General features: G+C 41.3%; 5 protein-coding genes and 1 long non-coding RNA gene across 11 annotated transcripts; 2 read left to right on the top strand and 4 right to left on the bottom strand.

Moving 5' to 3' along the window:
* The first annotated feature begins 3,419 nt into the window (after window positions 1-3,419).
* LOC148349035 (uncharacterized) lies at window positions 3,420-23,185 on the top strand. Of its 3 annotated transcripts, none has more exons than XR_015847256.1 (3): window positions 3,420-3,529; window positions 3,692-3,953; window positions 22,860-23,185. It is a non-coding gene; the product is annotated as an uncharacterized LOC148349035 (long non-coding RNA). The 3 variants fall into 3 exon arrangements; XR_015847258.1 differs by lacking the exon at window positions 22,860-23,185 and adding an exon at window positions 20,225-20,676; XR_015847257.1 differs by lacking the exon at window positions 22,860-23,185 and adding an exon at window positions 6,560-6,845.
* On the bottom strand, window positions 11,985-52,030 carry LOC148349034 (transcription factor COE1-like). Of its 2 annotated transcripts, none has more exons than XM_088320926.1 (17): window positions 51,748-52,030; window positions 51,513-51,669; window positions 51,164-51,227; window positions 49,434-49,489; window positions 49,298-49,371; window positions 47,068-47,136; window positions 24,818-24,899; window positions 23,142-23,283; window positions 22,914-23,047; window positions 21,127-21,253; window positions 19,388-19,476; window positions 18,228-18,293; window positions 17,268-17,430; window positions 16,757-16,945; window positions 14,961-15,146; window positions 14,826-14,891; window positions 11,985-12,357 (listed from the first exon to the last, which is right to left on the bottom strand). In XM_088320926.1, exons 1-16 carry the CDS (start codon window positions 51,849-51,851, stop codon window positions 14,827-14,829), a joined length of 1,767 nt encoding a protein of 588 aa, XP_088177052.1. In that variant the 5' UTR covers window positions 51,852-52,030; the 3' UTR covers window positions 11,985-12,357; window position 14,826. The 2 variants fall into 2 exon arrangements, with proteins under 2 accessions (XP_088177052.1, XP_088177053.1); XM_088320927.1 differs by having other exon boundaries at window positions 14,979-15,146.
* Window positions 52,031-52,949: 919 nt separating this feature from the next.
* LOC148349033 (RING finger protein 145-like) lies at window positions 52,950-61,350 on the bottom strand. 2 transcript variants are annotated; one of them, XM_088321317.1, is made up of 12 exons: window positions 61,114-61,350; window positions 57,592-57,846; window positions 57,406-57,514; window positions 57,246-57,337; window positions 56,933-57,168; window positions 56,679-56,854; window positions 56,464-56,604; window positions 56,194-56,376; window positions 55,974-56,121; window positions 55,522-55,644; window positions 55,227-55,460; window positions 52,950-53,934 (listed from the first exon to the last, which is right to left on the bottom strand). In XM_088321317.1, the coding sequence occupies exons 2-12, from the start codon at window positions 57,773-57,775 to the stop codon at window positions 53,572-53,574; spliced, it is 1,989 nt and encodes a 662-aa protein (XP_088177443.1). In that variant the 5' UTR covers window positions 57,776-57,846; window positions 61,114-61,350; the 3' UTR covers window positions 52,950-53,571. The 2 variants fall into 2 exon arrangements, with proteins under 2 accessions (XP_088177443.1, XP_088177444.1); XM_088321318.1 differs by lacking the exon at window positions 61,114-61,350 and adding an exon at window positions 60,577-60,864.
* Window positions 61,351-64,657: 3,307 nt separating this feature from the next.
* Window positions 64,658-71,916, top strand: ublcp1 (ubiquitin-like domain containing CTD phosphatase 1). Its single transcript, XM_088321413.1, has 10 exons — window positions 64,658-65,181; window positions 65,251-65,342; window positions 65,427-65,512; window positions 66,727-66,842; window positions 66,909-67,007; window positions 67,085-67,122; window positions 67,208-67,306; window positions 68,037-68,153; window positions 70,355-70,482; window positions 71,601-71,916. Exons 1-10 carry the CDS (start codon window positions 65,028-65,030, stop codon window positions 71,626-71,628), a joined length of 957 nt encoding a protein of 318 aa, XP_088177539.1. The 5' UTR covers window positions 64,658-65,027; the 3' UTR covers window positions 71,629-71,916.
* An 8-nt stretch (window positions 71,917-71,924) lies between these two features.
* On the bottom strand, window positions 71,925-81,492 carry il12bb (interleukin 12B, b). The gene is made up of 8 exons (XM_088321412.1): window positions 80,019-81,492; window positions 79,856-79,948; window positions 78,723-78,905; window positions 78,445-78,550; window positions 75,204-75,373; window positions 74,915-75,075; window positions 74,714-74,832; window positions 71,925-72,046 (listed from the first exon to the last, which is right to left on the bottom strand). Exons 1-8 carry the CDS (start codon window positions 80,104-80,106, stop codon window positions 72,019-72,021), a joined length of 948 nt encoding a protein of 315 aa, XP_088177538.1. The 5' UTR covers window positions 80,107-81,492; the 3' UTR covers window positions 71,925-72,018.
* A 1,425-nt stretch (window positions 81,493-82,917) lies between these two features.
* On the bottom strand, window positions 82,918-93,651 carry ubtd2 (ubiquitin domain containing 2). Of its 2 annotated transcripts, XM_088321541.1 has the most exons (4): window positions 93,470-93,651; window positions 91,157-91,393; window positions 88,812-89,268; window positions 82,918-83,823 (listed from the first exon to the last, which is right to left on the bottom strand). In XM_088321541.1, exons 1-3 carry the CDS (start codon window positions 93,537-93,539, stop codon window positions 88,832-88,834), a joined length of 744 nt encoding a protein of 247 aa, XP_088177667.1. In that variant the 5' UTR covers window positions 93,540-93,651; the 3' UTR covers window positions 82,918-83,823; window positions 88,812-88,831. The 2 variants fall into 2 exon arrangements, with proteins under 2 accessions (XP_088177667.1, XP_088177666.1); XM_088321540.1 differs by lacking the exon at window positions 82,918-83,823 and having other exon boundaries at window positions 86,808-89,268.
* Window positions 93,652-121,896: the final 28,245 nt, after the last annotated feature.

The following is a 121,896-nucleotide window of genomic DNA, read 5'->3' as shown; positions in this document are numbered from 1 at the left end:
TAAACTTGTAAGAGGCACTCTTGAAGTTCTACTCTATTATGGCAAAATTTAGATACTATTTATTGGGTATAAATAAAAAAAAATACAAAAACATTTTTGATTTAGCTTTTAAAGTTTTGTTAATCTGTTCAACGTCAGCTCATGAGCTATTGCTAAATTAGCTAGATTAGCTAGAGAAGCTCCACTCTGTTCCGTCCTGTTAGGCCTATGAACATAAAATGTTGAAGTAGGGTCCTAACCGTGGAAATAAGCTCGGGGTGTGATAATAATAATAATACTAATTTACATTATTAATATCATAATAATAACGTCATATAGTACAGGTGCATGTGTTTATGAGACACTGTTTTAAAAACAAGCTATAATTGTTATTGTATCCATCCCCTGAGCACCACTATGTATTAGTGTTAAACATATTAGTGTTGTAATAAAATCCTTAAAACGGGAAACACAGGATGTTTTCTTTTCTTCCAAAAATCATTGTGACCAAATTGTTGCTGCAAACAATCATTAAAAAGAGAATTCTATTTCTAATTGGCAACCTGCGTGTTCTCCGCTAGGTGGTGCTATAAGTTAAAGGTTTTGGGGGCAAGAACACAAATGTTAATAAGACTGTCTGGGAATGATTCACATAAGTAAGAAAAACAATAAAACATTTAAATTATTTTTGTTAATAAAACATGTCTGGACAAAGTAGATGAAGGTGTGCTGCAGTGGATATAAAATGTTCGACCATTGATTGATATAAAGCCAAAACATAGATATAATAAAAAAAATAGAATGTATACATACATACATACATACATTATATATATATATATATTTGGCGGCAAGGCTGTTGAGTGGTTAGGACGTCCTCGGCACAGTTCTGAAGTCATGGGATCACATCCAGGTGCCAGCCTACTGATGATAAGCGGTGCATGGATGTATGGGTGTACAGTGGAACCTCGGTTTTCGAACACCTCTCAGTTTCTTACAAATCGGTTCTCGACCAAAAATTTCGAGAAATTCTTGCTTCGCTTTTCGTTCAAAAAATCGGAGTTCGAACGCCGGTACGCTAGGGTGCGATGCTGAGCGGCGCACGTGTGTAGATCGTGTAGATTGCCCCCACCCCTCGTGAAGAACTGTTATGACGTGCGCACGCACTTCTTTTCGTTTTCGCTTTTAATATCGGTGAACGGAGTGTTTAAGCCCCTAATTATGCCTCCGAAGAAGGTCGGTGCAAGCAGCAAAGTTGCTGCAGGTGAAAAAAGAAGAGTAGTGCGTACAACTATTGCATTTAAGAAAGAAATAATAGCAAAATGAAGAAGGTGTGCGAGTTTCCCTTCTTTCGAGGGAATAGAGCATGGCTTCTGCAGACCACCACAAAGGTAAGAAATCCTATTCATAATTCTTTTCTTTACCCTTTAACCGCTCACCACTTTTTGTGGAGACCCGGGTACTAAATGATTTTTTATTTTTACACGTTCATACGCGTACGTTCGCGTTAGCGTAATCTTCCGTACGAAAGATTACGCTAACGCGAACGTACGATTAGCCTGGGTTAGCTTCATGTTTACGTTCATGGTAAACATTCAGGGTGTTGGAACGGATTAAAACGATTTTACATTACTTTTAATGGGAAAAACGATTTTTCGGTGATCGAACAAATCGGTTTTCAAACAGGGTTCTGGAACGGATTATGTTTGAGAACCGAGGTTCCACTGTAATATATATATATATATATATATATATATATATATGTCCTATATTTATATCCTTTATTGATATTTTTGGTTTGCCTGCCAATTAAGACATGGTCATTCTATTATTTTAATAATAGATGCATTCTAATATGGAGGGACAAAACATGAAAAAGAAAATCCAGCAAATAGCTATAAATGATGTATTTTAATTAATGTAATCATTCAGAAAAAAAATGTATTTGTTCCTGCTAGCCAAAAGCACTTAATAGTTGATGACAACGCCTTTGATTGCAAGCACAGCAGTAAGACATTTGTGATAGTTAACCATAAGGTTAGCACACATGCCAGTGGGGTATTTTGGCCCACTCTTCTTTGCAGATCCTCTCTAAATCATTGAGGTTGGTGGGCTGTTGCATGCCAACTCAAACCTTCACCTCCCTCCATAGATTTTTAATTGGATTGGAGTCTGGTGAAGGCCTAGGCTGCTCCATGACCTTAATGTGCTTCTTCTTGAGACACTCCTTGGTTGCCTTTGCTGTATGCTTTGGGTCATTTGTAAGTTGGAAGATGCAGCCATTGTCCATTTTCAGCTTCCTGATAGAGGGGGAGGGCGTTGTCCCTCCGAATGGCACAACGGTACATGGCTCCATCCATCTTCCCACTGATAGGGTGAAATAGCCCTGTGCTATTGACAGAGAAACGCCGCCAAAAACATGAGGTTTCCACCTTCATCCTTGACGGGTGGCACAGTGTTCTTGGGGTCATAGTCATTATTTTTCTTTCTCCACACATGACTGGTTGAGTTTAGACCAAATAATTAATTTTGGTCTCATCTGACCACAGAACTTTCACTCAATCCCTTTGTGCATCTTGAGGCGGGCTGCCACATGTTCCCTCTTAAGCAGGGATACCTTCCGCACTGCACGATTGTAATCCATTGCGTCGCAAAGTGTAGCCTATAGTCTTCCTGGAGACTGTGCTTCCAGCTTCCTTGAAGTCATTCCCCAATTCTTGTTGAGTGGTTGCAGTACGATTTCCCTCACTTTCTCATGGTCATCGCGACCCTGCGTAGATGTTCTCCGCCAGGTGGGGCTACAAGTAAAAGGTTTTTGGGGCAACAACACAAACTGTAATTTAGACACTGTCCTCTTTGGAGCACCAGACCAAGGTCTTATGATGGTCATGTTATACTTCTTAAATTTTCTCACAATTGCACCACAATTGTCACAATTGTTACTTTGATTCCTAGTATCTTGCTAATATCTTTTTAGCACATTTCATATTTGTGCAGGTCAACAATCCTGTCTTTGAAGTCCTGAAGGAGCACTTTGGTCTGATGCATGTTGACGAGTTTGGAAACGGTCTGATTGTCCGATTCTGTGAAATGGTATCTTTCATACAGGGGATTTGTAAGGTGTCTTGAATTCAGTTGATTGGGAGTGTCTAACTGCTCTGTGGAAGCCAGAATACCTGATACACACTAGAGGTTCCAATACTTATTTCCCTCAATGAAATTAAAATGAATTAAAATATATTCTTTGAAGTTATTTATTTTTCTTTTTGATATTTAGTTTTTCCGTGTTAGAATACATCTATAAATAATCATGTAGTGTGAAATTTGTTTTTACAATGACCTTGTGTAGTCTTGGACAACGATGCGATCCTCGAGTCGAGTTCCATCTTGTGCCATATGCAGCATGTCAAATGTCACTTTCCGTGTACTGTATTTTTCGAGTGCCGTGCGAAAGAAACTTGAGCGTCCGAACCGGAAGCGCAGGAACAGATGGAGCGGCGAAGTACCAGGAAGTGAGTGACACGGCAGCTCTGTGTGACCACAAATTTTTGTAAGCGTTTAATAAAAATAATCCCACAAATTTACGGTTTTCTGGCTTTGACGATGAACTGAAATTCCTGTTTCAAGTCCTAGCCAATCAGATGAAAGTTAGTCTGTGATGTCATCGGTGTGCGACTACATTGTTGTGTGTGTCTCGTCTATTTTTGTCTAGTCCACAGGTTTTGTACACGTCTTTCATGGCCAACTTCAAGCACATTTTGAGGACTCTCGAAACCAATTTCCCAATTTTTCCGGTGTCATTAGAAGAAAAATTCCAGTGTGACTCAAAGACTTCAAGTCCGGAGGCCCAGGTCAGCCATTTTGGCAAGGGGCGTGTTCACGTGTGGAGAGCTACGGGTAAAGAGAAAGGGAAAGGAAGCTGTGCGCGCATCTGCTTTTAAAGTGTGATGAGATCACGGTAACCGGAGTGATTGGTGAGTTCCTGTTGAGGTTTTTTAATATAAGGTTCTCCAATCATAATAATTATAATTGTTGATAATGGGCTAAGTTTCAATTTAGACACGCAGCAAAAAAGTTCCTGGCATGAACATGACACACATGCAGGTCATTGATCTTTTGATTACAAATCATCAGTTGGGGATTTTCAGATTTTTATTACACTGCTGGAGAGTCCAGTTGCGTCCCGTAGGAGCAGTTCTGTGGCTGAAGTCATCTGGAGGCATCATCCCTACAGCTCTTAACCTAAATCCGGCCCTGGACCCTATCATGGGCAAACCCGTGTCTTTTACAAAAGTAATTCTAAAATAAAAATTCCACACCACAACACCTCGACAACTTCATGTGTGCTTGCACATGCAATTAGGGAAGTGGAAGCGTCCCAAACTGCTCCTAACAGTTATGTCTTTTTATAAAACGCAGCTGTTGTTTGTGCGTTGACACTTTTCTGACGCTAACAGCCAAATCAGTAGGGCAAAAAAAAAGAAAGAAAGAAAAACTCAAGGCATGTGTTGATTTAAAGGGTCGAAATATGTCAGCACTTTTGTGGATATTAATGGATTACAAGAAACCAAAGTACAATACAAAAACGAAAGCAATTATGAATTTGAATCGAGGACCTAGCAAAAAAACAAGAAAAGAATCCAAATTATTATGATTCCAATTGAATGTCTGATGATAAAAAAATAAATAATTATCATGATTGTGTTATGTCTGGCAACCAATTCAGGGTGTCCCCTACCTACTGCCCAAAGATGGCTAGGATGGGCTCCAGCACCCGGCAACCCTACTGAGGATAATCGGTGTAGATAACGGATGGATGGATGTTATAGATAAAATGAGCTTATCACACTATTGTAGGGTCATGCCCTGCGCAACGTTTTTTGTTTAAGTTTTTTCTCCGGATTAATAATTTTTTCAAAATTAATGCACTACAAAGTTGATAATACTCAAAAATAAAAAATAATAAATGTGATTTTCCCCTCAGAATGAATTGAGAATTTGAGACGGATAAAAGATTGACCTAACATACATTTTTACATTTGAAACCACCCTGAAAAACGAATTCTCGTGGTGTACCTCTGGCATCCTCTGTTGGTTATTTTAATGACCAACAAGCTCCGTTCCAACACCAAATATGCTACTTTTTAATCAAAACCTCTCACTTTATTCATTCTAATCTCCTTTTAGTATGTTAATTTGACCCTTTGTTGACGTTAGCATCAACACTGGGGATTGAGCTGCTAGCTTGCTTATTGTATTTACATTCTTGTAAGTCTTTTCGTCAGGTTTGCTTTTCTGTTTGGATTTTCAAAAGTTTTTTCACTTCATGGCCAAAGCTAATTTTTTTCCTCCTGAAAATCAATGCTATCCTGGCATGCTAGCATTAGCTATGATTTTATTATTCATTATTATTATTATTATTATAGGAACTTGACGCATAGATGGCAACCTTTTGACTTTAAAAAGCGGTAGATGTTGTCGCGTACTATATATTTACACGTGAAACACAATCCGTCTCCCGAATATGAAAAAAAACAAACTACATGTCTTGTATAGCGTGCGTTTCTTTTTTGCCGTTGCCTCCTCATAGGTATGATTGTTACTTTTCCTTCCTTGTTTTTTAACGCGTGTTTTTCAGTCAATTCAATATTTTCCAGATAGCTCCCTGTTAGCGTGTGGGTTCCCGGCGGCTCCCAGTTTTGTTTGGTTTAGGTTAGCCCTGCTAGCAGTCAGCTTACTGGCTTGCCTGTCGCGTTCATTGTTTTTTATCCCGGCTGGGTTCGTGTTTGTTGCTTCTGTGCATCGCGGTCGTCCTGGTTCATCGTGTTTACGTTCAGCCAGCCTCCCTTTTTTATGCCCATCGATCCCGGTTCGTCCTTTTATGGCACCCGGTCAGCCTTACATGTCCTACCAGCTTGGTAGCCTAGATGGTAGGGCGCCCGCTCCGAGCCTGGGAGGTCGCTGGTTCAAGCCTCGGGGGAGTCATACCTTAAGACTTACAACATTGGTACTCATTGCCTCCCTGCTTGGCGCTCGGCATTAAGGGTTTGAATTAAAGGGTTTGGTCACCTAATGACTCCCAACACAGCAGTTGGGTCTAAAATGGCGGCGCCCTGTTTGGCTGCGGCGGCATCGGCTAGCTACAGTTTAACTGTATGGGTCAGGTGTATCGACATTTCGTTCTGTGTGCATGGTTACAAAGAATGACAATAAAAATTTAATTCTAATTCTATTCTCGCTCGCCCCCTGTTAGCTCTGTGTGTGTTATTTTGGCCGCTCGCCATTCGTCGTACCATTGCTGCACCCATCTGCGACACAACGCTTGAACGTTCTGCACAAAAACTACCATAACTCGGCTCAAAACACTCAAAACCTATTCGACTAGTTAACATGTAAACCAATAGGGTGACTTGCGAGGGTTCCGGTGTTCTTCACATGACGTCACAACTCAGCAAGTCAAAAACGAGATAGACTGTCTTCAAAATGCATTACCTCGATAAATAATAGGGATATACCAATGACATATATATAGATATTATGCAAAAATACATATACTATTTTGTATTTTTGTATGTTTTAGAGTTTTGAAATGCACTGGTGCCAATTTCGCCCCGACCCAAGAACAAGCCAAGGGACCGTCCACACTGGAGAAGGCTGTCCAGAGTTGCGTCCAGGGATCCCGTGAAAATATAAATGGTTTAAAGCAAAATTTGTTTAAATAATGCATGCACACAAACACACTATTCAATTACCAGGCTACAAACATGTAAAGCCTCATTTTTTTTATCGGTTTGCACAGTCTGTTGTCGTGTCAGCAACACGCACGTACACTTTCACGCGTAAACTTTCACACTTGCACACAACATCTTCACCTGACGTTTGATTTGGCTCTCGTTAAATTTGATTCAAATAAATAACGACACTCAGGAAAAGAATCGCTTTTATGTTTTCCCTAGTTGTTATTCCCTCGCGTGCTTGTGCGCAACTCATTAGTCGTCAAAAATGAGAGTCTGCGCGTGCATGTGCACACTCGCGTGCACGCGCGCTCAATCCAAGTGTAAAGTGAGACGTGTACGGGGTTTGGAGGGTTACTTTAAAAATATAATCCGATACAGTTACTAATCACCTATTGAAAAATGTAATCGGTAACGTAAACTGAATTACTATATAATAGAAGTATTACTGGATTACTTTAGGATTACTCCCATCCGGAATATACTAATCAAAGACAAATCAATTAAAATAAAATTAATAAATTGTGTTTAACATGAATGAACAAAGTAGTGTTGAAAAAGAATTGGTGGAAACCAAGTTTAGGTAGTTGCTTTTGGTCCTAGAAAAAAATTACTCAAATTTTAACCACGTAGTAAAGATTATTAAGCAAAATGATAATATTTCTCTTTCACCTGGCAGACTAGTTATGGGCCGGATGTAAGATGTTACACATGATGTCATGTTTATTGTGCATTAAGTGCTATGCAAATATATTTTAGGGTCCTAATAGTTGTGCCCCCCCTGAGACTTATGTCTGGTGAGGCTATTGTGCCGGTCTGGATAATCTGCGCAGCAGATAGGCCCGCGTATGTTGCTACTGCGTGTGTGTGTGTAAACCTAATATATCCGTTTTACATGTCAGTAATTGAAATTATGGCACAAATAATCTATCAGCGCATTATACAATTCAGTTTTAAATAGAATTATGATCCTGTGCAGTAATCCTTGTATGAACTAAATGTTCCTGTAATTTGATTAGGTCTTATTTTCTGTAAATGTAACGGAATAGTTACATTTACATACACAATTTCATGTATTCCGTTACTCCCTGACCCTGGACATGTGTGATGTCATACAGATGATCTGATCCATCCTGGGAAGCGACCACGTGTACACACGGTGTGGTCTTGTATATGTCTATTAGTCGGTGATGTCATTTGGGAGGGGCTCACTTGGTAGAGGGAAGTGAGGAATTAGCGTAAATATTTTCCCTTTTCCCCCTTTTTTGGGGTGCGTTTGCTTAGAGAATTTTTTTTAAAAAGCTTGCTCAGTCATCATGAGTACAACCTAGGCCGCAGTTTAAAGATTGGCTTTGTAGTCCTCGACCCGGGACTTTGTGAAGCGGTGGGCAGAATACTTCCAAGGCCACCTCAATCCCACCAACTTTTCCTTTGAAGAAGCAGAGCCTGGGGACTCTGAGGTGGGCTCTCATATCTCTGAGGTTGAAGTCACTGCAGTGGTTAAAAAGCCCACCGGTGTCAAGGCCCCAGGGGTGGATGAGACAACATCCACCCCTGCAACATCGCGTAGACATTGGGGACAGTTTTTTATGGACTGGGACTGTTTCCATTTTCTAAAAGGGGACGAGAGAGTGTGTTCCAACTACAGAAGAATCACACTCCTCAGCCTCCCTGGTCCATTTGGTGGTACTGGGGAGGAGGGTCCGTCAGGAATTCAAATCTCAGATTTAGGAGGAGCAGTGGGCTCTACGTCCAGGCCGTGGAACAGTGGACCAGCTCTACACACTCTGCAGGGGCCTCAAAAGTGCATGGGAGTATGCCCATCTGGTCTACAAGTGTTTTGTGAACTTGGAGAAGGCATTCGACATGTTCTTAGGGGAGCCCTGCGAGGAGTGCTTCTGGAGTATGGGCTACCAGAGAGTATTATGCGGGCTGTGCAGTCCGTGTATGACTGATGCCAGAGTCTGGACCGCATTGCCGGCAGTAATTTAGATTCGTTTCCAGTGGGAGTTGGACTCCACCAAGGCTGCCCTTATAGACAGAATTTATAGGCCAAGCTGTGGCGTTGAAGGGGTCCGGTTGGGGCGCCTCAATATTGCATCCTTACTTTTTGCAGATTATGTGGTGCTGTTGGCTTCCACATGTGGTGAATGTACATATAGAAGGCAATCATGGGAAGTTATGTCGTCAGCTGACAGCTAAAACGACGACAACTCCTATTAGCGCTGAAGACGTTTTAAAAGCACTTTGCAGCACAGGTAAAAGGAAAAAGTGCTATTATATTTATAATCTTTGTCGTCATCTTAACTTTGAAGAAGGGGAGGAAACTGGAGGAAACTGAAGGAGTGAGGGATAATTGATGTGAAGCTTCTAGTTCCAGATTGACTTAAGTGACTTCGAGGGTGTGTTTGTGTGTCATTGAAAAGACTTTTGTATTAAAAAAAAGGTACTTGACCTGTAATTGATGAATACATTTGAAACCATTGTTATCACCCGTACAGATTTTCTCATGTTGCTCTGGTAAGTTTTTGATTCTCCCTTTTCTACCAATATAACTTCAAACTATTTAAAACAAAACAGACAAAATGCAAGATTGTTTTTTTCCTCAAAAACGGAAAACATTATAAGCAGAAATTCTTACAGTGTGGTGGATTCAACATCAATAAAAAATGCGATTGTTCCCATTTAATATAATTACAAATATCCAAACTTTTTAAATGAATTATGTTTAAGTGATAGTACCTGCATTTTTGTTTATTATTCAAACAATATTCCTTTGTTAAATGGAATTCATATTTTTACATAGTTGTTCTCATTTGGTCTGAGTTCAGGACCTTTGATGGAATGACACTTGTTTGCACATATCATTAACAATAAGATTCATCTGGTTTTATGTTGAAGACAATATTGTGTATTATTTACCTAGATTGGTAGTTGTATCCTATTTTATTGTATAAAACTTTTACTTTTTATTTGTTTCAAAAGGTAAATAGCACTTTTCAAGTCACTGTGTCTCACAGTAACTGATTCACACACACCCTCTCACCACAATATCAAGGGCATTAGAGGTTCAGTGTCGTGCCCAAGGAGACTTCAATATTTAACTCAGAGGCACAGAGAATCGAACCTGCGACCTCTTGGTACCAAGACGAGCGCTCTACTTAGTGAGCCCCATTCCATAGCAGTATGACAATTGAGGCAAGTAGTTTTTTTTTATTCATAGCTCCCACCAGAGTTTTTTTAGTGTGCTGAGTTGGTTCAGTGTGGTGAGTTGGTTCAGATTAGAGATCATGCCTAAAAAATTCAGCCCGACCTTACTTGTGTCTCCGGTATATTAACCTGAACCTGCCCAAACACAATGGATTAACTTTATTTGATAATCCAGCCCGAAATAAACCGGAAGCTTTAGTTCACGTCAAAGTAACTTCGGCCGTAGGTACTTAAGCGCCAAACTGTGCGTTTTGGCCGAATTGCGCAACTTGGGGTTCACAGACGCTCCCCTACTTACGACCATTCCACTTACAATAAACGGTAGATGCGATCATTTTTTTGGGGGATGTCGAAAAATATCCGGACATTGCTGTAAGTTAGATTTTGTATTGTGTGCACCTTTTTCCGAGTACAGGACATTACTGCAGTGCTTCTTTCCGCCGCTAGAGGTGTGTGGCGCTGTGAGAGGTCACCCAGCATCCACCTCGAAGAAGAAATCCGCTTCCTTTTACTAGTTCGTGTGTAAACATTCTATACCGTCTATGTCTTAACCATCTCCAGTGCGCTAAGAACTTTGACATTTTTATTGTTTAATATCTCGTGCATCCATTCAATGTGGTTGGTGTAAAGTCTAAAGAAGAGGTGAGCCGTTTCTTTTGGAATAGGAAAGCTTGATGCAGTTGAGAAGATGGTTGGATCGCTTTTTTTCACCCACTTTCTAACATGGAGGAGGAAGTCCCCTAACTCTTGAAGCCCATCTTCCACAGGTGATTTAACCTTTACTTTATTCATCTTTATAGAGCATATTATTTTATGAAATGTTTATTTTTTAATACAAAACAATAAATGTTACTTATACAAGCCTTACTCGTATAAACCTTAAACATGCAAAATATAACACTGAAGCAACATGCGATCAAACTAAACTTACGATCGTCCGGAAACTTTGTTCGTAACTAGGGCAGCGTCTGTACTCGAAGAGTTCGGCGCTGAAGTGCGCATTTCGGCGACGTGCAGCGAACCAAAGAGAAACTGAACAAAGTAGCACCGTAAACAAAATCTAATTCTGCAGATTACAAGCTACAAATAGTGAAATATTTGTCCGAAAAGCAGAAACAAAGTTTGTAAAGCTTGTGAGCTATTGGCGAGAAGCGGAAATGACATCTGATGTGAGCAAAGTGGAAGGAGGAAGCGGCGCATCTTTTTTCCCAACACCGAGGAAGAACATTTCTTTGGATTAAGTGATTTGGAGTTAAACTAATAGTTTAAGCACATTCTCTATATGAATAAATAAGTAAAAGTAAGTTCATGCTGTGCAGATCCTCCATAAAGGAAAAAAACAAATCGACTTAATAATTGACATTTTAAGCCTCTAGTTCAGATGTAAAGCTGCATTTATTCAACTGTTAAAATGAACAATTTGTCAACACATTCAATGCCAAACATCAAAATCATTATTTTCCATTGTTCGTGTATAAATGTGTTGCGCTTCGAAAGGATCCCTCGCTTTCTTTAATGAAAGTTGTAGGGTAGGCTACAAATGTACTGAAAGACAAAGCTCATTATTTGGGATTGGCGTTTTTTTAACTGATTTCACCCACTTGAGAACGTAAAGTCTGGATCTGGCCCCTGAGCCCAAACGGAGTTTGACATGGCCGCTTTAGATTGTCTATAGTTTTGGGGTTTTTAAAAAAAGTTACATTTAAAAATAATTCAAGTTACAATGTTATAAGTATGCTTTGTTTGACTTGCATGTGCATCCGAACTAGTGTGTGTTGGGGGAGGGGTTACGTGCGACGGAATAGGTGTAACAAAAAGTGAAAGTGAGCATGCATCCATTAGCTAATGTACGACTCGTACCTGCACCTACACACGCCGCTTACCGTGTCACTCAAAAGTCGACACCATCAGCATCCAAAAGGTGCCATTTTGGCACCTGAAGTCATTTGATGCTAATATCGTGCAAGTAGTGTGGAATTCGGAACATTTCTCCACATTAAAAGAAGGAAACTCATTAGTGCAAAAAGTAGACAGCAACAACTGCTGGTGACACACAAGCAAGGTTTAATCACACGTCTCAAAAGTTTTTGTTTACACATTAAAGTGAAAAAAGGATAGAAAAGCATTTGACGTTATTATGTTGGATCAGGGCACAAAATTCCAATAAATTAAGGCTGCTTTTGCTAACATGACAACAGCACCGAAAATGGAAAAGAAAACTAAAAAAACGACAAGACTAAAATGACAACGAATAACGAAAAACAGAACAGATATAACACAACAGGACCCAGCCAAAATAAAATAAAGCTCCTTTCTTGAGCTGAATAACTTCCTTTCGATCGGGAAAACCGGAGTGTGAGTCAGACTCAAAAACATCCACACGCAGGCAGACACGCCCAAATGCTTTCATTAAATTTGGCAGGATTTTCATTCCCTGTCAAGAAAAAAAGAAACAGGAAGAAAAATAAATCAAAATTGACACATTTTATAAGAAAAGCAAGGTACAGTGGCCCCTCTACATAGAGTAATTCCTACCTGGATTAAGTTCATCTTAAACGCATTTTTCCAATATCAAATAACTCAAAACCAATTAATCTGTTCCCAGCCTTCCCCCAAAACACAGTAAATAGCTATAAAACACTGTCCTGATCACTAAAATCACATTAAACAGTAATTGAACATGAAAATACAGTAGTACGATAAACAAGATGGTATAAAATAAATAAAATGTGAGTTTATTATCAGCACTTATCACGGAGGAAGTCGGCAGCTGCTGACAGAGGTGTATGAGTGGTGGTGAAAGGAGTGAATGAATATGAGAGATTTGTAAGCACTTACTCTACACCTCAAACTAAAGTTACTGTTAAAAAAACACAACACAAGATCGGGTCTTTTTGGTGGGACATGCACGTTCCAATTGACTTATGGCCAAGCCCCGCCCCCTTTACTCGGAGATATATTCAACATTCTGTGGAGAGTGCTATCGCAAGTGTCACAATCGGAGACATTTCATAGGAAGCAATTGATGCTTTTTGGGCCCAGAATGATCACTTACCATCTCAAAGTCATCAAAATAATAATAATAATAATTTCCTTGTATTGTCATTCTGTGTAACAATGTACACAGAACGAAATGTCGATTGCACCTGACCCGTTGTAGCGAGCCGATGCAGCCGCAGCCAACAGAGGGCGCCGCCGACCACTTTTTAAGTCTTAGGAACGACTCGGCCGGGGCGCGAACCACCGACCTCCCAGTCTCAAAGCGGGCGCCTTACCATCTAGGCTAAGGGTCTGAACAATGGATTGGAGGGTTATAAAAATCATTTTATGGTTAAGGAGGTCACTGAAAAGCTTCAGCTTCGGGTAAAAATGTACAGGTCACAATGTAAACACTATCTCTGTCATGGTAGAGGATCAGCATTGTTTACTTTTAACTAATTAATCTAACTTGACTTGACCTGTAAAACAGGCTTTGTTATTGCTACTATCCATCCATTATCTGCACCGCTTATCCTCAGTAGGGTCGCAGGGGCGCTGGAGCCCATCCCAGCTGTCTTCGGGCAGTGGGCAGGGGACACCCTGAACTGGTTGCCAGCACACAGAGACAGACAACTCACTCGCTCATTCACACCTAGGGACAATTTGGATCGGACAATTAACCTAACATGCATGTTTTTGGAATGTGGGAGGAAACCTGAGTACCCAGAAGAAACCCACCCAAGCACGGGGAGAACATACAAACTCCACACAGGGAGGTTCGATCTCATGACCTCAGAACTGTGCCGCAAACCACTAGGCTTCCGTGCTGCCCCTGTTATTGCTACTAGCTTTTATTAATCTAAACCTAGCTTAAAGCTCCATGTTAGCCTAGCTTCATTTTTCTTCTAAGGCAGAATTAAATAATATATTATTTATCTATAAAATTTCTCTTCATATACACTAACAAGTTCGATGTCATTGATCTGACACATCATTGGGGTTAAATGCATAGGGAACCAGGTTACTGCTCCATTCCATTATGTAGATCAGCTGCCGTGAAAGTGAATCCAAGCTCCAAGACGTAATGTTACTATGACTAAAGCCCTTTGGACAACAGCTAACAATCAGTAAAACGCATACCTTGGTTAGACATACAAAAACTAGCACATAACAGGCCACTGAACTTCTAGTAAACAACATGACGTGATGTACAACCTAGCCAAGAGCTACTGTTAGCCAATGTCTGTCTAACGCTAGAGATGTTAACGGTATAAAAAACTCTATATTTGTCTCCAGCAAAGTGATAATACATTATCTCAAATACTAAGTTGGCTTAGCTAAGAACATATGCAGTATAGACATCCTGATTAAAATTATCCACATTGAGTTGGTGCTGCGGTCGACTTGATTTAAATGTGGCTTGGGAAATGATAAAAAATACACTCCATAGCCCAGCCTCTCAGGATACCTCGTATCAGATTTGCATTTACCCCATGCACACTGTTCTACCATTTTAAAGTATGAAATGTAAGAAAAAAAACACACAAAAAAACCAACGAAACTGGACGGACTGCAATCTGTTTGAATGGACAAGCCAGCAGATTATGTCTGATTGGCTATGCGCACTGTGATTGGCTCATCGTGTTTGAGGGCGGTGCTTGGTTATAAGTCAATAGGGCAGTGCTGATGCTGGCAGTGAGTGGTCTTGAGGGGTAGCGTCTGGAAATTCTCGTAACTTAAATTCTCTTGTATCTCAGGCAAGATTTTTCCTCGCAAGACACGTCTCGAATTTCTCGCAAGTAGAGCAGCTCTTATGTAGAGTGGCCACTGTATGCAATTTTCTCCAGGAAGTGGAGAAGGGCGGGGTTGATAAGTGATTGACAAGCAGAATCAAGTAGAACAGGAAGTGAAGGCGGGGCTTACCTTAACTAAACGCCAAGCCTTGGAGGGCGCCAGAGGGGAACTTGACAGGCTCTGCAAAATTTCCCTCTACGCACACGACAAATACAAGTCAGAATGCAACACGGGGGGGCAAATGTTCCAAGGTCGTGGCATCACCTTGGAGCGCGGTCGTACCGGTACATGGCGGCGAGGACGAAGGCCTGACGACTGGCGCGAATGCCGATTTTTGCTTGACGGCGGCCGTTACCAAGGTGGCGGGCGAGAATGAGAAAACGCCGGTAGATGGGGTGCAGTTGGTGGGAAGGGAGGTTGGCGATGCCAACGTGGGACTGGCGGGGACCACTGCAGAAAAATAACATTAGCATGAAAGAGTTACTGTATTTTCCACACTATAAGGCACACCCCAAAGATAGTCTATTATTTCTCTCTAAGGCGAACGGAGTTAAAACTAAGGGTGAGCGAATCGATCCAAATATCGATATTATAAATACCAAGTACTTGGGTTGGATCGATACTATTGTCCTAGGATCAACACTAAAATATCTTTAAAAAATCCGTATTTGAGCATTGATCAGTCTGTCGTAATATATCACTTAAAACCAAATAGATTATCCCAGTTATGTAGGACCTATCTATGTAGGTAACAAGATTGGCAATGCCGAGGTCCGTCTCATTCCTGAAGAGCGGGGTGACGCTTTACACTGAAAAACAACAGAACTAGATGAGGAAGGTGCTGTATCTGAATCAGATCAGGTAACCATGGAAACCAGTACTGTTTCATGTGGGGGACAAACCCCTTCTGAAGAAAAACAGCCTGGACAGAGATGGGCACTGCCAGGCTGTACCCACCTAAGACACACAACAGAAGTGGTGCCCGGACAACACTGGCGGTTAAGGGGGCCCTAAAACAAACTCTGAACCAAACTGCCGATGTTATAAGTGGGCAGGGTTGGGTAGGGTTACTTTAACTGGATTACTTTCAATTACTTTTGGATTACTCCAATACCAAATATGCTAATAAAAGACAAAAACTAAATACGAATACAATTACTAAATGTTGTGCAGGCTTGGGGAGTAACGGAACACACGGAACGGCAAAAATGATGTTGGCAAGCTGTTTGGATTTATTTTCATTTTGTTTCTGTCGCATTTTATGTTAGTTTTGCCGGAGATCAAAGAGATCAAAGCCAAGAGAGAAAGCTTACCACGTGTTGTGAGTCATCATTTTATTCATATTTAGTTTCTTTTGTCTTTCATTAGCATATTTGGTATTGGAGTAATCCAAAAGTCATTGAAAGTAATCCAGTTTAAGTAACCCTACCCAACCCTGTAAGTGGGCCGGGCCAAGAGAATATTGTCAGACATTAAACAGGTGCGTGGTACCACTTAAATACAGTATTCTATCGCCAACTTGTGAGGCACACGAGATTCTGAACTCAATGAATAGAAATGCATTGTGGGAAGTAATTACGTCACCTTATAAGATATAAATAAAAATACCGATTTTGTACCCGTTTATTTTGTAATTCCTTTAACAGCTGGTACTGTGACAAAAAATAGTGTGATAATTACATAAGACCTAAAGCCTTTTCATGCATTGTTTTTATCCCATGTGGTCTAGTGAACAGGCACTCTTCCTGCAGTGATACGGGTTCAATTCCTGTTGCATACAATTTTGAGAAATTGTGAACAAACATCCATGTCCCTAGCGGCCTGGTGGTTAGGATTCTGGGCTCTTACCTCTACTATCCAGTTCGATTCTGGTTGCCACCATTGTTATGAAATTGTGGTCGGCGATAAATTGTATCGATTGATCAATAATTGCACAAGTATTTCCAATTTTGTCCACATATAAGGCGCACGTTCGGATTTATGGCCAATTTGAGTTTTTTAGGTGCACGTTATTGTCCGGAAAATACAGTAGACATATTTTTGCACCCATGCGTACTGACTGGCGTAAGGTGAACTGTCGGCGGATGCGTTGATGAAAGTGGGCGTGGCTCCAAAATCGCCAATGGCGGCATTGCCGGCGTATGCCAGTGGAGGCGGCGTGTGCGAGTATCCGCCGTGCTGCGGTGTTGAACCAGCGGAAGCGTAAATGTGAGGAGAGAGGCCGTTGGCACCGGCGCTCCGGAGGAAGCCTGCGAAAAAAAGGGGGCGTCGTCAAAACAGAATAATCGGGCGGGGTTTGGATTAGGGCTGCCACAATTAATCGATGTTGTCTAAAATCGCTAATAGAAATAGTTGACAATGAATTCCTTTATTAAGTATTATTCCCAGACACTTTTTTTCCGACTTACAAGTTTAGAATCTCTGCTGAGAGTCACTAATGCGCAATGTCTCTGTCTTGAGCAGTAACATGCAGAAATCATGACATCAACATTGAGTACGAAAAGTTGGTGATTTTTGTAGCATGGATATGTTGTTTGTTGCAGTCCTAGTTTGGATAGCTTCACCACGTACCTTGATTGGTCCGAGAGGGCTCGGACACATTGACGGACAGCTGCCCTGTTATGGAGGTGGGGCCCATGGTACCGGAGTGGGCGGGGACAGGCAATTGGGCGTGGCCTCGTGGCACGCCGTATAGGGTTTCGGCCAGGTTGGATGCTCGCTTTGCTGCCGCTTCCTGCGTCAAATTACACATGTGATCACGTAAAATGAACATGTCATGTAAACATGTCGTGTAATCACATCATCTGATCATGTCACATGAACAATTCATGTGATCATGTCATGTAATCAAGTCATGTGATCACGTCATACAAACAGATCATGTGTACATATCATGTTATCACATCACGTGATCACGTCATGTGATCATGGTGTGACCACATGATGTGATTACTTCATGTAAACAAGTAAACAAGCTCAGATGACAAGCCATCTGATCACTTCATGTAAACACCTTATTCAAACAGGTAGTGTGAACGTGTCATGTGATCACATGTGAACATGTCACATGATCTGGTCATGTGAACACATCATGTGATCACGTCATGTTAAGATGTCATGTGATCACATCCTGTGATCACGTCATGTTAAGACGTCATGGGATCACGTCATGTAAACAGGTAATTTTAACAAGTTGTGTGAATATGTCATGTGATCATATCATGTGAAAATTTCACGTGATCAGGTCATGTGAATAGCTCATGTGATCACATCCTGTGATCATGTCACGTAAAAACATCATGTGATCATATCATGTGATCACGTCATGTAAACAAGTAATTTAAACAAGTTGTGTGAACATGTCATGAGATCAGGTCGTGTGAACACGTTTTGTGAACATGTCATGTGATCAGGTCATGTAAACACGTTTTGTGAACATGTCATGTGATCAGGTTATATGAACACATTATGTGATCATGTCATGTGATCACGTCAGCCGCCATAATGGAATCCAAACGGTAGAGCACTGACCTGATTGCTGTGGGCTGGGGCGTATAGCGCCTCCACAAGGTCAGCAGCACGCTTGAGGATCAGCTCCTAGAGGTGGAAAAAATATATACATATTTTATTCTTTTCCATTTACCTTTTATTTTTACCTTGAAGAATATTTTACATTAAAAAAAATACTGAGTCTCTTGAGAAAATGTTGAATGGTTGAAAAAATGTAGATAAGTGCTTCTCACATAACGACAATATGTAGTAATTTCCCATCCAAAAGTGCTTAGATTTCTCATCCCCCAAAATTAAAGAAAAAGTATAATGTTGTTTTGACATTATCTATTTGAATAAAATACTTTTTAGAATATGTTTTAATATACAGCGCCATATCTTCCCCCCTTGATTAGTTTGTTTTGTTTTAATATTTGACAAATGTAAAGGAGATTTCTTAGGATGCTAGTTTGTTATTTTGTCTCATCGTTGTTTGTTGTTCGATTAAATCACTGTTGCTATCGGCCGATCATGTTGCGTTCTTTGATTCCACACCCCTAAGGGACTGTTTATTTGTAACCTTGAAGATTGAATGAAAAGAGGGGGCCCAGGGGAGGGCTTTAGCACGGGATGGAGTTTTCTTAACTGACAGCATCTCTCCCAGTCCTCTTTGCAAGTTCAAAATCCATTGACGTATTCTCTCCTTATTTTGAGTGTCTACTAAAGTTTAAACTTATCACCTCTGACAGTTGTTTTCCCACCGATTTCAAACGATTTTTTAAAAGACCCAAATGTTTTTTCCAATGCATTGTTTGAAAATTCTTTAAACAGTAAAAAGAATAAAATCCCGCCCCTTGTTTGAACTTTGATCGAAGGGTGTAGCCTTCTTTCTTTCTTTCTTTCTCTCTTTTTAAACATCTGTGTACTCTTGGGCGAGGCAATGTTTCTCCTTTTTTTTTAACAGCTTGTCATCATGATCTCACATGCGATGTATGCTTGTGATTTGATATATGTGCATGTAATGGCTGCACATTAGCGGCGCGGAGCCCCGCAAATGGGCTTATTTTACACGTGCAAACTTGACCCTGGCGGATGACTTTCTCCTCGGCCGTCGTTAAACAAAGCCGTGACCTCATCGGCTGCATGACATCATCACTTGGAGTTGGGGGAGGAACAATGTGTCTAAATGCGTGTGCTAGCACCTTGGGTAGCTTGTCGGGGTCTCCGGGGTGACGGGGGATGACTTTTTGCAGTCTCTGGAAGCCGTAATCGATGGTAGGCTCGTTGAGAGCTGTGCAGGACACGCACAATCACACACACGCAAAAGAAAAGACAATTAAAGCCATTCTTTTGTTTAACAGGGAAAAGTTCTGACACATATTCAACTATCATGAGCCTAACTCTAAAATAAAAACAGCAAAACATCAAAGACTATTATAAATAATGAGCTACAGAGCACACTTGATTAAAAGGCGTGCAAATTAAAGGAAGAAACAAGACTTTGTTTTTGTACTATCCATAGAAATGAACTAATTCACATCCATTTCTTACATTTTAAAACAATCAATAAGGTAATGTCCAGTACTGAAAAGTAACGCATTGTGCTGCGATTAAGACACTCGTTCACAGACTGCAATGTTAAGAACCAGATCAGGAGGAGGACCCAGACGCGTGACATTTCTCACACAAGCTTTATTTTACGGGAAATGGAGCAGTCATGCACGTTAACCCAAACGCCAGTTATTCGACGATCGTAGGGCGAAAGACGTAAGGCAGCAGTCTGGTGTGAAAAGACAGGAAGCCAGAGGCCGACGAGATCGATACCAATTGCACGAGCAGGTATCGGACAGACGGGTCGATACCGGACAGGACAGGACAGACAGGATTGATATTGGGCACTGGTATTTCTCGTCCTTACTCCTGTTGTCAAAACACTTGATTTGCATAGTCCATTCTCACATGGTAAACTGTCTCTCCACTTCGGTTTCATACGAATGCGTACATAAAAGTTTAAGTATTTTGCTGACTTTTTCTCCTAGGACAAACAAGATGGGAACGCTATATCAGGCACTGGAGACTGGAGTCCGATACGACGAGATAGACGGGAACGATACCAGACACTGGAGAATGACATCAAACAAAACAAAATAGCCGGGAACGATAGTGGAGATCGATTTTAAACAGGACACAGTAGACGGGATGTAAAAAAACATCGATTTAAAAGATGAAAAAATATACATGAACTGTTATATAAATTTATGTTTTTTTAAATACTTAAACTTAGGGATATTTTACCTCATTTTACATAGCATCTGCCTCAACATGAGTTAATATGATTGTCGGCCATCTTGCTGCTATGGTTACTCAAAAATCTTGTGAAAGGCCATGCAAAAAATAATGGGAAAATGCAAATTTATGGTCATTGAGTCTCTTGTAGGTATTCTTCCTTTGGATTTGTAGCACTCTTTTTTTCGATAGTACGACATAATACAGCGACATTAGCAGTCCAATAATACACATTGTCCCATTAATGACATCCACTGGTGCTCAGTGCTGCCAGGCGTGTTGTGGTGGAACATGGTATTGCACTCAAAATGTGTTACATGTATTACTTATTATATTGTTCGTGCTATGCACAGTCTTAAGTAAGTCAACGAAAATTTGCGATACGAGCATTCAATTCAGAGTGTCATGCTGAAACAATCAGCCAATCACAAGTCACGGTGGTCACCTTCAGCCAATAGGAGGCCTCAAATACCAGCTGGACCTCAAGACTAAATATTTCCCTTCAAACCAGCAAGAAAAACACTTGTCACAGAAATATGGACTAGAATTATAAACCCAAAAGAAAAATAAATAACAATGGAAGATCCCTGAAGGTCATTATTCTCATTCCAAAGAGCGCTACTCACTAAAGCCCGCCAATCTTGTGTGTCCGTACCCGTGTATATGAAACGTCCAGGCGCCCCCTTGCAGAATTGCTTGGACTTGTAGGACAAAGTGACTTCCACCACGCCAGGGATGTGTCGCGGTGGCGTTTGCACGCGGATGGCGTGCGGCGTGATAAGCTGCGATGCGAAAAACAGTGAATTGACGTTTAGTTCAGTGTTTCTCAACAGGCAGGCCCAAAAGAGGTTCGTGGACTTGTTTTCAGTGGGTCGTGGGCTTTTGCCTTGGTAAAATAAGGCTAAAAGGACACAAAAAAAACTGAGCGTCAATGACACTCCTTAACAGTAGATGACCTTCTACCTGCTCAGTTATATGTTGCCTCTTGATAGAGACCACGTCTCATTATATTGTGATTTTGTTGGTTTTATTTCCTTTTTCTACCCATAACAGGGAGTCCCAAGGAAGTTAGAGATAAGGGGAAGGAAAAGTGAAAAATGTGACAACCATTAAGTTGAAGAAATGGTGTACGAGTATTATTAGAGCGCTTCTACCTTCTCAGTTATATGTTGCTTCTTGATTGGGACCACGTCTCATTTTATTGGGATTTTGTTGGTTTTATTTCCTTTTTCTGCCCATAAAAGGGAGTCCCAAGGAAGTTAGAGATAAGGGGAAGGAAAAGTGAAAAATGTGACAACCATTAAGTTGAAGAAATGGTGTACGAGTATCATTAAAGCGCTACTGCAAGGTACTGTTAATGTAAAACCGTTACATTTTTAGTTATTACTAGTATATTAATCTTTACTATCTACATAATTTAATAATTTCTGCTGTTTACGTACGAGTTTAATTGATATATTTGAATTTCTTTGAGTATGTGGTTATCATGCAATTTAGCCTTATATGCCAGTGTACATACACACATGCCATCAAAATCAATTTTTGGGCCTTCATTTACTTGTATCCATGGTGTATTTACCAATATTTTCTTGCGTTTCATAGGTCTAGACTGTCAATGAGGTTTTGAGCACTCATGGGTAGAGTGAGTGAGGCCCCAACTGTGGCCACGGTGCCATTTGTGGCCCCTTTTTTGGTTTTGTCAATTATTTTGATCACAGTTTGCAGTATATCCTCGTTTTTTATGTGGGTTATGTTCCAAAAAGTTACTAGGATAGTCAAAACCTGCGAAGTAGAAATATTTATTTGGAAATTAATTAAATAGTACATTGCAGCCAAAGAACCTAATTCACAGGCTCAAGCATTTGTTGAACAAATAAGAATACTGTACTTAATAAACTTTTATTTTTACGAATAACTTCTGTTCTGTCAAATAATTATTTTGAATATAAACTTGCTACATTATTTTACCTTTCTTTAGTATGTCAAGAAACCCAACTTTGTTGGCGACTGAAAGCATCTTCCTCTTTTCAATGCTTCTGTGGGTCCATTTTGTTGACATGATGTTTTTTTTTTATAGAAACTTTAAATTGTAATAGATTTGCATGTACGTAATGTCGGCTTTGTCAAGACGTTTGTGTACCTTGTAGACAGTAATGTTATTGATGCACAACCAGACACTTTCAAAAAGGGGCGGGCGAGTGTTTAGCCAATCAGAATGAGGAACACAATGCACAATGAAAACCGAAAGAAGTAGTGAAATCGCAAAAAGTAAATCTCAATACAGCAAGAGAGTACTGTTGTTTTTATGAAGCATAATCTTACTGATATAAAAAGTTTTCAAAACAATAACTATACTTATATATATTCTTAGTTTCTAATGTTTGACAGAATTTCCGCTTTATCCCAGTGTGGTAATATGACGCCGAGGATAAAAGGCCCTACCTCGCTCCACACCATCAGCGAACCGAAGATCACTTGCAACCCGTCAAAGAAGTTTTCGCCGATCACGATGACGGTGGCGCCCCCTGTGGTCCAACCCTCACCGGGACTGACGGCTTTGATACACGGCGTCCCCGCTAAATAACACGCACATTCGAGATTTAACCATTGTCCATCTGCAGGTAATGCTAGCATTGAAGTACACAATAACAAACACACGAAGTGCTTTACCGTGATGAAGGTACGACGGCGTCGTGTCCGGTTGGTTTAGCCTGCGTGCCCGGCGGCCATGTTTGGAGTTGTTGTGGACAAACATGTTCTCGGACACTGACAAGATGTGACCGTCCACACCCACTGTAGTGGACACCACCACCTTGCAAAACACAAAAAGAACCATCAAAAATTCACAATTGGCAGTAAAAAAAAAAAAAAAAGATCGTGGATTTGGCACACTGTAATTGCAAGAATTGGCCACCAGAGGCAGTGCAGCAGAACCAGGTATGGTGACGCAACTAAAAAAAGGGATTTACAAGGGAATGGAGGTCTGAATTCAATGCACAAAGGGCGCTTCATAACAAAGACAAAGCAAAAATAGTGTAATTGTTACTGTTCCATTTTATATACAATTAAAAACATAATTAATTTAAATATTAATTCAATCCTTTTTCTATGAGTTATTGAAATGGACATTTTGTATTGTGCGTTGTTTAATATTTTTCGTCCTCATCACTATCAAAAAAACAAGAAAAAAATTGGAAGAATGATAATAGAATAACACAGACTTTGATTTTGTGCGCGCGGACATTTTTGTGGTCGTTAGCAAGGGAAACAGAGCTGTCTCCATTGGTTCCACTACAATAGCCACCAAAATTAGACCCACGAACGCTGCCGCTGTCATACACACACACGTTTAACAAAATGTTCCCTTTCTGGTGAGGCACAGCAGATTCGATAAGGTTTGAAAAGTGAACAGGATTTCAATATATAGTCTCTGATCGCAATATCAGGGCAACCCGAGTAGTGGCGTCCATGCTGGATGGGTGTAAATGTACCTCATTATTGTGATTGACATTCGAAATATGGCGATGGAATCTCCAGTTTTGCTGTCCTTAAACGTCCTGGGCCAAGTTAAGACAAAATATGTTCATGGATGTACATAGAAGACACATACGTGCTAGAGAAAAGCATGTGGTTTTGGGATTAGGGTTCAAATAGGGCGATTTTCTGGACTCGTTTTAGCCGGCAAGACGTTTTAGTGCGCCTGGGCCATACCTTGGTCATTCGGAGCCTATCTCTGCCCTCCACTCACCGAATAAGGGGGCACTCTTTTCGGACAGGCTTTCACAGACACTTGAGACTTTCTTTGCAGTTCATTTTGGCCGGGAAACGTCTTAATATATTAGCAAAGGGCAGCGGTCTTCAACATTTTTCAAGTTAGCTACTTTTTGTGACTAATTAGTCCAAAGGGCACTAAGTGACGTAACAGGTTGTTACTATTTTATTACCAGGTTACTTATTGGAAGTAGGTTTGAATAAACACAGTCAACTACAAAATGACCCAGCACTGATTAGCTATTTTCATAACAGGTCCACCTTAGTTGTCCTTAGAGGGCACCCTGGTGCCCGTGGGCACCAGGTTGAAGACCCTTGGCCTAGGGTTTATGGGGAACGCACAGTGTAGTGAGGTTCTTACTCTGATTAAGAGTATTTAGAAATAAATGGTAAAGTCACCAAAATGCCTTACACATTTCTTTTTCATTTGAACGTCCAACAGATTTAGTGTACACCCTTGGGAACATCAAACCGCTTCTGGTAGACCCAGCCAATATGGCCGATGGACTATGGATCTGTTCGGGCTTTTTCAGTGAGTGTGAGTTAGGGACGCCTGTACATGCAAGCGCACATACCTGGAACCTCCTCATATCTCGCGGGTTTCCCGCGTTTTTCAGGCAGTTCTGGTTGCACTTGAGGAAAAACTTGAGGAAAAACCTGAGCACAAACAAGATCAGCAGTCATTTTTTTTGGTTGATTTGTACATTTAAACAAGGAGTCGAGAAAGTCTGACGGTCATCTGTAAACTTGAAGGACTATATGTTGCACCTCACCCCCTGTTACCCATCCATCCATTATCTGCACCGCTTATCCTCAGTAGGGTCGCGAGGGTGCTGGAGCCCATCCCAGCTATCTTCGGGCAGTGGGCAGGAGACACCCTGAACTGGTTGCCAGCCAGTCGCAGGGCGCCTCTTGTTACAACTGTAACAAAACATTGTTCAACCCATTCCTCTTGTACTGCTCCACTTTTTTCCCACTATGCTCTCTGTTACGAACAGGACCAAACTCACTCGTATAACTTACACAGCAACTAAAATCATTAACCAAACCACACCCAAATTCTCAGACTTAAGTTACAGATCCATCATCAAACTGGCAAACACAGGAGTCCAGGATATAACTCACCCACTACACCACGGGTCGGAACCTTCCTGACCCAAAGAACCGTAACAGCAAAACATCTTGATTTTTTTGAGCTATCCATACCATATATTTAAAGACTAAATTCAGCAAAACCGCCAAATCCGCTCTTCAGACAAAGGGTAATTTTTCAGCGCATTTTATTTCTCTGTGTGACGTCAGATGATTTGATAAAATGATAATAATGCCACAGGAAATATATAGATCCAATGTCTAATTATATGCACCAACACGACCACTTTTCGCGTTGGACTACTACTTTTGTCCACCTTGAAAAGACGCTCCCCTACTTACGACCATTCGACTTTTGAAATACGGTAGAAACGAACATTTTGTTCGGGATGTCAAAAAATATCCGGACATAGCTGTAAGTTAGATTTTGTATTGTGTGCACCTTTTTCCGAGTACAGGACAGTACTGTAGTGCTTCTTTTCACTGCTACCAGCGTGTGGCGCTGTGAGAACTCACCAAGCATCCACCCGGAAGAAGGAAAAAACACTTCCTCTCCCTAGTTCCTATGTAAACATTCTATACCGTATCTCCAGCGCACTTTTTATTGTTTAATATCTCATGTATCCATTCAAATGGTTGGTGTAAAGTGTAAAGAAGAGGCAAGCCATTTCTTTTGGAATGAAAGTGGAATAAGAAAGCTTGATGCGGTTGAGAAAATGGTCGGAACGCTTTTTTCGGCCACTTTTTACCACGGAGGATGACCTCATCAAGGGCATTTTCCAAAAGTTAAACTCAACTTTATTTATCTTTATAGAGCATATTATTTTTTAGCATAAAACAATACGGGTTACTTATACAAGCCTTAAACATACTTATATAAACCTTAAACGTACAAAATATAACACTGAAGCAACTTACGAACAAATTAAACTTACGAACGATTGTCCGCAACCTATGTCGTTCGTAAGTTGGGCAGCATTTGTCCTGATAAAAAAAAAAAAAATCTTCCGCTTTTTAAAATTCAAACAAAAAAATCCTGACTCGAGAATAGTATTTTAGTCTATGGATGCTTTATTTCGTAGTGGGACAAAGTCTTTGTGGGTGAATGAGGCCGCTCCAAGGATCACATTAGATTTCCATTTTGGTAAAAGTTTGCTACATGTGATTTGTTTCTTTTTTAATATTCTGGAGACAGATTGTGTTTCACGCATAGAAATTGAATGCGTAATCAAATGTACCGCTTTTTCATGTCAAAAGGTTGGTATGTATGATCTACAGTGTACTCATGTTGGATTTCTGTACTTTTATTTTGGAAATACATACATTTTGCTGCTAATCTCCTTGCAGTATTTCTCATTACACTATTTCAGGAATCGACAACCAGCTCCCTGGCATTTTTTTCGAAAATGTTTGATAATGGAAAATGATACGGTTTTAGTCTGAGGACAAAGAAAACATTCTTAATGTTTTCCAATGAACATAGATATGTACAGCATATACTGTATCTATATAGAATGTGCTGCTTTCCTTACAAGTCTGTAAAGCCAATATGGCTCTTTTAACATTTTGGGTTAACAACCCTTTCCCCCATTGTTTTGTAGCAGTTTATATGCAGGAGTTCATAAATATTACCTGTTTATCCTAATATACTTGTAAATCTAATTTTTCATTATTAGCATAATATTTCATTTTTATCCTGGAGTGCGAAGTTTAATATTGTAGTAAAATATGTTATTTATGACAATAAAGACAATTCTATTCCTAATGCTATGAGGTTAGCGATGCTAGTGGCGTTAGCATTAGCGGCATGTTTTTGTTTAACTTGACGCGCATGAAGTATGCAAAGAATTGTGGGAACTTTAGTTGAAGTTTGGTCTCCGACTCACAAAGCATTACACGGGAGGATTAAAAAAAAGCAATGGCGTGTGCCGGACTCGGTGGCAGGTCGGCGTGTTAAAGCCGACATTAACGAGCTCGGAACCGCTAGCTACAAGCGGCAGCGGGATTCCGCATGGTTAATTACGATGACCCTTGACCCCCGGGGTGACAGCCTATCACGGCGCGGGACAGCCACAGTGACCTCTTGAGACCTCGCGCCGTCTCGTCTTCTTCACTGCGATGCACACGACCGTTTAAAGCAGAGTTTTCGTTTTCTTACTCGCGAACAGTCAAGTTGATTTTATTCGTTCTAAATTTAATTGTCAGAAAGTTGCTTAGTAGTTCCAGTGATTCCTACCTCACTAAAGAATGTTATTTTTGTATGTTCACAAAAATCAAGTACTTCAATATTACGTGTCTATGTCGTCAAAACATTCAGGAATGACAGAATATGATGAATACCTGTTTTGATCCCGACGATGTCCGCTCTCCCGTCCCGGCTTACGACCCATTTTTGATCCCGACTACGTCATCTCTCCTGTCCTGGCTTACGACTCGTTAGAATAATTATCATAATGCTAATAAAAATCACACTATTAACAGTCATTTTTACCACTATGAGGCGCTAAATAATACACACTGCCCCTTTGAACTGTATACAGTAATGACTATCTAAACTGTTGGCAGGACTTTTTTCTTATTTTAGGTATATTGTTATTTTTATGATCATTAATTGCATGTTTTTACATTTATCTGATAAATTAAAAACAACACCAATAAGGTTATTTAAGTTTTTGCAGTGAGAGTAAATATGAGCATTGATAGGCAAATTCAAACATGAGAGTATGTGTGATATGATGTAAAATCACTGATATACCATTTTAGTAGGAAGAACACCCCCCCTACCGCCTCTTCTCATTGCAATTGACCCCATCTGAACTCCAATATGGCAGGCGAGTACAAAAGCCAACACGCATAGCATAAATGGATTTCAGTGTGTGGTCTTTTAGAGGAGTCCAATTAAAGCGGGCTAAATGACCGAGGGATGGGGGCAGTGTTCCCTCTAAGCTGCGCGCACTGCCCGCACATTCTCAGCGCACAAGAAAATCTAGCCTGCGCACAAAAATGAGGGCTCAAAATGACTAATTAAGAAGTGACTTAAGTCAAAGTTACAGTGCATGAAGGTAAAAATACAGGGGTTCCCCTGACGTTGTGTCCTAAATGCTGTATTTTGAAGTCGAGTCGAAGTAGAACGAAGTTGAGTAAAGTTAGTAGAGTTTGTCGAGAACCGGCTTCTTCGGCTCGGCTCACTAAAAGGAACCGGCTCTTTCGGGTCCTAAACGGCTCTTCAGGTTGTTTTTGCTTCTTTAATCCCAACATTACCAAATATGATGTAAAACTATGCACAAAATGACTTAAAAGAAAGGGGAAATAGAACAAAAAGGAAAAAAAATACTAAAATGAAAAATGAGTGAAAAGCTGAGAAAAAAAGAAACAAAAGGAAGAGAAAAAAAGAAGGAAAAATTTACAAAAAAAGCCAGAAAAAAAGAAAAAGAAATGTAGGAAAAAAGTTAATAGAGAACAAAAAGAAAAAAGTAACATCTCGGAAAACCCCCCACCCCTTATCAAGCTAGTGGTCATGTTCCAGCCATCACATCGCTCTTTACCTTTTCTTTGGTCATCTGACCGGCACTCCGAAAGCGCTGCTGTGGGCCACTGCTCACACCGAAACGCTCACGGTCCAATTGAATTGCAAGGTCCAATTAATTTTGGTTTTATTTTCAATTATCTTTGATTTTCAAAAATATTGTGTGAACCGTAACGCAATTGGGTCCTGTTTCCGTTCTGGTCGTGACATATATATAGAAAGAGACATTTCAATGTTACAACAGTTTGTTACAAAATATGGCTAGTTAAAACTAGCATGATGCCAACAAGTCCTGTATGTATTTTAGGGGGTAGTGAGGGGTTTTTCTTTTTTTCCTTTCTAACTGGGGAATTACAGAACATTCCACTCTATTTTCGCGTACGTCAGTTGTATTCCCAAAAGACTCACTATTTAAGAATAACCAGGCTACATACACATTCACTTAAACAAAGCTGTTGTCAAGTGTTAGCAAAAACATACATCGCCTCCAAAATGGTTGACACTTCCTGTATCTAAAAAAATCGTTCTGACTCGGGGTCTCCAACTTGGTACCCACGGGCACCAAAGGACAATTGAGGTGCCTGAGGACCTGTTCTGAAAATAGCTCACTAGTGCTGGGTCATTGTGATTTTCTTCTTTTATTGGTTGACTGAGTCTATTTAACCCTATTTTTAATACTTAACCTGGTAACAACTTAGTAATAACGTGGTAATAACATAACAATAATGACAATAAAGGCTAATTCTATTCTATCCTATTCTATAAACTTTTATTTTACAAATTCAAATTAACGTATTCCAGTTCATGGGTTTCATTGACGAAACAAAATCTATTCAAGTATTGATTTTTATTTTGAAGTAATTAATTGAGAGAATGTTATGAAAATCTACTTATTTATTCATTTTTCATTCATTTTTTACAGGAACAAAATTCGAATTTATGTTTTTTTTTTAAGTGATTTTTTAGCTGTCTGGCTATTTTTTTTTTTGCACGCTATCTAGCTAACATTTTATCTTTCCTTTTGTACTAATTTTTAGGCTAAATATGGAAGGGCTCTCTAACCCTGTCATGATTAATGATGTGACTCAGCTGTGCTTGTGGGTTCTGATTGGCCCCCTATCACTATACGAACAGAGTCCTGTCAATCCCCTGTTTTCTGCAAATCTCTGTGTATACTAGGCAAGCCTTTTTCGACCCTTACTCACGCCTGTCCCGTTTTTTGCTCCTGTTTGTTTCCCGCTATGACCTGTTTTGATCCCGACCACGTCTGCTCCAGTCTGTCTCAGGTTTCAACCCGTTTTGATCCCAACCACATCTGCTCTCCCGTCTCGGCTTACGACTCGTTCCTGACCACGTCTTGCTCTCCCAGTCCCGGCTACCGACCAGTTTTCCGCCCCTGACACCGCCATCGCTCGCTACGGAAGATCCACTTCCGTGTTTTCGGATCAAAATCAGAGTACGAAAGCGACTTCCTCCCCGCGCCTAGCGAACACCGGATCGTGGGTGCAGCCCTTCCTCTCTCTTTCAATAAAACTTGTGGTAAACGTCACGCAAGTGGGTCCTATTTCCGTTCTGGCCCTGACAAGCCCTATAAGAAGACCTAATTGTAAATGAGGTGTCTAGACAAGCATATGCCTGAGTGCCAACACGGAGATGGGAGATCTTATTAACCAAAGTCCCTGATGACAAAATACAGTTGATTTTCTCAGGCAAAGATTGAGCAGCTTGAGCAAGATTTCACAGAGGATGACAGTCAGTATCGTCAGTAGTGCTCTATTCCAATGTTTCTCAAATGCTGGGTTGTGACCCAAAAGTGGCTCACGGAGTTGTTTTCAGTGGGTCACCGGCCTTTGCCTTGGCTAACTATTCCAAAGAAAATAGATTAGCTGAGGTTCAATTACATTACTTAGCAGTAGATGGCATTTCACATCAAAGAATAAGACCAGTAACGTTTACAAATGTTGAAAGATGTGGATTCTATTATCCTGAAGACAAAGGAGGACAAAAACTAAGCATGCAGCCGTCATTTTTTGCTTGTGCGTGTTTAGTCTGAAGGGCAGCACGGCGGCGCGGTGGTTAGCGCGTGTGTGGCACAGTTCTGAGGCCGTAGGTTCAAATCCAGCTACCAACGTTCCTGTGTGAAGTTTGCATGTCCTCCCCGTGCTTGTGTGGGTTTCCTCCTGGCACCCCGGTTTCCTCCCACATTCCAAAAACATGCATGTCAGGTTAATTGACCGGTCCAAATTGTCCCTAGGTGTGAATGAGCGAGCGAGTTGTCTGTCCCTGTGTGCCCTACGATTGGCTGGCAACCAGTTCAGAGTGTCCCCTGCCCACTGCCCGATGATTGCTGGGATGGGCTCCAGCACCCCCGCGACCCTACTGAGGATAAGCGGTGCAGATGATGGATGGATGGATGTTTAGTCTATTAAAAATGGCTGACGCTACTGAAGTCAAGCGTTATGGATTTCATTAAATATGCACCTTATCAATAATGATTAAATTATCTATGAAGTTGTTTTCTTGTTTAAAAATAAGAATATTTTTTTATGTATCGGCAGTGTCTGAAACTGTTTTCCATCTGCCATCAGTAGGTACCTGTATTTACTCATTCATTCATGCATTTGCGTTGCGTCGTCTGCTACAAGCAACGTGAACTCCTCTTTCCACGATGCTTTTAATGTATGTTTACGTTTTGTAGCGTCATCAATTTTGTTAGCTTCTTTTGAATCTTTCTTCTGAGGTTTAGGTTTTAGCTTGATTCCTAACCAATTATCCATTTTTCTTGTGTTCTCTGTGCGTCTACCTTGGAAAATGATATGCAAATGCGCGACCTTGTAACGCTCGGGAAAGTCCGAGTATGCAAATTGCCAAACGAACTGAGATTCCGAAATTTCCACACCGGGCGAAGATTTCCAAATCAAAAAAAAAATCTTTCGGGTTTTTTTTTTCTTGAAAAAGTTGTCGGCCAGCCGGGCGTAGACGTTTTGTAAGTCGTACACCCGACGTAAAAGAGGCACGTTATTTCAGACACTGGTGTCTGGTTTAAACTGCACAATACTTTTCTTCTATAAATTTAAGAATGGAAAATTTTTATTGATTTGGGTCAGAGGTATTTATTAGGGTGGGATTGCAGGTCCTGATGTCAGACCAGTTGAGAACCCTCAACTTTGGGACCCCTTTTAATGTTTAACAATCAGCTAATGGACCCCCTTTTCATGTAAAAATGATGGTAAGTCCCCTCAGTCTTTACACAAATACATTTTTGCAGTCGTTGTTCTGTATCTCATCTGTGCCCGGCATATTCTGTAATAAAAAGAAACTGCTTATCTTTTTAAAAACTTTTTAAAAGACTATATCAAAAGATACTGACAGCTCATTAGAGATTTCAATTACTGCGTAATCTATCCGACAAAACACTAAAAAAAGAGCTGAAAAAAAGAAAGGGAGCTGGGAATGGGAGGGGATTTAGGTGGACTTCATTTGCATAGCGGACGCCTTAAGTCATTGCAAGGCTGCCATGTTGCCTGTCAATCATCCTTCCTCTTGGGAAATATGCTAATGACCACCAGAGAGGGCGGAAAAGGAGGACGGATCAGCCTCTCGACATCTTCATCATCATCATCGTAATAAAAGTCATCGTTATCTTCAAATGTCTCATAAGTCTTTAATGTCATCATCATTACCATCATCATCTTGATTGCGTCACTTCCTGTCATATACACAAACAGACACACACCCTGCGCCCATAAAAGGAAGCCCTAATTCGCATACATAATATAGCCATGATTTAATTGTCCAATTGGCTGTTGCAAACGCATACATTAGAGAATCAATGGCGGCAATGACCATTTTTTTCGTAATTTATGACAACATGAATAACAACAACTCGACAAGTAGCTCATAAATGCGGTACTAAAAGACAAGAATATATCAAAGTAAGGGGGATGAGCGCCACCAGGCTGTACTTGCCCAAGACACACCACAGGAAATGGTGCTCCTGCAACCCTAGTGGTTAAGGGATCCACCCCACTTTTCTTTGTGTTTCCATAGTGCAGTGGTTAGCATAGTGCTACTTTGTTGGTTTGACTCTCTAGTCTTTTGTTTAAAACAGTTGTAATATAGATATTTATGTCACGGTTGCCATGGCGCCCAATAGGCCCCACCCGTGTGGCGCCAGCTGCGGCTCATTGACAGATTTGCTTTACGTCTATTTGAGCTCAGTGCTCTCAATTGACCTTGGTCAGTCCGTCAACGAACCTCTTCCCCGCAAGACGTGGGTTCTGACTTGGTCCTGTTTTCCTGTTGGTATTTCCAGTCTGGAATTGTTCCCGTTTATTTTTGTCTTGTTTAATATCGATTTCCATTTTTGTCCTGTTTATTATTCTCTCCAGTTTTCGTTCCCGTCTTGTTTGTCCTGTTAATTTTCGATATCCTGTTTCATTATCAATCTTGTCTGTCTCGCATCGACCCCATCTGTCCGATATCTACTCAGGCAATTGGTATTAATCTCGTCAGCCTCTGGCTTCCAATCATTTCACGCCAGACTGCTGCCTAACGTGCATGACTCCCCATTTCTCATAAAATAAAAGGCTCGTGTGAGAACGTCACGCGTTTGGGTCCTGATCCTGTTCTGGTTCATGACAATTTATTTACACTTTTTTATCTTTTCATTTTAGTTATTTAACGGAAACAGGTAATTATTTGTGTCCTCATCGTAATTATAAACTAATTCAATGGGGTAAGGGTAGAGTTATGTCATGACAATGACATTTCTGAGCCAAAAGTATCGGTAGCGGATCGGCATCAATCGATACTATTGTAAGGGAAATTATAGTTTGATTATAGTTTGAATGTGCCTTCATATGATTTTATCCTCAAAAGTACCTTAACGAAGCCAAAGATTATATCCAGGTGCTGTTTGTATTCTTGCAAAAAAATGTATCTCTTGGGCCCAGCTAACTATTAATCAAGATCGCCTTCACTTTAGTGCTGGGAAGTTTGGTCAAGAGTTTGCCTCCCTTTTCTACTCCCTTGACTTCACAGTGACGCATTGTACCTTTTGTGTCACAAAGTTTCACTTCTCTTACTGCTCAGTTATCATGCTTGCATGCCATCTAGCAACCAGCATTATTCGCTTCATTTAAACATGTGATTTCTGTCCAAAACAGATTCATTTCACGTGTGCATGTGATTTCGCTTAAGCCAATCAGATATAATGTTTTATGCCTGTGTTTTCAATAGATGTCTCTAGCCATTGGGGGTGTGTGATTCCAGTATCGCCCACCCTTAACTACTACCAAAATTAGAGGATAATAGTATTGAAATACAATGTAGCAACCTTCATCGACTCACAAATGATTGTCTCATTAAAAATGAATCAGCTTGTTTACATTACACCAATTAACACGCAGTTATCGATGATTGATGGAAACGATGATTGGCATTTTCAATCATGCTGCAAATGAAGACTAGACAGGAGCATGTGTGTTGTGTGTGTCGAGGCCACATTAAGCGAAATGCTAATCATGTTGAGATCTCAGCGTTAACTGACAGGTCCCAGTAAATAAACGGGCACACAAAAACAGCCTTAGACACAAAACAAGTCAAAACTTTGAAAAGACCGAACAAAGAACGGTACAAGACGGGGACGTAAATGAAAGTGTGAGATTGTGACAACTGACATGGCGGAGCGTTTACTAAAATTATGACTGACAGTTGTCATGTCACAGCAAGCACAAATACACGCGTTATTGACTGTGGTTAATATCAACCGTGGGCGTAACCAACCCGTTTTTGGGAGGGGCTCAGTGACAGCTAATGTTCCCCGTTTTTTCCACGGGTCTGAGCAGCGCTTGAAACAACAGTGAGCAACAGCAATCCCAAGTGTGGCAACTAAGTCATTATCAAACATGTCCAAAACTTGACATTTTGCTGAGTTTCCGGCAATGCAAAATGATTTTTCTCTTTTGAATGAATTGACTCATGTACTATTGCAAACGTCGTTTGTTCTTACAATTCTTTCACAAGATATCCATTTCTTTTTATTTCCTGATATATTTCGTCGCATAATATTAACATTTTTGGGGGCTTAAATAGTCGGTTGCAAGATACAGAACTGTAATCAAATTTTTAGTAGAAATACAATGTTGGCAACAAAATTCACTTGATATAATTGGAAATTTTTTGAATGCAACACAAAGTTTTTCTTCTTTTTTTCCGTGTTTTTTTTTCTACTTTTTAAAAAATTCCTTTAAAAAAATCTCATTGTGTTTATTTTTTCCGAGCTGTTACTTTTTTCTTTTTGTTCTCTATTTACTTTTGTCCTACATTTCTTTCTTTTCTTTTTTTCTGGCTTTTTTTCTTAATTTTTCCTTCTTTTTTCTCTTCCTTTTGTTTCTTTTTTTTCTTAGCTTTTCACGACTTCTTCATTTTGGTATTTTTTTGTTCTATTCCCCCCTTCCTTTAAGTCATTTTGTGCAATATTTTACATAATATTTGGTCATGTTGGGATTAAAGAAGAAGGTTCTCGTCAAACTCTACCAACTTTCCTCAACTTCGTTCTACTTCGACTCGACTTCAAAATACCGCATTTAGGACACAACGTCGGGGAACCCGTGTATTTTTACCTTCATGCACTGTAACTTTGACTTAAGTCGCTTCTTAATTAGTCATTTTGAGCCCTCGTTTTTGTGCGCTGGCTAGATTTTCTTGTGCGCAGAGAATGTGCAAGCAGTGCACTATTGCGCACGCGCGCAGCTTAGAGGGAAGACTGGTGACAGCATCATTTATTTGGCTTGGTGCTGGCGCTGCCAACATTTTTAACAAAGCAAGCACACTGGTCTTTGCTGGTCTCCAGTAAGTATTTTGTTTGTCTCTTTACCCCTCTCTTGCCTATGTGTAAAATATTGTTTTCATGAGGTCACTTAAAGAACTGCTACACTTTGCATCTACACTTCATACTCAATGATTGTACTCCGTGCTTTATGCTAAATGTAAACAAAACACTCAGTCGCTAAGAACACCGCTGCCCACTAGTGTCGTGGAGGTGCAATTGCACTTTATCATGGGAAAATTCATAAAAAAAGCATACGTTAGTGTCGCAACATATCCTTCATGTTCTAGTCCAGTTGCAGCAAGTTAGTGTTCCTGCATCATATTTCATGGCACACTTGTTGTTCTATTCAAGTGTGGGAATATTTTCTGCGTGGTCTTACTTTAATGTTTTGTTCCGTTAGAACTGGCTGGTGTTGGAACATGATATTGTTTTTCTAGCCACGCAGGAGTATATTTTCTTTCTCGTCTTTAAAGTTTACTTCCGGAAGAGCTAGTTAGTGTTCCAACATATCCTGCATTGTGTTTGTTGTATGTTTTGTTCAGTTAGTTATTTTGTAATCCAACATATTATGTATTATCTCTCTTTCATGTTTTGTTCTCTTTAGATCTAGTGAGTGTGCCTGCAGTATATTTCGTAGTCCTGTCATCATGGAACTTTGGTTGTTGTTCTATCCTTTTGTGGGAATGTTTCTTGTGCTGTCTTACCTTTATATTTTGTTCTTTTAGAGCTGGTTGGTGTTGGAACATTATGTAGTATCTAGGCGTGAGCATGTTTCCTGGGTTCCCTTGATTTAGTGTTTCGTTCAGTTACATCTAGTTAGTATTCCAACATATGCCACATTATCTTCTTCCATTTTTTGTTCAGTTGGAGCTAGTTAGGTGTCTTCTATGTTTTGTACAGTTACAGTTTGTGCTCCAACATATTCTGCATTGTCTTCCTTTATGTTTTTGTTCAGTTATTTAGTTTGCTTTCGAACATAACCTTTCATTTCTGTTCAGTTGGATTCAGTTAAGTGTTCCTGCTTAATATTTTATAGTTTCGTCGTCATGGTCCTCTTGTTGTTTCTTGTGTAGTCTTTGATGTTTTGTTCTGTTAGAACTGTTTGGTGACGGAACTTTATGTAGTTATTCCGTCCACACAGGAGTTTGTTCCTTTCTTTTGTGTTTAGGTAAATAAAAACTAGTGGTTATTTTATAATATCCTTGTGTTTAAACATATCCTTCATTTTATTTCTTTCATGTTTTGTTTTTGTTTGAATCAAATTCCTTTTCAACCTTATGTAGCAGAATCAAATAGTTGAGCCTGCGTGAGCGTACCTCGATGTCCCTGAATTCCGGAGATACTAGTAAACTTTGTTGTTCTCTTTCTCTAGACCAGGGGTCTGCAACCTATGACACGCGTGCCAGCAGTGGCACGCGAGGGGTTAACAAGTGGCACGCGAGTGCACGGCAAAATAATAATATATATATATTTTTTTTTAAATGCTCATTTTTACCTGAAATTTAGACATTTTAGTCGCGCACCGTGTTGTTTAGAGGCTTTGCGGTAGCGCCCCTCCTCCTCTGCTCTGTGTGTGAGCGCGTGTCTCCGCGGCGCTGAGGAGAGATCCGAGAGATCCGCCAACAAAACACAGGTGCGCGATAAATGAATGAATTACAAAAGCTCCTCCAGCGAAAAAGTCTCGTTCTTTCCAGCCAGCATGGACAGACGAATGGGGCTTTGTGCAAAAAAAATGACCGTGCTGTTTGTGCATTATGCCTCAAGAGCATTGTACCTCAAACAGCAAGTGTTAAACGTCATTACGAGACGAAACATGAACATGAATTCAAGGATAAGTAGGCGGATGCATTAAAACACGCTGTGTCCAGGTACGGCCAACAAACACAAACACTGAAAACCTTTGTCACTGCTAAAAACACCACCACTGAAGCAAGTTATCACATTGCTCACTGCATAGGAAAGCACGGAAAACCATTTATCTCTGTGACCAAATCAGCTGTCATTTCTGTTGCACTTATTTTCAAGTAGCCTCTTGCCCTGCTGCTGTTATTTCAAATTTTGATATTTTCTGCAACAAGATCTCATTGATGAATGGTATGGTAGCTGTCCACATCACTTGTTTTTAATTGTAGTTCGTTGTTGATGAAGAATGGTCGATTCTGGTTAATTCTTGTGGTAAAAGTCATGGATGTCTACAGGCCTTTCCACATGTTGCTCGCATCCATTTTTTAATTGATTGATGAACAAGAATAGTGGAAGATTGGTCAGTTATACGATTTCAATGTATATCCATGTTGTTGGATATTTAAAAAAATGATGTGCGAGTCATTGATCTTGGTGTGTCACACTGATTCACAAGGAAATTTGGAAGTGGCACTCCACACCGAAAGGTTGCTGACCCCTGCTCTAGACTATCAGATACTGATTCCTTTTCCGTAAATAAATCCTTTCTTCAAATACGAGTCTACGTTAATGTGATCTGCTTCTCCTTTCACACCTGAACCCGACACATTCGTCTTGGTGTGCAAGCTGGACACACACGCCTCCTCTCAAAGCGTGTGCGCTGGGATTAAAGTATGCTGAGAAAGCGCTTTCTATTGAGGCGACTTGACCTTTGCACGGCCGCTAAATGAGAGCACATGTCGGGCCAACGTTCTCGCCTCTCGTAAAAGCGCCGGGCGAGTGGCGGCGAATCCGCGATAACACGTAATCGTCCATTAAAATGCAGCTTCACAACCTCCATCGCGTCCATCATGGAGACGACGCCATAAAATGGGCGAGTGTGTGCGCACAAATGGGATGCTTGTCTTGTGTCAAGGTGTTGTATCATGATGACTGGGATACATGTTCTTTGTTTTTGGGATGATTGTCAAGTGACTGACTTTTGTTTTTCTATCCTGGTTTGGACGTTCTACTAAAAATGTCACCAATTTCGGCTCTGTGACGTTGCAGAACTAGCCTTGTTCGATATGTTGCTATCAATGACAATGAAGACGTTTCTCGTTTTAATTCTAAGAAATGTACCCTGATATTGCTAAAATAGAAACTACAGGGGCAGCACAATGCAGTAGTATTTGCTGCCCCTGTAGTTTCTATTTAGTGGTAGTAGCTCAGGGGGTAGAGTGCTCGTCTTGGGATCAAGGGATTCCAGTTCGAATCCCGGCTTGTCCGTGTTACATGTCGAAGTGTCCTTGGGTAAGACACTGAACCCCTAATATCCCCAATAAGCAGGTTAGCGCCTTACATGGCTGCACGGCCGCTATTGGGAAATGTGAAGCACACTGTAAAGTGCTTTGGGAAGTCATTGACTTGAAAAGCGCTATATAAATGCAGATCGTTTCATTTCATTTCGTGGTGGTTAGCGCGTGTGCAGCACAGTTCTGAGGTCATGAGATTGAACCACCTGTGTGGAGTTTGCATGTTCTCCCCATGCTTGCGTGGGTTTTTCTACCACATTCCAAAAACATGCATGTTAGGTTAATTGGCCGCTCCAAATTGTCCCTAGGTGTGAATGAGTGAGCGAATTGTCTGTCCCTGTGTGCCCTGCGACTGGCTGGCAACCAGTTCAAGGTGTCCCGTGCCTACTGCCCGAGGATGCCTGGGATAGGCCCCAGCGCCCCCGCGACCCTACTGAGGATAGGCAGTGCAGATAATGGATGGATGGATAGAAACTACAGGCCTAAATAATACCATCCTCTTTCATTTAATGTACATGTTTTAGGGATTTTTAAATAAAAGAAATGTATCTTTTGTGCCTGTTGAAAATGAAAAATTACCAACAGGGCTGTAAGAAAATATTCCATCCATCATTTTCCGCTAATCCGAGGTCAGGTTGCAGGGGCAGTAGCCTCAGCAGAGAAGCCCAGACCTCCGTATCCCCAGCCACTTCGTCAAGCTCATCCAATGGGATCCAGAGGCGTTCCCAGGCAGGCCCAGGTACTTAGTCTCTCCAGTGTGCCCCAGGGAGTCTCTGGAGCCTCCTGCAGGTCAGACATGCTTGGAACACCTCCCAAGGGAGGCATCCAGCTGGCTCCTTTCAATAGAAAGGAGCAAAGGCTGTACACAGAGTCCCTACTGGAAGACCGAGCTTCTCACCCTATCTTTAAAGGAGATCCCAGGCACACTGCGGAGGAAACTCATTTCAGCTGCTTGCATTCAAAATCTTGCTCTTTCAGTCATGATTCACAGTTCATGACTATAGGTTAGGGTAGGAACGTATTCAGCTGCTTCTTCGCCTCGAGGAACTGGTACAGGGTCTGTATGACGGCAGACGCTGATCTGTCTGTAGATCTCCTGTTCTATCCTACCCTCACTTGTGAACAGAACCCCAAGATACTTGAACTCCTCCACTTGAGGCAGGACTCCCAAACAGGATCCCTTCCCCACTAAGGCTGCGCATAGACATTCTGTCCAAAAAAGTAATGAACAGAATTTTGACAAAAGGCAGCCTTAGCGGAGTCCAACTCCCACTGGAAATGAATCCGACTTACTGCAATGCTGACAAAACTTTGGCATCAGTCATACAGGGACCCCACAGCTTGGATATGATTTTCAGGTACCGGATACTCCCGAGCTACCCCCAAAGGGCAGGCCAAGGAACATGATCGAATGACTTCTCAAAGTCCACAAAACACTTGTAGACCAGATGGGAACACCCATATGCACGCCTGAGGATCCTGAAGAGTTGGTCCACTGTTCAAACGCCTGAACGAAAACCAAACTGCTCCTGTTGAACGTGAGATCTGATTACCCTCCTCTCTAGTACCCCAGAATACAACTTACCAGGGAGGCTTTATGATCTGATCATATTGGAATACAGTATATTTATTAGCTTTTCAGTACCATCACCTATTTTTACTTGACTCCAGGTGTCATTTTTAAAAATTTCAACATCCGATCCGTCCGGTCCTCGGGTTGTAGCCATATTTTTTATTTGGCCCCTTATCCGTTTGACTTTGACAACACTGATTTAAGATTTTTGTAGTATTGAAACATGTCATGTCAATTCAAGTCACATTTATTTATATAGCCCTTAATTACAAAAATGTGTCAAAGGGCTGCACAGGATTACAATGACACCATCACCTGATCTTAAACCAACATGTGGGCAAGGAAAAACTCAAAACTTCAGCGTGAGGAAAAAAGAAACCTTGAGAAGGGGCCTCACAAGTGGTAATCCCCCTTCCAGGGTGACCAGGGTGAAATCTACTTTAAGTCATGATTTCATTTATAACATTATTTCAGTCATTTATAAACAATCAGGGGAGGGGTCTCTAACACTTTAAGGGGACACAATTGTAAACGAGGTGTGTAAACAACCTCTCCTGGGTTTCAACGTCGAGATAAATCAAGCAAAGTATAGCTCTACTCCCTGTGAACAAAATACAACTGATTTCCTCAGGCAAAGGTTGAGCAGCTTGGGCAGGATTTTCCCAAGGGAGACCAGGTCATTGTCAGTAGGACAGTGCTCGAGTTTAACTTTCTAATTAATTTACAATCAGGTTATGGATGCCTTTTTTGTATAAGAATAATGGTAAGCACCTCAGTTTTTGCATTGGTGAATTCCAACAGCAATTGTCTGTAACTCATTTATTGCCAGAATATTATCCATGCATCCATCCATCCATCCATTATCTGCACCCCTTATCCTCAGTAGGGTCACGGGGGTGCTGGAGCCCATCCCAGCTATCGTCAGGCAGTGGGTAGGAGACAACCTGAACTGGTTGCCAGACAGTTGCAGGGCACACAGGGACAGACAACTCACTCGCTCATTCTTACCAATTCAGATCGTCCAATTAACCCGACACGCATGTTTTCGGAATGCGGAAGGAAACCGGAGTGCCGGGAGGAAACCCACACAAGCACGGGGAGAACATGCAAACTCCACACAGGAGGTTCGATCTCATGACCTCAGAACTGTGCCGGACACGCGCTAACCACTGCTCCGCCGTGCTGCCTGCCAGAATATCATATAAATAAGAAATAATCATCATTTGTTTTGATAAATAAGCCCAGAATAAAACAAATACGCAAATAAGAAAACAACTTGACAACTTAACATGAAACTGGGGTTTGGAATTCATGTTTCAACATTTTCCAAGGACGTTGTGCTTCAAGATTTTTTTGTGAAGAAAGTGTTTTGGCTAAAAACACTGCAGGAGAAGACAACAGTGTAGTAGTGACATTATTTCCATGCTAGGAATAATTCCTGCGTACGCGAGTGTGAGGTCGCCAGAGATATTTTGGGTAAGTAGGATGACAGAAAGATGTGCGCGTGCGTGCGTTGCGGGGAAAAAAAGGCAGCAAAGATAAAGAGATCGTTTAGAAGAAGATAGTCTCCCTCCTCCTTTTCCTCCTCCAGATGATTGACAGCCACCCCACGCACCCCCTCCCCTGCACCCTTTGATTGACACCACACTAAGGGTTTATCCTGGGAAACAAAGCCGAGTTCCCAGTCCTCCATCCGTGCACACCTTCGCACACGCCTGCTTGCAATAACTCATCTTCACAGTCACCTTCTTTTTTGTTAAGCGCGTGAGAACGAGAGCGCACATGTCGTCATTTCCGCCTGGTTTCCTGTCATCTTTTAACCCATCTTAACCCCCCGAATTGCGGTCCAATAAGGGACAGTGATGGGAATTCTGGATCTTTTCAGTGAATCTGCGCTTTGGGTTCGGCTAACTTAAAAGTGCCAGTTCTTTGGGCTCTCGAACGGCTCATCAGATTTTTTGTTGATGCTTTTATAAATATAATACCAAATATAATAATTGTAATCACCAATGTTCCCTGTAATTTTCCACGGGTCTGAGCGTTCACACAAAGTTGGTGAGCAACGCTTGAAACAACAGTGAGCAACGGCAATCCAGAGTGTGGCAACGAAGTCATTATCAAACATGTCCAAAACTTGACATCAAGTTACAGTTTGCTGAGTTTCCGGCAATGCAAAAAAAAATTTCACTTTTGAATGAATTGACTAATGTATGTATTATTGCAAAGGTTGTCCGGCCTACAAACGTCATTTGTTTTTACAACAATTCTTTCTCAAGATTTCCATTTATTTTTTTTCCTGGTATCTTTTGTCGCATACTACTAACATTTTTGGGGGCTTATTGAGTCGGTTGCACGATACACAACTGTATTCACATTTCTTTAGTGGAAGTACAATGTTGGCAACAAGATTAACTTGGTATAATTGGAAATTATTTGAATGCAACGCAAACCTTTTTTCTTTTACCCTGTTTTTTTTTTTCATTTTTTTAATCCCTTTTAAAAATATCTCATTGTGTTTATTTTTTCCTAGCTGTTACTTTTGTTCTTTCTGTTCTCAATTTACTTTTTTCCTTTCTTTCTTTCTGGCTTTTTTTCTGATTTTTTCCTTTTTTCTTTCTTTTGTTTCTTTTTTTTCTCAGCTTTTCACTACTTTTTCATTTTGGTATATTTTTTCTTTTTTGTAGTATTCCCCCTTCCTTTAAGTCATTTTGTGCATAATTTTACATAATATTTGGTCATATAAGGACAAAAGAAGCAAAAACAACCTAAAGAGACGTTTGGGACCCGAAAGAGCCGGTTCCGTTTAGTGAGCCGAGCCGAAGAAGCCGGTTCTCGAAAAACTCTAAAAACTCACACACACACAGCTTAGACTCTAAGCTGCGTAATGGCGTGCGTGCCGTAGAGAACATTGCGCTGGATAGATTTTCTTGTGCGCTGAAAATGTGCACGTTCGCAGCTTAGAGGGAACACTGGTAATAACAATACACTCTTCTTCAAATCGCCTTTTAGGAAACCCAATGTCGCTGTACATAGAGTACAAAACAACAATAAAGCAAGAATAAAACAAGCAAGTAATACATAGCGTATAAAAACACAGTAAAGTTAAAAGGGGGCATTATATGCAGCAGATGATCATGAAAAGGCAAGTTTTTTTGTCCGGATTTGAAGGTGGACAGAGTGGCAGAATACCGGAGGTCAGACAGCAATGAGTTCCAGAGCTGTGGGGCAGAGCGGCTGAAAGCTCTGCTCCCTATGGAGCGGGCAGCAGGTATAGAGAGATTGAGGGAGGAAGGTGCAGGATGGTGCGGCAATGTGAAGGAGGTCTTAGAAGTAGAGAGGGGGCAAGGTTGTGGGTGATAATATTGGTTGGTATGTTATTTATTTATTCGTGTAACATAATGCACAAAATAACTGAAAATATCTCCTTCTTGTGCTGTTATAATTTGTGTGAGGTGGTTTGTTGAAACATGTGCATAAAAGAATTTGATCAATCAAGGTGTTCGTTCTGGTAGTTATTTGGATCCGGCTGCATAGAAGATTAAACTGGGCTGCTTGGAGTGGTCGGTGGTCAGGAGGTCCAGTACTCAATTGGGGTGCCAGAGGGCGTTAGACACCCCACTAAAGCAGACCACATTAAAGCAGATGTTTGTCGATTTTGTATTTATTGAGGGTGCACTGACACAAAACTTAGCTAAAGACAATTGCAGAGGCCTAAAGTACAACTAAATTTTCACGAAAATCGGTTTAGCCATTCCGTAGCCTGTAAGTCTCTCACTCTCTCACTCACACTTCAGGATTTATTAAGTACCGTAGTTTGGATTCCATTTTAATTAAATCCTATTTGGATTTCGATAGATCCAGATGGATAGGTTTGGACGGATCAAAGAAGTTAGATATAAGTAGTGAAGATTTTGATTAGATTTAGATTCCATTTACATGAGATATTTAGATTAGATTTATTTTTGTGACACTACAGTCAAATTTCATTTTTTTATGTAACTTTGGAAGGTAACGTTTTCATATTAAAGAGGGTGCTCATCTGGGAGGAATGAATCTTCTATTATGAATAAACTACAGAATGACGTAGACTAGTGAGCAGTAAAACCAATGAGCAACCAATTATTAAAATGGGTCTCTGCAGATAATACAATTGAAACAAAACCAGTAATACAATGTTAAAATATGAATTTGTTACATTACCACAAGGCAATATTAATCAAAATGTTGCGTTTACAGACGTGTGGGTGCTTTCTGGCTTTCCCCAATTTTATCGTTTAGCTCCTCAGTGGCTTTGCTTTGCCATTGCATTTTTGCTTGCATTAGTTTGGTCTAGATCAGGGGATGGTGTCATAAGAGACGGCTCAGCTAAAAAGTCTCTGTAGTGCGAAGTGGAAGGAGAAGAGGACGACGAGGTGAGCGGAGAAGATGAGGTAAAATTTTGGACTATTTGATAAAGTTTCAGGAGCGAGCAGAGAGAGTGGGAAAGGTGAGATGGCACAACATTCATTTGGACAGGTAACTTAAAATTAGTTTTACTTGGTTATATCAGTATCAGAAATTATTTTCCCCCCATTTTATTAACACTCCACTTATTGAAACATAAATATTTTGTTTGTTTGTTGTACATGATTCAATTGTTTGTTTGTTTGTACATGATTCAGATTGAATCGTTTCTTGTACATGATTCAATTGTTTGTTTGTTTGTACATGATTATTTTCGATTGTTCTCAGTTATTTTCGATTGTTCTCAGCTTAGGGATGCTGCTGGAAAAGTGAATTTCCCTTCGGGGATGAATAAAGTATCTATCTATCTATCTATCTATCTATTAAGCAACTTTAAAATAAAGCAACACAAAATTAAGAACCTTTAAGTTTCAGAGCAACAATATAAAAACCTATGAAATACAAGAGTATATTATAAATTAGGTATGTAAAAAAAGCTCATTGTATAAACACAGGAATATAAATTTAAATATTCAGAAACAAATTACAAAATCATTTTGAAGGGACAGTGTGTATTATTTAGCACCTCCTAGTGGTAAAAGAAATCGTAATTATTTAAAACAAAAACGATAGTCAAGTCACATTTATTTGTATAAATCTTAATCAAAAGGAGTCTCAAAGGGCTGCACAGACCAGAGATTATTGCAAACCGCAGACTATTATGACACCATCCCCTGATCTAAAACCTACATGAGGGCAAGGAAACCTCGACATGAGGAAAATGAAGAAACCTTGAAAGAAGAAACCACACCATGAGGTAATCCCCCTTCCTGGATGACCAGGCAAAAATACATGAATGTTATAAACGTCCATTATGTTAAATATGCGTAGGTCGACAAATTCCCATTTATTTTTCATAACATGAGCCTTGCCCAGAACGAGCTGGCATGGTTGTCCGACATTTTTCTCCTACAGGGACTCAAAAAAAAGAAAAGCATCCCAAAAGGCACCGAAAAATGAAAAGAAAATGTATTTGTTTCGTCACTTAGTGTTCGTAGTTTCCTTGTGCTTTATAGCACTCATTTTTGAATGAAAGACACCGTACAGTGACATTTAGTGGTCAAATTATACACGGTCCATTTAACTTTTTACAAAAACAACGGATTTAAAGTCAACAACACAGAATCACAGAAAAAAATGTCCAATCACGTGCGCCTTTCAAGAAAGAAAAGGCGTCTCGATAGGAGCCGGCTCTGTATTGGTGGGGAGACGGCTCCCATTGAAAGAGCCGCCACATAGAGCCGTTACGTTCGCTAACGACACATTACTGGTGCCAGTGGTTACGCGCAATCGAATGACGTGTGTATCAATAATGAGCTTGGCAGCGTGTTAAGGAACTTCCAATCAACACGTTCTCGCGTGACTTCCTGCTTGTGCACCTCTAACGACTTCTCACGTATTGAACTCGCGAACGTTTGACTGACAGCTCCTTGCACCAAATCACGTTTTTTTTTTTTAAATGTGCGTGCGTGGCCTAGTTAATCCGTCTCACTGCGGGTTACTAAAAGGTTAACTAGATGCAATGATATCCTATCACACGCTCGCCAAAAAGTTGCACGCACTGTGCGCGCGCGCACGTGGGTTTTGTGACGTGTGCGTGCGCGTGCACGGCCACATGTTGCAGATGTTGCGGCGCGGGTGTGTGAACAGGAAGTCTCCCACGGTATCCACGCTAACCTTCGCATTCCAGGCCCGCCACCTTCCCTGACATCTCCCATCGTGCTCTCTACGGCACGCACGCCATTACGCACGCGCTTGGAAAAACAAAAAAAAAACAGAAACAAAGCATATCATTTTTTTCTCTCATGGAAAGGGTGAGGAAGAGAGTATTGAATAAAAGAAAGGGAGGGAAAGCGTGCACAAAACACACGTATTCACACGACACACACCCGTTTAAAAGAGGTTAAAACGTGTACTAGATCTAGTTTCACTGGCTAACCCTTTTTTTCTTCCACCCGCTGACCGATTTTAAAGCGCTGATGGGAGATTGTGACAACAATTCAGAATGTAAAAATGCACGATTGTAAGTGTGTATCTGCATGACAGGTGTGAGACGTTTGTGCAATCGCGATGGCACGCGCACCAAGTTGTGAGCATACCTGTCGATGATGACAGGGTCTGACGGCGTCTCATTGCGATTTCCGCAGCTCTTCTTGTCGCAGCAGCGACTGCAACGACACCAAACACTTTGTTAGTGCGCGTCTTTGCGTTTGGGTGTGTTAGCGCGGGCGTGGACATGAAAGGTGCGCACCGGAGCGAGCGCCGGCAGACAGAAATAGATGTCTTGTCGGAGGCACATCCGAATGTCTATGCGCTTTTCCTGACGCACACAGGCGCCGGATGGATGGATGGAATAGTTGGACATAGGATAGGATGGATTAGTCAGATAGACGGATGGAGATAAGATTAGTGTGACGGACATACAGATGAATGATGTATTAGTTGGACAAATAGAAAGATGGATAGATGGATGCATGGAAAGATTGATTGGATGCACAGATAGGTAGATGGATGGAATAGTTGGACAGATGGATGGATGGACACAGAGGTGATTGATGGATGGATAGATAAGTTGGATGGATTGATGGATGCTTAATGGTTGAATAGATTGACTGGACGCACACATAGATAGATGAATGGACAGAAAAGTGATGAATGGATGGATGGATGAATCGATGGATGGATGGACATAGATTAGTGTGACGGACGTACAAATGAATGATGTATAAGTTGGACAAACAGAAAGATGGATGGATGGATGCATGTGTGATAGATTGATTGGACGCACAGATATATGGATGAAAAAGTTGGACAGATGGATGGATAAAGAAGTGATTGATTGATGGATGGATGCTGAATGGATGGAGGGAGGGATTGACTGGAGGCACAGATGGATAGATGATGGACAGAAAAGTGATGGATAGATGGATGAATGGACAGAAAAGTGATAAATGGATGGATGGATGAATCGATGGATGGATGGATGGACATAGATTAGTGTGACGGACGTACAGATGAATGATGTATTAGTTAGACAAACAGAAAGATGGATGGATGGATGGATGGATGATGGAAAGATTGATTGGATGCACAGATAGATAGATGGATGGAATAGTTGGACAGATAGATGGATGGACACAGAGGTGATTGATGGACGGATAGATAAATTGGATGGATTGATGGATGATGGATACTGAATGGATGGATGGACATAGATTAGTGTGACGGACGTACAAATTAATGATGTATTAGTTGGACAAACAGAAAGATGGATGGATGCATGCGTGATAGATTGATTTGACGCACATATATATGGATGGAATAGTTGGGCAGATGGATGGATGGATGCTGAATGGATGGAAAGATTGACTGGAGGTACAGATAAGTTGGATGGATTGATGGATGGATGGATGCTGAATAGATTGACTGGATGCACAGATGGATAGATAGATGGACAGAAAAGTGATGGATAAATGGATCGATGGACAGATGGATGGACATAGATTAGTGTGGCAGATGTACAGATGAATGATGTATTTGTTGGACAAACAGAAAGATGGATGGATGGGGGGATGGACAGAGAAGTGATGGATGGATGAATAGATAGTTAAGTTAGATGGATGGATGTCGAATGGATGGAGGCATGAATGGATTGATTGGGCGGCCGGATAGATAGATGGATTAGTTGGACAGACAGATGGATGGATGGACAGGGAAATAATGGATGGATGAATGAATATATAAGTTGGATGGATTAGTATGATGGATGGACAGATGGATAGGAGGAGGGAGGTAGATTAGTGTGACGGAAATACAGATGAATGATGAATTAGTTGGACAAACAGAAAGATGGATGGATGGATGGTCGGATGAGTGAGTTAGATTAAAGAACACATGGATGGATGAATAAATGAGTTGAAGGGACGAACAAATAGAAAAACAGATTAATCGATCGATGGAGCAATGAAATAATGAAACCGATGAGTTGGATGGACCGATACACGATTGGGTAGATGGATGGAGGGATTCATGGGTGGATGTATGAATTGGCAGATGGATGAAATGATGAAGAAGTGAGTTGGATGGATGTGACAGATGGATGAATAGATTAGTGGGACAAGCACTTAAGTGAAGGTTCCAAACATTTGGTCGCAAACGTATACAAAATGTGTCAGCATCAAGTAATTTTTTTTCTCATGGTTGAGGAAAATGTTAAAAATATGTATATGAAATACTATAATAATACAAATACTGCAGTAAACAACTCATCAGAAGATAAATGACTGTATTATGTGTGTGCGTGCGTGTATGTATGTATCGATTTCTGACCTGCACATGATCTCATGCGTGAGCAGTACGCGTCGCATTTCGGGGTTCTTGTCCTGCCCCTCGTACACGATGGGCTGCAAAAGATGACAACACTGAACATGTATGATCTCACACATACGCTTGTGCGCACACTAACCTGTTTACTGGCGGAATCGATGAGTCGGACGTAGAAGTCTTGTTCTGTTCTAATACCTGTGTAAACATTCCATAAAAGACTTCTAATTAAATGTGAGAGCGACTGAAAGGCCTTACATACAGTACGTGATCTTGTGCGAAAGGATACGTGAGAGTGACTTTACATGAGACCAAACACATAAGTGTAAACGAGAGAATGGATGAGAGAGTGAAAGATCAAGAACGAAGGGCTGGAAATGAGAGAGTTGTGAAAGCGAGAGCATGATGGACTTAATATAATGTAAGACAGTGAGTGAGAGAAAGCTAATCCAAAGGAGTGACGGTAAATGTAGTTTTGACTGAAAAGAATATGACTCATCGTGAGAATGACTGAATGCAAGTTTAATCTCACATAAATGACAAAATGCCTTCATAATTAGATCAATACAAAGAGTTATTTGGCAACTGCAAGTGAGAGAATTTACATGAGTGACAGTGTGACTACTGATTGAGATGAGTGGCTGAGTGTACATGACAGTGAATATGAATGAGTGACAGGACATTAGAACGATTCTACTGGAGTGACAAAAATGAGAGATTGACTCCTGTGAGAGGAGCTGGCACCAAAAGAACAACTTGAAATGAGAAAGTTGTGAAAGTGAGAGCATGATGGACTCAATATACTGTAAGAATGACTGTGAGATACACTAAATACAAGAGAGCAACTTTAAACGTAAGCCTGAAAAAATTAGAAAATGACTCAACATGAGAGTGACTGAATGTAAGTCTGATCTCACATACATGACTCAATAAGAGGTTGTCTTTTTGTGAAATTTCACTTGACCATCGAGTGACTTTAAGTAAGGGAATTTATTATTCATAGGCAACAGTATAAGCGGATATACATGAGAATAATTTTTGCATGAGATAATTTACACGAGTCACAGTGTGATTGTAAATGAAAGGTTAACGAGTGACAGTGAATTTGAATGAGTGATTCCACACAAGAGTGACAGGCCATGAGAATGATTCTACTTGAGTTACCGAAATAAGAATACATATAACATGAGAGTGATTACATGCGAGAGGGACCTGGGAATGAGAGAGTGATAGACTTCATATACTGTGACTGTAAGAAATGCCAAATTTAAGAGAACAATGGTAAATGTCAGCCTGTATGAAAAAGAAACTGACTCAACATGAGGGAGACTGAATACAAATTTGCTCTCGTATTAATTAAAAAAAAAGTAATAATTTGATTATCGAGTGACCACATGCGAGAGAGTTACTACGCGAATACATATACAATTACAAATAAATGAGAATCATTTTGCATTTGAGAAGTTGAGTTGACCACTAATTGACTTTTCACAAGAGAACTAATGACACATGTGCAACAGTACGACTAAATGTCAATGAGAGTAATTTGCATGAGAGACAGCAAGTGAGAGAATTTACAAGAGTGACTGTAAATGAGAGGTTAGTGAGTGACAATGAATTTGAACGAAAGTGACAAGACAAGAGAATGATTCTACTTGAATTAATAGTCATAAAAGTGACTCTATGAGAGAGTTACTGTATATGAGAGGGACTTGAAATGAGAGCATGATGGACTAGTGTAACTGTGAGAAATATGGAATAAAAGAGCACTGGAAAATGATGGCCTAAATGAATAAGAGTGACTCGACACAAGAGAGAGTGGATGCAAGTTTGATCTCACATAACGAGAGACTATGTGTGAGAGGGACTGACCACTGGTGTATAGCAGCTGGAGCCTGTAATGGATGCCGTTGTTTGTCTTCTCACCTGCACTCTCCTGCAGAGTCCGATTTTTTTTTTTTTTTTTATATATGCAACAAAGAAATTCATCAGTTCAACTCAATTGCAATACAGTAATCCCTTACTTTACCGGGTTTCACTACTTCACAGATTTTCATTTTTTTCATTGCATTCACCATTCTGATTGGCTAAACGGTTGCCCCACCCCTTTTCTGCCTGTGGCTGCCTTTTTGAAACGCAACCCCGCTAAAAACGAGGGATTACTGTATAGGAGAGGGGGTGGGGGGCTTATTTAAATTTCAAATTTTTAGAGAGGTCCTACCTTGTCCTTTTCGATGAAGTCCACAAAGTTGGTCCTCTCCACCTCCACCGGCTGCCCTTGGCGGTCGTAGAGGGCCACCACAAAGTGGAAGAAGTTGGACTTGCGAAGGTTGGATGGAGGCTGCTTCTCGAAGTGAGCCCTGGCAACCTCCAACCCGCTAAAATACAAACATCAAACTCAAAAACTAATTTGGAGTTTTTGGTGCTCCGATATGATAAAACAGTTCATCCCTGACCTCTGCGCGGCAGTGTTGGCATCCAGCACGCCGCCCAGCATCCAGCCCCGGCCGGCGTTCATGCCCCCCAGCGGCGGCTCCTCCTTCAGGCTGCTGCCGAACATCAGCACACCTCTATCGGCTTCGAATCGGACCAGCCCGTTACTCTCTACCGGCTCCCAAAAGGGGAGGGGTGTAATCCCAGAGCACCCCTCCGGAAGAATTAGGACCCGCGCATCCTCTTCATAACAGTTCCTCTTCCTATCAACAAGGCGAGGAAGAAACAGTTCCCGAGGTTACTAGAAAGAAGGGGTGCACAGCAGAGGGTTAGAGACGGGGGTGTCGATGAGAAAGTGGGCGTGGCAATTTCCAAGTGACCCCAAAAGCAGTGGAGATCTGTACTGTGTTGAGGGAGATTTTTTTTATCAACTAATCATTCAATTAACACTCCCCAACCCTCAAAAAAGAAAAACATTGATTGTCCACCTTAGTCCACACTAGATTCAGTAGACCTAAACCGCAAATAAATCCCATCAACGAGAAGATGCCCTAAAAAACATGAGATGAGTTGAAAAATTAACTTTTAAACAAATTCCATATTCAGAAACATGTACTAAAATGTTATTTTAATATAAGGAGCAAAATAAAGTGCTATTATAAGAATCATGGAACGATTATCAGGATGACCCAGATACAGTGGTTGCTTGTAGTTACTTGCAGCTGATACAGCAGCGCCATCATGCGACCGACAATAAAATTGCAGGTATTGTCGTGAAAATACTCCATAGCAGAAAGCACGCTGTCGCCACGTAACATGAAATTACAACATCTTGGTTCCTTTATTTTGGCAGTCGCGAGCTTCCCCCTGTGGTGAGAAACAAACTTCACGTTAACCTGTCATTCGTCAGTGAAACGTCGGAATAAACTGTGAATTTAATAGTGATCCCTCATTTCTCGCAGGAGGGTTCCAAATTGAACCTGAGTCAAATTCCGTGAATTTATTTTCAAACAGAATACAATTAAAGACTCCACAGTGCATTTCAATCAAAGAACAAAACCTTAACATATAAAAGTAATGTATACTGAAAACATTTATTCATGACCTATAAAAGTGCAAATCTGTGAAGTGGCGAAACCATAAAAAGTTAACCGGGTTATAGTGAGCGATCGCTGTAGAGTGACTATCTGGAGAAAGATGACATGACAATGAATTTCACGCAGACTTTTTGCTGAAACAGTTGACGTTTAATGTTGTCATCTCCTATAACAATCTGGTGTGTCTTATCATTAAACAGAAATCAGAAAACAAATGTCAGCGTTAGAACCTTCCAACTCTCAAGTGCAACACAACATTTTCATCATCTTTACAAAAAAAAGCGGCTTTTTCAATCATACATTGCTCATGTATTCATTTTAAAGCGCGCTAGCTAACACTGCGTGTAGGTAACGGGAACCGTCTGCGTCTTGCTGCTCCCACTCCTGACGGCGGAGTGATCACATCAGCTTGGGACGACGCGTCATATGGTGCCGGTAGTGGGGGGGGGGCTAAAGGGTCTAGTAACAAAAATGACATCAGTGCCAAAAGAAAAAACAGCTGACTTGGAGCGCATTAGGGGAAGACTGACGCCGGAAATACTTTGGTCACCGAGGAAACGTGCAGGGGTTCACCTTTGAACATGCATCGTGTCGGTGTCGATGGTCAGCAACGACCCCGGAATCGCTTGCCACGAGCGCAGTGATCTGGAATTCCATTCGATGTTTTCAGGAACTATAAAGGTCCACTACTTCAAAGCGTCCATCAATATTTTGGTGCCGGAAATCACACACATTCAAAAGCTAGGGACATCACATGCTGGTGGCCTCGGAAACTTTCACGATGTGACGTGAGGAGTCGTCTTCCTCCAATAGAATGCCTGGTTCGGTTGAGACTACGCCTGCAGCCTCATTGGCTGCAGGAGACGAGGAGGACGCGGAGGATTGGTCATCCACGTCGGACAAAGCTGGAGCCGCTCCTTCGTCTGCCGCATTTCCACCGCCGCCGACTTCCTGTCCGGGAGCCTCCTGATTGGCCGGGGGGCCGTCGGGGACCGGTTGACTTTTGAGTTGCGCATGACACAGCGGACACGTCTCCTGCACGTACAGCCACTTCTTCAGACAGCCAGCGTGGAAAAAATGGCTGCACGGCGTGATGACGGCGCTGTTCAGGTCCTGGGGGAACAAGTCCTTGCGTTAAGACAAGAACATGTACAGTAACCTTGCTTATCTCAGCCTCCCTACTTCACAGATTTTCATTGTGCATTGTGTTCAGCATTCGGATTGGTTAAACAGGTGCTCCGCGCCAGAGTCTGCCTGGGCATCAATGCCATTGCGGTCTGAGTTGTAGTTTAAAACGCCCTGGACTTGCAAAAGACAGAGGAGGATGCTTTCCATCGCCAACAAACGTGGACTCCTCGATTTGCTTAACTTACTCTGGAGCCGAATGCAGCTCTTTGGCGCTCTCTAGTGGCTCCCTGACGCTTTTTCAAAAACTGTTTGACAATGGAAAAATATATGGTTTCTGTACAAAAACAAACAGGACACATTCTTAATGTTTCCCTATAAATACAGATACATTATTGTTTCCTTTCTTATTCCATTTAATTTAATTCAAAGTGTTTATTGTCATATGCACAGTAAAGAAACAATTCCATGCACAATGAAAATCTTACTTTGCCGTCCACATAGTAATCGATTTAAGAAACTATATACATGTATACATAAGAATATTACGAATATTAATAAGATAAAAATACAAGATTAACTCAAGATGAGTTACAGCAATAAGATAGAAATAAGGTAAACCAGAGTTGAAATCGACTGTGGTGCAAGAATAGTCCAAGTATGGTCCAGTTTATAGTGTCTGTAGTGTATTGTTCGATCAGGAGCCGTTTAAGAGTCTGATGGCAGAGGGGTAAATAAAATTCTTTAGACGTGTTGTCCTGCATTTCACACTCCTCTACCTCCGTTCCAAGGGCAGAAGTGTAAACAGTCAGTCTTGTGGGATGATGGGGTCCTTAATGATGGAAGCTTATAAGACTCATGTGAAACTTTAAATTTTTTAGCAACTCCGGACATATTTTTTTCGTTTATTTTGGTCCAATATGACTCTTAACATTTAGGGTTGCCAACCGGAAGGTAATGTAAATGCAGTTTTCCATAATGTCCACATGATGGCAATAAGATATCATGTGAAGTAAAGTGGATCAAGTCCTCAATAAAGTGGCTTGATTATTTCTAAAACAATAATAAGCCGACAGTACTTAAATTATTTGTTAATAAAATATAAAGTACAATACTTTGTTCTGTTAAACAAATACTTGAGCCTGTAAATTATGTTTATTTGGTTTCAATGTATAATAGAGTAAAAGAGCATTTAATAAAATAATTATAAAGGTATCTACTTTGCAGGTTTTCATTATCACTGTATCATGGTGCCATGCTATACAACGGACGGGGGTTACCTGGTAGCAGATGGCGCAGATATCGTTGTATCGCTGAAGTTGTTCGGGGCTGGCGGTAGGGAGACTTTTGATCTTGTTGACGGCGTCTCGGCGCAACAGGAAGCTCTGCCAGCCCAACTGCGCCCTCAGCCACACGTTGTAGTAGGAGTGCACCAGGATGATGGTGCCACCCATCACGCTCCATTCGCCGAATACCGTCTCGGACACGCCATAGCACACCACGCACAGCGCCACCTGGTGGACGAGGGCCGCAGTCACACACCGCACAAACACAAGAGTGCGGATGTGGACTTACCAAGAACTCCAGCAGCCTGTACGTCCCGTTGACGCAGTAGATGACCTCATCCATGTTCTCCACGGGAGCCTTGCGGAACTCCTCCACCATGAACAGCACATAGATGAGCAGAGTACCCAGCACCTGCACACAAAACCCCACTTGTTTAACAGTCTGGCATGCACATAATCACACAAAAAAAATCAAACTCATCAACTAAACACGAATACCTCACAATACGTTCAATAAACCATAACCCATGTATAACAAACACAGAGAAGACAAATTAAACCTGAAAAAAAAAATTAGAATGTACTGTGGTGGAAAATAAATCCATGATAAATGACTTGAACAATGCCCTATATTTACAAGGACTCCAGAGTTAAAATAATATTTTCTGAGTTAAATATAATAATGATTCATTGAGCTGGTATAAAAATTCATATTCAAATTGGGACTCACGCCCGGCCGACCTGCAGTGAAGTGAGAATGGAGGACGAGATGATGATGAGGAGCCAGAAGTCCATGTGGAAGAACTGACAAATCATGTAGGCCATATAGGCTGGGAAGATCAGCAGGAAGAGGCACAGTGACACGGCTCTGAAGTGTTTCCACAAGCTCCTGGTGGGAAGCGCCACAAGAATCAGGCCCAAGCTGATTAGCCAGCAAAAAATGCGTGGCAGCGAGACAAACCTATCTCTGGAGGCCCCCAGCGCGAGCACGATGGGGTCGGCGATCTCAAGCATGGACTGCAGGATGGATGCCACCACGATGAAGAGGATAATAGACAGGAGGAAGGCTCGGTGGATGACCTGAAGCTCAATCAGTCCCGTTTGGACAGCCAGGATCAGGAGTGTGATGCCTTCAGTAACACCCCTGCGTACACAAAGGAGCGTTTTCTGCTTGTTCTGGTGGGTTTGCCGCATAGATGTAACTGCACAATGTATTGTGTGTGTGCCCCACCTGTGCATGGTGTTGTCGTTGATGAAGGCCCGGTAGCCCTGCAGGTAGAACTTACAGAGTGTGAGGACACCCAGGGCGATGAAGGACACGGTGAAGACCAAGCCCAAAAGCGAGTAAGGTGTACTACAGCACTCAGCCACGCTGCGCAAGAATCACACTTATTTCAAAAACAGCCCGTTGACATGGGTGCACACCAAACCCGTGATGCCACCCACCTGGTGAGGAATAAGAACAGGAGCCTCTCCCTTGAGGTGGGCTGATCCCGGGTACTGAAGTAGGAGTAGATCTGCAGCGCAAAGAGGAGCAGCCAAAAGCACATAAAGAGTACAGGCAGGACCAGCTGGTTCCACAAGGACATCCCCAAAGCCAGAAGACCGTACACCTCCACCACCTAGACACAAGCGACCAACCACATCTCAACAAGCGGCCAGTGTTTTTTGGGGTGGCCTGCCTGGAGCGCGCCACACACCTGAGCCAGCTCGCGGTACGCAGTCTTAGCAAGGTTGTAGGGCACCAGCAGGTTGGTCGCCAGGAAATAGATGACCTCAAGGCCCGTAAAGATCATCGAGAACTTGTTGATGAACACGATTGTCTCCATGGGTACCAGGCACAGCCGTGCCACCAGGGGTAGCAGGTGGGCTGAAAATAGCCAGATCCGTTTGGTCTGCATCACACAAGAGCACAGCGTGCACACCACCAGCTGACCTGCGGGAGGGCAAGAGAACATCAGAGTAGAGCCGGACCTTCTTGCATGAGGCAAGGGAAAGCACTTGGCCTCTAACCTATGAGCGCAGTGGTGAATCGATTCATAGAGAGCGGTTCCAGGTACACAGCTCCCTCATGTCCTGACTCCAGCTCGCTGCGGACGTAATCCCTGACAATAGAACAAAATCCACGCATTCAAACCATACCCCTGATGTGTCAGTGTTTGTGTGTCTGTACCTGGACACCTGGTGGCCTGCAAAGAGCAGCAGGGCGGTAAGCACGTAAAGGTAAAGCTTGACCAGGTGCTGACGGGGCAATGTAAGCAGTACCAGGCTCAAGATGTAACCTTCCAGAGAGAAAAAGTGTTATGATCGCTCAGACTTAATACAGATCATGATTGGTGGTACTGTGTGGAGTACTGACCCACGTAGTGTAAGTAAAGCGCCAGGTACTTGTACTGGAAGAGCGGGTTGTTGGATAGGCTGGACCGCTGGATCTTCTGGAAAAAGGAGCCCACATCCCAGCGGTACAATACATCCAGCAGCATGATGCTGGGCACACGTAGGCCCACGTTCAGCACCGCCTCCACACGCTCCTTCACAGCCATGGCCGCCAAAACCCACCCACCCACTCAAGGGCGCGCAGCACCACTAGGATGGGACTAGATGGCAGGGAGCACTATGAACCCACAAGAACAGGAAAAAATAAATAACATTTTTACATCCCTACATGTCAATAGGATGCAAAAATGTCCCCTAAAACAAGGACTAAAGGGCTCAGAGAGTTACTTCCCCATGGCCATTACCACCCTAATGAAACACACAAGTCCATGGGGAAAAAAATAACCCCTATATATTGAAAACCAGTATATTCATATGGACCCTTTGCACACACAAGACCTAACCACGTGACGACACAATGACAGACGGTAGTAAACAGTAGACAACAGCAAAAACAACTATACTATTTAACACCATTGGCAATGACTAGTCAAACGAATATTGTGCAGCTGTCGGAAGAGGTAGTTCACCTGGTCGGAAAGCACAAAGGACACTTTTTAGAGAAACTGAGGATAGCATTAGCAATGCTGACTGACAACCTATACAGTATTCCTCCTGACATACTCACACATCTAAACAAATCGTCCAAATCGGCCTGACTTTTGTCCACAGGATCTGTACCACTATATTGTAAATGAAGTATCCCCATACACAGCTGATGACCTAAACCCTTAAAAAAGTCTGGATGTTTACCAGTTATTTTCTGTGTTGCACCGAAAAATCCACTACGAGCATAAAACGTTCCCCCTTGCACAAACTTGACTTAAGTTACTTTGTATCTATATTTTTGGGGAATGTGATAAAAACAAAGCATGGAGCATTTGCACCTTGTATAGAAATCCCTTTTTAGCATGTTGAAAAAAATGTATTTGGGAAAAATGATGTTTTCTCTTCTGAACTTCATCTCTTATTTGATCTGTTGATGACCTGGTAGTTCATTTCGGCGTATTAAGGTTTATGGTAGAGCACATAACAGTTGTCAATACATGTGATATTCTGAACATTTCTGTTTTAAATCCCCGGTTATTCACAATAAAAGCAGCTCATTTAATAAGAAATAGCAACGGTAACATACTAACAAAGCTAGTGAGCAATATTACATCGAGTGTCTTTAATGTGATTTGTACCTATCTAACATAAAATTGCTCTGAAATAAATTAAACGTATTTTGTAAAAATGTTTGCTGCAAATCCTGGAGTACTTAAGGGCTGCCTGTGTTGTGATTCAGCACACCAGTCCCTCGGTTTGACTGCAGATAAACATTGTCGTCTTCAGTCGGGCTTAGAAGCTTGCCCACTGTGCAGGAATTAATCACTGTGGTAAAGAGTGGTGGTTATATTACTTTGTCTTGGTGATTGTTTTTTGTTTCAACTCAACTGCAGCACGCTCATGTGCCTCTTGCCGTTCGTCATGGCTCTCATTTTGCCAAATAAGGCAACGTGACGTCAAATGCAAAGGGTTAGAATTATTTCTTTACTCCGGGGATGCAAAACATTGAAAATCATATTCATTAACGGATAAAGACAATTTTCAGAGTTGGAAAATATTTTTATTGTAACATTTCAGAGCGTCATTTTTAGATAGTAGTTCTTAGACCATGTTATCATGTTTTGATAAAAATTGCAAACGATCATTCAAATCTTGATCCTACAAATTTGGTACAAACCAAATTGTTTAATGTTTTTAACAATCAACGTAATTGTAAAATCAACATTTTAATGCAAAAATTAGGATTCCATTTTTTTTTTTTAAACTTGTGTGGTTTTAATAGAAAATCGGTTCTTAGCATCTTGCTATAAACTGGAATAATGAACAATTGAAAATTCTAAATATTTGGTAGTGGTTACTATTACCAGGGTTCTTACAGCTTAAAGCAAGTTAAATTAAAAACTTTTAGAGACTTTGGCAATGCTTTTAAAATCAAATTTAAGACCAAGTCAAAGAAAAACAATGAAAGAAAAAACAACAAAAAAAAAAACCCACAAATATTTATAGCATACAATACATCGTGCCACATACACAATTCCTGGCATGGCTTTTAGCCGTAGCGAAAAACGTCTGTTGGTCAGCCACTCTGGGCATGGTCAGACGTAAACGTCTTTGTCCAAAGTGTATTGTGGGTGACATTTATCTGCTCTGAAATGCCCGACTGAAACCACATCACTGTTTTGATAGTTCCGTTATTGTGGTCACCCCATGTTGCCACAAAAGTAAATCTGTGAATTATTAAGAGACAGTCTATAAATGTTAAATCATTTAAGTTCAAACAAATATAAATCTTTTTATTGTGTTCAGATTTTTAAGAGTTTTGAAATTTGGATTAAGACATATAAATGCCATTTCAGGTCTTACTTTTAAGAACAATGAATTCAATGCATTTTAAGACTTTTCAAGGATCCGCGAGAACATTGAAAAACATTGCTGCTAATGTTATTGCATTATCTTCATTGCACTATTGCTCTTGGACACTTTCAACTTGAGTTAGTTTTAGGCACCATTTTGCAAATAATATCTATCAGAAAAATATTTATAATCTTGTTTCTGTCTTTTTAATTTTTATTAAATAGCTTGTTCATCCTATAGTGCCATGTTTAATCTCGTTGCAAACATTGTTCCCTAGGTTGTTATAAATGACAATAAAGAAAATAATAATTGGAATATCCTCGAAATTTCACTCTTCTCAAATGAAAATCTCAGTTGTATTTTATTTTACAGTCACGGAGCTGTTTCTGGCGATTTTGAAATATGACAAATGTCCATTTTTGCTACAAAAATCTCGTTGGTTGCATGCTCTGTAACCATCTCCAAAACAAAATGTTACATAAGAGTCAATGCCAGTGCTGCTTACATAATATTACTGTCGTCCACTATACTTGGATGATTTAATCCGTGCACTTGTACACATTCGGCCAAGGTAGTGGTGTCGATGCCTACTTGGCCTAGGTTCCATGTCTCTGCTTTCTCGCCTATACATCTGTCTCCCGTCATTCTTTGAACTAACACGACACACATTCATTTTACTAAATGAATTCCATCACACACTTTTATCACATTACGTTTGTGGTAGCTTTAAATCAATTTTGATCACGATTGCTCGCCAGCGTTAAACGATAAGTGTCAGCGTCGGGAAGTGGGCACAGAGCCAAAAAGTCGAGCTAGCAAAGTGCTAGCCGCAAGCTAGCAGACGTCAAACAAAGTGACGTCACTTAAAACACACGCAACATATTCGCATTGTGAAACACGGTAGAAAAAACACAAATAAATTAATACACTCGCACATATACTTTTAATGGAATGAGTCACTTGGCAGCGGTTATATAAGTCGAGTTTAGCCGGCTGGCGTGTAGCTTGATATTATCAAAATGGCGACAGCGGTACAACTTACGCACGAAGGCCGACGTTTCGAGTGCGCGTTAGAGCCTCGGCGGGGAGCTTCCCGTCGGGGGCACCAAGCATTTTAGCTGGGCAAAGCCCAGAGCACCTGCCCGGCCGAGTTTGAGGACCGAGCCGCGTCAAGTTTACAGGAGGCGGCCGAGCGGGGCGTCTCGAGCATCTCGCCCAGACGCCATTCGGGGCAGCCAACGAGCTGACCAGCAGCATAGATGCGAGGCTCAATTGCGCATGCGCAGAACATCCACGCTCCTGTGTAACGGATGGGTGGATTTAATGTTGTTTTCCCCCCCATTAATTAATATTTTATTTAAAAAACAACACATTAAAAACAATATTTGCAATGTAAAAAACAATTTTATCGACAACCATACAAAAAAAAACAACAACGCCAATAAACTATACATCCATCCATCCATTATGCTCACTCGCTCATTCACACCTAGGGACAATTTAGACTGGCCCATTAACCTCACATGCATGTTTTTGGAATGTGGGAGGGAACCGGAGTGGCCAAAGGAAACCCACGCAAGCACGGGGAGAACATGCAAACTCCACACAGGAAGATTTGATCTCACGACCTCAGAACTGTGCCGCACACGCGCTAACTACTGCGCCGCCGTGCTGCCCATGAACTATACAATAAAACCTTATTTACAAACTAAGGACATGTAGCTTCAGGATTATAATTATAAATGTCTTTGTCGTCATTGATAACCATTGTTGCAATACAGTAATTAGTTACACTTGCTAGTTACTTCATTTAAAAAGTAATTCAGTTACCCCCAGATTACCGACACCCAAAAAATTGCGCATTGCTATGAAAGTAACTATCTCAATACAAATTTCTTTTTATACTTACATAGAAGCCGCGCCCTATAACTGCTTTAAATAGCCACATAAAAAAAAAGAAAATAGAAGAAAATGTGTACACCTTCCAATGCTTCCACATTGGATTGTGCAATCTTGCAAGCTTGCAAACGAACACTAAGTCAAAACATTCAACGTCCAATTTGTCTCTGGGCGTTATACCAATCAAAGATCTCCATCTCTGTTTTTGGATGCTGTACAAGAGTTTTTTTGTGTGTTTGGTGTATTGCAAAAATAATACTACAAATAAAAAGACCAAAATTCAGCACACTGCCCACCATTTGCTAACGGTGACGCAAAACCAAATATGCACATATAAGCTGGCCCATTGATTTCAGTATTTTATGGTCTTAAATTCGCCTTTGATGTGAGTATATACGGTAGGAAGAATATCTACACGAGGAGAAATTCAGCATTCTCCTACTTTGTGTTGGAGATGGCGCTATCATAACTGTATTTCTTGGATTTTGTAGCTATATAAAAAAAATCCTTAAGGGCTTGCCTCTCATTGATCAGGGGATGTATGTGATGATTTAAGTGACGCAAGAGGATTCAACAATCAGGGGACGCTGTAATTGATGACCTCCTCATATAAAGTAGCAAAGTAACTTAGCAACACAGCAATTACAGTAGTACCAATAGTACAATAGTCAGTGTTTCTTCATTTTCTTCATGCTGACGTTTTGAGTTTTAACTTACCCTTGGGGTACGTGGGGGTTTCGAAGTGGGAACGAACCATTTGATGCAGAGGGGGCAAACCAGAGTATGCTGACAGGCCTTTCTGCTGATGAAGGGTAGCATGGCACAACAAATCACCCCCTTTTCTGGCATTAATGTTCGTGTCAGGGTGGGAAAAGCGAAGTGGAATGAGTGTTGAATGTGTTTTTGACTCTGGCCCCCTCCCACTAGGATATGGCTTCGGTATATATATATATATATATATATATATATATATATATATATATATATATATATATATATATATATATATATATATATATATATATATATATATATATATATATATATATATATATATATATATATATATATATATATATATATATATATATGCCGAAGCCATATCCTATATGCCGAAGCCATATCCTAGTGGGAGGGGGCTAGAGTCAAAAACACATTCATATATATATATATATATATATATATATATATATATATATATATATATATATATATATATATATATATATATATATATATATATATATATATACTGTATTTTGGTTTGAACAAATTTATTGACACTAAAAACAGAAAACAATCATGACAATCTCAACAGAAATTAAGCACATTCACAATATTATATTCCAATATTACGTTTTTAACAGCAAACACAAAGTGAGGTTTGAACAAACCTTCTCGAAAATCAAACATATTCACAATTTCATTATATAACATCTTTGTTAGTGTCAATAGATCCGTCCAAACATTTATTTTTTTATTTTTTGGTTTGAACAAATTTATTGACACTAAAAACAGAAAACAATCATGACAATCTCAACAGCAATTAAGCACATTCACAATATTATATTCCAATATTACGTTTTTAACAGCAAACACAAAGTGAGGTTTGAACAAACCTTCTCGAAAATCAAACATATTCACAATTTCATTATATAACATCTTTGTTAGTGTCAATAGATCCGTCCAAACATTTATTTTTTTATTTTTTGGTTTGAACAAATTTATTGACACTAAAAACAGAAAACAATCATGACAATCTCAACAGCAATTAAGCACATTCACAATATTATATTCCAATATTACGTTTTTAACAGCAAACACAAAGTGAGGTTTGAACAAACCTTCTCGAAAATCAAACATATTCACAATTTCATTATATAACATCTTTGTTAGTGTCAATAGATCCGTCCAAACATTTATTTTTTTATTTTTTGGTTTGAACAAATTTATTGACACTAAAAACAGAAAACAATCATGACAATCTCAACAGCAATTAAGCACATTCACAATATTATATTCCAATATTACGTTTTTAACAGCAAACACAAAGTGAGGTTTGAACAAACCTTCTCGAAAATCAATACTGTATATATCATTGGAGAGCACTGCTTTGTTGACAATATCTGTGTGTTATTTGCCCTCATGTAGGTTTTAGATAAGGGGATGGTGTCATAATAGTCTATGGTTTTCAATAATCTGTGCAGGCCTTCTAGACTCTTTGTGATTAAGGGCTATACAAATGAACATGACTTAACCTGACTTGACTTGCTAAATTATTACTTGCAGCAGTATTTGAATGTACTGTAATTGAAATTGTTACAGCGCAGGGTTATTTATTTACTGCACAGTTCCTCTCAATGGAACAGGTAGATTATTCATATTTAATAGTATCATAACATAAATTGACATAATCTAATATTTGTTTCAGACAATAAAAGCAAAATCAAAGATAGTGCTTTTGGAAATAGAGCAAATTTTAGAACAATGCAGTCAAATCACACGATTTGTTGTATTTTAACCAATACGCATACATTTGAACAGTTATTTAGGGATTGTAATGCTTTATAATTTAAAGTTTATTTTCTAACGTTTAGATTATAAATTTAAAACGGCAACCGGAAGTTAGCACCTTCACCAGTCGTAAATGCGGAAGCGACGGGGTAAACAAAATCTTATGGCGTCGAGGAGCGCGGCGCGGTTGCCTTGGCGACAAGGCTTTGTCGTGACGTCACTACCGACTGCAGGCGCTGCAACGGGAAGAAGCGTCTTTGCAATTTGTGTCTTGTCTTTTACGTCGTCGAATGAAGGAGACCGAGACATTGGACTCACTGCCCGTATTTTTTTCTACATCTCATGTTCGCAGCACGTGCTAACTTAATACGCCAGGTAAGCCCCAGTCCTCGTGTGCGACCCCGGCGCGGCTAATGCTAGCAGTTAGCTACCTGCTTAGTTCGCCAGGCTAGCTAGCCTGTTAGCAGCTTCGGCTAAAAACATCAACACGTCCGGCTCCTCGTCTTATCTTGCCATACGACAGCGTGTGTGTACGCGTGAGCCATGTCCGTGTCCGTGATCATCAAGTGGGGGGGCCACGAGTATTCCATCACGTCCCTGAGCGAGGAGGACACCGTCATGGACCTCAAGCAGTCCATCAAGACTCTGACAGGGGTGCTGCCGGAGAGGCAGAAGCTTCTGGGACTCAAAGTCAAAGGTAAACTCCTATCTATAAGCTGGATGTAGCTTCCTGTGCTCACCCTGGGTTCTTTCGTTGCGGTGTCAGGAAAAGCTGCCGAGGATCAAGTCAAGTTGGGCTCCCTCAAGTTGAAGCCCAACACCAAGATTATGATGATGGGCACCAGGGAGGAGGGCTTGGTAGGACCTGGCTACCAACCTCTTCATTGTGCCTTTATATTTCTTGTTTCTTTTCATATTTGCTTCTATTTTATGTTCACGCAGGAAGAGGTCCTGGCCCCACACCCTGAAAACGATGACGTGGTGAACGATTTTGACATCGAGGAGGAGGTTATCGAGGTGGAGAACAGGTCAGACACTAAATTGGTCTGATGAGGGGTTTGACAGAAGCTGGGATGTTTTTTTTGTAGACAAAATTCTAGTCTAAAATGAATGAATGGCTTAATAAGCGTTAATGTCATTAAACAAGTGTAACAAAATTGAAGGACCTTTCCTTTCAGTGCAAGTAAAACAAATAAAAAGCTAAAAATGTGTTAAAGGATAGAAATGTTAAAAAAACAATATATTAATGATTTTACAATAAATAGGGAGGATCAGCACCTCCAAGTCCGAGACCATGGTACTCAGTCGCAAAAGGGTGGCATGCTCCCTCTGGGTTGGGGAAGAGATCTTTCCCCAAGTGGAGGAGTTCAAGTATCTTGGGGTCTTGTTCATGAGGGAGGGTAGGATGGAACGGGAGATTGTCAGACGGGTCGGTGAAGCGTCTGCCGTCATTCGGACCCTGTACCGGTCCGTCGTGGTGAAGAGGGAGCTGAGCCGAAAGGTAAAGCTCTCGATCTACCGGTCGGTCTACGTTCTTACCCTCACTTATGGTCATGAACTTTGGGTCATGACCGAAAGAACACCATCCCGGATACAAGTGGCCGAAATGAGTTTCCTCCGCAGGGTGTCTGGGTTCTTCCTCAGAGATAAGGTGACAAGCTCAGTCATCCGGGAGGGACTCTGTGTGGAGCCACTGCTCCTCCGCATTGAGAGGAGCCAGTTGAGGTGGCTTGGGCATCTGATAAGAATGCCTCCTGGACGCCTCCCTCGGGAGATGTTTCGGGCATGTCCCACCGTTAGGAGGCCCCGGGGGCGACCCAGGACACGCTGGAGAGACTATGTCTCTCGGCTGGCTTGGGAACGCCTCGGGATCCCGTCGGATGAGCTGGAGGAGGTGGCTGGGGATAGGGACGTCTGGGCTTCCCTTTTAAGGCTGCTGCCCCCGCGACCCGACCTCGGATAAGCGGAAGATAATGGATGGATGGACAATAATTATCTGCAAATTAATTCCTTATTCTGTTAGTTTTTGCTTCGATATACCTTCAGCGCCTTCCCGAAGGCGGCAGGTCAAAGAGCGGGGCACCTGGAGGTCCTTAATGATGTTTTTTTTTCGTTCTGCTGATTCACCGAGTGGTGTAGATGTCCATCAGGGAGGGGAGAGGGCAGGCAATGCACTGTGTGGCTTTCACTGATATGCATGCAATTCAACACTATGTAATGAATGGATTTTGCACATTTGCAGGGAGGAAAACCTAGCCAAGATCGCTCGCCGAGTCAAAGACTACAAAGTGGAGGAGTTGAACCCCCCCAGAGAAGGGAAAAGACTACTAGTCCTGGACGTGGACTACACTTTGTTTGGTGAGCGCTTGACTCTCAGAAACAACCCCTAAAACACACAACTTTTAATCCGTTGTATGTGTTTAGACCACAAGTCATGCGCAGAAAGCGGTCAGGAGCTGATGAGGCCCTACCTTCACGAATTCCTGACGTCAGCTTATGAAGATTACGACATCGTCATCTGGTGTATGTATGACCTCATCGCGGCTTCACTGTCATGGGCTCAGATGGCATCACCGTTTGATGCCTTTGTTCTGTTGCAGCTGCCACCAGCATGAAGTGGATCGACGCCAAAATGAAGGTCAGCATTGCAACCTGTAATGTTTTGCTCCTAATCGGAGCAGAAACAGTTATGCGATTGAAGAAATGTTTGACGTGTGTGTTAGGAGCTGGGTGTGACTGACAACCCAAACTACAAGATCACCTTCATGCTAGACAGCGCCGCCATGATCACTGTGCATACACCGAAAAGAGGTGTTGTCGAGGTAAGCAGCATATGTCATTGCTTCATTCTGTGGGTGTTTGGGTGATTTCTCCGGGGCGGGGTGAGGTGGAATTTGCTGAGGAACACTGAAAAACTAGAACCACAAGGTACCAATACAAACACATCTTAGTAAGAGAGCTCTTGTTGGTGATAGGAATGAGTGGAGAGGTGTTGTGAAAGGATAGTGGGATGTTTGAAAGGGGATGGGAAGGGCACCTGTATGATGCGGCAGGGGTAAACCGGGCCCTGCTGTTGAACAGAAGAGTGTGTTGTGTCACCCTGACCGGAGTGACATGGTCGCTTTCTTGTGTCCCGTTTCATCTGGAGGGACGAAAGCATGACCAACTTAGGTGCCGAGATGCTTAACTTGTTTTGGTGTTTCGGCATTTGGGTTGGGCATGGTCCAAATTTTTTTTGTGTGTTTTTTGCTACTTTTTCCCTTTTTTATTTTCTTTGTTTTTGTATGTGTTCGTCTTGCTATCAGTCACCCCTCTCAAGGGATATAACCAGGGTAGATTGATGGAAAATTTCCCTCTTCAGGTTTCTTTAAACGCAGTATTTGAAAGACGTTGTCTCTTGTGCCAACTCTCCTACTGGCACCAAGAAACATGGAAAAAAAATCCCATGTGACCAACCAACCAAACTTGTCGCACCAGTGCTTTAAGTTGGGAAGTTTAATCTTTTTTTCAGAGAATTTAGGATGGTTCTGAATATTTGGAATGTGTTGGCAGGTGAAGCCACTGGGTGTGATCTGGGGCAAGTACGAACACTTCTACAGCCGCAAGAACACCATCATGTTTGACGACATCGGGCGCAACTTCTTGATGAACCCGCAGAACGGACTCAAGGTAGCCACCAGCTTCATGAAGTACAAAAATGAGAGAATACTGTAATCCCTCATTTATCGTGGTTAATGGGGACCAGAATCCCCTGCTCTATGCAAAAATCAACAAAGTAGTCCCCTCCTCCCCCTAAATTGTAACATTCGCTCCCGCTCGCAGTAATACTCAACCGGAGATAATGGATCGTGCCGACTAGAGTGTTGTTCATTTTAGGCGGAAATAACGGAAAAAAGAGCCGCCACCACTCCACAAATTTGCTATCTCTGATCCTACTCTCAGCAATAGTCAACTGGGGGTAAGGGATCACGGGAAAAAAAGTGCAGTTAATCTTAGGCGGGCAATAATGTTACACTGCAGCTCTCCGATCTGTAGAAAAAAAGCGCTCTTCTGGCCCTATGTTCTCAGCAATAGTCAACTGGGGATAACTGATCGTGGCCATGACAGACGCTGTTCTACTTATGAATGGGATAGGTTCCGGATGATCGTTTGTAAGTTGAATTTGTTCGTAAGTTGCTCCAGTGCTATATTTTTTATGTTTAAGGTTTATTTAAGTATGTTTAAGGCTTGCATAAGAAACCTGTATTGTTTTGTACTAAAAAATATTTTTTTAATAAAATGATATGCACTATAATGTTACAAAGCATGCTGAGGGATAAAGCATAGTACTGAAAAACAAAGCTACACATTAGGCGTTGACATCTGTGCTCTGAAAAGCCCTTTGAGACTCCTTGTGATTAAGGGCTATACAAATAAACATAACTTGACTATAAAGATAAATAAAGTTAAGTTTAACATACTTTTGGAAGGGTTAGGCGACTTCCTCCACTGTGGTAAAAAGCGATCCAACCATTTTCTCAACCGCATCAAGCTTTCTTATTCCAGTTTCATTTCAAAAGAAACGGCTCGTCTCTACTTTGCATCAACCATATTGAATGGATGCAATAAAATGTCATAGTTCTTGGCGTGCTAGAGCTACAGTGCAGGGTGTATACACACGACCTAGGAAGTAGAAGCCGGATTTCTTCTTTGGAGTGGATGCTGGGTGACCTCTCACAGCGCCACGCTTGTATCGACCGTTCATCATAAGTCAAGTGGTCGTAAGTAGGGGAGCGTCTGTACTCGGCAATTCATTTTAGGCGGGCCACAAAGCCACACCTTGTGAGAAAAGTACCTTTTGCCCGACCGAATACGGGATTGTTGGTAATGGATCGTAGCCGCACGAGTGCAGTTTATTTTAAAAGAGCTGTGCGAAATTTGGACCTTTTTACTGGCTGTCGCCACTCCCTGGCTTGTCTCATCATTGCAGCCTCTGTCTGCTCGATCATGATGCACGTGCAAGTACGTGTATTTCTTAGAGGCACTTGAATAAACTTTTTTCATCTTTCTCGAGGCCATGGAGTAGAAAGGGTAAAGTAGCAAGGGATTACATTAATTCTTTTATGGCAGAAATCAAAGTAAACAACACCCAAGGGCAATGTCCCCTCTAAGCTGCGCGCGCGCGCAATCGCGCACTGCTCGCACATTTTCTGCGCACAAGAAAATCTAGCCAGCGCAGTTTTTCGAGAACCGGCTTCTTCGGCTCGGCTCACTCAAAGGAACCGGCTCTTTCGGGTCTTAAATGGCTCTTCAGGTTGTTTTTGCTTCTTTCATCCCTATATGACCAAATATTATGTAAAATTATGCACAAAATGACTTAAAGGAAGGGGGAATAGAACAAAAAAGAAAAAAATACCAAAATGAAAAAGTGGTGAAAAGCTGAGGAAACAAAAGTAAAAAAAGTAATTAGAGAACAAAAAGAAAAAAGTAACAGCTAGGAAAAAATAAACACAATGAGATCTTTTTAAAGGATTTAAAAAAAAAATAGAAAAAACAGGGAAAAAGAAGAAAAAGTTTGTGTTACATTTAAATAATTTCCAATTATACCAAGTCAATCTTGTTGCCAACATTGTACTTCCACTAAAAAATGTGATTAAATACAGTTGTGTATCGTGCGACCGACTAATTTTTTTGCATTGCCGGAAACTCAGCAAAATGTAACTTGATGTCAAGTTTTGGACATGTTTGATAATTACTTAGTTGCCACACTTGGGATTGCTGTTGCTCACTGTTGTTTCAAGCGTTGCTCACCGACTTTGTGTGAACGCTCAGACCCGTGGAGAATTAGAGGGAACATTGCCCAAGGGTTTTCTCAAATTTGACATGTGCAGATCCGGCCCTTCATGAAGGCGCACATGAATCGCGAGAAAGACCGCGAGCTCCAAAAGCTCAGCGAGTACCTGAAGGAGATCGCCGCGCTGGAAGACTTCACCACACTCAACCACAAACACTGGGAAAGGTAAACAAAACACACCAATAAATAGGGATTTAGTCGTCATCAGTGTTCCCTCTAAGCTGCGCACGTGCGCAATTGCGCACTGCTCGCACATTCTCAGCACACAAGAAAATCTAGCCCGCGCACAAAAATGAGGGCTCAAAATTACTAATTAAGAAGCGACTCAAGTCAAAGTTACAGTGCATGAAGGTAAAAATACACGGGTTCCCCCGACATTGTGTCCTAAATGCGGTATTTCGAAGTCGAGTCGAAGTAGAACGAAATTGAGTAAAGTTAGTAGAGTTTGTCGAGAACCGGCTTCTTCGACTCGGCTCACAAAAAACCCCCCGGCTCTTTCAAGTTCTAAACGGCTCTTCAGGTTGTTTTTGCTTCTTTAATCCCAACATGACCAAATATTATGTAAAATTATGCACAAAATGACTTAAAGGAAGGGGGGAATATAACAAAAAAAAAACCAAAATGAAAAAGTGGTGAAAAGCTGAGAAAAAAAGAAAAAAAAGGAAGAGAAAAAAAGAAGGAAAAATTTAGAAAAAAGAAAAGAAAGAAATGTAGGAAAAAAGTAAATAGAGAACAAAAAGTAAAAAGTAACTCGGTAAAAAAAAATTACAATGAGACTTTTTTTAAAGTAGAAAAAAAAACACGGAAAAAAGAAGAAAAAGTTTGTGTTGCATTAAAATTATTTCCAATTATATCAAGTGAATCTTGTTGCCAACATTGTACTTCCACTAAAACATGTGATTAAGTACAGTTCTGTATCTTGCAACCGACTAAGTAAGCCCCCCAAAATGTTAATATTATGGGACAAAATATATCAGGAAAAAAAAAGAAATGGATATCTTGTGAAAGAATTGTAAGAACAAATGATGTTTGTAGGCCGTACAACCTTTGCAATAGTACATGAGTCAATTCATTCAAAAGAGAAAAAATATTTTTCATTCCCGGAAACTCGGCAAAATGTCAAGTTTTGGACATGTTTGATAATAATTATCTAGCCACACTTGGGATTGCTGTTGCTCACTGTTGTTTCAAGCGTTGCTCACCGGCTTTGCGTGAACGCTCAGACCCGTGGAAAATTACAGGGAACATTGGTCGTCATACAATCTTTACTTTCGTGTCCCTAGGTACTTGTCCAAGAAGCATCAGCATTGACCACAATGACATCACAACAACACACTGGAACAACACAAAGCCTGCCGCGTTTCTCCGCAGCTCCTAAGCCGCTCTGGCGCTTCTCGCCATGGTACGCACATGCGCCAGCCTTGACAAAATAATGAGGCGATGTAGCAACAAAAGCGAGCCGGTACAGCAAAGGTGAAAACGGTTGTGAGGATACACATTGCATGTTGTCATGGAAACAGCTGAAGGAATGTGTGTGTGTATGTGTGGGTGCATGTGTAAATATGACATTAATAAAAACATTTTTTTATACCCAAAGAATCAAGTCATTGATTTTCTCCCCTTCTTTATTGATGATTATTAAATATTCATTGTAATTGGCCATCTCGTAATGCTTTCAGTCTGATTGAATGCCGAAGACGCTCAGCATTGTGCTCGTCGTCCGTTCACTCTGTGGGCACAATACATTTTTTACATTAAAAACATTTTTTTAAATAATTTCTTCATGTCCAGGCTGCAGTTGCTTGGTAACAGCATACCTGTCAACCTGTACGTTTTTGCCGTACAAAGTACGTGTATTATGCATTTTAAGACGTGTACGATGTACAAGAAAATCTGTATGAAAAAACGCAAATTTGACAATTATGGGTACCTTACGGTAGGCTCCGATTATCACTTAACTGCAAATCAATCAAGTCAAACGAGTTCGCCATGGTAGCCTCTATCATCTTTTTCGTTTATTCCTCCCTCGCTACCGCCTCTCACTTGCCTCTGTCGTAATTCAAGTTTCATAACACAACGAACAAGATGTGAATTGTCTTAACACTCACAGTAATTATGAAGGGGCCAGATTAAGGAGAAGCAAGAGCATTCCCGAACTTTATTTGTGAAAGGCGGCCTGTGTCACTTCCACCCTTCCACCTCCCCCTATGCTTTGAAGAATGGGACAATCTTCATCTATATGTGAACACTCATTTATACAGTAACTAGTAAAATGTAGGGGGAATAATGCCAGTGTCTGAAATAACGTCTGCCCGGGGCGTGCATCTTTTACGTCGGGCATACAACTTACAAAACGTCTTCGCCCAGGTGGACGACAACTTTTAAAATAAAAAAATAAATAAATAAAGGTTTTATTCAAATCAAACGTTTGCTTTATTCCTATTTTAAAATCTTCGTTCGGTAAGGAAATTTCGGAATTTCGGTTCGTTTAGCAATTTGCATACTCTGCAGCTGATCAGAAGCCTGCATCGAATATTTTTGTGCTTCCGGACTTTCCCCAGCCTTATAAGGTCGCGCATTTGCATATTATTTTCCAAAGTAGACGCACAGAGAAAACAAGGAAAATGGAGAAGTGTTTAGGAATCAAGCCTGAATCTCAGCCCCAGAAGAAAGATTCAAAAGAAGCTAACAAAATTGATGACGCTACAAAACGTAAACGTACATTAAAAGCATCGTGGAAAGAGGAGTTCATGTTGCTTGTAGCAGACGACGCAACGCAAACATTGCATGAATGAAGTTGAGTAAATACAGTTACATACTGATGGCAGATGGAAAACAGCGATGTCATATACAGTGGAACCTCGGTTTTCGAACGACTCACAGTTCGAACAAATCGGAGTCTGAACAAAAAATTCTTGCTTCGTAGTTCGAACAAAAATCGGAGTTCGAACGCCGGTACGACAGCTATGGCTAACTGTAGTGCAGTGGTACCGTCTAGGGGTGGATGTTTCACATCACATTTTTTTTACTCCTTTTAATTATCTCAGGTGCAATTGCACCTCCACTACACTAGGGAACGTCCGAGATTAAACAAATGTGTAGCAAATGGGCCGAGTTACAGAATTTTGTCGAACTCCACCACCCCGATAAAGCTGCAGCCACCAGAGTCATCAATGACTTTAACGACACGGTCATGAACCACTTCCGAAAAGTGCTAAAAAGAAGGCAGAAGCAAGTGTCATTGGATAGATATTTTAAGAGAAAAGAACATCCTGTAGCCGAGTCATCCGTAGCAAAGATATTTGTACGTGTGAGCACCCCTCAGACAGAAGAGCTCCCTGAAGTTTTTATGGAAGGGGACTCTCCTTCCAAACAATAATTTTCCTTCCTCCTCCATCCCTCTCCACCGTCCACCTGCGCCTTCTGCTGACCACCACAAAGTTAAAAAATCCTATTCATAATTCTTTTCTTCATCCTTTTTATTTTTATTTTTACACGATCACGTTAGCGTAATCTTTCGTACGGAAGATTACGATAACGCGAACGTACGATTAGCCTGGGTTACATTTATGTTTATGTTATTTGTGTCTTAAAGGTAAACAAAGGTAAACATTCAGGGTGTTGGAATGAAATAAAACGATTTACGTTATTTGTAACGGGAAAAATGATTTCGGTGTTCGAAAAAAATCGCTTTTCGAACAGGGTTCTGGAACGGATTTTGGTCGAGAATCGAGGTTCCATTGTACATGCAATTAATGTGATAACTGGATTTATCTCATCTCATTAGCTGCACCGCTTATCCTCAGTAGGGGTGCTGGAGCCCATCCCAGCAATCATCGGGCAGTGGGCAGGGGACACCCTGAACTGGTAGCCAGCCAATCGAAGGGCACACAGGGACAGACAACTCGCTCGCCCATTCACACCTAGGGACAATTTGGACCGGCCAATCCACCTGAAATGCATGTCTTTGGAATGTGGGAGGAAACCGGAGTGCCCGGAGGAAACCCACGCAAGCACGGGGAGAACATACAAACTCCGCACAGTACGTCCAGTAGCTGGATTTGAACCCACACAGGAGGTTCTCAAGACCTTAGAACTGTGCCGCACACGCGCTAACCACTGCGCCGCCGTGCTGTTAACTGGATTTATGATAAATTTAATTCTAAAGTGTTCTGTTATATATTCTGATTATCAATCCTTAATACTTTGCAACAATTTTTTTTGCGCTGAGTCTTCTTATTGTGTTTCAAGTTGTAAAAAATGGGGCAGGCAACTTAATGGCTGGGCAGGCAACATTTCAGAGTTGTCTGCCCTGGTGTCCTGTAACTTTTTGACACGAGTTTCAGACACTGGTAATGCGATTGAGATTAGTCTTAAATATCTTAGTGTGACAAACCTGCACTGGCTCCAAGGACCCCAAAGCCCGCACGTGTGTTTGTCCTGAGCGCGCACACAGAAAACAAAGTTAGCATCGGAGACATCCACTAAAAAGTTGCTGGACTCCGTCTCTGCAGTCTGAAGAAACATCAGAAAAACAAGGGTCAGGGTTCTAAGTTAGGGCTTTAGAACCAGAGGGCATGGTTCAAAATGGAAGTACCAGGATCTCCTGCTGCGTGTCACAGGATTGGTGGGCCTTGACCACCTTGACCTGGAAGACGAGACCAAAGAAGGTGCAGGGTTTCGGCCAGGATTCGGGGTAGCTCCAGTGAAACTTTCTGCCATCCACAGCATGCAGGCCAACCACTGCTTCGGGTCTCACTGAGAAAAATATGTGAAAAAGATGTCAAGATGCAAGAGCACAAGCAGAAGATCCAAGATGGTAGTCATGACCACCCATGTCTAAATCCACAGTGTCAAGCCACAATCCAAAGGAGAAGGTCATTTACCAATGTCCCTGAAGAAAAAGCTCTTAGTGTAGAGCTCCAACGTGAAGGCGCTAACAATGAAAACGCTAAAGGAGACCCGCTCCTCTTCCTCTCGGTATGAACAAGTAGAGTCCTGGCAGCTTGCTTCCGAACCTTTCGACTCCCACCGGCAGGGAAGAACCTGGGAAACTCTGAGAACCCCAGAAAGCAGGATATCATACCAAAGCAGCCAGACGTCAAACCGCTTTGAAAAATTGCCTGGAATATTGTTGGTTTCCTCAAGGTGTAAAAACTCTAAATAAGGGGTCTTGAACTCCTCCCCATGTACAATAGACAATCTTTGTTTGATATCATGTTTAAGTCCTTTACAATCTAACACCACCAACCCTTGTACCTGTTGTAACATTGAAATATGTCTCTGCCTATGTTTATTCACGATATTATCAGTCCTTTTCAAACTTCTTCATTTATTTTGTCATAATTATATAACTTGGTTGATTTAGTATACAATTTTTCCACTTTTTCAGTTGTGCTTTATATTGTAGCCAGAAGTGGCTTTGAGCATTAGATAGATACTTTATTCACCACGTAGAGAAATTCACACTTCCAGCAGTATCCTTTTGTTGTTTATTAACAGATTAACAGGATGGCCTCGGGGTGCTGTGTTGTAGTCAGTGTTCCCTCTAAGCTGCACGCATGCGCGATTGCACACTGCTCGCACATTCTCAGCGCACAAGAAAATCTAGCCAGCGCACAAGAATGAGGGCTCAAAATTACTAATTAAGAAGCGACTTAAGTCAAAGTTACAGTGCATGAAGGTAAAAATACACGGGTTCCCCTGACATTGTGTCCTAAATGCGGTATTTTGAAGTCGAGTCGAAGTGGAACGAAGTTGAGTAAAGTTAGTAGAGAACCGGCTTCTTCGACTCGGCTCACTAAAAAGAACTGGCTCTTTTGGGTCCTATACGGCTCTTCAGGTTGTTTTTGCTTCTTTAATCCCAACATGACCAAATATTATGTAAAATTATGCACAACATGACTTAAAAGAAGGGGGGAATGGAACAAAAGAGAAAAAAAATACCAAAATGAAAAAGTAGTGAAAAGCTGAGAAAAAAGAAACAAAATGGAAGAGAAAAAAGAAGGAAAAATTTAGAAAAAAAGAAAAGAAAGAAATGTAGGAAAAAAGTAAATAGAGAACAAATAAAAAAAAGTAACAAAAAAGTAGAAAAAAACACGGAAAAAAGAAGAAAAGGTTTGTGTTGCATTCAAATAATTTCCAATTATATGAAGTGAATCTTGTTCCCAACATTGTACTTCCACTAAAAAATGTGATTAAGTACAGTTCTGTATCTTACAACCGACTAAATAAGCCCCCCAAAATGTTATTATTATGCGACAAAATATATCAGGAAATAAAAAGAAATGGATATCTTGTGAAAGAACTGTAAGAACAAACGACGTTTGTAGGCCGTACAACCTTTGCAATAGTACATGAGTCAATTCATTCAAAAGAGAAAAATAATTTTGCATTGCTGGAAACTCAGCAAAATGTAACTTGATGTCAAGTTTTGGACATGTTTGATAATTAATTATCTTGCCACACTTGGGACTATGGTTGCTCACTGTTGTTTCTAGCGTTGTTCACCGACTTTGTGTGAACGCTCAGACCCGTGGAAAATTAGAGGGAACATTGGTTGTAGTTTAGCAACAGCGGAGTGGATGGCGTCACACGCTAGGCCAAAAGTTCGACGTCCCTGCAGCAGATGGAAATCTTTGTGCCCAGGGTTACACCACCTCGTGTTCACGTAGATAGCGAGTCCACCTCCTCTCCGCTTCCCGCAGGCTTTTTTGTCTCTGTCTGCCTTAACAGCGCTCAAGCCGGGTAGCTCCGCGTTAGCATCCGGGATGCTAGACGTAAGCCACGTTTCCGTAAAACACAGCAAACTGCACTCCCTGTACTCTTTGATGTTTTTCACTAGCACAGCCAGTTTGTCGGTCTTATTCGGTAGAGAGTTCACATTTACCATGATTACGGACAGTACCGAAGGCTTATAACGCCGCTAGCCGCTTAGCCTTCACCTTAGCTCCGGCTCTGCAACCACAATAGGGCCCCCTCATCACACCATTATCATATCAGACTTGCAAAGAGCCGTTCAGTTGAAATTTCCACTGCTATATCTTAAGTTCATCTTTCTCTAAGTTTATGGACCCACCTGTTAGTTTAAATGTAAAGTCCTAGCTGACTAATTAGCACAACGGTTTCTACCATATCTACCTCTTGTGGGCCACACTATCATTTAACCTTAACTGTAAGCCAGGGACCTCAAAATATATTCCCATGGGCGACAAGTTTGAGACCCTTCCAATGGAACAAAATGGGTCCTGTAGGCAATCTTTCAGTTTTGGCGACTCATTTAAGTACTTTACAAGGTAATATTGTCCACCCTTATATAGCATCCCTTTGCAATATTGTAGTATTGCAGTCGAGAATATACAACTTTTCCATTATTTCAGTTGTGCTTTATTTTGTACCCAGAAGTGTCCTTTAACATTATTATTAAAACAAAAGCTCATTGTGCAGTGTAAATTTCCAGCGCTGGACCATAAGTTTTGTTTTTCTGTACGTTTAGGTTTCGTTCATGTTTATGGGCCATTTTCCTCTTAGCTTTTGTGAACTGTCTGCAGCCATTGTCTGTGACTCATTCTTGTGGCCAGAATATTCTGTGAAAAAAACCTTCAAAGCAATTGCTTATCGTCTCTAGTCTTTATTTTGATAACCCACCTTCTCGCTACCCTGAATAAAACACACGAAAAGAAAAAAAAGACTACAGTAATCCCTCGGTTTTCGCGGTTAATGGGGACCAAGACCACCCGCGAAAACTGAAAATCCGCGAAGTAGCGGCGCCCCTTCAAAAATGCTTAATAAAACGTATACAGGTATACAGTATACCCCGCCCCTGTATACAGTACACCATATAGAATAAGGGTAGAGAGACAGAGCGAAGCCGCAATGACTAAGCATTGTGTCAGGGCCTCCCCCTCCCCTTCACAATAAGAGTGTCCACATCGTGTCCTCAGTTGACATAAGCTCGCGCTCAATGGCGTCAAGTCAATAAATGCTTTTTTTGAGAAGGTAAGGTATATTTTTTAGACCCGCGAAGCTCTGAACCCGCAAAAGTGGAACCGTGAACTCGCGAGGTTCCACTGTATTTACAACATATCCAAATATTTTTTGGGGTGCAGAAGACCCAATTGTCCTCACCTATGCGCCTTGACCATCAAAACATATGCGTCGCTTCTGAACTGGTCCCGGTTCCAGGCACAGTTAAAACTTCCATTGTAGTTGGAGGCCCAGCACTGGACGGCACCTGACAAAAACCAACAATCGACTGAACGAAAAACCACATTTGTTAAATCGACGCTGGTAGAATCTACAGCTATTAACTTGGGAGAAGACAATCATTTGTTTTTGGATTCCTAAACTAGCACTCTCAAAGACAATAAGACTTTAAGCTTCTCTTGATCCTCCACTCTGCTTACCTTCTTCAGGACTTTTCTCCTTTAGTATGAACCGTTCTTTGTCCCCTTTCACTCGGACCAGGACCAAGGTGTGGTTCAGGTACTCTTTGCTGGAGCTTGAGTAGCAACTGAAGTTTGCTCCCAGAGTCTCTAGTATCTCAACGTTGACTTGTTGACCAACAAGGGCTGGCTGGATCTCCTCATCTGAAACATGGAACAGGTTCTTCTAAGTCAGGGGTGGGTAAACTACAGCCCGTGGGCCACATGCCGCCCATCAGACTTTTTTATCGTTAAATATATAATAATATGTATAAAATGGTAAAAGAATAAGAGCGTACTACTAATGCAAATTTGTCTATTGGTGCCACACTTGTTCCCAATGTCCCAAACATTCAAATAGCTGGCTACATTTTCTTTCCCAGCAATCATGTATTTTATTTTCAGTATTTATTTAAAACAAACTTTCCAACAAGCTGTATTGCATTTTGAGTATTTTTATGCATACTATCAAATCGAGTCAAGTACGTTTTTTGTGCATTTTAAGAAAAGCACGACGTACGAAGAAATCTGTACGGAAAAAGGCAAATTTGTCTATCCCATGCGTCTGCTGCCTGGGGATTTCCCATCATGCATCATTTAGAGAAACAAAAAATATGGTGTACGATTATTTTGTATTTTGTACGGGAAAATACGACAGTTTGTACGGGCATGGAGCGTGTAGGTTGACAGGTATGTATTACTTTACTTTAATGCAGAGCGTTTCAAAACAAATTTACTACTACTTTTAGTGGTCATTATCTCCGGCACCTTCCCCTCCCTTTTTTTTCCTTTCCTATAATTAATTCTCTGCGTTAATAATTGTGTGTGTTATTTCTATCGGCCTGGTTCATTGATTCCATTTTCTTGGGATTAGTAATTCATATCAGAACTCAAAGAGCTCAAAAGTGATAATGTAATATTTTTATCAGTGTTGGAAATTCTAGCATTCTTCAGAAAATGGTGGCGCACAAGTAACACCTAGAGGCAAATTCGTTTACTGATTGCAGTAGAGAATAATTTGTTTCAATTTTAACGGTTTTTGAAATTAAAACTAGAAAAATCCCTATACCTGTTTAAAGTCAACTCCCACAATGGTTGTTGTTGGGTTCCCTTACCGTTTTTTTTCCAGAAGACATCCTGGTGGCCTGATCCACACGTGAGAGGAACGAGCGACGTCTCACTTTTGTGAGGGATGGTCACTACCAGCACTGAAAGCAGAAAAACTCAAATTTTGCACTTTGGGTTCATTCAAAATATGAGAACGAAGGCGGCAACAACCATTGTCCATCAGAACCACCAAGTTCGTCTGCCGACCATCTGAGGGGTCGAGCGTTGCCGTCATCAGGGAGAAAATGAACCACAACATTGGAACGTTGAAAATAAAGCAAAGAAACTGCGACTTTGATGTTCTTCTTAAAATTACACCGGAAAGTACAAAGTAAAGAAAAGATGTGTACAGTATCTCACTCTGAAAAGCAGATGCTGCCTGGACTGACCTGATATTGATTATTTATAGCTTTAGGGATGCAGAAGTCAATCTGTTTTTTGTTTTTTATACATGGGAAGAGGAAGCAGCTCGTTCATCAGCTCACCTGTATCCAGCACTTGCTTCCTCTTTTGATGCTGTGAAATTGGAATAAACGTGACTGGTCTCAAGTCATCGAGTACCACTCGATTTCATGTGGTCGTTTGTGTCACGATTGCCCATTGTTCCCACTTGGGTCCGCTCATTTGGCGCCAGCTGTTGCTTGTTGCCTGATTGGCTCCCCTCCTATTTAAACTCAGTGCTCTCATTCACTCCTGGTCAGTCCGTCAACGAACCTTTGCAATTTCAAGACTTGTATTTTGACTCGTGTATCCAGTATCCGGTATCGATCCTGCCTGTCTTGTCCTGTCCAGTATCTCGCGCCAGTTTCCAGTATGCGGTATAGATCCCGTCTGTCTTGTCCTGTCCGGTATGTTGCTCCAGTCTCCAGTATCCGGTATTGATCCTGCATGTCTTGTCCTGTCCAGTATCTTGCTCGTGTATCCAGTATCGATCCCGCCTGTCTCGTCCTGTCCAGTATCTCGCTCCAGTCTCCAGTATAGATCCCGTCTGTCTCGTCCTGTCCGGTATCTTGCTCCAGTCTCCAGTACCCGGTATTGATCCCGCATGTCTCGTCCTGTCCGGTATCTTGCTCCAGTCTCCAGTATCTATCCTGTCTGTCTCATCCTGTCTGGTACCTTGCTCGTGTAACCAGTATCCAGTATCAAACCCATCTGTTCCTTCATGTCCGGTACCTTGCTCGTGTATCCAGTATCCGGTATCGATCCCGCCTGTCTCGTCCTGTCCAGTATCTCGCTCCAGTCTCCAGTATAGATCCCGTCTGTCTCGTCCTGTCCGGTATTTTGTTCCAGTCTCCAGTATCTATCCTGTCTGTCTCATCCTGTCCGGTATCTTGCCCGTGTAACCAGTATCCAGTATCGACCCCATCTGTCCCGTCCTGTCCGGTATCTTGGTCGTGTATCCTGTATCCGGTATCGATCCCGCCTGTCTCGTCCTGTCCAGTATCTTGCTCCAGTCTCCAGTATAGAGCCCGTCTGTTGTGTCCTTTTCGGTATCTTGCTCCAGTCTCCTGTATCTGGTATTGATCCAGTCTGACCGGTATCTTGCTCGTGCAACCAGTATCGGGTATCGACCCCATCTGTCCCGTCCTGTCCGGTATCTTGCTCGTGTATCCAGTATTGATCCAGTCTGACCGGTATCTTGCTCGTGCAACCAGTATCGAGTATCGATCCCGTCTGTACTGTCCGGTTTTGATCTCGTCTGCCCCCGTTTTCCTGTGCCTGACTTCTCTGTGTCACTTCTTCAGCCCGGCGATTGCCGAATTGCTGGCGTTTGTGTTCCCACGCATGACTTCCCCGTTCCCGAAAAATAAAGCTTGTGTGAAAACGTTAAGCGTCTGGGTCCACCGTCTGTTCGGGTTCTGACAATTTGGTTCATTGGTTTAAAACAAGGATCTCACAGGAGTGGCCTGCGGGCCAACTGCAGCCTGTGGTCCGTGAGTTTGAGGCCCCGGCCTGTGAATGTCACCATACAAGTATATCATAAATGGAAGGCTTTTCCTTTACGTGTAAGTAAATCACATTCAAAAGTTTAACATGCAAAAGCATAAAAACGTTAAAAACAATATATTAATATATACTCTATACCTGTATACGTTTTTTTAAGCATTTTTGAAGGGGCACCGCTATTTCGCGGATTTTCAGTTTTCGCGGGTGGTTTCGGTCCCCATTAACCGCGATAACCGAGGGATTACTGTACATGTCCACCAGGAAGTAGAGAGGGCAGGCAATGGTGTGCTGTGCTGCTTATTCTCCTCTACAGCCTCCCTCTGTTTGTCTCAGTGTAGCTCCCATACGAGATGGAAAAGCAAAATGTCAGCAGGTTCTTGATGGATGAGCGATAGAATGACAGCAGAAACTTCCTGTCCAGGTTGTTCCTCCTGAAGACTCGAGTGAAGTGTAGACGCTGCTGGACTTTCTTTGTGACGGCTGTTGTGTTTGCTGTCCAGGAGCGCTCATTGGAGATTAACCTGAAAATGTGGCCATCATAAAGAAGGTCCAGTAGGGTCCACACTTTATAAGAGTCCTCAGAAGGAAAAACCTGGACAGGAATTTAATATGAACGAAAATGTGGCCATCATAAAGAAGGTCCAGTAGGGTCCACACTTCATAAGAGTCCTCAGAAGTAAAAATCTGGACAGGAATTTAATATGAAGGTTTAATGACAGTGCTGCCTGCTACTACAGTGTTAAATAGTTAGGTATGAAATTGCCATATATTCACTCAACGTGAGTTTTGTCTGTAATGAGTTCTCAACATGTGTTTTGCATTTTTGTGTACTGCTGTCCGGTATGCACGTATTAAAATCCGACTTTATTTATTCAGGTTTATGTGGTTTCTTTATCCTATTTGCTGTATTTTTACTCATTGACTCATCGCAGTTAATGGGGACCAAAACTGCTACGTTATATGCCAAAATTTTCGTAGTAGTGACAAAAATTTGCTCTCTCAGCAATAGTCGACCTGGGACATTGGAACTCGGCCACAGGGTGCAGTTCATTTAGGAGTTCCACAAGTGAAATAAAAAATGCGCTCTGTGATCATGCATCCGCAGTACACAAGCAACAATGCATGGATTTGTGTTTGTTTTATTTGACTTTTTAACATGTTCGAAAGTAAAGTTTCATTCATTCATTCATACATCAAACGTGAAACAAAAGAGATAAAAAGAGAAATAGTGGGAGAGGAGGAAGGAAAGAGAGAGAAAGAAAGAAATCCAAGGAGATATAGAAAGAGATAAAGAGAGAAGGAGAGAAACAGAGAACGGGAAAGCAAGAAAGAGAGAAAGAGAAAAGAGAGCGAAAAGAAAAAAAGGAAGAGGGAGTAAAAGAAGGTAAAAAAGACACAGAGAGAGAAAGAGGCCAAGAGGACCAAAGAAAGAGAAAAAGAGAATCAGAGAGAGAAAGAGAGAGATAGAGAATGAGAGAAAAGGGGAGGAAGAGAGAGAGAGAAAAAGAAAGAAATCCAAAGAGAAATAGAAAGAGATCGAGAGAAGGAAGAAAGAGAGAAGGGGAAAGCAAGAGAGTGAGAGAAAGAGAAGAGAGAGAGAAAAGGAATAAAAAGGAAGATGGAGCAAAACAAGGTAAAAAAAGATAGAGAGAAAGAGACAAAGAGGAACAAAGAAAGAGAAAAGATAATCAGAGAGAGTGAAAGAGAAAGATAGAGAATGAGAGAAAAAGGGAGGAAGAGATAGAGAGAGAGAGAAAAAGAGAGCAAAAAAGAAAGAAATACAACTACAGCGTCTTTGCGAAAGGCACCTGGCTTTGGCAACATCAAGTGGACATATTTCAACCTCCAGCTCGTTTTTCTCTTGCGCTTCCCTCAGCGTTGTCTCGCGGTCCGGATTCAATCCCTCAGCGTGCCTAATCCGGCACGCGGGCCGCCTGTTTGACACCCCTGATGTAGACTGACTCACAATTTTTTTTCCGTTTTTTTTTCCATTTCCACAATGACACACATGAACTTCTCCTATGAGAGTCTGCGCGGGCAAGAAAAAAGGGAAGTTGTTAGAAGAGCACAAAAGGATATTGATCCCATTGCTAAAGGTCAAAGATAAACCTCATGGGAAAAAAGACCCTAACACGGAAGTGAAGCAGCATGGATATTCAAACAGTGAGCGCCAAAACCAAACTTATTTCCTTGAAGTGAGTGTTGCACTTGTGAATGCTGCTAAAGCTAGCTGTGATAAGAAAAATATGAAGTATTAGCGATTGGTTTTATTGAAGAGCCAGCATGAAAGGCCAAAAAGTAACATTGTGTATTCTTTAGCACCATTAAATGGGAAAGATGTCATAGTGGTTTAGTCAGTTATGTTGCAGCGTGTGTAAAAATAAGTCATAATGATAAAAACATAAAATATATATACTGCAGTGCCTCTCAAATGAGGGTACTACGACCCTTCTTGCAGGGTTGGGTAGGGTTACTTTAACATGATTACTTTCAATTACTTTTGGATTACTCCAATACCAAATATGCTAATAAAAGACAAAAGGAACTAAATATGAATAAAATGATGACTCACAACACGTGGTAAGCTTTCTCTCCTGGCTTTGATCTCTTTGATCTCCGGCAAAACGAACATAAAATGCGACAGAAACAAAATGAAAATAAATCCAAACAGCTTGCCAACATTATTTTTGCCGTTCCATGTATTCTGTTACTCCCCAAGCCTGCACAAAATTTAGTCATTTTATTCTTATTTAGTTTCTTTTGTCTTTGATTAGCATATTTGGTATTGGAGTAATCCAAAAGTAATTGAAAGTAATCGAGTTAAAGTAACCCTACCCAACCCTGGGTACTTGTAAGGGGTACTAAGCAGTTTAAAGAGAAAGTGTGTATTATTTGACCATTAAATGTTGGAGTAATGTGATGAGCAACTGGAAACTAGAGCTAAAAAGCACTAGGAAGAATACAAACTACAGTGACCGAACCACACAGCTCTTCTTTATTTTTTGCCCACCCTTTGAGTTTTTGGGGGTAATCATGTTAGTTCTAGGTAAGCTCCATGATATGTAAAATAAAGGTGAAAAAATCGACCTATGGGTACTTAAAAAAACACACACATTTATAAGATAGTTGCCAATTACAGACGCTCCCCTACTTACGACCATTCGACTTACGTAAAACGGTAGATACGAACATTTTTATCGGGATGTCGAAGAATATCCGGACATTGCTGTAAGTTAGATTTAGTATTGTGTGCACCTTTTACAGGACAAAACTGTAGTTCTTCTTTCCGCCACTACCGGCGTTTGGCGCTGTGAGAGGTCACCCAGCATCCATCCCGAAGAAGATATCCGGCTTCTACTTCCTAGTTTGTGTGTAAACATACAGTACGACGTGTACTGTATCTCTTTGACGTTTTGATTGTTTAATATCTCGTGCATCCATTCAATATGGTTGGTGTAGAGCAGCGGTTCCCAAAGTGGGCGGCACCGCCCCCCTTGGGTGGAAGGATCTGGGGGGGCGGTGAGGAAGAAGGGGGCGGTCGGGGGGGCGGCAGTCCGAAGTCAGAAGTTCGAACTTTTGTTTGACGATTTGTACACAACACGTTAGGGCTGCATGATTAACCGAAATCGAATCGACATCGCGATGTGACGTAGTGCGGTTGTGAAACCTCAAAGCACTGTTTTTTTTTTCAAGGTTTTGTAGTGAGTGATGGAATTTTGTCCAACCACAATTGTTACCGTTCGGGTTTTAAAAGCGCTGACCAATCAGAGGCAAGTTTTAATAACAACACAAGCCAATAAGTGCGATTCAAAGTTTGCAAGCACCACACTATGCCACACCCACTGTGTGAGCTCATTGAGTGTCATGGCGGACTCCGTAAACATAGTCCCAGAGTCAACAAACGAGAAGGAAATGAAGCTTGCACCAAAGAAGGGCGGTACATCACTTGTTTGGACCTATTTTGGTTTTGACGAAGCGGACGTGGAACAGAAGAAAACACCCGTTGCAGAATTTGCTTTCGCTATAAATTCGCGCTATGAATTCACGGGTGAGCCAAGGTGGCGACAGCCTGCAAAAGTTTGGGAACCATTGTTGTATATATCTTATATATCTTGAACCTTGTAAATATCTTCTGCTTTTATGTAAATATTTACTGCCTCTACATGCCCACACTTTCTTGTGTAATTTATCTTTTTTTAATTGTTTTTTTTATCCTCACAGTAAAATGTGAAACTGGAGTGCCACGTCCAATTTCATTGTCACAAAATGTTCAACCCATTTTGTAACAATGATAATAAAGGTAAATTCTATTCTATATTCTATTCTATATAAAGTGTGAAGAAGAGGCAAGCGGTTTCTTTTGAAATGAAAGTGGAATAAGAAAGCTTGATGCGGTTGAGAAAATGGTTGCATCGCTTTTTTTCCGTCCACTCTTTAGTCTCCGGAATCATTTTGAAGCACATCTTCCAAAAGTAAGTTAAACTTAACTTTATTTATTTGTATAAAGCATTTTATTTTATGAAACGTTTATTTTTTAGTAAAAAACAATACAGGTTACTTATACAAGCCTTAAACATACTTATATAAATCTTAAACATACAAAATATAGCACTGAAGCAACTTACGAACAAATTCAACTTACAAACAATCGTCTGGAACCTCTCTCGTTCGAAAGTAGGGTAGCATCTCAATTGTAATCATTATTGTTTTTTTTTATAATTACGTTAATTGTTACCACTAGGAGATGCTAAACTATACACTGTCCCTTTATTTATTTACATTTTAAGCGGCCATGGCTGGTACATCATGAGGTCAGTTTTATGTCCTTAAATCTAAAGGAAAATTAATTCTATGTGACCCAACTCTAATTATAATCTAAATTGATGATGGGGAAATAAACAATGTAAACATGATACTAAGTTAGCATTTGAATATCAAGGGTGGCGATTCTTTGTTGATAACTACTTTTTAAATGAATAGAAAATTGAAAGAAAGAAAAGAACTGAAGAGGGATACAAAGATTTGCATTTATTTAGAAAAAGTTGTCGCGTCAAAGAAAATATGTCGTCAGCAATTTTATATTTCGGCCCGGGCGCTACATTCGAGCGCACACGCGAGAGTTCGGTCAATTGATAACAAAAGTGTTTCATCCAGCATTGATAAATTGTCCTCAGAGATTAGCACGAAGAGCTAGCTCACATGCTAGTCTTCATATTGTCACGGCAACAAGTTCCAGCAAAAATTCAATTGTTCTTTCTTGTTGCTGTTGGGAGAAGAAAAGTCCAAGACAAGGTTCCTTCAGATCAGCACAAAAAATCCAAAGAGTTCCCACCACAGGTAAGATCTTATGCCCAAGCCTGAGTCCATTTCGACCTTAATTTCGGCCCGGTTCGGGGCTAAACTGTCAATCATTATGTTCGGGTTGGGCTTCTTTCTATATATTGTTCTTTTTTGTCTCCCTGCGTCGCTTTCACCTAAAGTGCCACACCAAATTCTTAAGGATATACTGCCGCTGCGGTTTACGGCCCAATTTTCAACCTGTCAAAATGACGGATTTTCACAAAAATTTTCGCCAACTCTAAAAATCTGTCAATAATGGGAAATTGTTGGTTAATGTAACCTCTGCAGACACGGGAATAGAAAATATTCATAATGTGTTAACCTCATGCGAAAATGACATCACAGACAATAATGCTTTGAGAGAACAAGGCTAAAAACTGTTAAATTTTGAAAACGATTGTTGCGCCAAATAATGAGTATTGATACTACATAATGAGTTTGTTGAAACAATCGTTAACGAGCGAATAATTAATTGAAACATTTCTTTATGCGATAGTGGCCTTATAGTTTCAGTTTACAGATTTCTCATGCGATAAAGGTTTAATTTCCTTGAATCATTACCAAAAAATACACTATGGATATATTAGTGGCTTGCAAAACTATTTGGCCCCCTTAAACTATGTGACCTTTTGCCACATTTCAGACTTCAAACAAAGATATAAAACTGTAATTTCTTGTGAAGCATCAACAGTAAGTGGGACATAATCATAAAGTGGAACACACTTTGTTGGATATTTTTTAACAAATAAAAAACGAAAAAGTGGGTGTGCAAAATGATTCAGCCCCTTTACTTTCAGTGCAGCAAACTCTGTCCAGAAGTTCAGTGAGCATCTCTGAATGATTCAATGTTGATCTAAATGACTAACGATGATAAGTGGAATCCACCTGTGTGTAATCAAGTCTCTGTATAAATGCACCTGAGGTCTAAGAGGTCTGTTTAAAGCACAGACAGCATCATGAAGAACGAGGAACACACCAGGCAGGTCTGAGATACTGTTGTGGAAAAGTTTAAAGCTGGATTTGGATACAAAAAAAAAATCCCAAGCATTAAACATCCCAAGGAGCACTGTGCAAGCAATAATATTGAAACGGTGTTAGAATGGCCAAGTCAAAGTCCAGACGTCAATCCAATTGAGAATCTGTGGAAAGAACTGAAAACTGCTGTTTACAAACGCTTTCCATCCAAACTCACTAAACTTGATGTTTTGCAAGGAGGAATGGGCAAAAATATCAGTTTCTCAATGTGTAAAACTGAATAGAGAAATACCCCGAGCGACTTGCAGCTGTCATCGCAGCAAAAGGTGGCGCTACAAAGTATTAACTCAATGGGGCTGAATATTTTTGCACACCCACTTTTTCGTTTTTTTATCTGTTAAAAAAGTTTAAAATCTCCATATAAAGTGTGTTCCACTTCATGATTGTGTCCCACTTATTGTCAATTCTTCACGAGAAATTTCGCATAAGGTTAACCAAATACGGTCTTGTTAAACTTGGATTTCGTTACAGAGTACAGGCTTTGTTGTCATAAATCACCTCTCCCACTCCTGAGTTCTTACAAATGAAATATGAAAGTTTGTGTCTTTTTTGCAGGTTCGGCCCCTCAAATCAAGTTGGTCGGGGTTGGGCAGGGTCGGGATTTAATACCCGCGGGCCTGGCTTCAGTCTAGCTGATCTCACCTCTAGTTCCCAAGCCTCCTTTAAGCGTCCACAGGGGCAGGTTGCCGGTGCGTTTCCCTTGGCGGCGAGGGTCGGTCTGGCGGAGGCTGGCTGATGATGACCTGCACCACGTATTCCCGCGAGATGTTGATCTGCTCCAGTCTTAATCGGTCTGTGAGCGGCCGTCCCGAGAAGAACCATCGCTGGGTGGCGGTGGGCACGCCTTCTTGAGCGTGGAGGCGCCGCTTCATGGCGCCCACAGTGTCGGCCGAGCGCACCCGCAACTTCAGATCTCGGCCCGTGGAAAGGCGCAAGCGCAGTTGGCGCTCGCCGCCATCGCCGGCCGAGGCGTCGGCACCCCCAGAGTCCTGGTCGGAGCCGTCCGAGCGCTCCTCGATCATGTTGACGGGCGGCGCCAGGCAGTAGACAGGCAGCTGGTAGCGGTTGCCCAGCTCGTCGTAGCATTCGCTAAGTGCACCTGAAATGAAATGATCTGCATTTATATAGCGCTTTTCAAGTCAAGACTTCCCAAAGCGCTTTTACAGTGTGCTTCACATTCCCCAATAGCGGCCGTGCAGCCATATAAGGCGCTAACCTGCTTAATGGGAGTATTAGGGGTTCAGTGTCTTACCCAAGGAAACTTCGACATGTAACACGGAGGAGTTCGAACTGCGATCTCTTGATCCCAAGACGAGAGCTCTACCTCCTGAGCCACTGCCGCCCCATGAAAACAAACATTTTACCTGATATGCTCTTAAAGGTATACAGGGCATACAGTGTTCCTCCCCAAATATGTTGCAAAATATTCCATGCGCTGGGGGACTTTAGTTTCAGATTTAAACTACCTCATAAGCGTCGCCGCGAGCGGCAGCCTTTTCAGCAGCTTCGTGTTATTTCGTTATTTCCATCTGCTGCAGGGACATCGAACTTTTGGCCTAGCGTGTGACGTCATCCACTCTGCTGTTGCTAAACTACAACACAGCACCCTGAGGCCATCCTGTTAATCTGTTAATAAACAACAAAAGGATACTGCTGGAAGTGTGAATTTCCCTACGGAGTGAATAAAGTATCTATCTATCTATCTTGCTTGTTTGCTGTAGAGCCGGTATGTCATTAGGTAACACAAACTTTAAAAATGGCAAATCCCATTAACACAACATGTGATGCCAGCTCCAAAACAGACAGCAATGGTAGCAAGCAAGGTTTTTTTTACCTTGATTTTATGGCAGATTACAACTAAAAAAGGTCTTTGACAGATATGTGTAGAGAAAACTGGGCACGCCCATGGGAGGAGCTGACACACAATTATGCGGGGAGAAGATGGCCAATAAGAAAAAGCTAAAGGACTTGAGAAAAAGGCTTCCCAGAGACTCCAACGCCGCTAATTCTGCCGTTTTCGATGGAGTACACTTAGTTAAATTGTTAATGAAATTAAATCTGCCCCCGTGTAGAAATTTCGGCTTTTCCGTTCTTCTTTTCCCTAAAGAAACGAGCGCGCAAAAATTGTTGGGTGAATGTAGGTTGTGTTTACTTAATGGAGTCAAATAACTAATTCGAACAATTTGGTAAACGGTACATTTTGATATTTAATTCCCAACAACAGTGTTCTCGTTTGCCCGCGTCCCTGCGTCCTAGACGCATCATTTTTGCTGGGGACGCATTGTCTCAAATCAACGTGCGTCCCCGGGACGGAACTTCTTTGACACAAAATTGTCATTATTACCCGATTACATTTTTTTTAAACAAAGATTTACCGCACTCCAAACATTTCGTCAGGCAGATCCGGCAGATGTTGTTTTGGTCTCGCGATTCGAGTTTTCGTCTGCACGCCGATCTCGAGTTGTGTGGTGAAAAGTCCGTCTCTTTTTAGAGAACCGGCTTTTGCGGCTCAACTCATTCAAGAGAGCCGGCTCTCAAACGGCTCACTTGCTTTGATGCATTATATTACAAATTATTATGTTGTATAAAGAAGTTAAGAAAAAAAAGGAAGAATAAAAGGAAAACATGAAAAAAAGACAGGTTTGCGGTTATCCCTTTAATCGGTATATTACCAACAACAATTTGATGCAGAAAATGAATTAATAATTTGATGATTAAAACTGAATGACTATTTAGATTTTTATTATACATTTGTCACCGATTTACAATTTCAACCTCGATAACACTAAATTTTGAGGACCCATAGATCTCTGATGGGACCCATAGATTTTTGAGCATCACTTTTCAGAGGTAAAATGAACACTGCAACAATATAGTTTTTTGCAAAATCCATGTATTATTTCCTCACAATTGCATGATGAAAAATTTGGGATTTCCTCAAAGTGGTGAATGAAAGATGGTACGATGAAAATAAGAGCGCAACTGACCGTGCGGCAGTGTGATGCTGGCTCCGTCCAGGATGGCCTGGGCCAGCTGGTGGTCTTGGCTCTCGTAGGCGCCGGCGGCCGCCCTGAGCGCGTCCCAAATCTCCTTGCGACCCTCGAAAGCCGGCGCCGTGTCCCAGAATTCGTCACGCTTGCTGCGCAATTGGCCCACCGTCATGGGATAGTCACTTTTCCATTTGGGACGCTCGCGTTTCAGCGGCTGGTTCCGGCCCAGAGCCACTGGCAGCCAGAACAAAGACAATGATAAGCGACCCGGCCTAGCATACAGGAAGTCAATTAGCCAAGAAGCTAAAAGCTCACTATTTTACTTCTTGTTTTATTGCTGAAAATATCTCATCTCTCATCTGATTATCTGCACCGCTTATCCTCAGTAGGGTCGCGGGGTTGCTGGAGCCCATCCCAGCAATCATCGGGCAGTGGGCAGGGAACACCCTGAACTGGTTGCCAGCGAATCGCAGGGCACACAGGGACAGACAACTCGCTCGCTCATTCACACCTAGGGACAATTTGGACCGGCCAATCCACCTGAAATGCATGTCTTTGGAATGTGGGAGGAAACCGGAGTGCCCAGAGGAAACCCACGCAAGCACAGGGAGAACATACAAACTCCGCACAGGAAGTCCACGCAAGCACAGGGAGAACATACAAACTCCGCACAGGAAGTCCGGTAGCTGGATTTGAACCCACACAGGAGGTTCCCAAGACCTTAGAACTGTGCCGCACACGCGCTAACCACTGTTCTGCCGCGCTGCTGATATATTAACTTAAACTGTTTATATGTGTACTTTTCACTTAATTCCTCTGGAAATGAAACGATATCTGAAATTACAATAGCTTACTCATTTTTTTTGTATTAAATTGAAAAAGTTTTGAAAACCATCCCCTTTCACTTGTCCGTTTGATTTCCGTTGGGGAGGAAGTCGTTTTTTTGTTTTTAAACAAAATCTAATAGATGAGTTCTTTTGAAGGTTTTATTACAGAATATTCTGGGCATAAACGGGCTACAGTTCACCAATGCAAACACTGAGGTGATTTACTATCATTCTTATGCAAAAAATACAGTTTGTAAGCTGATTGGCAATCTATTGGGTATTTTTGTATTGAAATGAAAATATTCTATTTCTTTTATTATTTTATTTTTCAACACAAGGATACTGTTGGACGTGGACGAATGAAGTATCAATCTATCTATCTATCTATCTATCTATCTATCTATTACACAGTTAAACATTAAAGGGGGTCACACAGTTCAACGAAGCAGTGTTCTACTGATGGGGAAAAATTGCTCAGGCCGCTAAACCTTTACCTGAGGAAATCATCTATATTTTGTTAACAAGGAAAACAGTAAGACTTTGCTTTTTGTGATCGTCTGCGCTAGCATTCTTGAGCTAGAGTTGATGTTTCCTGTCTTATTGTGTATTCCAATCAAAAGTCGCTTCGGATAACAAAATAAAACACAACAGAAGTTACGGCTACATAAATGAGAAAGTGATAAAAATGAATAAAGTATACAATCATCAGCAACTGGCTGGCAAAAAATTCAAGGTGTCCCCTTCCCACTGCCCGGAGATAGCTGAGATGGGCTCCGGCACCCCCGCGACCCTACTGAGGATAAGCGGTGCAGATATTGGATGGATGGTATACAATCATGACTAAATATGGGAAGTGACATATCTTAATATTACAACAGAAGCAAGCTGAAGGAATTGATGAGATATTAAGGACTAAATTAACTTGGTTAAAGTTAGCAAAACACTTTAAAATTTGTGTTATAAATGGTCAAACATGAGGACAATTTTAAAGATATTTTGTCATAAGAATGGCCTAAAATAGTCGACAAAACAAATCTGATTACACCCACATGAATTAATTTGAGTAACTGAAAATGGAATCAAGTATTTTCTACTTAGTTACTACTCACCCAATTTGATTTTCATGGATATAAAACAAAAATAAAAATGTGCTCCACAGATTTATATGTTTAAAACGTTAACAGTTGAAAACGCGTAATAAAAAAATAAAATTATAATGTAGCCGGTTAGCATGCTAACTAGCTAGCATGCTAGCCAGCCTCACATCCCATGTGAACAAAGACCGGACGCCATCTTTCGCCTCGTAGCCAACTTGACCGAACCGGACCTCGTGTACACTTCTCAACCGGGGCAGGAGATGTGCAGCCCGGTTCACACGAATCCAATACGAACCCCCAACACTGTCCGGTGCGGAAGCGACCGAGGGCCCACCCCGCTAAGGGTACCTGAAAGAACGAAGGCAGGACAGGGGGATGGAGTTTACCTCCGGTTCCGTCCGAGTTGTCGTTGAGGCTGCCCGAGGAGTCGTGCTGGCTCCCCACACAGCCACCCATGGATGGTTCGGCTGGGCGGCCAGGACCGGGTTGCTCCCCGCCTCCTCCTCCCCGTTGCGGCTCGGTAAGGGGGCGCTGCGTCGCGTGGCGTCTCCCCCCTCTGCTGCCTTGTCCCCTCATCCCTGCGCCAGCATCCTTTCCTTCTTACGAACATCCTCATACCTGTCAAGCTCCAGGGCTCCATGCCTTTACAAACTGTGGTATTTTCTCTTACAAAATACAAAATAATCTTACACCATATTTTTTTTCAAACGTGTTTATTTATGTAGTTTAACATGGTATATTGTACATGTGTTTTGTTATATCATATTTATTGTTAATTAACCTTTTGTGAGATACTGAGTTGCTCGACATAAATGAGGTTTATTATTAAAAAAAGTTCAAAACTGAAGTAGCTTGGACGTTCACTGTAAAAGGAAAAATATATGCAAATATAATGAAGTATAATAATACATTTTCTTATTCAAATTATGAATTTATTTTCTGCATTAAATTATTGTTGGTAATTACACTGATTAAAGGGATAACCACAAACCTGTCTTTTTTTCATTTTCTCCTTTTATACTTCATTTTTTTCTTAACTTCTTTATACAACATCATAATTCGTAATATAATGCATCAAAGCAAGTGAGACATTTGAGAGCCGGCTCTCTTTAATGAGTTGAGCCGAAAAAGCCGGTTCTCTAAGAAGAGACGGACTTCCTTTCACTACACAACTACCACCCAAAATCTGATGTTTTTTAAGACCACGTGTATTTTAAGTTTACTCAATCAACCCCACTTGTTGTTTTCAGATCAGAATGACTTATGAGAATGACTAGACCCCTACCAGACGCAAAAAAGAACAAAGCCAAACAGGAAGTGCAGTGCAATGTTCGCCTCACACTTTTCAAGTGGTCTGCTACTGCTGCAACATCTCATATTTACATAAACACACGAAAAGGAGCTCACCCTTTCAAGGGCAAAGATCTGCAACCAAAATGTTTAAGTAACATTTATTTGTATAGGCCTTAATAACAAGATGTCTCAAAGGGCTGCACAGGATTACAATCACACAATCCCCTAATCTTAAATCAACATGTTTACATATTGCTGTTCCTGAACAAAAAACCTGTAAATCTGTTGTCCCTATGGTAACGGAGCCAAAAGGGCGTCTTCCTTGTATGAAATTAAATAAAATGATCGGCATTTATATAGCGCTTTTCAAGTCAATGACTTCCCAAAGCGCTTTACAATGTGCTCCACATTTCCCAATAGCGTTCTTGCAGCCATGTAAGGCGCTAACCTGCTTATTAGGGGTATTAAGGGTTCAGTGTCTTACCCAAGGACGCTTCGACATGTAATACGGACGAGCCGGGGATTCGAACTGGGATCCCTTGATCCCAAGACAGCGCACTACCTCCTGAGCTACTGCCGCCCATAGAGCCAAAGGCTAGGAACTTATTCAACAGGACATTTACGAGCATAACTTATTGGTATCAGATAGGCCTTGATCGATACTACTTTTTGAATCGGATCGATAGCAAATGTACGCACGACGCATCCTATAAAGTAGGGACATTAAAGGAAATAAAACTGGTTCACACACAACCAAATTTGTGCATTGGGATTGAAAAAAAACAACTAATATGTGTCTTGTAAGTTGAACTGGCAACATATACAGTGAAGAAAATAAGTATTTGAACAACCTGCTATTTTGCTATTTCTCCCACTTGGAAATCATGGAGGGTCTGAAAATTTCCCCGTAGGTGCATGTCCACTGTGACAAAAATAAACTAAAAAGAAAAATCCAGAAATCACAATGCAATATTTTAAAAAGGTTACTGCAAAATTTAACAGCATGTGTGCTCACCAGGGGCAGACGGTGTGTGTCTATTTAGTGGTCCAGGTTGTTGGGTGGGGAAATTGTGATTTTATTTTCCTATTGTTCAATTAATGTTTTTATACACTTTGAGTTGGAATCCATCGCCTGAAAAGTGCTTTATGAATAAATTTGGATTTGATTTCATACAAGCTGATTGAGTATTCTATTTCATAGTTGTAAATATAACTTAGATGTGAGTTGGGAGAATATCTTCATGAGGAGAAATTCAGGGTTCCCTTTCTCTTTACTTTGTGGGTAAACATAAACACCTTCTTCAAGGTTGTTGGTGGATCGAGGTTTTTATCGACACCATGTCTAACAGTTTCGTTACAATTTTTTACTAATAACGCATTACATTACTGGTAACACAATGTAATTGGATTCCAGGAACGCGTTCCTCAGTAACGACGCAACACTGAAATTGGAAACCTGAGAAGAGAATAAGAATACAAAAGGAAAACTATACTTAACTATTAAATCGAATACTAAACTGAATCGTAATCTAACAAAAACTACAAAAAACACTATGTTGAGTACGCTAATTCGGAAGTAAGCACAAACATTAAAAGTGTTTACGTAGAAACCGGATGTAGCGTTATCGCTACAAATGACTCCACAAAATAAAATCAATTTTAGAGAAAATGTAATTGTGGTTATGAATTTAAATCTTTTGTTGTGCAGATTGATTTGACTTGGTTTTATTGTAAGTAGCTCGTATGTTGAAAAATTGTGCGGGCCCCTGATGTAGTGAGACTGCGGGTGATAGGCTGTTAAAAATGTAATTCATAAGAGAAAATAAATCATTGTTATTTGATATTGAGGAATATTTTCACCTACATTTACCTTGACTGGCATCTTTTAACGACATTTTTGTAAATGCTTACTGCAAGAATATGTTAAAAAAATAAAATCCAATAAAATAACCTTTATTTTGAAGTGAGTCAGACCAAGAGAGGGCTTCTTCTGGTCGAGCAAATTTTTTTTTAATATTATTATTGTTTTGTTTTTCCTGTGTCTTTCATTTTGGATTGATAAATTCAGTTTTCGTCAACATTTTATTTTTTTCTCTCTTAACACGGAATTATTGAGCAAACTTGGTTGACAAAAAAACCCCCCGATTTTATTGAACTTTCGAAAATTAGCCTCACAGTGACATCTAGTGGCCAGTTGTAAAACGAGGCAAAATTCCTACACCAATGCCTGATGAAACTACTTTAGAAAATTGGCATATTAATGCTATGAACGACGTTTAAGAGAAAATTTTAATTGAATTGACCTTTTTTAACTGTTGCCCTCTGGTTAAAGGACCATTAAAGAGACAGTAATACTTAGTGCCTCCTAGTGGTACAAAACGTAAATTTAAAAAATTAACTAATAACAGGTCAAGAAATTTGTATTTCTTTACATAATGGAACCCATAGCTAAGGTCAACGCTGTTTGTCTGCGGTCTTGCTACTCGCTGTGACACTGGTTTTCGTTCGCATTAGACAACAGTGCCATCTAGTGGTCACATATTACACACTGAGGCTTTAAAACAAGAGGCTCAGAGGAAGCTTATTCCCCAGGGCCATTACCACCCTAAATACGCGCACAAAACTGTGAAAACATATCTTGCAACTGATTTTTTTTGTGTTTCGCTAAATGTTATTGCACAAAACTGTGAAGATATATACCTTGCAAATTATTAGTTTTTGTTGTTGCTGCTTAATGTTATTGCACTTTTGAAAAAAAAAAAGCATTATTGTCACAATGCACTATATTTAATCATCCTTGCACCATAATTATGACCCTGGTAATATCCCTCGAGAGGGGTGACCGACAACAAGACAAATACATAAACAAAAACAAAGAAAATAAAAAAGGGAAAAAGTAGCAAAAAACACACACAAAATTTTGTGGACCATGGCCAACCCAAATGCCCAAACACCCAAACAAGATAAGCACCTCGGTACCCAAGTTGGTCATGCTTTCGTCCCTCCAGATGAAACGGGACACTCTTCTGTTCACCAGCAGGGCCCGACAGCTTTCACTGGTTTACCCCTGCGGCATCATACAGGTGCTCTGCCCATCCCTTAAAACACATCTAAACATCCCACTATCCTTTTACAACACCTCTCCACTCATTCCTATTACACACAAGAGCTCTAGCTTCCATTATATTTAGACCTCTTTCCTGCAGTGCACTCATAAGACCATCCATCCACGTCAATCGCGGCCTTCCTCTTGGTCTCCTTCCATTGACTTCTGCTCTGTAGATCCTCTTCAACATTCGCTCCTCATCCATCCTCTCCATGTCTCCAAACCATATCTAACATATAATACATGTAAATCTCATCATTGGAATAATGTTTTCGTAATACAGTGGAACCTCGGTTTTCGAACGCCTCTCAGTTCGAACAAATCGGAGTCCGACCAAAAACTTCGAGAAATTCTTGCTTCGCTGTTCGGTCAAAAAATCGGAGTTCGAATGCCGGTAATGCGTGAGTGCGTATGCTAGGGTGCGATGCTGAGCGGCGTACGGGCGTAGATCGCTCTTTTCGTGACCAACTGTTATCGCGTGCGGACGTGCTTCGTTTTGCTTTCGCTTTTAATATAGGTGTACGAAGTGTTTTAGCCCCTAATTATGCTTCCGAAGAAAGTCAGTGCAAGCAGCAAAGTTGCTGCAGGTGAAAAAAGAAAAGTAGTGCGTACAACTATTGCATTTAAGAAAGAAATAATAGCAAAATATGAAGGAGGTGTGCGAGTGTCTGATCCTCTCCCCACCGTCCACCTGTGCCTTCTGCTGACCACCACAAAGGTAAGAAATCCTATGCATAATTCTTTTCTTTATCCTATTTTTTTATTTTTACACGTTCATGTTAGCGTAATCTTTCGTACGGAAGATTAAGATAACGCGAACATATGATTAGCCTGGGTTAGCTTCATGTTTACGTTAAACATTCAAGGTAAACATTCAGGGTGTTGGGACGCATCCCCCTTTCCAATGAACCGCTCACCACTTGTTGTGGAGACCAGGGTGCTAAATGACTTGTAAACGACCTGATTTTTTTTATTTTTACACGTTCATGTTAGCGTAATCTTTCGTACTGAAGATTACGATAACGCGAACGTACGATTAGCCTGGGTTAGCTTGATGTTTACGTTAAACATTCAAGGTAAACATTCAGGGTGTTGGAACGGATTAAAACGATTTATAGTATTTTTAATGGGAAAAATGATTTCGGTGATCGAACAAATCGGTTTTCGAGCGGGGTTCTGGAACGGATTATGCTCGAGAACCGAGGTTCCACTGTACTGCGTTATGTTTTTGGTTGTTGATGTTGGTGTGGAGGGAATCAGCACAAAAGGTCAAGATGTGGCTGCGATGTTCACTTTTAATTCCTTACATTTTTGACAAAAAATAGTCAACAGTAATAAAACACTTCACATTCTAAACTTAACTTACACAACAAAACGTGTTAATATATCTTAACAATACTAAATTACTAACATATCTCATACACAGCATGTTAAAATCATATTTTACATAGACAACAAATGAAAACGTCCTCATCTTATGAATCCAAAAGAAACGAAAGGAAAATGGCGCAGCAGGAAGACGTAGGGGGGTCTCCACATGGACAAAAAAACCCCACCTGCTTCCATTGAAAAAGAATACTAAAACAATACACACTGAAAGCGGGTTCCCTGGTGACACTTTTCACTTTCACTATCTGCCCTACATACACACTCACACACATATACAGTGAAGAAAATAAGTATTTGAACACCCTGCTATTTTGCTATTTCTCCCAGTTGGAAATCATGGAGGGGTCTGAAAGTTTCATCGTAGGTGCATATCCACTGTGGGAGAGATAAACTAAAAAGAAAAATCCAGAAATCACAATGCATGATTTTAAAAATGTATTTGTGTGACACAGCTGCAAATAAGGATTTGAACATCTGTGTATAATCCAGAATTCTGACCCTGAAAGACCTGTGAGTCTGCCCTTTAGAAGTCCTGCACTCCACGTATCATCCTGAATCAGATGTACCTGTTTGAGCTGCATAAAAACACCTGCCCACCCCATACAATCAGTGAGACTTTAACTTGTAACCTCTCAGATAGGACGCACTGTGTTAAATATGGTGAAACGACATCTGAGCCCTTTAATGTTACCTGCGGTGTTCCGCAGGGTTCAGTGCTCGGCCCCCTACTTTTCAACATTTACATGCTTCCATTAGGTGATATTATTCGCAAGTACAATATCAGCTTCCACTGCTACGCAGACGACACTCAACTATATCTTCCGTTGGAGGAATCTTCCACACTAAACTGTGGAAATTTGGAGGCCTGTCTCACTGAGATAAAAGAGTGGATGTCACTCAATTTCTTGCGTCTTAACTCTGAAAAGACCGAAATGTTAGTCATTGGTCCTTCTAAATGCCGGGACTTATTCTCAAAAACTGCTGTGAACATTGACAAATGTCACATCACACAGAGTGACTCAGTTAAAAATTTAGGTGTCATATTTGACCCTGATCTATCCTTTGAGATGCATGTAAAGCAAATTACTAGAACTGCCTTCTTCCATCTTCGCAACATTGCTAAAATCCGTTCAATACTGTCTCAGTCTGATGCAGAAACAATAATTCATGCATTTGTTACCTCCCGTCTCGATTACTGCAATGCACTACTGTCCGGTCTCCCGAAGTCCAGAATCAAGTCTCTTCAGCTAGTACAAAATGCCGCAGCGAGGCTTTTAACCAGGACAAAAAAGTACGATCACATAACACCGATTTTGGCTAACCTGCATTGGCTCCCAGTTAGCCAAAGATGTGACTTCAAAGTTCTCTTAGTATTGTACAAAATCATACATGGACTTGCTCCCTCTTATCTTTCAGATCTGATCTGCCACTATGTCCCGGTCCGAAGCCTACGATCTGAGAGTGCTGGTCTTCTGATGATCCCGAGAGCAAAGAAGTCTTCTGCTGGTTCGAGAGCGTTCTCCATCCGGGCACCGGTGCTGTGGAATGCTCTTCCCCCTGAGATTCGATCTGCAACCTCAGTGGAAATGTTTAAATCTAAACTTAAAACTCACTTCTACTCCATTGCATACGAATAACCTACTCCTCTTGTCGGTTGAAAATAGTTTGTGTAATATAGTGTAACAATCTGTGAAGCCCTTTGAGACTCTTCGTGATTTAGGGCTATACAAATAAAAATGACTTGACTTGACTTGAAGACCAAAGAGCTGTCCAAAGACGCCAAAGACAAAATCATACACCTCCACAAGGCTGGAAAGGGCTACGGAGCAATTACCAAGCAGCTTGGTGAAAAAAGGTCTACTGTTGCAGCAATCATGAGAAAATGGAAGAAGCTAAACATGACGGTCAATCTCAATCGGAGTGGAGCCCCATGCAAGATATCACCTTGTGGCGTCTCAAGTATTCTCAGAAAGGTGAGGAATCAGCCCGGAACTACACGACAGGAGTCGGTCAACAACCTGAAAAGGGCTGGTACCACCGTTTCCAAGGTTACTGTAGGTAATACACTAAGACAGGGGTGGCGAACAAGTTTGACACAAAGACCCGAAATTTTTAACTGTGAGAGTCAAAGAGCCACACCATGCACTGACCTGCCATGACAGACAGACACACACAAACACACACTTTAAAAACATATTATTTTGCATTACACACTCTTCTCCTTACAATACAACAAGTATTATTCTCGTGTTGATTTCAATAACTAAACATGAAATGAGGCAAAGAGCCACAGTATATAGAAAAAATGATGAGGCAAAGAGCCACATTCTTATTGGCCAAGAGCCGCATGGGGCTCTAGAGCCGCATGTTTGCCATCCCTGCACTAAGACGTCATGATTTGAAATTATGCATGGCACAAACGGTTCCCCTGCTTTAAGCAGCACGTGTCAAGGTTTGTCTTAAGTTTGGATATGACCATGATACAGAGGAGTCATGGGTGAAAGTTTTGTGGTCAGATGAGACCAAAATAGAACTTTTTGGTCATAATTCCACTGAGCGTGTTTGGAGGAAAAAGAATGAAGAGTACAATCCGAAGAACAGCATCCCTACTGTGAAGCATGGGGGTGGTATGATCATGCTTTGGGGTTATTTCTGCTCATGGGGCAGGACGAGTGCACTGCTTTAAAGAGGGGATGACTGGAGCCGTGTATTGTGAAATTTTGGGGAACAACCTCCTTCCGCCAGTCAGAGCATTAAAGATGGGTCATGGTTGGGTCTTCCAACACGACTACGACCCGGAGCACACAACCAGAAAAACAAAGGAGTGGCTCTGTAAGAAGCATGTCAATGTTCCAGCATGCCCCAACCAGTCTCCAGTACTGAACCCAATCGAAAACCTTTGTAGGGAGCTCAAACTCCGTGTTTCTCTGTGACAGTTTAGAAACCTGACTGATCTAGAGAAGATCTGTTGGGAGGAGTGGGCCAAGATCCCTCCTGCAAGGTGTGCTAATCTTGTGAAAGAGTACAGGAAACGTTTGACCTCTGTAATAGCAAAAAAAGTCTACTGTACAAAATATTAACATTAATTTTCTCAGGTGTTCAAATACTTATTTGCAGCTGTATCACACAAATATATCGTTAAAAAAATCATGGATTTTTCTTTTTAGTTTATCTCCCTCATAGTGGTCGTGCACCTTCGATGATGCACCATGATTTCTAAGTGGGAGAAATAACAGGGTGTTCAAATACTTATTTTCTTCACTGCATACACACACACCCAAAAATGATTTCGCTTCCCCACACGGGTATTGCTCTAATAGCGCACAGCCATTCTAATTTCGATTTGCTATAGTCTTGGGGGTGTGAACCTATCGTTCGCGTTTCTAGTCTTATTTACGTAAAAGGATAACATGATCACTGTTCACTTGCTCTACCAATAACTGTGATGTTTCTTCACAATGGTGGCAGTAACGGACCGTGAAATTGAATTAGCCACTTGACATCGTCTTTTTGTTACAGACTAACAAATCCTCCATTCCAATTCCCCGACGTTTTCCTACAAGGCGGCGCGGTCCTGCCGGAGCCTTGAGACAGCGTGTCCATATTGGTGTCTGCCACTCAGGGTTAATGAGGCCCTCTTGTCATTGTCCAGATCGGAGAAGGTGGCAGTAACCTTCTCTCTTCTTCTCCCCTTTGTCACAGGCCAGGAGTGTTGGCACAATTAATGATCAGACTCGGCTATGGAAAAGAATGAGGCTCTGCCAAAGGCGGCACAGAGCTGTCAGATGGAATAATAACTGCACAGTCGCACGGCCCCTAATGAGAATTGTGCCATAGTTTTGCCGGAGATGATTCATGGCGGTATCATTTCAACCTATAATAATAACACATTGCTCTGAATTTGTGAGCGTGCCAATGTCATGCCCTCCTGTTTGTTACAATAAATAAATATACTCATGTTTAAAAGTTTAGGGTCACCCAGACAATTTTGTGTTTTTCATGAAAAAGTCACACTTTTATTTATCAAATGAATTGTACGAAGCCTGTGCGCTTTCACGTATTAATCTCTTTCTTTTGTTGGGCAGTCTGTTGTAATATTGGAATATGTAGCTGACCAAATGTAGTCATTTTTCTATAATTTCGTCATGATTATGTTACTTTAGTTGTGTTTAGTTTTGTGTGGCAGATTCCTCCATCGGAAGATACAGTTGAGTGTCATCTGCGTAGCAATGGAATCTAATATTATACTTGTGAATAATATCACCTAATGAAAGCATGTAAATGCTGAAACGAAGGGGACCAAGTACTGAACCCTGGGGAACACCACAGGTAACACTAAAAGGCTCAGATGTCATTTCACCATATTTATCAAATGAATTGTCCGAAGCCTGTGCGCTTTCCTGATTAATCCCTTTCTTTTGTTGGGCAGTCTGTTGTAATATTGGAATATGCAGCTGACAAAATTTAGTCATTTTTTCTATAACTTCGTCATGATTATGTTACTTTAGTTGTGTTTTATTGACTGAGTCACCATGGGTGATATTACATTTGTCAATGTTCAGGGACGTCTAAGAGAACAAGTCACGGCATTTAGACGGACCAATAAATAACATTTCTGTCTTTTCAGAGTCAAGGCGCAAGAAGTTGAGTGAAATCCATTCATTTATTTCAGTGAGGCAGGCCTCCAAATTTCCACAATTTAATATGGCAGATTCCTTCATCGGAAGATACAGTTGAGTGTTATCTGCGTAGCAATGGAATCTATTATTACACTTGTGAATATTATCACCTAATGAAAGCATGTAAATGCTGAAACGAAGGGGACCAAGTACTGAACCCTGGGGAACACCACAGGTAACACTAAAGGGCTCAGATGTAATTTCGCCATTTTAAACACAGTGCGTCCTATCTGAGAGGTAGGATCTGAACCATAAGTGGACGATTCCTGGGAGACCAATCAATTTTTCCAACCGTTCTAGTAAGATTTTATGGTCCACAGTGTCAAAGGAAGCACTAAGGTCTAGCAGCAGCAAGAGTGAATAAAACAAGTCTGTCTGGAACTGAATTGAAGAAATGTAGTAAAAATAGTAAAATAATCACCTTTTGCTCATATTAAGTACGTATTTTCTATGTCATTTTAGGTTTTATTCTAAAAAAAACAATTTCCCCCGAAATAAAGTTAATACTTAAATTGACTCGCTGCGAGTATAATTATTTTAAATAACAATGTTCCTATACTTTGATTTAATTTTAATAATTCTTTTTCAGAAAATAATAAAATGTTACAAAAAGTTGATTCTACTCTCTAAAATGAGATAAATAAATAATAATAATGTTAAATAATGTGAAATGGAGTTCATTTATATAGCGCTTGAACCAGTCACCGAGGACCTCGCTTTACAATGCCCTTCACACTTTACCCCCCCACATAAATTGAATACAACTATTTGCAGAAAATCTTTAGCAATATTATTATTAATATTGATTGCATTGTAAACATAAAATTATGCTCACTACTACAAATACTCCCGAGGTATCAATTTAAATATATATTTTTTAAATAAATAAATTCAACACTTCTAACCAGTTACTTAGATTTCCGGAAATAATAAGTGTTAAATTATTCCGTAGAAAATGTGCAAAAACAGTCCTACATCAAATTAACCTGCAAAAGTCACAAATTGCTTTATTCAAAACACATATGCCGCCGACCATGACACGACAACAATATTGATCGTGTCAATATTATTATCGCAATATCAAAACGCTTTTCATGCTTGCCATGGCGTCCAATTGGCCCCGCCCGTGTGGCGCCAGATGTGGCTCATTGACAGATTGGCTTTCCATCTATTTAAGCTTAGTGCTCTCACTCTTCGTTTGTCGTTCTGTCAACGAACCTCTGCCCCGCAAGACGTGGGTTTTGACCCCGTTCTGTTTCCTGTTGGCATTTCCTGTCCGGTATTGTTCCAGTTTATATTTATCCTGTTTAAACGGGCGGCAGTAGCTCAGGAGGTAGAGCGCTCGTCTTGGGATCAAGGGATCCCAGTTCGAATCCCGGCTCGTCCGTGGTACACGTCGAAGTGTCCTTGGGTAAGACACTGAACCCCTAATACCCGCAATCGGCTGGTTAGCGCCTTACATGGCTGCAAGGCTGCTATTGGGAAATGTGGAGCACATTGTAAAGCGCTTTGGGAAGTCATTGACTTGAAAAGCGCTATATAAATGCAGATCATTTCATTTTTTTCATTTTTTCATTTCAATATGGGTTTTCTGTTTCATTCCCGTCTATTTTTGTCCTGTTTATTATTCTCTCCAGTTTTTGTTCCCATCTAGTTTGTCCTGTTTCATTTCGATATCCTGTTTCATTATCATTCCTGTCTGTCCCGTCCTGTCCGGTATCGACCCGATCAGTCCGATATCTACTCGGGCAATTGGTATCGATCTCGTCGGCCTCTGGCTTCCTTCCTTTCCACGCCAGACTGCTGCCTAACGTGCATGTGTAGCGACCCTCTTTCATGCACGACACAAGGTTTCACAATCTCTGGGTTTATTGCCTGCATTCAGTAAACAAAACAATACAAAAGTCAGGGGCCTCTGTTCACGACTGCAATTATCTTCAGCGCTTACAAATTCACTTAAGCTACGGCAAGCAGACAACATGCGAGCACATTAATAATGAAACTTCCATAATAACAATGAACATAACTTTCCCACGTACCTGCATTCAGTAAACAAAGCAATACAAAAGTCAGGGGCCTCTGTTCACGACTGCAATTATCTAAAATATTAAAGATACAAAAGAACGGGTCATCACTCAACAGGCCGCACCTCGTGGCGTGTTTGCATCAAAACACGTTGCATCTTCATTTCAAGCTGTATTGCTTTACTTCTTATTTAATTCTTTCTTAATATGCATCATTTAGCACAACTTATATATCTTTATAAACAAAAATAATTTGCGAAAGCAGCTCATATGTCTAGCAAAATATGCATTTTTTTATCCAACTGATATTGGGCACATCTTACCTTCAGCGCTTACAAATTCACTTAAGCTACGGCAAGCAGACAACATGCGAGCACATAATAATGAAACTTCCATAATAACAATGAACATAACTTTCCCACGTACCTGCATTCAGTAAACAAAACAATACAAAAGTCAGGGGCCTCTGTTCACGACTGCAATTATCTAAAATATTAAAGATACAAAAGAACGGGTCATCACTCAACAGGCCGCACCTCGTGGCGTGTTTGCATCAAAACACGTTGCATCTTCATTTCAAGCTGTATTGCTTTACTTCTTATTTAATTCTTTCTTAATATACATCATTTAGCACAACTTATATATCTTTATAAACAAAAATAATTTGCGAAAGCAGCTCATAAGTCTAGCAAAATATGCATTTTTTTATCCAACTGATATTGGGCACATCTTACCTTCAGCGCTTACAAATTCACTTAAGCTACGGCAAGAGCTGAAGCCCATAAAGTGCCAAACGAAAAAGACAGTCGCAGACGGCCATGACTTAACAACTGAATGAGGTACCGGAATATTAACAGGAATACAACAAAAACACAGATTTTGTGAGAATTCAAAAAAACATTCAAAACAATCAAATTTCAACTCTGTTACACATGACTCCCCACTTCCCGTAAAATAAAAGGCTTGTGTGAGAAACGTCACGCGTTTGGGTCCTGATCCTGTTCCGGTTCATGACAACTTTCTTTTTTTTCACTTTGAATAAGAAAAAAAACGTCCTTCTTCCTCCGAGAACGATTAATTGCGCATGCATTGAATTCCAGCGCATAATTGATTTCAAAATTGCGCGTTTCTCACTCCACACTCTCGCATACTTGTTGCCGTTTCTTATCCGTCCTTGACCTTTCCTTTGATTGTGAAAGAGGTGGTAATTTCAATCTCGACAGGCAATAACAAGGCACCCGTCTCAAAGGAGCCTGAAAATGTACTTGATTGAGTACCTGGCGCCGCCGTGAATCACGAATCAAAGCCAAACACGGCGTTTGTTTTCAAAACCGGTGCCGTTATTATTCACACAGGCGACGCCCACTTATGATAATTACTGCTATGAGTATAGGCTCCCAATCAGGCTCTTATTTTTGCATATATTCTACAGAACCAGGCTCAGTCTTAAGGTTGGTGCTATTTAGTTTCTTGATGATTTTACGAGCGCTACAAGGAGGTGTAAACTATGATTTTCTGAGGTTTTTTTCGTACTTCAATCAGCGTTGCAAAAGTATTGGCCCTCCGAGTACTTTTTGACATATTGTCATATTTCAGGCTTCGAACTTCCATCCATCCATCCATTATCTGCACCGCTTATCCTCAGTAGGGTCGCGGGCAGTGTTCCCTCTAAGCTGCTCGCAATCTGGCCGGCGCACAAAAATGAGGGCTCAAAATTACTATTTAAGAAGCGACTTAAGTCAAAGTTACAGTGCATGAAGGTAAGAATACACGGGTTCCCCCGACTTTGTGTCTTAAATGCGGTATTTCGAAGTTGAGTCAGAGTAGAACGAAGTTGAGTAAAGTTAGTAGAGTTGGTCGAGAACCGGCTTCTTCGGCTCGGCTCACTAAAAGGAACCGGCTCTTTCGGGTCCTAAACGGCTCTTCAGGTTGTTTTTGCTTCTTTAATCCCAACATGACCAAATATTATGTAAAACTATGCACAAAATGACTTAAAAGAAGGGGGGAATAGAACAAAAAAGAAAAAAATACCAAAATGAAAAAGTAGTGAAAAGCTGAGAAAAAAAGAAACAAAATCAAAAGAAAAAAAAGACAGAAAAAAGAAAAGAAAGTAATGTAGGAAAAAAGTAAACAGAGAACAAAAAGAAAAAAGTAACAGCTCGGAAAAAATAAACACAATGAGAAGTTTTTTAAAGGAATTCTAAAAAAAGTAGAAAAAAACACGGAAAAAAGAAGAAAAAGTTTGTGTTGCATTCAAATAATTTCCAATTTTATCAAGTGAATCTTGTTACCAACATTGTACTTCCACTAAAAAACTTGATTAAGTACAGTTCTGTATCTTACAACTGACTAAATAAGCCCACAAAAATGTTAATATTATGCGACAAAATATATCAGGAAATCAAAAGAAATGGATATCTTGTGAAAGAATTGTAAGAACAAACGACGTATGTAGGCCGTACAACCTTTGCAATAGTACATGAGTCAATTCATTCAAAAGAGAAAAATAATTTTGCATTGCCGGAAACTCAGCAAAATGTTACTTGATGTCAAGTTTTGGACATGTTTGATAATAAATTATCTTGCCACACTTGGGATTATGGTTGCTCACTGTTGTTTCAAGCGTGGCTCACCAACTTTGTGTTAACGCTCATACCCCTGGAAAATTAGAGGGAACATTGGTCGCGGGGGTGCTGGAGCCCATCACAGCTTATTTTTGGGCAGTGGGCAGGGAACACCCTGAACTGGTGGCCAGCCAGTTGAAGGGAACACAGAGACAGACAACTCACTTATTCACACTTAGGGACAATTTGGACCGGCCGATCAACCTGACATGCATGTTTTTGGAATGTGGGAGGAAACCGGAGTGCCCGGAGGAAACCCACGCAAGCACGGGGAGAACATGCAAACTCCACACAAGAGGTTCGATCTCATGACCTTAGAACTTTGCCGCTCACGCGCTAACCACTGCGCCGGCCGTGCTGCCCACGACTTCAAACTTATTAGATAGAAATTGAAAAGTAAGTATTGCAAAAATATTCTCTCCCTTCGAGTTAATACCTAGTACAACCTCGTTTTACACATCGCGAAGTAGAAATATTGGCCCATTCTTCTTCTCAAAACAGCTCAATCTCCTCAAGGTTTGATTGTTATCTTTTGAGCACAGCATTTTTCAGATCTGTTTTTAACAAATGCTCTAGGGGGCTGGACTAGTATATTGAGGAAAAAGAAAAAAAGAGAGAAAGAAATAAGAGAAAGAAAGGGAGAGAAAAAGAGAGGGCGTGGGACAAGGAAATAGAGAAAGGGAGAAAGAGAGAGAGAGAGAGAAAAAAAAGAGAGAGAAATCGTGTGAAACAAAAGAGAAAAAAAGGGAAAAGTGAGAGAGGGAAAGAAAGAGAAAGAAAGAAATCCAAAGATAAATAGAAAGAGAGAAAGAGAGCAAAGGAAAAAAGGAAGAGAAAGCATATGAAGGTAAAAGGACTTAGAGAGAAAGAGACAAAGAGGAACAAAGAAAGAGAAAAGAGAGACAGAGAGTGAAAGAAAGAGAGAGAGTAAGAGAAAAAAAGAGGAAGAAATAGAGAGTGAGTGAGAGAAAAAAATACAACTACAGCGTCTTTGTGAGAGTCACCTGGCTTTGGCAACATCATGTGGACATATTTCAACCTGCAGCTTGTTTTTCTCTTGCACTTCCCTCAGTGTTGTCTCGCGGACCTGATCCTCCCCACTGGCCACCTGTGAGAAGAAGAAGACGAGGAGGAGGAAGAAGAAGAAGGAAAAGACGGAGAAGACAATGAGGGAGAGACGAAGCAGAACACAAAGAAGATGAGGAGGGAGAGAAGAAGAGGAAGAAGATGAGGAGGGAGGGAAGACAAAGAAGACGAAGAAGACGAGGAGGGAGGGAAGACAAAGAAGACGCAGAAGACGAGGAGGGAGAAAAGAAGACGCAGAAGACGAGGAGGGAGAGAAGAAGACGCAGAAAATGAGGAGGGAGAGTAGAAGACGAAGAAGACGAGGAGGGAGAGAAGAAGAAGAAGAAGACGAAGAAGACGAGGAGGGAGAGAAGAAGAAAAGACAAAGAAGACAAGGAGGGAGAGAAGAAGAAGACGAAGAAGACGAAGAAGACGAAGAAGACGAAGAAGACAAGGAGGGAGAGAAGATGAAGAAGACAAAGAAGACAAGGAGGGAGAGAAGACAAAGAAGACGAGAAGTGAGAGAAGAAGACGAAGAAGATGAGAAGGGAGAGAAGAAGACGAAGAAGACGAGGAGGGAGAGAAGAAGAAAAGACAAAGAAGACAAGGAGGGAGAGAAGAAGAAGACGAAGAAGACGAAGAAGACGAAGAAGACGAAGAAGACAAGGAGGGAGAGAAGATGAAGAAGACAAAGAAGACAAGGAGGGAGAGAAGACAAAGAAGACGAGAAGTGAGAGAAGAAGACGAAGAAGATGAGAAGGGAGAGAAGAAGACGAAGAAGACGAGGAAGACGAGGAGGGCGAAAAGAAGAAGAAGAAGACGAAGAAGATGAGGAGGGAGAGAAGAAGAAAAGACAAAGAAGACAAGGAGGGAGAGAAGAAGAAGACAAAGAAGACGAAGAAGACGAAGAAGACAAGGAGGGAGAGAAGATGAAGACAAAGAAGACGAGAAGTGAGAGAAGAAGACGAAGAAGACGAGAAGGGAGAGAAGAAGACGAAGAAGACAAGGAGGGAGAGAAGAAGACGAAGAAGACGAGGAGGGAGAGAAGAAGTAGAAGAAGACAAAGAAGACAAAGAGGGAGAGAAGAAGAAGAATACAAAGAAGACAAGGAGGGAGAGAAGACAAAGAAGACGAGGAGGAAGAGAAGAAGAAAAAGACAAAGAAGACGAGGAGGGGGGGAAGGAGACTAAGAAGACGAGAAGTGAGAGAAGAAGAAGACAAGAAGGGAGAGAAGAAGACGAAGAAGACGAGGAGGGAGAGAAGAAGACAAAGAAGATGAGGAGGCATAGAAGAAGAAGAAGACAAAGAAGATGAGGGGGATAGAAGAAGAAGAAGACAAAGAAGACGAGTAGGGAGAAAAGAAGAAGAAGACGAAGAAGACGAAGAAGACGAAGAAGACGAAGAAGACGAAGAAAGTCTTGAGAGGACCCACTTGTTGTGTTGACAAGCAACCTTCTTGAGCATGGTCCAAAGTGGAGCAGGAGGCTGGAGTATTTATAACACAGATTGGCTAATCGTGTGATCGGGGTCACCTGGACAGGGAAGCTCAGAGGGAGACCGGGAAACGGGGTAACGCTGCCATCTCTTGAGAAGGGGAAGTACTACAGCCGCTGAACTTTAACATACACAAAAACAAGAAAGTGAAAAGCGCAGGACCTTCGGCACCAGTAAGTGTCAATTTGTGCACACCACCGTCTCGAAAACTGTCCCCCATCTTCATCGGCATTGCTTAAAAGTCTTCAACGACTCCATAAAAATCCAAGTCCTGTGATTGCAGTTTTTTTTTTGCCAACTGAAAACAGCTGGCGCGACAATGCCAAGCATTGGCATGCAGATTGATTTTGTTGAGAGTGCGTGTAACACAGTGCTAAAATTGAGATGAACCACGCTCATTAACAGTCCCTAGCGCTGTCTAATTAGCATGTAATAGGACGCCCAATCTAGACCAGGAGCCTTGTTATTTAAGAATAAAGCCTATCTCTCCTTTCAATGCATTTTTCATAAGCTTATCTAATTAAGTTTCATTAGGACGATTAATTAATCATGAAAAGCTCCTCATTTCCTCACTTTCATGGCCTGCACTTCAAAAACAGCTCACGCTTTCTGTCTTCAGAGTGACAGGAGTCCGCTATCTGGATTTTCCTAATAGGGTCCGACACACGAACGCCCCTCCTCGGGTATGGAACACGTCTGGCCGTGCAATTTCCTCCGTATGATGTATTCATGGGATTGGTCCTCTTCTGCTCATCAATCCTCATTATGGACATGAGTTACCGTATTTTCCGCACTATAAGGCGCACTGGGTTATAGGGCGCACCCCCCAAAAAAATAGTTTTCGGTCCTATATTTTCCATACATAAGGCGCACCGGATTATAAGGCGCTACAATGGGAACGTTGACAAAACAGTCAGATGGGGGGATTTTGTAAGGTTTATTGTTCTATATTCTTTATCAATTATCCATTATCTGTTATCGGTCAAATCAATATACACTGCAAAGCCAAGAGGCCGAGACACTTGTTCCCAGCCAAGAGGCTGAGTCAAGGTCCTAGCCAGATAGTTCAGTCAAACTTATTACCCCCTTAACGTTCCGAAAGCTTCCAAAGAAGCAAATACGTGTCTCAGACATGTACGGAAACAGTGTCTGTACAATGTCACCAATCACTCAAATGCATCGTTCCAAATATCATTCGGAAAGTTAAAGTCTTGGGATGCAAGAAATGCCAAACATTTCTTAGTTTCCATTTTATTTTTTGCTGGCAACTGTGTGGACAGCAAAGTAAGAATTTTATCGTGCAGGGAAACGGGGTTCTTTACTGTGCATATGACAATAAACACTTTGATTTAAATTTAGTTTAAAAATAGACTCATCACAGAAACATCAAGATCGTTCTAAAACAAGATACCGGGAAAATATAAAGCCGCATAGCTCACCTAAGTTCTCTTGCAGCCATCACGTTCAATAATGATACGTAACCGTGGTCTTCTTACAACCGTGAGTGTAGTAAATCCAGGAGAGTAAAATATTTACAAATACAGAATAGTAAAAAATGTTTTCTCTATGCCGTAGTGCAACCCAACGTGTGATTCACATTCATCTTTTTCGGCCAATTGCAGGCTTTGTTTCGCCCCTTTAGCCTATGCGAGCCTGTAAATGATAATAAGGATCCGCCCCCTTTACCTCCGAATAACTTTAGCCAATCGTGACTGATTCAAATGATGATTGACACATTGGTTAGGAAATGAAACGCCGGTATATAAATCCCAGCATACACCGCGGACGACTTCGCCTTCGGGGGAAAATCTAGTCGGCGGCTGCTTGCCTTAGTTGCAAGACTTTGCGACTTAATATTGATCCATATATAAGGCGCACTGTATTATAAGGCGCATGGTCAGCTTTTGAAAAAAAATAAAGGCTTTTAGGTGCGCCTTATAGTGCGGAAAATACGGTACTCATTTGTATTCCCCAGTGTGATTTAAAAAAAAAAAATCCGTTTTTTTCTCCCCTTTCTCTCTTTCATATTCATAATTCTCTATTCTGATTGTATTAGGCGCTGAAGAGAAGTGTTAAAACCCTAATATGCCGGGTGATGCACTTGGATGAAATATTTATAAAAATAAAATTTAAAAGGCCGGTCTAAGAGTTTATGAGACATGTACTAGTTTTTCATAAGACTATTTAAGCAATAATTGCTTGATAGTTACTACTGGATTTAAAGCCACAACACTGTCATTTAGTACTTATGAATAAAAAATAATGACATTATTATTTCTTGGATTTTTTTTCTGCTTGTGTTTTTGAAGTACGAAGATTACGTTATAAAACACAGGTGTCAAACGGGTGGCCCGCGGGCCAGATCAGGGCCGCTAAGGGGTTGAATCCGGCCCGCCAGACAACACTCAGAGAAGCGCAAGAGAAAAACAAGCTGCAGGTTGAAATATGTCAACTTGATGTTGCCAAAGCCAGGTTCCTCTCACAAAGACACTGTACTTGTATTTATTTCTCTCTCTCTCTCTCTCTCTCTCTCTCTCTCTCTCTCTCTCTCTCTCTCTCTCTCTCTCTCTCTCTCTCTCTCTCTCTCTCTCTCTCTCTCTCTCTCTCTCTCTCTCTCTCTCTCTCTCTCTCTCTCTCTCTCTCTCTCTCTCTCTCTCTCTCTCTTTTCCATCCCTTTTCTCCCACTCTCGGTCTCTGTCTTTTTCACTCTCTGTGTCTCTCTTTTTCTCTTCCTTTGTTGCTCTTTGTCTCTTTTCGATCTCTGTGTCTTTTTAACTTCTTCTGCTCCAACTTCCTTTTCTCTCTTTTCTCTTCCTATCCTTCGCTATTTCTTTTCTCTTTTCTCTCCTTCTGTCTTTCTATTTCTCTTTGGATTTCTTTCTTCCTCTCCCTTTCTTTCCCCCTCTCTTATGACTTCTCTTTTTATCTATTTTGTTTCTCCCGCTCTCTCCCTCTCTCCCTTTTTTTCTTTCTTTGTCCCGCTCCCCTCCTTTTCCCTCCCTCCTTCTCTTATTTCTTTATCTCTCTTTTTATTTCTCTTTAATCTACTAGTCTGGCCCCCGACAGAATGTTTGTTCTATCGTGTGGCCCCTGAGTTAAAATGAGTTTGACACCCCTGTTATAAAAGGTTACAGATATAAATGCGTTATCAAAGGTGTGGTATACAAAATCTAAATATTCTAACTGCTAACGCCATCTTCCGGCTGAAATCATCATTTTAGCGGTCAGGAACCAGAACAGATACAGGACCCAATCGCGTGACGTTCTCACACAAGCCTTTTATCTTACGGGAAATCGGGAGTCATGCACGTTAGGCAGCCGGTCTGGCGTGGAAGGACAGGAAGGGACAGACAGGATTGACAACAAATCAGGATATCAATAACTAACATGAGAAACTAGACAGGAACAAAAACTGGAGAAACTAACAAACAGGACAAAAACAGACAGAAACAAAACTGGAACCCGAAATTAAACAGGACAAAAATAAACGGGAACAATAGCGGACTTGAAATACCAACAGCAAAAGAGGACCGAGTCAGAATCCACGTCTATTGGGGCAGAAGTTCGTTTGACGGGCTGACAACCGAAGCAAGAGAGCGCTGAGCTTTATATAGACAGAAATCCAATCTCTCAATGAGCCAGAGCTGGCGCCCCACGGGCGGGGCCAATTGAGCACCAAGGCAACCTTGACACACACGGGCATGGCCAATTGGGCACCATGGCAACCATGACACACACGGGTGCGGCCAATTGGGCTCCACGGCAACCATGACATTAGCTCCTTTTGTTGCACTGCAATTATGTGAAATTTGTAGAAATTTGTCAAATAAACTCTTCCTCTTTCGCCTTTTTGGGAATTTAGGTTGACATTGGAACTGTATAAGAAACAATCGTTTTCTTATTTTCACCATTTTCATCCTGGAATAAAAGAAAACAGCGCCCATGTGCGTGGTACCACTAACTCAGTCATCTATGAATGTTATTTGACCTACAACCACTCAAAATGTTCAGTGGCATCAAACCAATCTATACCTATGTAGATTTAGGTTATTTATTTATTGGATGTGTTTAAAGGGATGGGCAGGGCACCTGTATGATACGGCAGGGGTAAACCAGTGAAAGCTTTCGGACCCTGCTGGTGAACAGAAGAGTGTGTTGTATCTCCCTGACCCGAGTGACATGGCCGCTTTCTTGTGTCCTGTTTCATCTGGAGGTACGAAAGCATGACCGACTTGGGTGACTTTGGTTGTTTGGGCATTTGGGTTGGCCAGTGTAAATTTTTTGTGTTTTTCGCAACTTTTTCCTTTTTTCTTTTCTTTGTTTTTGTGTATGTGTTTGTCTTGCTGTCGGTCGCCCCTCTTAAGGTATATGACCAGGGTGTCAGGACCAGAACGGAAACAGGACCCAGTTGCGTTACAGTTCTCACAAGTTTTATTGAAGGAAAGGAAAGTTTGCTGGTCGCAGGAAGCACTCGGATTGCGATCCGAACACGGAAGTTGTGTAGCAAGCAATGGCGGTGTCAGGGACGGAAAAACGGGTCGTAAGCCAGAACGGGAGAGTAGACGTAGTCTGGGACAAAAAGAGCTCGTAACCCGGGTTGGGAGAGCAGACGTGGTCAGAATCAAAACGGGTCGAAGCCGGAGACAGACGGGAGCAAATACAGGACAGGTGAGATTCAGGGTCGAAAAAGTCTTGCCTAGTAAATACTGAGGTTCGCAGACGGACTGACAACAAGGGATTGACAGGACTGGGTTCAAATAGTGGCAGGGAGCCAATCAAAACCTGCGGCGGTTGGCGCCAAATGAGTGGGCACAGGTGAGTTACATCAGTAATCATGACACAGGGTAGATGGATAGATAAATTTATCGATTGCCTAAATTTGCAGTCAACATTGGACGACCCAGTTCATGGTCCAACAGCTCTTTGGAGACTCGTTTTTTTCCAGCTTAGATGAGAAGGTCTAAGTATGCGTGGACTTGCAGTGATCAGGGTCCAGCGCATTATTATTCCCTCGCCTTGTAAATTAGTCATTGCGACTTTGTGATCAATACTTTCCTCTGTAAAAAACAAATTGAGTGCCGTGACGGGGCTGCTGATGGGGGCAATGGTGTACAAAGTTGGCCTGGGGTCTGGCAGCAGTGTTCCTTCTAAGCATTCTCAGTGCACAAGAAAATCTAGCCTGCGCACAAAAATGAGGGCTCAAAATTACTATTTAAGAAGCGACTTAAGTCAAAGTTACAGTGCATGAGGGTAAAATCACACGGGTTCCCCCGACGTTGTGTCTTAAATGCGGTATTTTGAAGTCGCGTCGAAGTAGAAAGAAGTTGAGTAAAGTTAGTAGAGTTTGTCGAGAACCGGCTTTTTCGGCTCGGCTCACTAAAAGGAACCGGCTCTTTCAGGTTGTTTTTGCTTCTTTAATCCCAACATGACCAAATATGATGTAAAACTATGCACAAAATGACTTAAAGGAATGGGGGAATAGAACAAAAAAGAAAAAAATACCAAAATGAAAAAGTAGTGAAAAGCTGAGAAAAAAAGAAACAAAAGGAAGAGGAAAAAAAGAAGGAAAAATTTAGATAAAAGCCAGAAAAAAAGAAAAGAAAGAAATGTAGGAAAAAAGTAAATAGAGAACAAAAAGAAAAAAGTAACAGCGCGGAAAAAATAAACACAATGAGATGTTTTTTAAAGGAATTTTTAAAAAAGTAGAAGAAAACACGGAAAAAATAAGAAAAAGTTTGTGTTGCATTCAAATAATTTCCAATTATATCAAGTGAATCTTGTTACCAACATTGTACTTCCACTAACAAATGTGATTAAATACATTGCCGGAAACTCAGCAAAATGTAACTTGATGTCAAGTTTTGGACATGTTTGATAATTAACTATCTTGCCACACTAGGGATTATGGTTGCTCACTGTTGTTTCAAGCGTTGCTCACCGACTTTGTGTGAACGCTCAGACTCCTGGAAAATTAGAGGGAACATTGTCTGGCAGTGTCGAGTCATAAGGTGGCCAGGTACTTGGTGTGATGGAGACCACACGGTTTTTTTCAACTTTGGATCGTTGAATGTTTTATCCACTCACGTCTTCTTCCACTTCGTTTTCCACGTTCCTGTCACCCAGACCCTCCTCCATGTCTTCTTCTTCCACATCGTCGCCCGGTTCATCGTCGTCAGAAGCCCCCTTCCGTTTGTCCATCTTCTGCCAAGCAATCAGGTTCAAAATCCTCATCGGAAGAGAAAAAAAGCCTTCCGGTTAAGATTTGCCCTCCATGACCAAATGCGGTGTATATCCTTTCCACTCTACCAAGTCAGTGTTGGTAGGTAATGGTCACTGGATTGAGTTGGACCTCTATTTACAGGGCCGTAGCCCGCGAACGCATAGAACGTGCACTACTTAGGACATAGAGTGCCCAGGAGGCCACCAAAAGAAATCAGGCTCGTGAGAAAAAGGTTTAAAGCGTTAAAAGTGTTAATAATATGCTCTAATATGGTTAAACAATACAAAAGCAGCATAAAGCAAATTTCCCATGAAAAGGGGTAAATCTGCTTTGTGTCATGATTACTGGTTACATGATTACTTTGGCGCCAACTGCCTCAGACGTTGATTGGCTCCCTGTCACTTTTTAAACCACCGTCTTTCCGTCACCGGTTGTCAGTCCGTCTGGGAACCTCAGCTTATGCTAGGCAAGCCTTTTGACCCTGACTCTCTCCTGTTCTGGCTCCCGTCTGTTTCCTGGCTTTTCTGATCTTGACCACGATTTTTGCTCCCCTGTCCCGGCTACTGACCTGTTTTTCTCCGCTCTCGACACTGCCATCGCTCGTCACGGAAATGCCACTTCCGCGTCCGAGCCACCTACTCCCCGCGACCAGCGGTCTCCGCATCGTGTGTACTATCCTTTACCTTCTTCCCAATAAAACTAAGAGAAACACGTGCAAGTGGGTCCAGTCTCCATTCTGGTCTTGACACTTCGTGCCCTGGCCTATCTACACCATAAAGCACCATTAAATATTTGTGCTCAGGACACCCAAAAGGCTAGCAACAACTCTGCCAATATACATTTTATCAGGTTGAAAACGATGTCTGGATAAAATAAGAAACTTTTAAGTTACAATCAAACTCGTTTTTTAAAGAAAAGCAAGCATATTGAAACTAGGCAAAATTGCGTTCTTGAATTGAAATTAAATACTTCCGCGGACTGAAGTGTCCACCTCCTTTTTATACGGTCTTGTGGATTCTGATTGGAGGATAGAATAACCACGTGCACGTAAAAGAATTCTGATTGGTTCAGATAGGAATCACATATTTAAATGCAGTGTGTACTGTTGGTCGCTAGATAGCCTGTGAGTATAATAAATGAGCAATAGCGATAGTAAACTGGTGTAGAAGCAAGCTCTCGGCTTGGAATTTGGGAGTCAAACTCTCCCAGAACCGAAACCTGATAAGATGAATGGAATTTGGGATCAAAAGCCATCTTTTGACCTTGGAGGTGCTTGTCTTTGAACACCAAGCGAAATCGTAAAACCACACCCTTATTGAGCACTACAGAAACACAAACGCACGACGATCTGCAACCTCAGTGGAAATGTTTAAATCTAATCTTAAAACACACTACTATTCTATAGCATATGAATAACCTATATTTTATGTTGACAATATCTGTGAATTATTTGCCCTCATGTAGGTTTTAGATCAGGGGATGGTGTTAAAATAGTCTGAGGTTTGCAATAATCGGTGGTCTGTGCAGCCCTTTGAGACCCTTTGTGATAAAGGGCTATACGAATAAACATGACTTAACTTGACCTGACTTGATATAAAAGCATAAAGTATATACTCGGTGTAAAATATAGAATATGCCAGCTCGGTGGCCTTGGGGGTAGAGCGCCCGCTCCGAGACTGGGAGGTTGTTGGTTCAAGCCTCATACCTAAGACTTACAACATTGGTACCCATAGCATCCCTGCTTGGCATTTGGGGTTGGAATTGGGGGGTTTGGTTACCTCACGACTCCCAAAGAGATGTTGCAACACATCAGTTGGGTTGAGCGAAGGGCTGGGAATCCCCTCCTCTGTATCTATCTCCCAGGAAGGGTCAGGAATGTGTTCTTGACACAGCCATATCCCCCTAGTGGGAGGTGGCTAGAGTCATTTCTGACTCTTTTTGGGAGATTGATTCAGGGGTGGGGATTCCCAGCCCCCTCGCTCAACCCAACTGAGGTGTTGGGAGTCATTAGGTGACCAAACCCCCCAATTCCAAACCCCTAATGCTGAACGCCAAGCAGGGAGGCAACGGGTACCAATGTTTAAGTATGAGTATGACTCTGCCGAGGCTTGAACCTCAACCTCCCAGTCTCGGGGCGGGCGCCATACCCCCAAGGCCACCGAGCTGGTCAGTATATATATTTATATAATGTATATATAATATAAAATATAGAATATAGTGTAAAAGTCACACTTAGACTATAGTTTCCCACCGATCAATCAGTAGTTTACATTTCAAGCAGCGCGGGCCAAACATGCTCACAAGGAACTGTAAATGGTCTACATTTATATAGATAGGGCTTTTCAAGTCAATGAAGACCTCCCAAAGTTCTTTACTATGTGCTTCACACTTTTCCCTTTTACACGCTAACTAACTAATAGCAGGGTCAGCCATGCAAGGTCCCTACCTGCTATCGGGGGCATTGCCCAAGGAGACTTCGACATATAACACAGAGTAGCCAGAAATCGAACCTGCGACCTATTGATCCCAAGTTGAGCTCTTTGACTGTGCCGAGAGGCTCCCATGAAATTCAAGTTCACGACACTGGATTTTGCAACAACGAGGTAGAAAGCACGACAATTATTTCCGCATTGCTTTGCAGACATTTAGGCAGAAGAGGTTTAAATAAAGCAGGTGCGTTTTACTAATTTACTTATAATGTTGTAAAAGGATAGTGGGATGTTTGGACTGAAGGATGGGCAGGGCACCTGTATGATGCGGCAGGGGTAAACCAGTGAAAGCTGTCGGGCCCTGATGTTGAACAGAAGTGTGTTGTGTCACCCTGACCCAAGTGACATGGCCGCTTTCTTGTGTCCAGTTTCATCTGAGGGGAGAAAAGCATGACCAACTTGTGTGCCAAGGTGCCTAACTTGTTTGGGTGTTTGGGCCCAATTGGCCCCCGCCATGTGGCGCCAGCTTCTGCTACCATTGCCAGGGCGCCCAATTGGCCACGCCCATGGACACCAGCTGAAATTCGTTGACAGATTGCTCCTGTCACTACTTAAACGCTGTCCTGAGAGTCTTTTTTTGTCGGAGCGTCTGCGAATCTCCTGCGAAAATCTGTTTTGACACGTCAAGCCCTGAGAATCTCCATTTTTTTCCTGTGTTTTTGTTCTTGTTTGCCAAGTCCTGTGAATCTCCGTTTTTTTCCTGTGTTTTTGCTCCTGTTTTGCTCTCACCACTATCAGTTTGATGTGGACCACTTCCACTTTGCGAGCAATGTTACTCCCCGCAACCAACAATCTCCGGATCGAGTGTGCGCTCCTTTCTCTTCTCCCCAATAAACTGTGAATAACGTTATGCGAGTGGGTTCTGCTTCCTGTTTCTTGTCCTGGTCCTGACATGACCATAGTCCAAAAATTTTTGTGTGTGTTTTCGCCATTTTTTCCCTTTTTATTTTGTTTTTATTTTCCTTTTATTTTATTTTATTTGTTATTGTATTTGTTTGTCTTGCTGTCGGTCACTCTACTTGAGGGATATGACCAATGTAGATAGATAGATGGATAGATAGACTTACTTTAACTGGATTACTTTCAATTAATTTTGGATTACTCCAATACCAAATATGCTAATAAAAGAGAAAATAAACTCAATATGAATACAATTACCAAATTTTGTGCAGGCTTGGGGAGTAACGGAATACATGGAACGGCAAAAATGATGTTGGCAAGCTGTTTGGATTTATTTTCATTTTGTTTCTGTCACATTTGATGTAAGTTTTGCCGGAGATCAAAGAGATCAAAGCCAAGAGAGAAAGCTTACCACGTGTTGTTGTCACGGAACGGACCAGGAGGCAGGAAGTGTGAACTCATTTGTGTGTACGATCTGTTACTTTAATTTAGAAAATAAAAGTTGTCCAAAATGCAGGGACTAAAGACAAAACAAAACAGGCTTAAAGGCAATCAAAAATTCAAACTAGGTAATACTCACAAAACAGGCTTAAAGGCAATCAAAATCACAAACTAGGCATTTACTCAGAACAAACGGGCATGATCAGGTTTTTCCTCAAGTTAAGCAATGGTCTGGCAACGGGCAGTCCCAAAAGGAGCGCTTAAGTATCCCACACGCAATCAAGTCAATCTGTCTCAGCCGGTGTCAAGGGGCGGAACAAGCTGGGTGCCATGACGACCGTGCAGGACATGACAGTTGTGAGTCATAATTTTATTCATATTTAGTTTCTTTTGTATTTTATTAGCATATTTGGTATTGGAGTAATCCAAAAGTCATTGGAAGTAATCCAGTTAAAGTAACCCTACCCAACCCTGCTTATAATCATAGATACTGTCATGTTTTCAACCACACAGATAACATAATTGATTTCAAATCATCTCGCGGGGTTTTCTATGGACTCATATTCGTGTAACAAAATACCCAAATAGTCTAATTCTCTTCAAATCAATACACCGGAGATCAAATATCAGCCGGGAATTGTTGTCATTTAGCAGCTGAACAGAAGGACTATAATATCAACCGTTACGAGGTCATATTTCACATTTTCCTACAGCTTCTGTTTACTTCTCAAAACTGTCAGCAAATTGTCACTCCGAAACTTCTATTCATTCAGACGATAAGAAAAAAAAAGTTTGAAGATGAACCCGTTTGTTTGCATATTTCCAAGGTTTTTTGGTTTTCAGGCTGACGAGGTCAAAGCGTCCGAGTCTTGCGATGCCCCGCACGATATTGAGTGAACCGAACCAAGCCGAGGGAAAAAATTGATGTTTCTAACGCCGAAGCCTTTTAGGGCAGTCAAGCGAGCAGCTCTCCTCCCCCTTGTGTGCTGTCATTTTTTTCTTTCTCGCTCAGTTGCCGGTTGCACCTCCAATGAACTGGATTAATTCGCATGTGGAAGAATTTCGGATCGAGCAAACAACCTGGCAAAA

This window comes from Urocampus carinirostris, chromosome 17 (genome assembly GCF_059441175.1).
Source record: "Urocampus carinirostris isolate Australia breed hairy pipefish chromosome 17, RoL_Ucar_1.0, whole genome shotgun sequence".
Classification (NCBI taxonomy): Eukaryota; Metazoa; Chordata; class Actinopteri; order Syngnathiformes; family Syngnathidae; genus Urocampus; species Urocampus carinirostris.
This window is presented reverse-complemented; position numbering and strand designations above follow the sequence as displayed.

Excerpts from the sequence above, each read along its gene's own strand:
- LOC148349034 (XM_088320926.1), bottom strand. The coding sequence starts at position 51,851 with ATGTTCGGCAGCAGCCTGAAGGAGGAGCCGCCGCTGGGGGGCATGAAC. Across the intron at positions 17,431-18,227 it reads CCCCAGCCCACAGCAATCAG|GAAGCGGCAGCAAAGCGAGC; the intron begins GTCAGTGCTCTA and ends AATTTGACGCAG. Across the intron at positions 14,892-14,960 it reads CGGTACGACCGCGCTCCAAG|AGGGAAATTTTGCAGAGCCT; the intron begins GTGATGCCACGA and ends TCGTGTGCGTAG.
- LOC148349033 (XM_088321317.1), bottom strand. The coding sequence starts at position 57,775 with ATGGCTGTGAAGGAGCGTGTGGAGGCGGTGCTGAACGTGGGCCTACGT. Across the intron at positions 57,169-57,245 it reads ATTCACCACTGCGCTCATAG|GTCAGCTGGTGGTGTGCACG; the intron begins GTTAGAGGCCAA and ends GCCCTCCCGCAG. Across the intron at positions 56,605-56,678 it reads CTGTTCTTATTCCTCACCAG|CGTGGCTGAGTGCTGTAGTA; the intron begins GTGGGTGGCATC and ends ATTCTTGCGCAG.
- ublcp1 (XM_088321413.1), top strand. The coding sequence starts at position 65,028 with ATGTCCGTGTCCGTGATCATCAAGTGGGGGGGCCACGAGTATTCCATC. Across the intron at positions 67,008-67,084 it reads TTACGACATCGTCATCTGGT|CTGCCACCAGCATGAAGTGG; the intron begins GTATGTATGACC and ends GTTCTGTTGCAG. Across the intron at positions 67,307-68,036 it reads CGAAAAGAGGTGTTGTCGAG|GTGAAGCCACTGGGTGTGAT; the intron begins GTAAGCAGCATA and ends ATGTGTTGGCAG.
- il12bb (XM_088321412.1), bottom strand. The coding sequence starts at position 80,106 with ATGTTGTGGTTCATTTTCTCCCTGATGACGGCAACGCTCGACCCCTCA. Across the intron at positions 75,374-78,444 it reads TTGATGGTCAAGGCGCATAG|AGTTTCCCAGGTTCTTCCCT; the intron begins GTGAGGACAATT and ends TGGGGTTCTCAG. Across the intron at positions 72,047-74,713 it reads GGTCCTTGGAGCCAGTGCAG|AGTGAACGGACGACGAGCAC; the intron begins GTTTGTCACACT and ends TTGTGCCCACAG.
- ubtd2 (XM_088321541.1), bottom strand. The coding sequence starts at position 93,539 with ATGGGTGGCTGTGTGGGGAGCCAGCACGACTCCTCGGGCAGCCTCAAC. Across the intron at positions 91,394-93,469 it reads CAACTCGGACGGAACCGGAG|TGGCTCTGGGCCGGAACCAG; the intron begins GTAAACTCCATC and ends TCTGGCTGCCAG. Across the intron at positions 89,269-91,156 it reads CAGCATCACACTGCCGCACG|GTGCACTTAGCGAATGCTAC; the intron begins GTCAGTTGCGCT and ends ATTTCATTTCAG.